The sequence below is a fragment of the Aethalodelphis obliquidens genome, unplaced genomic scaffold, assembly GCF_003676395.1.
Source record: "Aethalodelphis obliquidens isolate GAN/ISIS:26980383/991018 unplaced genomic scaffold, ASM367639v1 scaffold12, whole genome shotgun sequence".
Lineage (NCBI taxonomy): Eukaryota > Metazoa > Chordata > Mammalia > Artiodactyla > Delphinidae > Aethalodelphis > Aethalodelphis obliquidens.
The window spans coordinates 36185994-36328553 of NW_020837956.1; the positions used below are offsets into that span (position 1 = coordinate 36185994).

At 52.7% G+C, this 142560-nt stretch overlaps 1 protein-coding gene, 1 long non-coding RNA gene, 1 other non-coding gene and 1 pseudogene across 5 annotated transcripts; 3 read left to right on the forward strand and 1 right to left on the reverse strand.

Annotated features, from left to right (window-relative positions):
- Positions 1 to 4540: 4540 nt before the first annotated feature.
- On the reverse strand, positions 4541 to 117061 carry HPCAL1 (hippocalcin like 1). Of its 2 annotated transcripts, XM_027113822.1 has the most exons (5): positions 116773 to 117058; positions 37518 to 37604; positions 10426 to 10821; positions 7751 to 7856; positions 4541 to 5391 (listed from the first exon to the last, which is right to left on the reverse strand). In XM_027113822.1, the coding sequence occupies exons 3-5, from the start codon at positions 10801 to 10803 to the stop codon at positions 5294 to 5296; spliced, it is 582 nt and encodes a 193-aa protein (XP_026969623.1). In that variant the 5' UTR covers positions 10804 to 10821; positions 37518 to 37604; positions 116773 to 117058; the 3' UTR covers positions 4541 to 5293. The 2 variants fall into 2 exon arrangements, with proteins under 2 accessions (XP_026969623.1, XP_026969624.1); XM_027113823.1 differs by lacking the exon at positions 37518 to 37604 and having other exon boundaries at positions 5278 to 5391; positions 116773 to 117061.
- Positions 24407 to 25220, forward strand: LOC113624067 (high mobility group nucleosome-binding domain-containing protein 3 pseudogene; annotated as a pseudogene). The gene has a single exon (XR_003434191.1). The product of XR_003434191.1 is annotated as a high mobility group nucleosome-binding domain-containing protein 3 pseudogene (transcript).
- An 11281-nt stretch (positions 117062 to 128342) lies between the features above and the next one.
- On the forward strand, positions 128343 to 128415 carry TRNAE-CUC (transfer RNA glutamic acid (anticodon CUC)). Its single transcript has one exon. It is a non-coding gene; the product is annotated as a tRNA-Glu (tRNA).
- An 8044-nt stretch (positions 128416 to 136459) lies between these two features.
- Positions 136460 to 140878, forward strand: LOC113624069 (uncharacterized). The gene is made up of 4 exons (XR_003434192.1): positions 136460 to 136763; positions 136966 to 137036; positions 137400 to 137525; positions 139956 to 140878. It is a non-coding gene; the product is annotated as an uncharacterized LOC113624069 (long non-coding RNA).
- The last annotated feature ends 1682 nt before the right edge of the window (positions 140879 to 142560 follow it).

Consider the following 142560-nt stretch of genomic DNA (forward strand, 5'->3'; position numbering starts at 1 on the left):
CGACCAAGCGGGCAGGTCCTTCAGTCCCTCAGCAAACGATGGCAGAGGCCTGACAGGAGGGCTGTGGGGACTGGAGCGTGGCCTGGCTCGGGGAGTCCAAGGGCAGCCACACCTGGGCAGCTAGGCTTTGAGGCTCCAGACAGCTCGCCCCGGACCAGGCTGCTCCCCCCGAAAATTTTGCGGAGCCCCACAGACGAAGACTCCCCCAGCCCTCACCCCCTGCCTCACACGCAGGGAACAGCTGGGGGTCCCCACGGCCTGCATTCTCTGCCCCCTGCCTGTCCGGAGTGGGTGATGCCCCCAGCCTGGGCTCCTGAAGTACCCACACCACACTTGGTGACCTGGCCGGCCACCCTCAGGCGCCCCCTGGACACACCGCTCGTGCCCGTGCCCCGCCCGGGCCCTGCGGCCAGGCTCACCCGCCCCCCCCCATCCCCCGCTGAAGTGTGGGTGGCGTGGGAAGCAGGGGGCACTGCCCTCACAGTCCACCCGCTGACCAGCCCTTGAGGCCTAAGTCCAGGTCCTGCTTATCCCCACACATCGGTCCCCGGGCGCCCAAGGCTGCTGGTGTTACCCCTTCCCATCTTCGCCTGGCCCGGGGCCATACTCTTCCCACAGCGGGGCCGCCCCACCCTGGGCGCCTGGTGCCAGCCCCGGCTCTGGCTCCCCCTTCTGGAGGAGCCAGGAACCATCTGCAGCCCTCGCTCTGAGCTGGAGGGGCAGGGGGGCAGATCCTGGCCCACGGGCATCCTTGCCCTCCCCCAAGGCTCTGCAGCCTGTCCCTCTTTATGTCACACTTAGTCATTCCACTTGTAGTACCTTATTCTACAGAAGTAATCCCGATGGACACAGAGATGTATATAAAACGTATTCACATTGTTTGTGACAGGGAAAAGCAAACTGTCTAAATCTAATTGCAAAGAATTGATTAAACTATGGGACATCAATATGACGGAACACTACATGATACCTCATTAAGTGAAAAAAGCAGGAATATGAAATAGCAAGTATACTACAATTCTATTTTTGTAATCCCTAAGTGTACAAATATATTTATAGAAAAAAATAAAAAGACTGAGAATATATACACCAAAATGAACAGTGCTTATGTCTGGGTATTAAATTTATAGGTAATTGTTCTCTTGTTACTCTGTATTTTCTGTAAAGAATATATGTAACTCTTAGAGAAAGTTTAAAAGCAACATAAAAGCTATCAGAAAAATGAGGCCTTAAAAAACCCCTATCACAACAGTATCATGCCAAAAGCTAAGCATATATTATATTAGGAATTCAATATTTTCAATTTTAGATTGAAATCTAAAACTGAATTTTAGATTGCGAGATCAAGGTCAGCACCCTTGGTTCTCTGGGCTCCTGCCTTATGTGCCCAGGGTCACGTGGCTTGTCAGTGGCCAGGCTGAGACTTGAACCCCTGCCTCTGTCTGAGGCCCACTGGGTGCAGTTCCAGGCTGTGGGGTGGACCCCACGCTTCGTTTGTTCACTCACTCATTCTGAGTCTCTAATTTTTTTTCCCCCTCTTGTTTTTGGCCATGCCACGTGGCTTGCGGGATTCTCAGTTCCCCGACCAGGGATCGAACCCGGGCCGTGGCGGTGAAAGCCTGGAATTCTAACCACTAGGCCACCAGGGAACTCCCTAATTCTAAGCCTGGCCTGTACCGGCTCTGGGTAGGGGAAGGGGGAAGGCGACCAGAAGGAAGTGAATGATGAGGTCAGTACAAGGGAAGCAACGCTGTGGGCGAGGGGAGCACGGGGGCCGTGGGGAGTATCTGGGGAGGGTGGGGACGGCTTTCTGGAGGAAGGGACGTTTGCATGGCGTCTTGGGAAAGGCAGGTGTGTGGGCGTGCATGAAGTTCATGGAGGCCGTTTCAGCCCAAGCTGGGGACAGGAGTAGGGTGGGTGCCCTGCTGTGAAAGCCGACTGGGCCAGCTTAGAGCCAGGGCCAGGGGCTCGGGTCCCGCTCCCACCCACCTGGAAGGAGCTGCAGGGCTGCCACCCAACACAGCCTCGCACACGTCCCCAGAAGCCACTCACCTGCTGATACAGGCCCAGGCCAGACGCGCCGGGAGTCTGGTGCCGAGTCTCTGCACGGGTGGTGCCTGGGTGTGCGTCTATGACACTGCCTTGTAGGGCAGACACACACCCCAAACTAGACGCCTGAGTCCCACCAAGCCCTGTGTGCAGAGACCACACCGCCTGCCCCTCTACACACACACGCGCGCGCGCGCTGAAAGGGGCACTGTCTGGGGGGTAGGATCATCTGACTAGTTCTGATTCTGCCACCGAGTTGCTGGGACCTGAGGGACATGGCCGGTTGCTAGCCGAATCCCCGGAGTGAGTGCCGGGCCTGTGGGTCATCCCTGCCCTTCCCTGGGCCGGTTTCCTCATCGCCTAAGACTCCCTAAGGCACCACCCTGACCCCCAGATCCACAACTTCCACATTCGGGTGGAAGCACTTGGGATGGTTATTTTAGGTCAACGCGCCTGGGTCGTGGGTGTCCTGACAGTTGGTTAAACATCATTCTGGGTGTGTCTGTGAGGGCGTTTCTGGGGGAGATGAACATTCGGCTTAGCAGACTGAGTAACGCAGAATGCCCCCCTCCCGCTCCCGGCAATGTGAGCAGCCTCGTCCAGAGGGTTGACTAGACAAAAGGCTGAACTGAGCAGGGAGATTTCTTCCTCTGCCTGCCGGGCTTGGGCTGGGATGTCGGTCTCCTGCCTTCAGATCCAGACTGGAACTAATGCCGTCGGCTCTCCTGGGTCTCCAGCTGGTAGATCTTGTGTTCATTCCGCCTCCATAATCTTATGAGCCAATTCCTTGCAATGAATCTTTCTCTCTTTCTCCCCCCGCCCCACCCCAGTATACATGTGTGCATACAGAGGGAGACACCCCCTTGGCTCTGTTTCTGGGGCGAACCCTGCTACAGCGGTCATTCCCATCTGTGCCTGATTCCTGGGCAATGTCCCTGTTAGTAGTACTGCAGCACTCCCCGCCTCTCCTCAACAGGCAACAAGCACTATTGATTTAGCCTTGGCCAGTTCTCCTTACATTTTGTAAAATACAAGCCCCTCTCAGGGAGGGGAGATTCCTCCAGGCCAGGCGGAGTTGGCAAGGCACCATCCTGCTTCTCTGTAGCAAGCTGGGTCCACCCCCGGGTCACCTGGCCTCCCCCTCCCACCACCCCCTCCCCGTCCCACCACCCATGAAGGCCCAGCCTCGGCAGTGCCCCTGGCTGGAAAGTCACTTGCAGAAGGGCTCACCGTTTCTATTCAGAGGCCTGGAGTGGTAAAAGGTATTAAGATTACTAAAATCAGCAAAACAGCCAGGGTCCCTGACAGCCTGCTGTGGGTCCGGCTCCGAGCTACACGCTCGGCCCACTTGCCTTGATCACCTGTCTCCCGGCTGCACTGCTTCCACAGGTGAGACTCAGCGAGGTCGCGTGGCCCATGGGTGGATGTGCCAGGCGCTGGAACCAGAACCCCAATCCTGCTCACGCTTCCCGGCACCACGCCCCCTGTGGGGAGGGGCCCTGCTCACGCTTCCCGGCACCACGCCCTCTGTGGGGAGGGGCCCTGCTCACGCTTCCCGGCGCCACGCCCCCTGTGGGGAGGGGCCCTGCTCACGCTTCCCGGCGCCACGCCCTCTGTGGGGAGGGGCCTCATCAGCTGGGTGCATCCTGACCGGCCAGTCATGGTCACCTCACACTCCCGGCCAAGGCACTGAGGAGCGGTGGGCAGGGAGCACAGGAGAATTTTGGAAAGTTCTCCTCCCCTTTAAGGAAGAACAGAGGACAGGCTGCTTCTCGTCCTGCCTGTGGAAGGCTCCCGTGTCAGCTGCACTGCCCTGCACGGTGACAGCCCTGCGGGGACCCCAAGGATTCAAGTGCGAGGACAGAAGCTGCCCGTGAGGCCGGGGGCAGGGCGGTGGGGGAGGCGGAAGGAACCTGGGCATCCTTAGCGACGCGCCCAGCTGCCGCATTAGTCTCGGCACGTGGTGGAAACATCCTTATGGTTGAAGCCCCCTCTGCTGGGTTTTCTGCTTCTGAGACCAGAAGCAGCCTGATGGCCACAGGCTGAGAAACCAGGCCTGCCCTCATGGCCCCGTGCTGGTACCCCTGATCCCCGCTCTGTCCTCGCTGGGGACGTGCGGTACTGCTACCTTGCTGATTAAACCATGGGGTTGGCGGGGGAGCCGGGGGAGGGGGTTGGATACAGGCAGAAGCCTGACAGTCAAACCTGCCAAGAACTGTCATCTTTCATTTCCACAAATATTTCTTGGCATGAGGCAGATATTGAAGAACAGTCTGCACAAGATTTATAGACACAGTAACGGCTACGTGGATACAGAAGGGGCCAAGTTTACAAAGAGCAGCAGGACCTGCCGAACGCACCTGTTCTGGAGAGCGCGGAGGCCGCGGCAGCACGGAGAGCGCGGAGAGCGTGGAGGCCGAGCACGGAGAGCGCGGAGGCCGGGGCGGCACAACGGGGCCTCCCGATCCCACACAAAACTCAGACAGTGCCGTTTATTTGATCATTTTAATACAGGAAATGCCAGACCAATCAACAGGGAGGACAAACCTTACAGAGAGGCTGCGTTCACTGCGCGGATGGGAGGGTCTCCACGGCCCTGGGCACGCATGCACGTCCTTTTGAAAAGGGCAGGTTGAGGGCATAAATACCACAAAATAACCAGGCTCGGAGGGATCACAGGCCACGAGGGAACCACGCTTCAAAGGCAATCGAGGCATTAAATACAGGACCTACACATTACATTTCACTTCACCATACGTATAACTTATATATTAAAGGGAGACCACAGTATATATACGTGCAAGCGGCTTTGGTCAGAGAAAACGAACCGAGCTGGGTGAAGCCATGCACGGGGAGGGCTTGCCCGTCTACTCTCCCTCTGTTCTTGTCCCCATTTTCCCTGCGATCACAAAATCAATCAGCTGGCCTTGGCGCGATCTTAGAAAGTCCCAAGGGGATCCTTGGGGTGTCCTCTGGGCTCCCTGTGGGCAGGGAGGTGCCCCAGAAGCCAGGACACCGTGAGCCCTGGGAGTAACCACATGCCAGGGAGTTCGCCCTGGAGGGACTGGGGAGGGGGCGGGAGGAGGCCAGGTGAGGAGGGAGGCGTGGCCACCAAGCCGGCAGATGCGTGTTGCCTGGCCGCCCCGGGAGAGCAGGAATGATTGAAGAGGCATCCACTTTTGCAAGCAAAGCTTAAACGGCAAGACAAGCCTGTGTTTCTCTGCACTGTCCAGACGCCGACCCCTTAGAACTGACTGGCGCTGCTGGGGTCACACTGTAACAACCGGACGATGGATGGGTCGCTCTTGGCACCTTTAATGAATTCTTCCAGGGACAATTTGCCTGTGGGATGGAGGACGGGAGAAACGGGAGTTAGCCAGTACTCACAGTTCATCACCCTTAGGAGAGCATGGGGACAGCTCCGGTGTCAGGGACGTCTCCTCTGGTCCAAGTCTTGAGCCCTCCTGAAGCTAGACGCGTCCAGGCTCCACACGCTTCCAGAGCATTTCTGGAAAAACCTTTTTTGCTTTCAGTGCTCATTGCAAAGCACTGGGCACCTCAAAGGACGTACCCAGTATGGCAGCAGACCGTGCCTGGTGGGGCAATTCAAACCCTTTTAGAAATAGCCCCATGCCTTATTTAAGAAAGATGCGCCTTGTCCAGAAAGAACATGACACCTGCCTCTAAACCAGAACTAACCCAGGGTCGGGAGGGCCAGGCCTGGGTGCGGACCTACTGCTTGCCTCTGCGTCTGAGGCTCTGCAGCTGTACAATGAAATAGAGCCATTTACCCCAGAGGACAGCAGTAGAGCGAATGTCAACCTCTCCAGGTCCCAGGGTCTTCATCTGTGTGGTGGGATCGTGGGAACGCCCATCTCAAAGGGCCACCGGGAGGGTTAATTGGGAGGATGTGTTTGAGGGGTCGGCCCACGCCTGGCCTGCAGGATGCACTCAGTTGTGAGCTGCCGCCGGGAAGCCAGGCAGGGACCTCCTGCTTGCCCACTGCCGAGAGGGACACGTCCTCCTGTGGGTCCCCAGCAGCGGGGGCAGACAGGCTGGCCCCGAGGGAGACTAAACAACCCCAGGCTAAGGGACAGATTGGGAAGGGAGGGGGCAGCCACCCCCTCGGCAGAAGACAAGACCTCTGGGGCCCTCTGACGATGGACAGGGGTTACTGGGCTTTGTTACTATTCATATGGTCCGTGGGGACTTGGCTCCGACCGCCCAGGGCGAGGAGCTTCTGAAAGCACGAGCCTCTTCTCCGGGCAGAAAGCGAGGCTGGCAAGGCGCTGGGGGTCCCTGAGCACAGTCTGTCCTGCAGCCATCAGGGTGTTCCTGGTGCATGGCCAGGCACAGATCACAGGAGAGGGCTTCAGTGACACCTGTGCTTTCCTAGGGGGGCAGGGAAGGTGTGGGGCAGTCCCCGGAGGACGAGGGCCTAGCCCTGGACCACCCCAGCTTCACTCTTCTCTCTTCCAACATGGCCTCTTCCACCCCTCTCCGAGCTCCAGGGATGCACGGATCCCGGTGTTCACAGGAGAAGCTCTGTCCCGGTGGGCACAGGCCCAAGTTCACAAACACCCTGGGAAGGTGCCCAGAGCGGGCCCTGAGGGGTCGGGGCAGAGGTGGGTGGAGGGAGAGCCAGGCGCTGTGCTAAGAGCTCTACTGGCTCTATCTCACTGAATCCTCAAAACCACAAGAGACTGAATTATTATCCCCATTTCACAGAGGAGTAAACCGAGGCTCAGAAAAGCCAAGATTGGTTGGAGCAGGTCTGTCGAACCCAAAGCCTGTGCTGCTACTCTGGAAGGCAGAAGACATGTTTTAAGTTGGCCCAAAGGCAACGCCAGGCACGAGGCTGTCTTGTTTTACGTCTGATGGATCATGTTTTGGAAACCGTTTCCTTGCGGAGATGTGCCTGCAGCCATGTTGCCCCCCTCCCCCTGCTGGCTCAGTCCTTGGCGTCATCTGCAAACCGCACTTTAGGGTTCAGGAGCACTTTTCTGTACATTAGCTTATTTTTAATCTCCAGCACAGCCCGGGGGTATCTTCTCTTTTTCTTTTCTAAATGCTGCATTTCTTTATCCTTCAAAAGCAAATCAGACCAGACTCTGGGACTGCACTTAACACTGGCAAGAGGTGCGGATCCATCCAGTTTCATAGCTACCTTCCCCGGCAGGGACCCTGCAGAAGCTCACGGCCAATGCAGAAAAGAAAACACAGGGCACGTCCTCACTGTATGGTCGCCACCACCCCTCCTGGACACGCCACTTCTGCTGCGGTGTAGGCCCAGAGATCCTGGCAGAGCTGCCGCAGGCCAGCACATCCCGACAGAGTCCCTGGGGCCACTGAGGTTTGGGGGAGGGATGACGGGGGGCAAAGGGACCCCCACCACCTGGAAGGCTTGATCCCAGCCCCTCCAGGGCCCAGGTGCCAAGGGCACAGCTGCCTCTTCTCCCCGGGACACGCCCACGGGCCTACAGTCTCCCCGTTCTAGAAGCAAGGAGACTATGGCTCGTGGGGCAGGATGCTGACCCAGTGCCCCGACTCCGAACACTGGCTCTCCCCTCAGCGCAGCTGCGCTGGCCGGGCAGGGCCAGGGGTGGGCCAGGTGAGGTCTGAGAAGCTACAGAGAAGGAGGAAAGGGTCCCGAACACATCTCTGCTCCCAGCAGTGGGGCACAGACACACAGGGATCTTACCGTCATTGTTGGTGTCCATCTGCCTGAAGATCTTGTCCGTCCGTTTCTCCGGCGTGGACTCATCCTCGGGCATCTTCATCACGGAGGACACCATTTTGTATATAGCCTGCAAAGGGGGACACAGACACATGTGCTCAGAGGTTCCAGGGTGTCCCTGGGTGGATGGGGCACAGGCATGAGCTTCGGCCCAGCCCACAGCAGGACAAGAGGTCAGGATGCTCACAGCCTCAGGACTCTTCCCCAGCTGGAAAGTTCCCTGCTACTCCCAATACTGTGGATGCATGTCACAGACAGCATGTGAGCAGAAGGAAGCCCGACTCACTTACGTGACGTTCAAGAACAGGCCAAACAACCCACTTTCACAGCTATGAGCCTGGGGTGTCTGCGGGGGCAGGAGGCGGGACAGTTCCCAGGCCCTCTGGGGCGCTGGGAATGCTCTCTAACTCACAGAGGGTGGTGGTGACACAGGCGCATACGTGCACAGCCCATCACTCAGCACACGTAGCCACAAACATTTGACTATGGGATTGCTGTACCTGAGTTAGAAGCAAAAAAGACAGCCCACAGGGAAAGCCACATAACTAGCCCCAGAAAGGCCAGCGCCAGGGCAGATGGGTCTCTCCAGCAGGACCGAGAACCCCAGGACACTGCCATCCAAGGGCTCAGCACCATTGCCAGCCGTTTCTGTGTGTCTCTGTCCAAGTGGCCCGGCCCAGTGTTGTGGTGTGTGTGTGTGTGTGTGTCCAGGGGGCACGATGAGCCCAGTGACCAGCAGCTCATCAGAGTAACTCGCGAGGGGGAGGGGCTGTGCCACTGTGGGTTTCTGTGCGGAGATGGCTTGACTGAGAGTCTCATTCCTGAAACAACACACCAAGGATAGCAGAAGTCTGAGAGTTGTAGCATGTTAAAAAGCAGGTTTATGGGCTTCCCTGGTGGCACAGTGGTTGAGAGTCCGCCTGCCGACGCAGGGGACACAGGTTCGTGCCCCGGTCCGGGAAGATCCCACGTGCCGCGGAGCGGCTGGGCCCGTAAGCCATGGCCACTGAGCCTGCGCGTCCGGAGCCTGTGCTCCGCAACGGGAGAGGCCACAACAGTGAGAGGCCCGCGTACCGCAAAAAAAGAAAGAAAGAAAGAAAAAAGTAGGTTTACAAAACAAAACCATAAAGGAATGATCCCAAGTGAGGCTGCTGGTATCTGTTACACTCTCTCCTCCTTGGCCCCTCTCCATTTGCCGAGGAGGGTGGAGGTGGCCAGGCCTCACAGCACGGCCAGTGTGTCTTTCAGGGCCTCTTGAGACAGAACCCCCTCCTAAGAGGGGCAGGCACTTGTTCAAGTGCAGAGGAGGCAGAGCAAAGACCCTCCCCGGCCTCTGGTGGGCTCTGAAGCACGTAGAACCCAGTCCGTTCTGACGATGGAGTGGCGGCCGGGCGCGCCGCGAAGCAGGCCAAGCCGCCTGCGGGAGCCACGCAAAGGGTCTCAGAGTTGGGGCACTTGGTCTGGGGGCCTAGCAGCCAGACCCCGTTCGGACAGGCATGGGGCCCCTCGCTGTCCTGCTGTGTCTCTAAGTCTGGGCCGGGCCAGTCTGCTTGGACAGGGCCAGGGAAGCGAACGGGCCAGCTTGTGGGCCGGGACAGGTGATTCCTGAGAAGGAGATCTCTTCCTTCTACCACCGCTTGTCACCAAGAGCCAGGAGCGACAGCTGAAGCAGAGTGCCCTGAACCTGTGCTGATTTATTCTCACTGTGCGAAAACCACCTGTTTGGGAAATAGGTTGGTCACTCCTCAGGCCACTTGCTGCTGGTCTAGGAGTTCATGAGTTTGATACCCTCTGTTTGTGGCTTAGCCCGGAAGTTCCTTCCATGTAGAGGACATCTCCTCTGAGGAATTCTAGAACTGAACCTCCCAGGCTCCTGGAGTGGGAGTGCAGGGAGGCACCCAGGCAGCGGCAGCTCTGTGCCTCTCTACCACACACCTAGGAAGCTGGGGAAGTGAACAAAACACGGTTTCTTTCTGGAAAACAGCTTCCCCTGCCAGAGCTGCTGGCTGGAGTCGAGGCAAAGAGGTCTCTGAAGTGCTTTCTGTACCAGAGCTTATTCTGTGGCCGCTAGTTTCAGTTTTGCTTTACAACTGCACCTTCCTGGGGACATGACAAACTGTTTGTTCTTTTATTCTCAGACACGGGGACTCGAACAGGTCTTGGCAGGTGGCTTCTGTAAGTGTCAAGGGTCCTCTCAATTACTGGAATTCTCTCTGAATTACTATAGCTCAGCTCTGTTAACTCTCTGGAAATCACAGTCCCCCACCCAGCCTCAGATTCTGTGAAATGCAGAGAATGACACCTCCATCCCCGGCTCCGCCCACCCCACCCCCGCCCCGCCAGGGTCGGGAAGGCCACAACTCATCAAAGGGCTTAGGCCAGGCCTGATGGGTGGCCAGTGATCAGTAAACTATGGCTCTTCTCATCACTATCTGCAAGGACCCGCCAGTCCGGAAACAACTCGTCACTTTCAAAAGTGCACGAGGGAGGGGCTGGCAGCCATCTAGCTGCGAAGGGCTGAAGGCGCGGGGAGGACAGGAGCGCTGTCCGGAGTGGGTGGGGCCTCGGGGGACCCCGCCCCCACCCCACCCCCCACCCCGCGGGCGCGCTCCGCCAGCCCCTCCCTCTCCGGGGCGCACCTGCACGATCTCCAGCATCTCGCTGCGGCTGATGTAGCCGTTGCCGTCCAGGTCGTACATGCTGAAGGCCCACTTGAGCTTCTGCTCCAGCTTGCCCCGCGAGGTCACGCTCAGCGCGATGATGAACTCCCGGAAGTCGATGGTGCCGTCGCCGTTGGTGTCGAAGGTGCGGAAGACGTGCTCTGCGAACTTGGAAGCGTCGCCGTAGGGGAAGAAGTTGGCGTAGATCTTCTTGAACTCGTCCACGGTCAGGTGGCCGGTGGGGCAGTCCTTGAGGAAGCCCTTGTACCACTCCTGCAGCTCGTGGTCCGTGAACTCCGTGTTCTCCCGCAGGTCCTGCAGCACCTCGGGCCGCAGCTTGCTGTTCTGCTTGCCCATGGCGGCCGGCGGCGACACCTGCAAGACAGGGGCCCGGGCTGGCGCCATCAGGGCGGGGGAGGGCGCCCCGCAGCCTACAGCCACCGAGCGGCGCGGAGAAACGTCCCCCGCGTGTCCCGCACCAAGGGCTGGAGAGGCCCGCCTCCGGCCCTCCCCGCGATGCAGTGCCCCAGCCCTCCTAGGACCCCTGCGGGGAGGCGGGCCCTCGGTCTATGTACCACCAGGAAGGCCAGGAGGCGCCGGTGGAGTCAGGACAGGCCCCCTCGCGCTGCAAGGCACATCCTGACTTCCAGAATGTGGAAAGGTGGAAACAACTTGAAATCAAGTGCCCAGCAGGGGCTGTACAAGATTGGAGGATGAAACCCTTACTCTCACCACCCTCATCAGCTTCCGGCAAAACTGTCACGCTGACTGCACCCCACGCCCTGTGTTCTGAGCAGTTCTTTTCTTGTTCGGGCACCATGTTCTGATTTTATCCTTAGAACAGGCGTCCAGAAGCTTTTAAGGAGTCCCTCTTGTTTGTTTTTGCCTCTGAGAAGCCCTCTGGTTGGGAGTGGGGGGCAGGGGTGGATCTAGAATTAGCACCAAGAGTACATGAATGTCTCTAAGGTTCGTAGTCAAGTCTCAGGCACCTGCGGGCGTGCAGAAGCGTGCTCCCCAACGAGGTTTTCCATAAGAGACTGACCCTGGGCTGATACTCCTACTAGACATTAATACAGCTTTCACCTCGCCACCTCACTTTATTTTCTGATTTTTCACAGTAACACTAGTACACGGCTTACTCATTTTTGAAGCATATAGAATAGAAAATAAAAACAAAAGGTTTTCCACCCTTGTCCCAGAGGTAACCACCCTGAACTGCTTCTTAACATTTATAAATGCTAAACATTAAGTACCGAATCCCCATCACTAAATATAATCCGTGTACTTCACGTATCTTCCCTGGCACCTCCTTTTACTTCTTTGTCTCCTCCCAGATTTTATTAGTTTCATACATATATATCATTGTTTTTACTTGTTATCTTTATGACTTGAAATTATATGAAATTTAAATTGATATACATTTAAATGATAGAAAAGTTCCTTTTCTAACCCCCAGGTAGGGGGATTTGGGAATATCTTTCAAAATTACAAACACGTTCCCTTCGACGCAGCAACCCCACTTCTAGGAACAAATCTAAAGATGCTCCCACCCGTGCCAATAGCCTGTGTACACGGCCAATTCCTGCACGTTGTCTGTAATAATAAACAACCCAGGCGTCTGTATTACTAACTGATGTGAAATAATCATCAAGATCTGTTTTTAAGTGAAAAGAAAAGGTGTAGAACAGCACATAGAGTTTGCTACTGTTTGTGGAAGAAAAAAAAAAAGAAAATATATGTGCGTGCTTGTATGTTTGGAATGACTTCTTGGGAAATGATAACACTGGCTACAGAAAGAGAGACGGCTGATAGACAAGGGTCAAACGGAGACTTTTTTTTTTAGTTTAGTTTTCATTGAAGTATAGTTGATTTTTTTTAATGTTCTTTGGATCATTTATTCTTTTACAACAAACATATTTTCTTTGAATAAATATCCCTCTACCATTGCTTTCAGTTTTTATTATTATATATTTTTTTATTTTATTTTTTATACAAACGTAGACTTTTTAGTATAAATCTTTCTGTAATTTCAAATGTTGAACTCTGTGTATTTTTTTAATTCAAAAAAATAAACACACAAGAATCCTCTATTTCTTGCTTGTGCAACTTGACCTGGACCTCTCTCTCTCTGTACGATCAAGCTACTGATTCCCTTCTCCTTCCCTAACCTCTCCACCTTCCTTCCACATCAGCTCCTGTCATGCGTGGGAACCACTATTTGTACATCGTCAAGGTTTACAATCTCTACTTTCTGCTTTACCTATAGGTTGATCCTAAGAAGCGGAAACCAGCAAATCTCTAGGTAACTTGGTTGTCAGTTTCCAATGGCCCCCAGCAGCCCCACTCCCCCGCCCCAGGGCCCCCAGACTTGACTTAAGACACCCCGAAGACCACACACTTCCACCTCCGCATTTCCTGCACCAAAAAGGCTAATCTTCCGTCCTTTACTCAGTTCAGCTCCTCTCAAGGCTTTGTATTTTCCACACTCCTCTTAACTGTGAAAGTCTCCCAGCCAGTGTCTGGAGGGTGTGGAGAGGAGGGGTTTGCCTTAGGTGTCTCTCCTTCAACTTCCCATCTCGTGCTTCAAAGGCAGCGTCCACGAGCAGAAGGGGCTGCAATGCGGAGGGTTTCACCACATCTGCCCCTCCTCACTCCTCACTCCTTCAGCTGAGACCTGAGGCCCTTTTTCCAGCAGCGTGTGCCCACGTGTCCGTAGGGGTGGGCAGAGCGGGCCAGCTGCTGTCGTGGACTGAACTGTCCCCCCCAAATTCACACGCTGAAGTCCTAACCCTGGGACCTCAGAATGTGGCTGTATTTGGCGACAGGGCCCTTAAAGAGGTAATTAAGATAAATGAGGTCATATGGGTGAGGCCTAATCCAATCTGACTGGTAGCCTTGAAAGAGAAGCTTGGGACACAGACACACAGAGGGAAGACCATGTGCGGACACGGGGAGAAGGTGGCCGTCTTCAGGCCAAGGAGAGAGGCCTCGGAAGGAGCCAAACCAGCCGACACCTTGACCTTGGACTTGCTGTCTGCAGAAGCGAGAGAGAATAGATTTCTGTTTTCGAAGCTGTCCAGTCTGTGGTGCTTTGGTGCAGCAGTTCTGGGGCCCTAAGACAGCTGCCCCGAGAACTGACCTGGTACCGTGTGGCATCAGCATCCGTGAGGCAGAGCCCCGTGCCAGGCACCGTGAGGTTCCCAAAGCTTTAACTCCTGATCTGCCAGCATCGGGGACAATCAGAAGGTCCACGGACTGTGGGACACTTTTGTTTTTATCAGACACCTTGCCTGTATTAGTCCCACTTCACCAGGGAGGAAACAGACCCGGAGGCTCTGGAGGCAAAGCCAGCCCTCGGACCAGGTCGTCTGGCCCCCTCCCACATCTTGCCGGGGGCAGCCAGGGGAGGCTGGTCCAGGGAAGGGCACCCTGGTCATGAACATGGCCTTCCCGGCCGCCTTCAATAGTTAATGGTACAGCCTTTTCCCGATTAGCATTCCTGCACTTTTCATCGTGGAAACAACCCACCTTCTGTGAAGCTCTGGGCTCTGAGAGCTCCGGGTTGGTCCTTCTACATCTTGTTTTTTTTTTTTTTTTTTTTTTTTTTGCTGCGCTGCATGGCTTGCAGGATTTTACTTCCCTGAGCAGGGACCGAGCCCAGGCCCGGGTAGTGAAAGTGCTGAGTCCTAACCACTGGACCACCAGGGAATTCGCACGGTCAGTCCTTTTAGAATCCGTTCACCTCAGTGAAGACCAAACCACCGCTCAGAACAATGGTATCAACTGGCCTCAGAATGCGTCTGTGATTTGTGTTGTTTCTGATCCCACAGAAATGCCGACTCCTAACACCTCCTCCACCCAATGTAACGAATGTTTATGGGAAGGAAGGGACCATACCAGGGAGCATGACAAATACGGTCAACACAACCACTGGAAGGTGACAGCCGAGGCCTCCGAGGTCCGCCCGGGAGGCTTCCGCTTTCCCAGCCCTTCTCGCGTGTCCCCGCAGGCAGGCGCGTGGGGCTGCAGAACCCCAGCGGCACCCTGGGCCGGGCGCACAACAGACACCTGTGTTGGTTGAGGGGGCCTTCCCGCTGCAGTGCTGGTACTGGTTGTGTACACACACACACAGACACCTGCTAACTCTGAGGCAGGGTGGTTTCTGGTAAAGCTGGCCTTCCAGCAGAGCCTGGGTGTGCTCCCCTTTGGGGGATGCAATGCAAGGGGTCCTTCCTGAGAGTTCTGGGGGCTCACGGGATGGGGAGAGGGGAGAAGGTAGGACTCTGGGACAGACATATCAGGCCTGGGTCCTGCCTTTGAGAGCTCATCAAGGCCAGAGCATGTAGGATGCAGGCGAGTCACTCACACTGGTCCATTTTAGTATCAAAGCCCCCCACTGCAGCCACAATTCACCAAGCTGTGCCAGGCACTGTGCAGACCGTTTCACAGATGGTGAAACTGGGGCCCGGGGGTGTCAAGTAACTTTCCCAGGGTCCCACAGCTGCTGGAGCTGGGATGTGACCAGGAGTCCATTTGAGCTTGACCACAGAGCTCTACGATCAACCCTGAACCCTGCGAGATGGGCAGGGCCGGCCTGGCATTCCCAGCTGTACAGAGAGGAAAAGCAAGCTGGGAGAAATTGAGGGACGGGTCCAGGAAGCAAAAAAGGTAAGTTTTACTTTGGGGGAAAACTGTCAAGAAATCGTGGGGGGAAAAACATGTTTTCCTGCCACTGTCTTGAAGGTTGAGTTAGTAAAGTCTGGGGCCGTCAGAGTCAGGGCTGATGGGAGACCACGTGCTTGAGGATGATGTTGCAGGAATCCATCACTGATTTTCCAGTGTCCTTTAGGGAGACCCCACGGCTTTCAAGCAGGGTACCCACCTCTGCTTTGATTTCTTGACCACACCCAGTCAGCTGAATTAAAGGGCTGACTTACAGCATTACCGTTTTAAAAGTCGGTAACATTAATTTTGCTACAGAAAGTTCAAGACAACGCCAAGGATGTCGAAGCCGTCCTGGGGTACCAGGGAAGAATCCAGAGTTGGGGACTGGGCTTCTGTTTGTAGAAATGCCCTAAGAGCCCAAGCTGAAGAGAGTTCTGGAGAGTGCTGGCTGCACAACAGTGTGAATGTGCTTAACACAACCGAACTGTACACGTACAAATGGCTAAGATGGTCAGTTTTATGTTATGTATATTTTACCACAAATTTTAAAACCGGGGGTGGGGGTGGGTGGCAAGCGGTATAAGGACCACAGTGTTCTTTGGGCCCCTCTGCGGTCTGATGGTCTAGGACCCCTGGGCCTGGAGGTCCCAGGTCGAAGAATCCTGTGTCCCTATTGAGATGCAGAAGGCTCTCATCACAAGGGCTGACCCCCCCCCCCCCCAAGAAAGGCAATGGAGTCAGGGAAGGCGGTACGGCATCCCCTGAGAGAATCCAGAAACTGGTTGTCTACCAATCCCGTGTGGCTCATCACATCCCGCACCTGAGTAATTGTGCACATGCTTGTGGTGCACATGTGCCCACTAGCCGCTGCTCTGCCCCCAAAAACCTCAGCCCAGGAGTGCAGGCCACCCTTGCCCTCGGCGCGTCCTCTGGGTCTGGCTCCAGGCTGGGTGCACAGGCTGTGCGCACTATACTCCAGTCCACTGGGTCCTCTGAATGCCTGGGGACGAAGGTCCTGGCTCTCACTGCAGGCTGCTTATGGCATACGGATGGGGCATAGTAAGTGACACGAAGGAGGGGGAAGGTCCAAGCTCCGAGGAGGAATCCTTCATTCCCACGTGGAGCGGAGGCAGTCTGCCTAGGAAGGTGGCACGCGGAATCCAAACTGAATGACAAGGATTTTAAGAGCCACGGGAGGCTCGACTCCCACCGGCCACCTCTAGGGCGCACACGGCAGGTTCCAGGCCCTGCAGGCGGGGGTCACGCTTGACCGGACTGGGAGCAAGGGCATCTCCATCATCTCTGACTTAGAGACGAAGAACTGAGGCTTCTGCGAGGCATGAGATTGTCTGTGACAGGCGGGGCTTCCAGCTGGCGACCACCTCCTCTGTCTCCTCGCCATTAAACTTCTCACCAGACAGTTTCACAAGACGGTCTTCCCACTGTGAAGTAGGGCCCGTGAATGTCACATAAAGCCCCCCCCCGGCACTCCCCATCACCTCCTGGATCAGCCTGCGTGTGCTTTCCAAAGGCTCGGGTGAAATATTTCTAAAGAACCTCATTTCAGCACTCTGTCCCAGAGGCTCTTGGCCTGAAGCAGGCAGCCTCAAGGGAACATGGTGGATGGAGGAACGCTGCACCCCAGTGACCCCTCTGTCACTAATTAAGCCAATGAACCAACCTTACTGACGACCAGCTGGCTGGAAAGATGGCTCACAAAATGCAAGCCTTTCTGCAAAGACAAAGCCACCACTCCCACTTCCCAGCAGAAATGGCCCCCTGGCCCTGTCATCAGGCAAACACCCCAGCTTTCATTTACCGGAAAATCTTACTTTCATCTGCAGTGAAAGATGGGGTAAAGAACGGATGTGCCAGGGGAGGACAACTGATTCAGGGTCAGAGCCATCTCTTACTGGGCTTAAAAAGCTTCACGACCAAGCAGGGGTTGGATCAGACAAACAACACCCTTCTGAGGGCATCGAAGACGATGTTTTAATTCACAGTAATGGAAAAATGGGGGAGGGAGTTAATGTAGCGCTAACAGCCATCTCTGTGGTCCTCAGTTACTCTGTTACTGTTCTTAATGCGTTAAATTGTAAAGAAAAAAAAAGTAAACATGTAACTGGGGAGCCCTATGAAAATATTTAACCCAAAGTCTGTATTGCCTGCAAATTAAAGCCTTTTTAATGGCGTCGTTCCTATCAGCTGCCCGCCTCCTGGAACCGAGGGCGCTCATGTCCCATTAATCACAGCTCAACGCCTGCTGCCGGCATGGGTAGACATTTCATCCCATTGCTCTAAAACGCTTTCATCACCTCAGATCTCCAAAGCTTGCTGGGCCAACCAGACTTAGAAACACTTGGGGGGAAGATGATGGGAGAGGTGGGAGGAACCAACTCCTCATAAAAGGCCAAAGGCTGGAGGGGCAGCTGCAGTGAATTTGCACTTCAAGGGACTGGAGGGCTCATTTGAGACAGTGCTTGTTCTGTCCGGCAGAACAGGATACGGTGGGCGGGGTGGGGTACGGGGGGCGGGAGGGGCAGGAGAAAAACTGGCGGTATGTGTTGTTTCTCATGCAGCAGCAGCCCTGGGTCTTTCTCCTGATGACTCATGGACAAACGCTCCTCCTGTGGCTGAGCCCGGGTCTTAGAGGGAAAAGAGGCTCACTGCATTTGTGTCCTTCTTTCCTCCCAGTATGCAGGTGGGAAGCAAGCCGCCTGCTGCCTGGGCTTCTAGTGCAGCTGCTCTGAGGAGGGGCCAGTCCTGTCCTGAGAGGTCTGCGACAACTGCCAGGACCCGGTGCAGGGGTGGCTCCGGCTGCAGTGCGGTTGGGTGGACGCTAGAGGGCGCAGTCGGGCAGGCTCCCCAGGACTTGAGCTGGAGACCCCGCCTCCCAGCTTTCTGACCCCGCCCCTACCACGCCCCCTCCACCTCGCTGGTGCCTCAGTTTTTCCATCTATAAGCTGTATTTGTCCAATATAGTAACCACAGTGGCTATTGAGCACTTAAAATGTGGCCGATCTGGGGCTTCCCTGGTGGCGCAGTGGTTGAGGGTCCGCCTGCCGATACAGGGGACGCGGGTTCGTGTCCCGGTCCAGGAAGATCCCACGTGCCGCAGAGCGGCTGGGCCCGTGAGCCATGGCCGCTGAGCCTGCGCGTCCGGAGCCTGTGCTCCGCAACGGGAGAGGCTCGTGTACCGCAAAAAAAAAAAAAAAAAAAAAAAAAAAATGTGGCTGATCTGAATTCATGTAAGTGCCCTAGGCGTAAAATTCTCACTGGATTTTGAAGACTTAATACAGGGAAAAAATATCTCATTAATAATTTTTCGGGACTTCCCTGGTGGCGCAGTGGTTAAGAATCCGCCTGCCAAGGCAGGGGACATGGGTTTGAGCCCTGGTCCGGGAAGATCCCACATGCCACAGAGCAACTAAGCCCGTGCGCCACAACTACTGAGCCTTTTCTCTAAAGCCCACGAGCCACAACTACTGAGCAAGCCCGCAGGCCTAGAGCCCGTGCTCCACAACAAGAGAAGCCACGGCAATGAGAAGACCACACACCACAACAAAGAGTAGCCCCTGCTCGCTGCAACTAGAGAAAGCCCGCGCGCAGCAACAAAGACCCAATGCAGCCAAAAATCAATTAATTAATTAAAAATAATTTTTCTATCCTGATTACATGTGAAATGATAAATGATAACATTTGAGATACAGTAGATTAATCGTTTTGGTAACATTAATCTCATCTGTTTCTTTTTACCTTTTTAAGGGGGTTACCAGAAAAGTTAAAATTACATATGTAGGTGACTTGCGTTGTCTATCTAGTGGTTGCTCAGCACTGGGTAGATCCTTGGGGCGCGGTTTAGGGGGCTACCAAGTTCCTTAGCGTCCTGTTTACAGACCCACTGCTAACTGCGAGCCAGCTGGGAGAAGTGGCCTGTGTTTATTTCACTCCTTGGTGCCCTTGAGTGAAAGATAAGGGTGTTTGCGTTTCATAATTACATGCGAGTCCCACAGGTTTCTATTTTCAGCAGCTTCAAGAACTTTGCCAGAGGCCAGCTGCAATGAAGACCCAGGTCTGGTCCTGGCTAAGGTGTAAGGCCAGGGGGAGGGGCTGCAGAAAGGGGGTGTCCCTCCTCCTCTTCTGAGGGAGAACACAAAAGCCCCAGGTGAGATCTAGGGCAAGAGGGGATTAGTAACACCTCTGGAGCCGGTGGCTACTGGGTGTACCTGGATCCAAATTCAGCCCACGTACCTCGGGGAGCCACATGCTGGATGGGCTCCAGGCAATGACCATGGCTGAGAAAATCCAACTGAAAGTCCTGCTGACTTCTGTACCCACCCCAGCAGTTTAAAACCCCACGACTCCCCAAAGCTTTAAAAATATATAAAAGGATGGAAGGAGGGAGGGAGGGAGGAGAGGAAAAGAGAGAGGAAGGGAGAAGGAAGGAAAGAGGCAGGCTGGCCAAGCAAGGCAGAGAAATCTCCTCCTTATCTTGAGCCATCCTCTCCTTCCACTTTCCTGAGGTTGACATGCCCTAAATGAGGCAGGGGAAAAGGAAGAGGTGGAGAAAAGGAAAGGAAAGTCCCGGAGAGGAGAGGATGTTCTTTCCCTTGCAGAAACCGCTAACACAACAGGAATAGGAACTGTAGGTAGCTTTCCCTGAATACTTTGTGCCTGAAATCACCAGGTCAACCATGTGGCTGCTCCTCTCAGCCACCCAGCAAACTCCTACTCATCCACCAAAGCCCAGGTCAAATGTCACCTACTCACGGATGCATTTCCTAACCCCTCTACAGTTGCTCTTCCTTTTGCATTCCAATACCATTTTTAAACTTATTTCTATTATGACCTCAACTTTTAGTACATCGTTTACTAATGTTTTTCGCTCATTAGACTGTGAGATCCTTTAGGAAAGAGGATACCTCACTCATGCTAGTAGGAGAACCTGCTAGCCTGTTCTAGCCCCAAGGCCTTTGCATTTGCAGTTCCCTCCACCTGTCTGCCCTCCCCCTCAGTACCTGCAAATTGCACTCCCTCAATGTTCACATCTTTGCTCGAGTCTTCTTGGCGGTACCTCCTCCAAAGAGCCCATCTCAAGCAGCGGATGCTGCTTACCCGCCCTTACCCTGCCCCCTTTCCGTGGCCGTTCCTGTACTGATACATGGTTGACTCCCTGCTTTTGCTCACCATTACATCCCCACACTGCCCAGAACAGGGCCTGGCACACAACTAGGCTCAGTAAAAATATCTGAATAACGGTTGCGTGTCCAAGGGCTTAGCGCAGTGTCCGAATGAACGAACAGATGAACAAGTGAATGGGTTTCTTCTAGGACCCTCTTGTTCTAACAGTTTGGGACTCTTCCAGTAACAGGAAAACGGGAAGCAACATCAGGGATTAGGATGACAAAGTGCTCTCTTGCTCGGGTTCGAAGCTCCAGGAAGGGACATTCTGTAATTCAGACTTGGTGTTCTGGAAAGTTCCATTTATTGGCACAGGACCAGCTACAGCAGAGTAGAGGTCCGTTCACCAAACTGGTACCATCTCCTCCCTCCTGCAGTGAACACACCCCCAGCTCTGTGGTCCTCCGCCACGGGGGCTCACTCTGCCCTCCAGCTGGGATCTCTCAGTTGAGTGGTGCAGCCTCACCCTAGAGCCAAGGTCACTGCTACTGGAATCTTCAGGGGACGAGCGCTCTGAACTGCTTCCCCAGTGGAGGAAGGCAGGTTAGTGGGTCAGACGTAAAGGAGCCTCTGGGGGAAGAACAAGACAGGGAAAGGAAGGGGAAATGCCCGAGAGGATGAGCTTCTCTCGACAGACTCTGATGATGCAACAGGAAAAGGACTCGAGGCAGGACCGAAACCAAGACCACGTGATTTTTCCTAATGCTGAAATTTCCATGCATGTCCAGCCATAGGTGAGTCCCATGTTTCTACAGAGGGTGCTGGATGCCAGGCCAGGAGCGGGGCCAGCAGCACCTGGCGAGAGGTGGGCCTGAGCGAGCCAGGTGGGCATCCAGGTGTGCAGTCCTGGCCCCAGAGCCTGGGTCTCCCTCTGCCCCACCTGGCGCCTTAGTGCCTCGCTTTGAAGGCAAATTTGACGCTAATGGTGGCACAGCCCCAAATGCCAGGCTGGAGTGGGGAGGGACATTTGTTCCCTTTTGCCCACAAATGTTCCCGAGGCCCACTCTGAGCCGGGCATGGAAACACCTGGATGAACAAGACGCAGAGACCCTTCCCAGGTGCCCCCAGCACAGCCATGATACGGGTAACGTGTAGAACGAGGCTGACTTACGAGGGTCCAGGAGTGCCGGAGCCGAGCTGGCCTGTCCCCCGTGAGACGGCTGGGAGGTCTGACAGCGCAGGTCTGAGCCAGGCTTAAGGGCTCAAGAGTTCTCCAGGTGGGCGGACAAAGGCGTGTGCCAGGGCAAGGAGGCCCAGAGAGAACCCAGCCAGGGCCACAGAGGCTGGGACGTGAGCACTGAGCATGACTGCAGAAGGATGCCAGAAACGCAACGCCGATTGCAGAGGAGATGGTCAAGGGGAGAAACAGGAGGGGCTGACGCCCCCCAACCCTCCCCAGAAAGAGCCCATGCCCCAGGAAAACGCTCAGAATGAATCTAGTCCAGGACTCGGGACTCTACCGCTGTTCTAGGGAACGATAAAAGCTCCGAGGTTGAAACTAACGAACATATGAGTCACACAGCACCACCTCAGGGACGCAGAGCCGGCCGCAGGCTGACTGCTCTTTTGAAGGAAACCTAAGAGGCCACGGCAGGCTGGACACCGTGGGCTGAAGACAGCAACCGGTGTGAGATTTCAGAAGCCACTCCCTCCACTCCCAGCCCACCATAGATCTGCTCCCCCTTCGGTCATCCCTGGGGGGCACAGAGCTGGCAGAGGGGCCACCACCTCAGCTGGCTTGTTGCGCATGGAGGTTTGGGACACCGGCCCCTGCACATCTTGGAGTAAATTCCTCCTGGCTGCTTGGGCCCGGCTGGCTGCGGAGTGACTCACGCAGACCAAGCCCGCGTGGGAAAGACCCGCAGGCAGGCGGCAGAGTGAGCCTACAATTCCACTCTGATACTCCCGGCCGGGATGTGAGCCGCTGTCTTTCCCCGAGGCAACGTCCTCCCAGCAGGAGAGGAACGGAGAAGGAGAGGCCCAGCCGGTGGGCCAGCACCCAGCATGCAGTGGCTGGACAGGCAGCTCTCGGGAGGCATGGGGGGGGCCACTCTCCGGGCTTCAGTCAGGCAGGCAGTCCCCCGTCTCAAGGCTCCAGGCTAAGGCTCTGATGCTCCTCTGTAAAGGGCACCGAATGCCAGCCTCGGGGGCTGCAGTCGGGATGGGGACTGTGTACAGGAGGGACCCCCACTGGACGGTAAATGGCCTGAGTCTCCTCCCAGGACCCACTTCTCCAGCCTTTTGGTCTTGGCTGTCTCTGGGCTTCTCTGGGCCTCAGTTTCTTTGGCAGTAGATGGGAATAATGGTCCCAACCCGTTGGTTTCACAGTGTAGTTGTGAGGATAAAGGGAAATGAAGGCTGTGAAAGGGCTTTGACAAATTTAAGCATCAGACAAATATACGGAGGTTATATCACAGCTTTTATGATAAAAGACATGTGTGATGGGCTAGATGAGCTCAATCACAGCATCAGACAGAGCCAGGCTGCGAGGCTGCAGGCTGCAGGCGGTCCCGCACTCTCTGGCCGACCCTCTCCCTTGCATGCCCGACACGGTGGTATTAAACCCTGGGCCACACACCCGGGTGGGCAGAGGGCCTGGGATCCCGGCGGCTCAGTACATCCAGCGGGGCAGGGCCAGTGAAAATCCAACTCCTGCTCTTCAAAGAGAAAATGAGGGAAAAGGATGGGAGGAACCCAGTCCCTCAACAGCGGCAGAGCCTTGGGCTCACACTGCCCAAGGCAAGTCCGGCTCCAGCCTGAGGCCCCGGGGATCAGAGCGACGCGGACACCACGAACCCCCATCCCGAGGAGGTGAAGGGCTCTCTCCAACAGCAAGGTGTCCTGGGGCTTCTAACTGGTTCAGGTCCACTTGAACGGGCACGAGGATCCTGTTTACCACGGGACAGGCTCCCTGAAGGACAGGGAACTTCGCAGATACTGAAGGAGAATAAGCCCAGAGCAACCCCTGTGCTCCCGGGAGGCCGGCCGCTCAGATCTGTGCTGGACAGAGCAACCCTCGGTGGGCCTGTGACACACCTGTGCACACACACACCGTACTGCACACACCACATACACCTCACACACACACACAATACCCATAGACACACCATCCATATACACCGCACACATCACACACACACCACAACATACCACGTATCACGCCCTGCGCACATCACACACACACCATGCCCATCCCACACACAGCGCGCCCCTTTCCTCCACACTGGGGTGGCCCCACCACTGACTGTCTGAAAGCCTCGGTCTGTTCTCTGGCTGCTGGTACTGGGACGGAAATCAGACTCAGGTGTGGTGGTGGGGCTGGCAGTGCTCTCGGGGTGAAGGCCTTTCCTACACGACAGCTGGTGGTGGGGCTGGCAGTGCTCTCGGGGTGAAGGCCTTTCCTACACGACAGCATACGGAATGAGTGGGATTTCACTCCTGGGAATTCAACTATCTCAGAGAAAACAGTATGGGCCGTGCTTATCATTCCTGCCCTCGTGCCACCTCTATTTTATGCACCTACTGAACTCGCAGATACTTTATGCACCAGCAGGACCTGAAGACGGGACACGTGAGCCGTGCCGGAGCCGGGCTCTGCAGGGGCAGAGGGGCGAGTGGGCCTCCAAGCTGCCATCCGGGGAACGTCCACCCAGTGGAGAAGGGTCGGAACAGCATTCCAGGAGAAGTCGGCGTTCTACGCGGCATGAGGGTGTGAACATGTGCGGTGTGGCTGGAAGAACAATGCCGGGGAGATGGACGGGGAGCCCAGGCCGCATCGCCACTTCAAACACTCACAGGCCCGAGCTTCTGGGAAGACCACCGCCAGCAAGTACCCGTCCAGGCCGCACAGCTGGGCCTGCTACCTCCCCAGGCACCTTCCTGGGCAATGACTGGCCTAGCAACACAACAGTAGTGAACAGCGTAGAACAGCGTGGAGCAATACAGAGCAGTAGACGACACTGAGGAACAAAAGGACAAATGCAGGCTGGGGAGGGGAGAGGCAGCTGGGGAAGGAAGGAAAAGGCACCATCAAGTGCTAGGAATTCAGACGAGTTACAAATCTGAACTCTGCGCTTTGGGTAAAGTCTGAGTCAAAAAACACCTGAATCAGGTCCCGGAGGCCGGGCTACGCCGAGCCTTGCGCGTGAACAGCTGCGGCGGGGGCAGCCTCCAGCGGCGGTGCCAGCAGTTCCAGCCCGTTGCTTTACTTTTTAGCTTCACCAACGTCATTATGCCGAAGAGAAAGTCTCCAGAAAACCCAGAGGGCAAGGATGGCTCCAAAGTAACTAAACAGGAGCCCACCAGACGGTCTGCCAGGTTGTCAGCGAAACCAGCTCCACCAAAACCTGAACCTAAACCAAGAAAAACATCTGCTAAGAAAGAACTGGCAACAAAGGTTAACAAAGGTGCGAAAGGGGAGAAGGAGGAAAAGCAAGAAGCTGGAAAGGAAGGCACAGAAAACTGAATCTGTAAACGAGGGAGAATGAATTGTCATGAAAATTGGGGTTGATTTTATGTACCTCTTGGGACAACTTTTAAAAGCTATTTTTACCGAGTATTTTGTAAATGCTAATTTTTTAGGACTCTACTAGTTGGCATACAAAAATATATAAGGATGGACATTTTACCTTCTTGTAGTCATGCTTTTTGGAAATTTCCGTCATCCTTGAGTAAAATAAATACCAATTTAATATTGGAAGCTGTCTGTAAAATTGATTCAGCATTCCATGCACTTGCTTTAAAAATTTAGTCCTGTGCATACTGTGGTGTTTTTACTGTGTGTATTTGAATTTTTTCATGCAGTTTTTCTAGAGCAATAATCAGTGGTGCTTTTGTACCTAGGTTTTATGTGATTTTAATGAAACGTGGATAGTTGTGGCCACCTGCTGACTATTTGTGGTTTAAAATAAAAGGTTTTCCTGCCTGCAAAAAAAAAAAAAAAAAACACCTGAAAAAATACCCTTTTTCAGGCAAAGGGTAAGGACTGGAATGGCAGAGAGCTGTGAGGTAGATGACGGGCGCTTGCAGTGAGCAGAAGGAATCAGTTATTACACAGCCGCCAACGTCCCCCCATCAGGGCAGACTCGGGAGGCCCGGGCGAGCTTGGGTAAGTCACAGGTCTCACGGCTTTACTTTCCTCATCTAAAACATATGAGTTTGGACAATGTGGCCCCCAGGCACGACCCACTCTAAAAAACGTCTTGGAGTCTATCCCCAGTGGAGGCCTCCACCGCACCGGAGAAGTTGGCCCACGTGGCTGGAGTGTGTGTCCCTCTCCCCGGGATCCCTGGGAAAAGACCCGTTCCCTTTTTTCCCAGCAGGTGGTAGAAAGCTAATTTCTGCCAGGTTCCTGCCTGAGTGATGACTCAATTCTCAATCCATGGGCCCTAAATGAACCCTTTCCAAATTTTGAATTCCTGTGCCCCAAATGAATGAGGTTTGGTCACATTCTATGATGTCTTGGGTAGAAACAGAAGAAATGTCATTATAAACATTAGACTTGAGGTGTTTTCAAGAACCACGTGGCCCCCCTGGGGTTTTGTGCCGGTTGACACAGGGCTCCGACCTCAGGGCAAGGTCCACTCTGCGAGGTGCTGCCCACGGCAGAGCCCCTTCCGCCGAACGCTGCCTGGCTTCACGCAAGTGCGCTTCAGCACACCAATCCCCATTTTTTGTGTGTGTTTTTTGAAACTTGGAAGAAAACTTCCAGTGAATCATCTCATCTGCTATTTGATTCATGTTTAATGTCTTTGGAGAGAAATAAAAACAGTCAGTCATTCTTCCTAAAAGTGGCATCAGCCTGGCCAGGACACACACATGTTGAGGTACCAGCTGCCCCTTGGTGGGCGCAGGGCTACGGTCTTGAGCTGTCATCAGAGACAGTATTTATAATCAGAGTGAAGACAGCTCACGAATGTTGCCCTTTGCCATTTTTATTCTTTAAATCACAGCACCAGAAGCCAGAGATTCTGCAGGAAGAGCTGGGGCCAAAGCACAAACTCACACAGAAAGTGTCGATCAACACAGATTAACTGAGCACCTACTGAGTGGGAACCACTGGGATACACAAAAGTACAAGATGCCCCCAAAGCTCCTCCAGTCTAGCTGGGAAGGAAGGAAGACATGGAAGGCGTGAATTCCTCCTTCCTTTTCTACTCTGAGTTAGTTCCTACTCTAGCCTAACTCTGAGACAGCACGGTGCTGGAGGTGTGTGGGGAGGGAGGGAGGCAGCGGAAGGGGTGCAGAAGGGGGAGGGAAGGAAGGGGGCATTCCAGCCCAGGGCCCAAGGGTCCTTCCTTGACCCTTTTCCCCAAAGACATAGAGCTGAGTTCCAGTTACTCAGGGCGCAGCTAGGAATAGTCCACAGCCAATTAGCACAGCACCTCACACACACACACACACACACACACACACACACACACGATGGATGAGTAATTGGTGAGAGGAAGCAAGGAAGAAGAAGAGATGGCCGGCGACGGGGGTGCCCCTGGCAGCAGCCCCAGCTCCTCCGCGGGCCCAGCAGTTCAGCGCATCTGTAGCCGTGGAGTGCTGTCCAGCGTGCCCGAGAGCCCGCCTTCCTGGCCCTCCAGGTATCGGAATTGTCCATCAGAGGCCGTCTGACCCAGATGTTCTGCGACATCAGTGGAAGAGCCAGTTTCCTGGAGACTCTGTGAGGTCCTAGGAACAGCCACCAGAGCTACCATTTGGTAAGCATGCCCCAGGGGTATTTCTAATCTAAAAATGTGCACCTGGGGTCTGACAAACCCAAGAAAATATGAGGGGTCCACAGGAGAGAAAATGTGAAATCTGGGCTGTCTCAGAAATCACGGCCACGGGCCTGGGGCCGTGCCGGGTGCCTTGGGAGGCGAAGCCAGAGGAAGCAGCGTGGGCTCGACGGGAGAGGTGGGCGACAGAGGGGGAAGAGCCGAGTGGGCTCAGACCTGGCTCAGGGGCCCCGCCAGCGGCCAGCAGGCAGCGAGACCTCGGGGACATTGCTCGATCCTTTGTCTGTTCATTATGAAGCCTCCCTCTCTGTCCCGCCCCTTGGGCGCTGAGCAAAGACTGACTGGCAGGTGCCCTTCCTTTCTTCTCATGCAGAAACCTACCCAGAGCAGAAGCTCAGGGATGCGGAAGACAGCGATTCCCTTGCCTGGGCCTGGCCGTCCTGCAGACAGGCCAGGACAACAGCCCCCACCCCTCCATTGTGCGCAGTGGATGAAAACGCTGAGCCGAGTGGTACGTACCACGTGTGTGCGTGTGTGTGTGCGCACGTGTGAGCACACGTTTGCCCACGACGCTCGTCGTGCAGGACCTGCCCCTGCAGTTGAGGGTTGAAGGAGACGCCCATAGGAAGTGATATTACCAAGTCATCGCTAGTTACTCTAAAAATAACCCTCAACGTACAAGCTAGGAAGGATTTCCCTTTCCCGGTGCCCCGCCTCAAAACCACAGCAGTTTCCATTCTGCCGGCCACTTCTGGACGGGCAGGTGGACAGCACCCAGGGGAGAGGTTAGCCCAGGGTCATGTTTCTCCTGGCCCCTGCAGAACCCCTGGTCTCCATGTCCCTGTTCATCTACCATCTTACACAGCCATGGTTAAATCTCTAGGAGCAACAATTATCTTTGAACTGTGTGCAGAGGTCCACCATGCAGTGCGATTTCGAGATGCTTCTCCTTGTTGGATTATGGTTGCGAGTGTCCCACTCCTCAGGCATGATCTACACCCTCCCACCTGTCCGGCTCATCTCCTAGCCCCCCACTTGTTCATCCCCTCCAGTGACACTGATCTCCTTGCCGCTCCTGAACACCTCAGACATGCTACTGCCACAGGCCCTTTGCACTGGTTCTTCCTCTGATATCCAATTGCTCCCTCACCTCCATCAGGTCTCGGCTCAGGGCACTTCTCAGTGAAGCCTTCTGTAAGTCCTCTGTCCAAAACTGAAGCCCCAACAAACATTCTTATCCCCTTGCCTACTTTATTTTTTCTCTTTATTTTACTGAATCGTCTCTCTCCCCCCAACTAGAATACAGAGTCCCTGGGGCCAGGTTTTATTCTAGTTGGTTCTCCATGGGAAGTCCAGAGCCTGGAAGCTCTAGTGTGTGTGATCGGTACATGTTTGTCGAGGGAATGAATGCATGATTGCTGGGGGTGGAGGCTGGGACCCGCAGCCATAGCACGCTGGTGCCTCTTCTCCAGTGCCTGGAGCGGGTGGGCCGAGATGGAGGATGCAGGGGACACACTGGCTTGTCCATCACCAAAGGCAGAGGGAAGAGAGAACGGGTCCTCCCATTTCCCATCACTGACCCAGCACATCCTGACCAAGGATGTTCCTGTGCCAGAGGCGCCATCTGCCCCCCAGAGCTTCTGATCTCTTGGTGGTAGGGGTGGAGGGGTTACTGAATATTTGCCGTGTGTGCACTGAAATACCCGGGGTCCCGGGATGGGAAGAGACACCACAGACCAGCTCCTCTGCCCACTTTGGACCCCTGCGTCTGCTTCAGCTCCTGACGCCTCGCTACTAGCCTCAGCAGGACTCAACCTGGCCAGGCACCACCCTCACCCCGTGCACCGGTGCCCACCCGCCAGCCTCCAGCTGGGCATCTGTATGCAGGTGATGTCCAGGCAAGGAGACCCAGACCCAGCTCCAACAGGGCCGGTGAAAGGAGACTGGACTAATAAAAGCAGCACCTTCGTCTGTTTTCTTTGGGGAGAAAAGCCCAGAGACCCACTCACTAATCTGTCTCCTGAGGCAGGGGCCCTGCCTGGGTCTCCTGTTCCACCCCAGTGAATGCCTTCACTGGGTGAACAGGGAAGATGAGAGAAGGAAGGATGGGGCAGTGGGAGTAACATCCCTCCGTCAGGAAGTCCACACCCCAGTGTCCAAACAAGAGAGGCAGGAAAGCCCCACCCACGGGATGCCGGGAGGAGAGAGTGCTCGGCTGGTGCCGCGGCATCTGTGCCGGCGTGAAACCAGCTGCACCCGGGGTGTGCGGGGGCCTGTGGGTCTGAGCTGCCAGCTCACATCTGGTGGGAGCCCCCAGATGGAACCGGCAACCTGGCATCTGCCCTCAGACACACCGGTCGTCATGCCGGGCACCCAGCGACCTCGGAAATTAAGGTGCTGACACTTCAGCAGAGCCCACATCCCTGGCCTCCGTGGGCGCTCACAGCACTGGGGGCGGGCAGGGCAGGGCTGAGGACTTAGAGCAGTCACTGTAGTAACTACTGGGCACCTGGGCGGGAAGGCGGAGGAGCTAAGGGGCCCCCGAGCCTCCTTCTCACCCCAGCGGCACCGGCCCCAGCACCGCACCGGACACTATTCTTAGCTCTAATCTCGTAACCACCCCAGGGAGGGAGGTGTGATTAACCAGCTTATGGGTGAGACTGGGGGGAGGCTAAGTGGCCTAGAGGGATCCGAGTGCACAGATCCAAGTCAAAGGCCTTTGTCCCACCCACCGACTGGTTCCTTCCTTCGGGACAGGACTGAACACTCAGCTCGAGAAGAGCAACACAGCAGAGCGGCTGGCTTCTCGGCGCCGCAGCCAGCTGGCTCAGTGCAGCCCGCAGGGCAATAGGGATCACAAGGGAGCAGTACAGAGTGCCTCTGGGCACAGGTGACAGGCACCGGCTCTGCCCAGGGTCAGGAAGGCCTGGGAAGGGATGGGATGTGTGAAACGGATACAAGGGGAAAGGTGGTGCAGGCAGAGGGCAAGGCCGAGCAAAGGCCCGGGGGCTGGATGCCACCTTCAGACGGTGCAGGCGCCCTGCGTTCACAGAGCCTCCCTCACACCCAAAGCTTGACGTGAGGCCGGGAGGGTAGCGGATTCAAACAGATGAAGGGCTCACAGGTCATGCTAATTACCTTGCACTTTGCCCCTTGTCTGACAGGAGAGCAGGCGGGGTTCAGCGCTCCAGGTTTGGGGTTCAGACCCAGTTAGGGCCTCGCCATGCAGGAGCACAGGAGGCTGGGGAGCCTCTGGGCGAGGAAGAGATTCCTGTGATCAGTCTGGGGAGACGGGAAGGGCAGCAAAGCGGGGGGCTGGAGAGAGACGACTGGGAAGAGGGAGGTGGGTGGGAAAAGGGGGCATCTGAACCCAAGCTGTCAGAGGTAACGATGCGGCTGAGGTCCCGGTGTGGCCATGGGAGGGGCTGCGTAGACAGGGCGAGCAGGGTAGGCTCAGCGCTGGGACCCCGTGCCTCTGGGAGGATGGGGTCTGCATAGCGGATGACAGGAGATGTGGGGGGAGAGGGAAGAGCTCAGCGGCAAGAGCCTCAGCGACCGGGGCCGCTTCTTAGCTAGAGGAGGGAGGACTCTATACCCATTTCCCACTTTGTCATCGGGGTGACAGCTGGAGCCAGCTGCAGGGTGCTGCGTCCTTGCACACCATGGTTTGGGGGCGGAGCAAAGTAAATTCACCTGGGAGAGGGGCACCAAGCGTCATGTGGGGCGTGGGCTGGGAGCACCGAGGGCCCCGACCACACTCACCCCTGCCCTGCTCAAGAGTGTCCTCTTCAAAGTGTGCCCCTTGCCCTCAGGGAGGCGCGGGAGAGGAGTGGAGGGCGATCGCGCCACCCACTCAGGCACTGGGAGGCTGCTGAGCTCCCAGGGCGATCCCCCGCCCTCCAAACCCCCCTCCAGGCCACATGGGCCCTCGGGGGCACAGGAGGGAGGCCGGGGAGATCAGGAGAGGCAGGCGGGAGGGGCCCTCCAGGACCCCAGACCGGAGGAGCAGGAGAGGAGAGGAGGGAGTTTGCCCCGCCCACTCGAGCCCAGGCAGCCTGCTGAGCCCCCAGGTGAGGTCCTCCGCCCTCTGAGACCGGGGTTGGGGGCTCGCCTGGGCCCCTTCTGTTCCTTGAGCCTAAGCCCCACCCCGCACAGCCCCCAGGGCCTTTTCCAGCCCTGGGGGTCCTAAGCATTGGCCCCGCCCACCCCCAAACCTCACCCTTGCTTAGGCCCCGCCCTCCACAGCCAAGGCCTTTCCATCCCCCCCCTTGTTTTTCCTTTCCCCCCTCCTCTATTTTACTACTGTGGTACTGATGTACCTTCTGGTTGTTGATTCATCTATATTTTTATTTTTACATTCTTTCTAACATATCTGTTAGTTTCCTAGTCTAATTTTAGTTTTTACTTTGTTATTTTTCTCTTTTTTTTTTTTTTTGCCACCCCACACAGCTTGCGGGATCTTGATTCGCAAGCCCAGGGTTGGGGGGAAGCTCCTGACGTGGGAGCTCCAAGTCCAAACCACAGAGAACCTCAGACCCCAGGGAATATTCACTGGACTGAGCTCTCACAGAGTTCCTCATCTCAGCACCAAGACCCAGCTCTACCCAACAGTCTACAAACTCCAGTGTTGGAAGCCTCAGGTCAAACAACCAGTAAAACAGGAGCACAATCCCACTCATAAAAAGAAAAAAAAATGAGACAGCAAAAAAAATATGTCACAGATGAAGGAGCAAGGTAAAAACCTACAAGACCAAATAAATGAAGAGGAAATAGGCAATCTACCTGAAAAAGAATTCAGAGTAACGACAGTAAAGATGATCCAGAATCTCGGCAATAGAATGGAAGCACAGATTGATAAACTACAAGAAATGTTTAACAAAGATCTAGAATAACTAAAGAACAAACAAACGGAGATGAACAACACAATAACTGAAATGAAAAATACATTAGAAGGAATCAATAACAGAATAACTGAGGCAGAAGAACGGATAAGTGACCTGGAAGACAAAATGGTGGAAATAACTGCTGAGGAGCAGAATAAAGAAAAAAGAATGAAAAGAATTGAAGACAATCTCAGAGACCTCTGGGACAACACGAAACACACCAACATTCGAATTATAGGGATCCCAGAGGAAGAAGAGAAAGAGAAAAGGTCTGAGAAAATATTTGAAGAGATTATAGTGGAAAAATTCCCTAACATGGGAAAGGAAATAGTCACCCAAGTCCAGGAAGAACAGAGAGTTCCATACAGGATAAACCCTAGGAAAAACACACCAAGACACATATTAATCAAACTAACAAAAATTAAATTCAAAGAAAAAATATTAAAGCGGCAAGGGAAAAACAAAAAATAACATACAAAGGAATCCCTATACGGTTATCAGCTGATTTTTCAGTGGAAACTCTGCAGGCCAGAAGGGAGTGGCAGGATATACTTAAAGTGATGAAAGAGAAAAACCTACAGCCAAGATTACTCTACCCAGCAAGGATCTCATTCAGATTCAATGGAAAAGTCAAAAGCTTTTCAGACAAACAAAAGCTAAGAGAATTCACATCACCAAACCAGCTTTACAACAAATGCTAAAGAAACTTCTCTAAGTGGGAAACACAACAGAAGAAAAATACCCACAGAAACAAACCCAAAGCAATTAAGAAAATGGTAATAGGAACATACATATTGATAATAACCTTGAATGTAAATGGATTAAATGTCCCAACCAAAAGACACAGACTGTCTGAATGGATACAAAAACAAGACCCATATATATGCTGTCTACAAGAGACACACTTCAGACCTAGGGACACATACAGCCTGAAAGTGAAGGGATGGAAAAAGATATTCCATGCAAATTGAAATCAAAAGAAAGCTAGAGTAGCAATACTTGTATCAGATAAAATAGACTTTAAAATAGACTGTTACAAGAGATAAGGAGGGACACTACGTAATGATCAAAGGATCAATCCAAGAAGAAGATATAACAATTATAAATGTTTATGCACCCAACATAGGAGCACCCCAATACATAAGGCAAATGTTAACAACCATGAAAGGAGAAATCGACACTGCACTTACACCAACGGACAGATCATCCAAACAGAAAATAAATAAGGAAACCCAAGCTTTAAATGACACAATAGACCAGATGGATCTAACTGATATTTATAGAACATTCCACCCCAAAGTGGCAGAATATACTTTCTTCTCAAGTGCACATGGGACATTCTCCAGGACAGATCACATCTTGGGTCACAAATCAAGCCTCTGAAAATTTAAGAAAACTGAAATCATATCAAACATCTTTTCTGACCACAACGCTATGAGATTGGAAATCAGTTACAGGAAAAAAACTAAAAAACATAAATACATGGAGGCTAAACAGTGCACTACTAAATAACCAAGAGATCAGTGAAGAAATCAAAGAAGAAATTAAAAAATACATGGAAACAGATGACAACGAAATCACGACAACCCAAAACCTACGGGACACAGCAAAAGCAGTTCTAAGAGGGAAGTTTACAGCAATTCAACTTCACCTCAAGAAACAAGAAAAATCTCAAATAAACAATCTAACCCTACACTGAAAACAACCAGAGAAAGAAGAACAGAGAAAACCCGAAGTCAGTAGAAGGAAAGAAATCATAAAGATCAGAGCAGAAATAAATGAAATAGAAATGAAGAAAACAATAGCAAAGATCAATAAAACTGAAAGCTGGTTCTTTGAGAAGATAAACAAAACTGATAAATCCTTAGCCAGACTCATCAAGGAAAAAAGGGAGAGGATGCAAATCAATAAAATTAGAAATGAAAAAGGAGAAATCACAACTGACACTGCAGGAATACAAAGGATTATAAGAGACTACTACAGACAACTATATGCCAATAAAATGGACAACCATGAAGAAGTGGACAAATTCTTGGAAAGGTACAATATTCCAAGACTGAACCAGGAAGAATTAGAAAATATAAACAGACCTATCACAAGTAATGAAATTGAAACCATAATTAAAAATCTTCCAACGAACAAAAGTCCAGGACCAGATGGCTTCACAGGTGAATTCTATCAATCATTTAGAGAAGAGCTAACACCTATCCTTCTCAAACGCTTCCAAAAAATTGCAGAGGGAGAAACACTCCCGTATTCATTCTACGAAGCCACCATCACCCTGATACCAAAACCAGAAAAAGATATCACAAAAAAGGAAAATTATAGACCAGTATCACTGATGAACATAGATGCAAAAATCCTGAACAGAATCAAACAGCACATTAAAAGGATCATACACTATGATCAAGTGGGATTTACCCCAGGGATGCAAAGATTCTTCAATATATGCAAACCAATCAATGTGATATACCACATTAACAAATTAAGGAATAAAAACCATGTGATCATCTCAATAGATGCAGAAAAAGCTTTTGACAAAATTTAACACCCATTTATCATAAAAACTCTCAAGAAAATGGGCATAGAGGGAACCTATCTCAACATAATAAAGGCTGTATATGACAAACCCACAGCAAGCATCATACTCAATGGTGAAAAACTGAAAGCATTTCCACTAGGATCAGAAACAAGACAAGGATGTCCACTCTCACCACTCTTATTCAACATAGTTTTGGAAGTCCTAGCCATGGCAATCAGAGAAGAAAAAGAAATAAAAGGAATATAAATTGGAAAAGAAGTAAAACTGTCACTATTTGCCGACAACATGATACTATACATAGAAAATCCTAAAGATGCCACCAGAAAACTACTAGAGCTAATCAATGAATCTGGTAAAGTTGCAGGATACAAAATTAATGCACAGAAATCTCTGGCATTCCTATACGCTAATAATGAAAAATCAGAAAGAGAAATTGAGGAAACACTCCCATTTACCACTGCAACAAAAAGAATAAAATACCTAGGAATAAACCTGCCTGAGGAGCCGAAAGACTTGTACTCTGATAACTATAAGACACTGATGAAAGGAATCAAAGATGACATAAACAAATGGAGAAATATATACCATGTTCTTGAATTGGAAGAATCAATATTGTGAAAATGGCTATACTACCCAAAGCAATCTACAGATTCAATGCAATCCCTATCAAACTACCAATGGCATTCTTCACAGAATTAGAACAAAAAATCTTACAATTCGTATGGAAACACAAAAGACCCCAAATAGCCAAAGCAATTTTGAGAAAGAAAAACGGAGCTGGAGGAATCAGGCTCTCCGACTTCAAACTATACCACAAAGCTTCAGTAATCAAGACAGTATGGCACTGGCACAAAAACAGAAGTATAGATCAGTGGTACAGGATATAATGATAAACCCACGCACATATGGTCACCTAATTTACGACAAAGGATGTAAGAACGTACAATGGAGAAAAGACAGCCTCATCAATAAGTGGTGCTGGGAAAACTGGACAGATACATGTAATAGAATGAAATTAGAACACTACCTAACACCATACACAAAAATAAACTCCAAATGGATTAAAGACTTAAATGTAAAACCAGACACTATAAAACCTTTAGAAGAAAACATAGGAAAAACACCCTTTGACATAAACCACAGCAAGATCTTTTTTGACCCCCCTCCTAGAGTAACAGAAATAAAAACAAAAATAACCAAATGGGACTTAATTAAACTTAAAAGCTTCTGCACAGCAAAGGAAATCATAAACAAGACAAAAAGACAACCCTCAGAATGGGAGAAAATATTTCAAATGAATCAACAGACAAAGGATTAATCTCCAAAATATACAAATAGCTCATGGAGCTCAATATCAAAAAAACAAACAATCCATTTAAAAAATGGGTGGAAGACCTAAATAGACATTTCACCAAGGAAGACATACAGATGGCCAAGAGGCACATGAAAAGATGCTCAACATCACTAATTATTAGAGAAATGCAAATCAAAACTATAATGAGGTATCACCTCACGCTGGTCAGAATGGCCATTATCAAACAAACTAGAAACAATAAATGCTGGAAAGGGTGTGGTGAAAAGGGAACCCTCTTGCACTGTTGGTAGGAATGTAAATTGATACAACCACTATGGAAAACAGTATGGAGGTTCCTTAAAAAACTAAAAATAGAACTACCATATGACCCAGCAATCCCACTGCTGGGCACACTGAGAAAACCATAATTCAAAAAGAGACATGCACCACAATGTTCATTGCAGCTCTATTTACAATAGCCAGGACATGGAACCAACCTAGATGTTCATCAACAGATGAATGGATGAAGAAGATGTGGCACATATATACAATGGAATATTACTCAGCCATAAAAAGAAACAAAATTGAGTTATTTGTAGTGAGGTGGATGGACCTAGAGTGAAGTAAGTGAGAAAGAAAAACAAATACCGTACGCTAACACATATATATGGAATCTTAAAAAAAAAAAATGTTACTGATGAACCTAGTTGCAGGGCAGAAATAAAGAGGTAGACATAGAGAACGGACTTGGTGACATGGGGTGGGAGGGCAAAGCTGAGGCGAAGTGAGAGTAGCATTGACATATACACACTGCCGAATGTAAAATAGTTGGCTGGTGGGAAGCAGCAGCATAGCACAGGGAGATCAGCTTGGTGCTTTGCGATGACCCAGAGGGGTGGGACAGGGAGGGTGGGAGGGAGGCTCTAGAGGGAGGGGATACGGGGACATGTGTGGGCATATGGCTGATTTGCTTTGTTGTGCAACAGAAACTAACACGGTATTGTGAAGCAATTATACTCCAGTAAAGATCTATTAAAAATAAATCAATAGGGCTTCCCTGGTGGCGCAGTGGTTGAGAGTCCGCCTGCCGATGCAGGGGACACGGGTTCGTGCCCCGGTCCGGGAAGATCCCACATGCCACGGAGCAGCTGGGCCCGTGAGCCATGGCCGCTGAGCCTGCGCGTCCGGAGCCTGTGCTCCACAACGGGAGAGGCCACAGCAGTGAGAGGCCCGCATACCACAAAAAAATAATAAAATAAATAAATTTTAAAAATAGTTTAAAGAAAAAGTCTGCCCCTTATATTCCTTTTTTTTTTTTTTTTGACCTTGCTGCATGGCTTGCAGGATCTTAGTTCCCTGACCAGGGATCAAACCCGGGCCCTCAGCAGTGAAAGTGCCGAGTCCTAACCACTGGACCGCCAGGGAATTCCCTGCCTCTTATATTCTGATTCGCTAATTCTCCTCAATGGACGCATCCCACAACCAAAGCACCCAGGCCAAATGACTTACCCACAAAAACCCGGCCAATTTAGGACAAGAAACCTAGATCACTGTAGGACCTGGGTGGTTCTTTCTGTCTCCAGGCCTCAGTTTCCTGACCCATCTCATGGGAGTGCTGGGCAGGCTGTCCCCCCAAAGCCCGGTCTTCCCTGTTCGTTCCGCTGAGCTGGGTCAAGTCCGTGCACACCGGCACGTGGTCAGGACCCCATAGAGTGGTAGAGGCCCCTCAGCTCTCCATCCTCACCTGCCCCCAGGCCCGTCTGGTCTCCAGGAACACTTACCCAAGGCCAAGTGGAGGCGGAGAGGGAGCAGGGATCAGAACCTCGGAGGCCGGTTCCACGTGCTGGCCTGGGCTGCTAGACCATGCCCTGCAAGAGAGGACAGACCAGTCATGTGGGGTGGGGACACCCCGGCTCAGAGCAACTGACTTTCTCCCCGGTCGGTTCCATGCAATCTACGCACATTTCCCCGTTATCTTCTCGTGATACTAGGTTCTCTCCCTCCACAGCAATGATCATGGTTTATATGCACTCACTGGAGCGGTCCTGAGGACAGGAACAGAGTAGCTCACCCACCCAGAAAGCCCAGGCCCCCACAGTGTGAGGGCCCCCGGGGCTCCCCTTGCTGCTGCAGACTGAGGGGCTGCAGCTCCCCCGAACTGACTGTGAGCTCCACAAGGGCAGGGAGGCGGCGTCTTTGTTTCTGTGCAGCAGGCTCCTGGCCCAGAGCCTGTATGCAGCAGGTGCTCAATAAATAATCCGTGTTTGACAAACGAGTGCCCCAAAATGCATCACACGGACATTACTGCAGGCAGAGTGCACTTTGCTCAGAGTTGAAATTCGACCCTGCTTCACCAATACAGAGCTTCATATGCCAGTTACATTATTTAAACTCACTGCTAGGATTCCAGACGTGGAGCAGAAAAGGCACACATCTTTCCACCAGAAATTCTCACTGGAGGTCACTTACAGATTTTATACATATACATACACACACATATATATCTATATGTAACATTTTTAATAGACTTTATTTTTTAGAGCAGTTTTATGTTCACGGCAAAACAGAGCAGAAAGCACAGAGATCCCACAGACCCCCTGTCCCCCAGACACAACTTTCCCCACGTTCAGCATCCCCTCCACACACCGGGGTGTACGTGTTACGATCGGTGGACCTACAATGGTACATATTATCACCCCAAATCCATAGTTCACACGAGAGTTCATTCTTGGTGTTTTACATTCTGTGGGTTCGGACAAATGTTTAATGTCCTGTATCCACCATTATAGTATCATACAGAGCAGTTTCACTGCCCTAAAATTCCTCTACGCTCGCCTCGTCTCATATTTTGAAAAGGCGCTTTCACGTCAATGATCTCAGCGAATCCATCTCACGACTCCGTGATCTCTGCTTTGACACTCAGGGAAATCAAGGTCCAGACAGGGTCAAGGGCCCTCCACAAGGTCACCCTCGTGAAAACAAGTAAAGCAGAGTCGGTGGCAGAATGTGCTAGAAGCATTGTGTCTGGTGGTCATTTTATCATCCCACCCTCCTAACAGCCCTGGCGGGGAAGGTCCATTCTAACCCCCGGTTTACAGAGGAGCAAACAGACTTGGGGACACTTGCCAAGGTCACACGCGGCTAAGTGGGACGCTCAAAATGCAAAGCCCTAAACCCACTTCTGCTCTTTCCAGATGCACTTGTTAGTTACAGGGGCTTATAGGAGGCATGAGAATGCAGGGGGAAGGCACCGCCTCAGGTTAGGGGGGCTTTTGCTTTCCCGGAGCTGGAGCAGGTGGGTCCCAGGGCTGCAGCCCTCCTGGGGGGACCCCGTCCTCCAGCCATACTGCACAATTAATACCTAGGGGCCTCGCCTGGCTGCAGGTCAGTCCGACATCCGGCCACAGAGGCCCCACCATTCCCAGCCTCGTGGGGGCAGCCCTGCAGGAACATGGAGCTCAGGGATCAGCTCAGGGATGGATGAAAGCATCCCTAGTCCACATGGACACCGTCCTGTCTCACCAGACACACCCCAGCTCTCATGGGGCAAGCTCTGTGCAGTGGGGAGAGCAGAGAGGTGCGCCTGTGCTGAGCGGCCCTGTCATCTCTGCCATCCTTAGTTTCCCCATCTGTGACAAGGCGGAGGGGCTGGATCCCTGGGAGGCTGGGCCAGCTCTGACACCAGGCTTCCTAGCAGGAGGGGCCCTCATTCCAGAGGCTTCTGGCTCCCAGGCTGCTTGGGAACACGCCATTAACTCAAATTGCAAATTTCCTCCTGGCTCTATCGCTAAGCCACAGGGGCTCCCCCGGCCACCAGCTTTCCTGTGACAGATAAAGATTACAGTCATTGCTCGAGATGGAATCGAGGAGCAGAAGTCATTATGCAGAAATAATTATGTTGAGTTATGTCTGGTTGCTCCTGATTTCTGCCTCACAATTGTCTTACAAATGGTCCTGCCTCTTCCTCTCCGGGACAGCAAACTGCGGAGGCCTGGGTGATTCAGACAGACCTCCTGGGCCCAATTGTACTGCTCCAAACTCCTCCTGCTGGGTGGGGCATCAGCATGGTGGGGCAAGGTTCTCTGTGACACCCTTTCCTTTCTCTGGGCACTTGGGACAGAGGAGAGGTGGAAGACAAGAGCCCTGGGGAGGGGGCACACTCACTGACTCACCCACATGCCCCACTGCATTGAACCCTCCTAGGAGGCCCTCTTCACCCATCACTTTCTCCTGGGGCCCTGCCTGACCTCTCAGCCCTTTGTCCACGTTAGGCCTAAGGCACCTCCCTCTCTTAGGTCTGGGGTCTCTGAGGAGTGACTCAGGCAGTGACTAGGATTGATTCATTCTTGTACTCCCAGCTCCTAGCACAGAGCAAGGCCTCGGGAGAACAGAGAGGGCTGGGTGGCCGGACTGCTTGGGCTCAAATCCTAGCTCTCCTATTCCCTAGCTGTGTGACCCTGGCCCATTATTTAACTTCTCTCTGCCTCAGTTTTCCAGGCTGTAAAATGGAGACGATGATAATCCGACCTAGTTCTCAAGCTCTTATAAAGATTAAATGAGCTAATGTACACACACACAAAAGACTTGCTCATAGGAAGAACGCACTAAATGTCAACACTGACTAAAAGAGCAGAGAGGTCTCAAAAACATTCTTGTAAGACTCTAAGCCAACTAGAAAGACACAAACTATCGAAACTGACTCAAGAAGAAATATGTCTGAAATAACCTATAACAAGGCAAGAGATTGAATTAATAATCAAAAAATTACTCACAAAGAAAAGCCCAGATGGTCTCACTGCTGAGTTCTGTACACACTTAAAGGATTAATAACAATTCTTCACAAACTCTTCCAGAAAACAGAAGAGGAGGGAACACTTCCCAACTGGTTCTATGAGGGTAGTACTACCCTGATACCAAAACCAGATAAAGTCTTCACAAGCGAAGAAAGCTACAGGCCAATGTCCTAATGGGCGTGGATGAAAAGAGAAACAAACCAACCCTCAACAAAATGCTAGCAGACCAAATCCAGCAACATAAAGGATAAAAAGAATTATGCATCACACCAAGTGGGATTTATCTCAGGAATGCAAGGTTGGTTTACCATCTGAAAATCAATTAAGGTAGTATATCATACAATAAAATAAAAAGCAAAATCACATGCTCGTCTCAATTGATGCAGAAAAAGCATCTGACAAATCCAACATCCCTTCATGATAAAAACACTCAAACTGGCATAGAAGGAAACTTCTTCGGTCTGACAAAGGGTAGTTGTGAAAAACTCACAGCCAACATCATACTTAATGGTGAAAAGACCAGATGCTTTTTCCCTAAGATCAGGAATGAGACAAGGATGCCCGCTCTTGCCACTTCTATTCAACATTATACGAGAGGTTGTAACCAGGACAACTAGGCAAGAAAAGGAATACAAGCCATCTGAATTGGCAAGAAGAAGTGAAATTATTTCTATTTGCAGATGACACGATCTTATATATAGAAAATCCTAAGGAATCCACAAAAAAAACCCCACCTAAATAGAATTAATAACATAAGTTAAGCAAGGTTGCTGGATACAAGATCAACATACAAAAATTAATTGTATTTCTGTACACTTGCGATGAAAAATCCGAACGCGAAATTAAGAAAACAATTCCATTAGCAACAGCATCACATATAGTTGTAAATGTACTAAAAACCATTGCGCTGTATACTTTCTAAGCGTGAATCGTATGGAACGTGGATTCTACCTCAATAAAGCTGTTTTTAAGAAAACAGAATCCAAGCCAGCGCTCTTGTACTTCTCTACCTCAGAGGACAGAACGGCAAAGGTGCAGGGAGACAAGCCACAGGGCTTCCCAGTGCTACAGCCCGGGGACCCAACGGGGCTCAGAGCTCGTCAGTGTGGCCGACCTTGAGAACCTGGCAGACTCAAGTCCAGGCTGAGCTGCAAAATTGCCTTGAAACACCCGCCTCTCCCCACAGCATGCACTCCAGAAACATGCTGAGTGCCTGCAATGTGTATTAGGTGCAGGGACACTGGCCCAACTTTTGAGGAGCCCACAGCCCAGTGGGGTACCCGCAGGCCTGTGCCAGATGTCAGGGGTGGGCAGCCAAACACAAGCTCTAAGGATGGCTCTGCATTCAAGGGGGTGATCTGGTCCACTGGCGGGGCAGGGAGGGCGGAGTCCCTCAGGATACACCCTCGGTCCAGGCTGAAAGAGCTCAGTTCCCGAAACCACACGTGCTGCCCCGCAGGGCGCTCACTGTGAATCGCCACCTAAGAAGCAGCAGTTCTAGGGCCATTTCTGGGGCCAGTTCCTCCTCTAGTTGCCCAGGCCTGGAGGGCTCAGTGCCCATCGTCCTTGCTGGCCAGCCCTTGGGAAAGGCAGCTACACAAGCTTTTTCCTGCCAGGGCTCGACGCCTCCTCTCGCCCAGCCACAGGCCTCCTGGGCTGCCCCTGATCTGCCCGCTCACACCAGGGTGGATGTGTGCTCAAGAGATGACAAATTATTTTAATATATCCTGAAGTCCAACTTAATTCAGCAGCAAAGTCCCGGTGGGAGAAAAATATAGTGGGTCTGGAGTCAAAGACGGATGGATTTTGGATTATGACTATTTCTGAGGTGACTGTGGTTTTAGGATGACTAATCCCCCCACAGTCCCCAGGTAATCAGGGCAGTGGCTCGCAGAATACTTTCACACAGACATTTGGCACAAGACAGAGGTATTTTCTTCTACTGCTCAATTCAAGAACTGAGTTAGAGGGGCTGCATGTCCTGCAGATGTCCCCAGGGGCGGGAAAGACCACAGAACATACCATGGAAGCCAAGACGTGCTGGTGAGACCACACAGGATGCAAGCTTCACAAAGGGGAGCAGGACTGTAAAGGACATCAACGCGATAGTGAGCTAAACCCTGAGCCCTGCGTGGCCACGACCAGTACCCAGCACTAGCCCTCCGGTCACCTGGGGCCCTGGCGGCTGGCCAGCTGCATTCCCAGCTTCCAGTGGGCACTCACAACGTCTTACTGTAGCTCCTGTGTCCACTCCCATTACTTGGGTATTTAAGCTCATGTCACTAAACAAAAGGAACCTACAATCTCCAACCGTTTTGAAAAACTGTCATATTTACTAAAGATGACTACACACACTCCATGAACCAGAAATTCAACTTCTTGATGTATTCCCGACAGAAAGTGGACCTATGTCCACCGAGAAGGCTCACAGCTGCACGACTTGTAAAAGTCCCTGGTGGAAGCTGTCCCTGTGTCTATCCATCATCAATGAATAAGAAACTGTAACGCGTTGGTACAGCGGAGGACCACAGAGCCATCAAAACGCACCTCAGTGACACATGACACATAGATGAAGCTCTAAGCACGACGCTGAGTGAGACAGGAAGACACAGAAGAGGACATGCTGTGCGAGTCCATCTACAAAACGGACGCGTGGTGATTGGCATCAAGCTAGCGGCTGTTCCTGGTGGGGGGCAATGACCAGAAATGGTCATGAGGGGGCTTCTGGGCGCTGGTGACACCGATTTGTTCATTTTGTGAAAACTGACCAAGCTGTCCACTTAATGCACGCAAGTTAAATTTCAGTAAAAAGTTCAAGAAAGGAAGCGAGGCACCCGCTGTCATTCCTGCATCCATCCCAGCCCACCTGGCAGATCTGGGGGCTTCCCGGGAGGCCCACCCAGGCTGAGGACTGGTGGTAACTGTTCTCATAGCCCATGGACATCTCCTAAGACAGGTCCACTTATGAAATGGTGGAAAGAGAGAGCTCTGAAGTCGGGCAGGCTGGGTTCAGGCCCTAACCTCCTCCAGGGGCCCCAGTTTCCCCATATCTGTCCAGGGAAGCTGCTAGAGATGTGAGTTTTCACAAAGTGAGACCCCTGTGGACCCAGCGCCTAGCCTGCACTTCCTGAAATGTCAGCCACCCATTTATTGGACAGAAATTTACTGATGAACTTCTGTATATGCCAGGCATCAGGGGTACTGAGTACTGACCAGCACCCCACTTCTCAGAGGGCTGGCTTTCCAGTAACAAGACCCCAAAAGAGAAAGTAAGTGCAGATCACAAACTGCTAGGAAAAAAATCAAATGAAGTGATCTGACAAAGATTATCAGGGGACTAGGGGTTAGGGCAATACCCTAGCTTGGATGCTCAGGGAAATCCTGAGTCAGGGACACACATGAGGAGGAAGGGACAGACTTAGGAAGACAGCTCAGAGCAGAGTGAACAGCAAGTGCAAAGGCCCTGAGGCAGGAGTGTGCTTGGCATTGTCAAGGAGCAGCAAGTGCAAAGGCCCTGAGGCAGGAGTGTGCTTGGCATTGTCAAGGAGCAGCAAGAAGGTGAGTGTGGCCAAAGCACGGCAAACAAGACCAGGGTTGGGGGTAAGAGATGCGGTCAGCAGTGAGCAAGGGCTCAGAGGACGGGGCAGGGAGTTCACATTTTTATTTTAAGCACAATTGTTGTAGAAGAGCTCTGGGAAACCAGAGAGTGCTACAAAAATACCAGGCATTGGGGAATGGGATTATAAGATTCCCTGGAACTGAGGGCAGCAAAAAGTGGGAACTTCTGGCGACCCTCCAGGCGTCCCCCAGTGGTGGGGGGTTGGGGATAGGGGCAGGTTACTTCTAAAGGTCCTGCACTTCCTTGAGACGTAACATTCGAGTTTGTTCACTCTTGATCCTCCGTGGGCAGGAAAGAACATAAAATGGCTCATTGCCCACTAATGAATTCCTAGAGCCTCCGGAGGCCCAGCCACTGCTCCCACTCGACAGGCTCCTGATGCCAAAGACCAGGGGCCATAAAAACCCTGCCTAGCGTTCTTCTCAGGCGGCGTCTGAGGCACCTCCTGTTCCCGACAGAGGAGGAAAAAGCAAACCTTTGCCAACAGAGAACAATGAGGCAGCCACAGGGGAAACACCGGTAGGCCCGGGGAAGGGGGAGCAAGAAATCCAAGCCCGAGCCGGCAATTTCTATTTGGGGGCACATTCTGCCCACAGATACGCCCACCGTCAGCTGTCAGTCTCGGCCAGAGAACGAGCCTCACGCTTTTGCAGTTGAGGGGACCCTAGAGACCCCAGGCTGGTGCCCGGAAGTGGCCAGGCCTCCCCCACCCCGGTGAGGCCACCTCACCTGCCGCGTACATGGACCCCCACCATGAATTCACTTGGGAGGAAAAGATTCCGCTGCAAAGAATAATAACAAAGAAAAACCACCCACGTTGTCCCACCCTTTCTCTCACTTTGCAGTTGAGCAGACAAACATCCCCGAGAGAAGGGTCTCACCCAGGATCACAGAGCCAGGCCCAAGCCCGACACGGTCCTGGAGGGGTGCAGGCGCTTTCAATCTGCTGCGCAGAGATGCGAAGATTCAGGCCCCTTCCAGGTGCTCAGACTGCATGTCACCTGTCCCCGCTGGTCACTTGTCCCGTGAGCTGGGCCACAGGCCTCTCTCTTAAATGTTCTGAGAATTTTACGAGTAACGATGTTGGAGAAGAGAGGGGAAGGGTTTCGAACGAGCTGTCAACATTGCTCTTTTCCTTGAAAGCCCGTGGGCAGGAGAGGACAGGAATGACGCGCCCCATGAACGGCAGCAAGGGCCACACCCGCGACCCCAGCCGACTTCATGACAGCGGGGCGACACACTGGATTCAGTCTCACCCCCACTTCATGGATGAGAACACTGAGGCCCGGAAGTTCAGGGTCTCTCCTGGAGCCACAGGGCCAGAGAAAGGAAGAGACTGTGGGCTTCTGACTCCCACTCAGGTCACTCAGGGGAGGTGTCAGCACTCCCAAAGGGGCTACTTGATGTCCAACCAGTTCTTCCCCCTCAGAACAGCTGTCCCTTCGAGGAAGGAGGCTCTCTGCCGGCCCGGGACGTGCCCGGTCTGGTCGCAGGCTTGAGGTGGGAGCTAGCTCCGGCCAGCCCACCTGCTTCTCTGCCCTGTGTGCCCCTATCCACTGACCCGACGGCCCATGAGTCGGCCGACCGTCCAGACACAGAGGGCACACAGACCCAGAGCCCTGCCCTCTTGGGGCTTAAGTTCTGGTTACATATGGTTCATGCCACACATTATAAGTCCTGAGGGGGGAGGGGGAGGGGTTTGCAATTCTACACAGGAGCCAAGGAAGGGGTCACCAGGTGACAGTGGCCATGCCTTGTAGACAGGCAGCCCGTGGCCTCTGTTCTCCGGCTGCAGGCCCAGGCGGGGTCCCTCACCATGGACGTCTGGAGTAAGTAATGAGGAGGAAAAAGAGCACGGGGGCGCCCTTACCGCACCTGCCATCCCAAAGTCCCCTCCCTTCACAGCCAGTGCGGCCACAGCTGGGCAACAAAGGACAGGAAGGCCGCTTCTCGACAAGGTGTCCCTGGGCCCACCCTGGATGCCCTGGACAGCAGGTACTAGAGCATCAGGAATGGGGGTGGGTACCAACCACCCCCTTCACATGGAAACGGCCCGAAGCGCATCAGATTTGGACTCTGACATGTCACCATGTGGCTCTGGGCAAGTCACCTGTCCTTTGTGACTGCTTCCACCCCGTGAGCTCCCGCAGGGGACTGCAAGGACCAGAGGAGGCGACACATTCACGTGGAGGCCCTTGAAGCTCCTAGCGTTTAAGGCTCTACCTCAGGACCACTGGGCACACTCACACACCGCCCCAGTCTCAGGATCATCACCCACCTGTAGATGGGGAAATGGAGGCTCAGAGACATTAAGCCATTTTCCCGAGGTCACACAGCCGGACGGTGCTATGCCAGCTGAGCCTGCCGGGCCCTGCAGGCCATATGACCTGCGCAGTGGAGGCTGCCAGAGACTACACCTTGCCTTCGAGGAGCGACAGATAAAGGAGCGGGGAAAGCGGCGCTAATTAAGCATTGAAGTGTAATTAAGCGAGACGTGCAAGGCAGCGCAGAGGGTAGTGAGGTGGGGTCTGTGCAGAGGGGCCCCTGGCCAGGCTGCCCGCAGAGCAGTCTCCTCAGGCCAGCCTCCAGATGCCTGCCCCGTGCCCTGACTGAAGCCCTGGTGGTCCCCCAGGCCCCAGCACTGAGCGTTTGAGGACTCTGACAATCCAGCCCCAGTCCAGGTACCCCTGGGGCCTCAGGTCGAGGATGTGGAAAATTCCGAGACTCCTTCCCACACAGCCTCCCCCCATTCCCGGGGCGCTGGGAGTCTGTGAGGCCTGCCTGGAAGCCACCTGGGGCTCCTGGCCCTGGAGACTGAGCGCTGGGAGGGCTGGGTCGTGTTCCTACATCTGTCGTGCACGGCGCCTGGAGGGCGGCGGAGCGGACCCTCAGTCGGCGTTTAACGAATGAATCGGCAACCAGGCGGCTCCGAGGAAGAGGAGATTCGAGATGAGGCTGCTGAGAGCGACACAGCCAGACCATGAGGGCTTTGAGCACTGGGGTCCAGGCCGCTTTTGGCAATACAGAGCCACGGTGGGCTCTTAAGCGGGGGATTAGGAGGAAGACCTGCGTGGCAGCCTGGGCAGGAAGGAAGGACAGCAGTGCCGAGGCTGGTGTCAGGGAGACCATCGGAGGAGTGGGGGTGAGCGACGCGGGCACTGACACTCGTGAATATCGGGGATTTTTACAGGTGACTGCGATCACGTGTGGCTTTCAGCTGGTCACACACAGAAATGGGAAACAACCCCGCCCCCCAAGACAGAACTCTAGTGCACTGTTGGCATTAATGTCCTAGTTGCCGGTCCACCCTGAAACCCCCAGGCCAGCTTGTTTTCCGGGCTGTGCTTCCCAAAGCAGGTAACCGGGAGGAAAAGCATAACTTCCTCACAAAGAAAGGAAAGCGCCTAGAGAGCATCTGGGCTCCCCTGAAACGCAGCAGCCTGCAAAGCAGCCCGCCAACGGGCAGCCAGGGCCGTGGAGCATGAAAGCAAGTTCTCCTGCGAAGCCACTTATTCAGCACAGAGCTCGCGCAGCCGATGCGCCGTATCCGCGATGAAGGGATAGTCATCTGAAAACACAAATAAATTATTCATTCCCCGCAAACGAGCAGCCTCTGGGCTCCTGCGGCAGCTGAAAGGCTCTGAGAATCCTATTAGCGACAGCGCTCAGCCGAGCAGACGCTGGATCCCGCCGCCGCCCGGTGTAGGCGGCTCTAGCCGGGAGCTGCCCACGCTGCGGTCCATTCCGCGTCCGCGGGTGAAAGAAGCCCGGCGCCACGTGGAGAATCACAGCCCTGCCGGCCTGACCTGGGCAGCACGGGGCCCCTGGGCAGAGCATTTACACCGGAGGACCGGGTCCCAAGGAACTGCCTTCCACACAGAGCCTCCCCAGGCCCCCACTCCGGGGTCTGCATCGCCCTACCACCACCCATCAGGACCTAAGCCTGGGGTCGGCCCGCTTGCTTGAATGCAGAGTCCCAGGCCCTGCCCCAGACACCCTCTGGGGCTCAGTCCGCAGCACCGCATTTCCCACACACGCTGGAGCTGAGGTCACCAGGAGAAAGTGCTGGGGTCCCCGAGTCATCCCCGGATCGACGGCAGCTCAGCCGGCCTCGCAGCCCTGGACAGCCCTAGGTCAGGTTCTGGGCCTCTCAGGGCCCCAGGTGCTCTGGGGGGCTCTTGGGAGGATGACAAGAAAGAACCTTTGCAAAGCAACTGTCACACATGGGTCTCTGCCCTCTCCGTGTCTGTATCTTTGATTCCAGCCTCTCAGCTCACTTCACAGCTGGGAAGAAAAGCCTCAGGGGTTTTGACTGCCAAGGCGGGGCTCCGCGCCACTATTTCCTCCGCCTGGAACACGCCCTCCGTCCCCACGGCCCCTTCCTCGGGGAGGACTCCCACCTCCCCGCAACGCCCCCCTCACTTTGAACGCACTTTGCCGGGGTGCCGCTCGGCGTCTGTAGCACAGGGGAGGGGCTGTGGACGGGACGCCCACAGGCGGGCACAGAGCCACGGGTCAGCGTGGCGGTGAAGCGGTGACAGCGTGAGAGGGGCGCCCGCGGCCCACGGCGCTCGTTCAGCTGAAAGCTGTCTCTCTGCAGACTTGTTGCACGTGATGTGAGCGCGCGGGCTCTGTCCCTCCATCCCCGTCCTTGCAACGAGGGGTCTTCGGCAAGAGCCACACTTCTCACCTCTCTCCTTGGCAGGGAGGAAGGAGGGGGCTTATCTGACCTGGCTAAAGAAACGACCTTCCAACCTCATTCCCCCAGCCCCGCTCCCGTCTCCCCTACTCTGTCCCGACAGCGGACGCCGGCAGTGGGTCTGCTGTCTGCCTACGACTGGGAAACATTTTTAAGGGTGAGAGCAAGTAGCAGGAAGCTGATTCTGGCCACAGAGCAAGCTTGCCAATCCGGAACTACCAGCAAAAATAGGGTGTGTGCGTGCGTGTGTGTGTGTGTGTGTGTGTGTGTGTGTGTGTGTGTGTCATTATAACTGGGGCGGGGGAGGGATCGGCAGTGGGGGAGTCATCTACTGGCACCTGATGGGTAAAGGCAAGGATGCTCGTAACACCCCAGTGCACAGGTCGCCCCACCACAAACAGTCATGCAGCCCAAGCTGTCCACAGTGCCGAGGGTGAGATCCTGACATAAACGCTGTCCCCTGTTGCTCATCACTTGGGTCCACCTCTCCACTGGTTTCAGAATCTAGTGGCCTGGGGTGTGCGGATGGAACCACACCTTCATTCTCAAATGCCAGGTCAAAGGTCCTGCAGGGCGCAGAGCCACTGCTCTGGAATCGTGGCGACCACAGCCACGTTTTACACTCACCCCACTCGGGGGCAGCGGGCAATGTTTTAGGAAGCCCAGCCCTCGGGGTAGTATGAGCCCCCATGAAGACCTGGGGGCTGCCTCTGTCCTGCACCAGCGGTGACCCAGGCCAACAAAGACGCCCAGGGGTTCCCACATTTGACCCTTCTCACAGGAGTGATGGGCTGGTCTCTGAGATGGAACAGAAGTCTCATTTATGCATCCTTTCACTCATTCAAAACACATTTAATTGAACACCTACTATGTGCCAGGCACTTTCCCAGGTGTTACCGATGCAACAGGGAACATGCGCAATTCTTGCTTTCAAGGAGCTCACTTAAGTGTCCCAGGAGATTATGGGGCAAAGTGACAAGTGCCATAAGGATAGTGAGTATAAAATTCGAGGGAGGCCGTGGTGAGATGTACAGCCCTACCTAAGGATCTGGGAAGGCTTCTTGGAGGAGGTGACATCTAAATGGCAACCTGAAGGATGACTAAGAGTTAGCCATGCAGAGAAAGAGGAAATGCAGAGGGGTGGGGTCTAGGGAGAAGCTTTTCCAAGGATTCCCAAGACGCTCCCTCACCCAGGCAGGGGCAGTTGACACACCACAGGGTGGTGGGCGGCTGCAGTCAGGACCCCCAGCTCCCAGGTTAAAGGGACCTGAGAGGATCAGGTGGGGAAGCCTTTGCCAGGAGCCCACAGGCTTGTGTCCAGCAGGGCTGGCCTGGGTGGAAGAAGCCCAGGGGCCAGTCATATTGAAGTCACAAACAGCAGACACACATCCACCCCCACCCAGACCACAGCAGTGGCCCTGCGTAAATACCCTCTGGCCTCCCGAGGAGGCAGGCTGACCTCTGCCGGCCTGCCCACCACCTTCTCACCATCCCCAGGGCGCAGGACCCTGGTGTCCCTAGAGCAAGCCAGCCTCGTGCACTTCCTGACTGAGAGCTGGATTTTTTTTTTTTTTTTAATTATAAATTTACTTTGGCAAAGGGAAACACAGCCCACAGTTTCACAACCAGCTCTGCCTACACCTCTTCGGTGCTGTAGACATTTGTGCAGTTAAAATTGTGCCAAGGTTTTCTGCAGTGATGACAACTCCTGTCTGGACCTCCAGGTAGACCCGGCGCAGGGAGCCCACCCTCCCTTACAAGAGGGCCCCCTGGCTCCCGGAAGCTTTGCCCAGAGGACGCACAGCCGGGCCTGCTCCGGACTCCAGCTCGGAGGCTGCAGTGCAGCCTGCGTGGACCAACCGGGAAGAGTCAGGATCCGCGTGTGCGCAGAAGCCTCCCACGTCTTTCCATTTTTTCTCAAACCTGCACGCTCATGAATGAATGAATCTGCACTAAACCAAAGTGCACAGCTTGCCTTTAACCCTGTTAAATTCGTCTTATGTTCCGCTCGTCCTTTCAACCTACCAGAGCTTCTGGAATTTCATAGCTCTCCAGTTTTGTACCCTCAGCCAATCTGATACACATGCCACATCTTATACAGCGGTGGCTGAAAACGCAGACGCGGTCGGCAACCACCATCCCATCACTCAAGGCGTCTGGGGGTCGGGTCATTCGGCTGCCTGTGAGGCCACCTAACCATTGATCTTCAGCGCCCGTCACCAGAGGCCCAGCTGCACCGTGCTTGAAGGGCTGGGCCCACAGCTGTCCTCTGATAGCCCAGCCCATCAAAAAGCAGGCGGAGTTGCGTGTCCTCACGTATGGCCACCCTCAGACCCGCCTCCCAGAGCCATCGACACCTCGCCTTCAAATTAACTCCCGCTGGGAAGCTGGGACTTCAGGTCTCATCTCTAGAATCGCTCGTTTGCTCGGGCGGACAATCACAGGCCTGTGGGCTGGAGACCCAAACACGCTTCCAGTGGAGGGAGCAGAGTGGTACGGGGGGCAGGTCACAGGGTCGCATCCAGTGCCAACTCCCCACTCCGTCCTGATGCCCCCGGGAGGGTGCCAGGGGCACGAGGACCACCTTCCATGGAATGAGAAGGCTGGGCTGAACCATGTCCAAGTCCAAAACTTCGTGACTCTCCATTCAAAGTTTACAAAAACTTTTGCTGTAGTTGTTGTTGTTTCGTTTTGTCTGTGGCCACGCGGCACGGCACGCGGGATCTTAGTTCCCGGACCAGAGATCGAACCCGCGCCCCCTGCATTGGAAGCGCGGAGTCTCAACCACTGGACCGCCAGGGAAGTCCCTACAAAAACTTTTTAATGACACAGGAAAATGGGCTGAAATGAGAGTAAATGGAAAAGGTGGGACGTGACACGAATGTTACATGACGTCAAGGAAAACATACCGCTATGTCTCTTCACCTCTCTGTAAATAAATACTGACCAGAAGAGATGGCCCCAAAGGTTAGCTGTGATTATCTCTGAACTGTCGGCCTGCAGATTATATTTGCTTTCTTCTTTTGATCATTACCCGCCTTTTTTACAATGAGCATTTAACGTATATAACCAGAGCAAAAATATTTTGAAGGACATGCTTCTCCACGACAGACGCCCAGAGGACAGCAAGCTCCCCTGGCCCCGCGCCCAGCGCCGTGCAGCGCCCTCCGCGGGACAGGAGGTAAAACTGACAGCTGCAACCACATCTCTCTGGCCCCTGTGGGCCTCGGAAATGTTAACGCTTCATGCAAACGAGTCCCACACCTCCCTTCAAGGCAGCCTTTTAAAAAAACCAAGCGTGAGACTATAGCTTCCTCCAGTTTGCCTTGGGCAAGGCAGCTGCAGAGTCTTGACACTAGAACATGCCAGAGAATTCCGACAGTTGAAGCCATCGTCAGGATCCTACTATGTCAGAAATCCCATCGAGAGCCCGAGTCCAAACAAGTTACCCCAAAAGGGCCAGTGTCATCCTGTCCTCTAACACCCAGGCTGACAGGAGGACACGAGCCTGGAAATTACCACCTTGCCTCAACTAAGGCCTTCAGTCCAAAGGGAAGAGGCCTTCCCAGCCCCATGCCTTCTGGCTCCGGCAGCCCTCCCTTCTCTGCACCTGCTTCAATGCCCCCCCCACCCCTGCTGCCTTCCCTGCCCCTCGGCAGCTCGTGCCCCCGGGACAACTCTGAATGTTCGTATATGTTTACGTGTTTACTTTTCCACACTGGGCCAGCAGTTCTCCAGGACAGAACTCCCTAAGAACCTGTGTGTCTCAGTGCCAAACCCAGCGCTTGGGTTGAATGGAAGACAGGAGAGAAGGAGAAAGCAGGTGGTTCTGTGTTTTGGTGAATAACCTTGGCCCCGGGCACCGCCCAAGGAGCTGCTCATCTGCTGGGGAGACACTCAATGTGAACAGAGAGGGAGGGAAGCTTCCGGGAGGGAGGACCTACGGGTGGGCTTGGAGGCAGACGGGGAGGAGTGGAGGGAACCGCGCCCAGGTGGGAGGGGGTCCTATGTGGCCAGGCACTCGGATGCCAGCCAGGTAGTGGGTGAGGCCACTTAACTATCCCGGAGTCCACAGATTGGGAGACAAACTTATCAGCAAGCAGTATGGCAGTGACCGTCCACACACCTGTCCAGGTGACGCACCTCTGGTCTAAAGCAATGGAAAAACAGAATAAATCCAGAGCGTCCAGCAACTCTGGACACACAAGGTACTTTAGTACCTTTAGTACCAAGGGCTTTAGCTGGGGCTCAGTTCAGCCACCTCCCACTCGGCCATTCAGGGTGGACTCGGCCCCCGCTGCCCAGCTTCCCTCACGCCTCTCGGCGGCGCCTTCTAGAAGGACCAAGCACTGAACAGCAGGGTGTTGGTTTAACCAATCGTCGTGCACGCCGAGGAGTGAAACAGTACAAAGCCTGCGAAGTCCGGCCACACAGGGTGATTTTAATAAACAGTAACATTTTTCAATAAGTTATGACGTTAGGTCACAACACAGTATGTAAAAAACAGAGTCCCGTCATGGTAAACTTGAATGAAACATGCATTTTGTGACATTCACGAGAGTAGGAACTCTAAGACAGTGTGATCCGGGGCGGCCCTGCCCGGTGAGGAGGGTTTATTTCCCCACTCAGACTTTTAAGGTTGCCCCAAATTGCTCTCCACTCTCCCCCACGGGCTCTGGCACTGGCTCGGCCTGTACCACCCTCCTCGGCAGTCGTCCCCATACTTTGCTCGCCTATCACCTTCTTAATGAGGTCTGCCATCGCGACTTACCTAAAACTGCGAGACGCCCGCCAGCTTGCCTCCACTCTCCATGACCCTGCTCGATCAATGCCTTCCCGTGGCGTGTAGCACCTGACACGTGATACGATTTACCCACCACATTTATTATTGGTCTCCCCCAAGAAGTGTGCACCTCTTGAGGCAGGAAGCTTGTCATTTTATTTTTCAGGTGGCTCCCCAGAGCCTAAAACAGTACCTGGCACATAGCAGGCACTCAATAAACACCTGTTGAATGAGGAACGAACACGTATAACTTTTGTAACAAGGAAACAATAATAGAATATTTAAATCCTTTTTCTTCTTCATCTAGGTCAGTCATATTTCTCCTTAATGCTAGACCTGGGTATTTTCATATGCTTTGTCGGCATTAAGAATGGGGTCTTTTTTTTTTTTTTTTTTAAGTCAAGCCCTTTAAGGTATAACTCACGTACTGTAAAATTCACTCATTTTAGGTATACGGTTCAGTGGGTTTTACAAATGTGTATGGCTGTGTAACCACCGACGTAATATTTTCAGCACAAGGATGGGATCTTTGAATATTATGATAATAAGTGGTCGTCGCTGATATGAATTTTTATCATCTCTCCAAGTACTCTTCTGATTATTTTACTAATTGATAGGTTTCCAGTTGATTCCTTCATATTTTACCAGATACAGAAGAAGGGCAGAAGGGCAGCCAGCACACGCTCAGTGCCCCGTGTGCATAAAGGGTTGTTGTAGAGACTTTTTTGGGGTTTCATTTTCTCCTCCAACTCTCAGAGGGAGGCACTGTCCCCACCGTACATGGGGCAGCTAACTCGTCCAAGGTCACCCGGTTGCTAAGAAGACGATCTGGGGCTTAAATCCAGGTCAATTCTGATTTCAGAATTCACGTTCGTCCCAACAAATAACGGTACAGTTAATGTGATCACCACCACCAAGGATGTAGCTGTAATTTGTGTTCTTATTTCTGCGTCTTGTCTGACAGCTTCGTCTTGAGTTTCCTAAATGATATGAAACAGGAGTGGGGGTCATTCCCAGTCTCTCTGCCGCTGTGCTTTACCCGGACGGCTGTGACACACAACTCTGGGCCTAAGAAAAGCCCCCAAGACCCCCTAAGACCAGCCCCAAGATGAGTTACAGGGTGTCCGGGCAGGAGAGGTTTCTCCTTTTTTTTTGTTTTTTTTTGTTTTTGCGGTACGCGGGCCTCTCACTGTTGTGGCCTCTCCCGTTGCGGAGCACAGGCTCCGGACGCGCAGGCTCAGCAGCCATGGCTCACGGGCCCAGCCACTCCGCGGCACGTGGGATCCTCCCGGACCGGGGCACGAACCCGTGTCCCCTGCATCGGCAGGCAGACTCTCAACCACTGCGCCACCAGGGAAGCCCAGGAGAGGTTTCTTGTCAATACGGTGCTGCCTGATGAATTCTACAGAGAACGAAACGTCGCTAAGTGAACAAAAACAGGCTTTCAAACAGTAGATGCGGGATGATCCCACGTATGAAATCATATCTGTAGGATTACGGATCTGTGCAAGAGCATCCCGGGGTAGGATGTACACCAAAGTGTTGCCTCTGTGCTGGGATTAAGGGTAGGAATTCTCTCCCCTCCCCACATTGCTTTGTTCGTCTATGATTTTCTCATTTTTCTTCTCCAAAGACAGCTAATTAGGGAAGATACCCCAGACCCCCTCTGGGCTCAGATCCCCCTGCAAAGACCACCCTTCTGCGGCCAGCCCATGGATTCTTCCATTGCACAGACATCAGCCTACCACCCCTCCCCCTCCCATCCCTCCAGTCCGTACTTTAAGGTGTCTATTCTGTGTGGCGAGTAGGCCAACGAAGCCCTGTCCCTTGGGCGTTCCCCCCAACCCATCCCGCCAGACAAGGTAACAGCAGACTGGTCCTCACCGGGGATGACGGGGTTAAGACACCATCTCTACGCCACTTGGTCGGGGGGAACGTCTGCCTGCCTCCTCTCTGTCCCAGCTCAGCTCCCAGGCCTTTCCAAGAGGCCGTCACGGAACCTCTCAGTCAAAAGCACTCTCTCCTTTCCACCCAACACCCCCATCTCCAGACCCCGCTCCTGCCTCACTTGGATCCCGTCACATGTTTCATCTCTGAACTAGATGCACCCATGTCTGTCTCCCTGCACGCTCCGAGGAGCCAGGCCTCACCCGCACCCAGCACGGGTCTGGCAGTCACGGGGCCCTGGGAAGGCCAGCTCAGTTCAAGCCGTGCCTCCGGTCCAGAGCGTCAGCCCCTCCGAGGGCAGGACAGGGCCCCATCTCTGCATCCTGTGCTCTATAAGACCTTGAAGAGACAGCAGTACATGAAGAGCAAGGGTACAAATGAACTTATTTACAAAACAGAAGTAGAGTCACAGATGCAGAAAACAAACATGGTTACCAAGGGATAAGCGGGGGAGGGATAAATTGGGAGATTGGGACTGACATATACACACTACTATATATAAAACAGATAACTAATAAGAACCTGCTGTATAGCACAGGGAACTCTACTCAACACTCTGTAGTGGCCTGTATGGGAAAAGAATCTTAAAAAAAAAAAAGAGTGGATATATGTATAACTGATTCACTTTGCTGTACATCTGAAACACAACATTGTAAAAAAAAAAAAAAATCTCAAAACAAAAACGTGAAGAGAAACAGCTCCCCAGGGCAACCTGTGAAGACCTCAAGAACCATCAGATGGGGGGCAACAGGCAATCCTGGAAGGTAGGTGCCGATATTGCAGTGAAAACAAAGACCAGAAGGGGATACACAGAGGAGAGGGAGCCTGCTTTGGGAAGCCACCATCCGTGATTTCTTTTTTTTTTTTTTGGCCTTTACTCTGCCAACTAGCTGATAGGTTGTTACATAACTCTTCTAATTAAAGTAAGTGTGTTACGCGGTCCGCTGTCCCCTGGGCTCCGGCGTTCTGCCCCAGTGACCTGAAGGTCGTGGCCCAGTGGCTCAGGGGAAGATCTAGGACACCCAGAAGGAAGGAAAGGAGGCGCAGGACCGTGGGGACGGGCACGGATGGGGGCGGGGTGGGGGGGCTGCTAGCTAAGCCCGCCAGGTCACCACGAGCCCCGGGCAGGGAAGCAAGGAGGCAGCCAGCTGGATTTTCCTTGAGGCCCGGGGGAAAACAGACTAAAATGCATCAGAAAGGCAGCCATGCCGGGGCCCAGGTGAGGCAGGTGGGCGGTCTGGATTAGGAGTCCCAGGGCCCTCTGGTTAGGAATGGAAACATCCAAATCTACCGGGGTCGGGGCGCCACTGGGCCACGCCAGGGCGCCCAGCTTCCCAAGGGCCTGTGCCTGCCCGGCCCGGGGGCCTTCCTGGTTCCAGAGGCTGGGGGCCGGGTGGGAAGAGTGTCTGCTTCCCAAGGCTCCTGGGAGATCTGAATGAGAAGGAGGTCTCAGACCCGAGGGGGTCAGCTCTGGTCCCCTGCAGGAAGGAGCCACCCCAGGACCGCAGAGGCTGCACCCGGAAGCAAAGCTGTGATATGTGACTCAGCCTGAGCCCGGGACTCAGAGCGCTGAAGACGGCGGACACCCTCCAGCCGCCCCAGAATCAAGGGACCTTTCACCCTTGCGCTAGGATTCTGAAACATTAAAAACCCGCCAAATCCAGGGGCTTTTGCGTCTGATATCATCTGTCCTGAGATCTGCTCTGCCACCCAATCTCCGGTTTCTAGGAACATTCCTGTCACTTGTCGCTTTAGATCACTTTAAATTTTAATTTTTCTATTATCAAGTCAAATGGTAACGATGCCACGTCGAGGCCTCCGCCCACCTCATGCCTTATTCACGGAGAAGCAGCAGTGTCTTCAGGGAGAACGTGCGGGAGGCCCAGTTCCGCCCCTCCCAGGACAAGCCCCGCTGCTCTGGGCCTCAGTTTCCCACCTGCCTCCCATCCAGTCCGGGAATCTTGGCCACCCGCCTCCCCCGGCCACAGGCCACTCTTTCCTGGAGCATCATCGGCGCTCAGACCTGCTAGCCTCACCGGCCTGGAACATGCCTGTGGCTCTGAGCCCCCGATGTCACACCTGTTCAAGACCGTCCCACCTGTGGGGTAAGGCCAGCGTGGGGACAGTGAGGCAGGGGAGCCCTGAGCGCTGATCTGCTCACTCGGGAGGGCGCTGAAGGATGAGAGGTGGGAAGAGGGGTCCAGGAAGCTTCCAGAGGCCACAGGGGGCTGGCCGCCTTCTCCAGGATCAGCCTCAGCTTCCGGGCCAGGGAGTGTGGGCCCCCGCTGCCCCAGTGGCAGTGCCCGTGACACTGTGTCACATCTATGCTCCCCTGCCCATCTCCCCACCCAACTGGGGGCTCCCGGGCATCAAGCCTCACCCAGCGGGTATCCCCCACATGGAACAGTGTCTGGAACACAATAGGGGTTTAATAATTGAAGGAGGGTGGGAAGTGGGCGCTCGACACACTCAGGCAGAACCAAACTGTGCCCCAAAGAAGCACCTCTTGGGAGATTCCGCTCCCTCACCTGAGCCACGCAACCCACAGCGCCACCCGGCCCCCTTACGCGGCTCATGCCACAGAAAGGCAACCTTTCAGATCTTTAGCGCCAGCTGAAGAATGATCAGAAACAGAGATGAAGCCAAAGTGAGAGCAGAACCAGCTGGTGAAACTAGACTGATCTCCGTTCACCCAACACCCAACAGTTAAGCAACGCAGTTCTTGGGCTTTTATGTTAGAGAAAGAAGGCCCTCGAGGTCTATTCTGTCATCTTCAAACTCACCGGGCAGAGGAAACGAGGGATGTGAAGCCGCCTTTTGAGGACGAGAGAGCCGTCCAAAGTGCAGCAGACCCAGTCACGGCCCGAGGAGAGGGCGGCCAGGCCCACGGACCGTAGTCTCCCCACCACCCACATTGGCTTCCTGAACAGGACCGGAGCCAACCCGGCCCGGAGCCCCGGGACAGCCAAGTGTGCGGACCCCGCTCGGCTCAGACGTGCTCCAACCCGCCCCGAGGCTAGCACTTCCTCTTCCCGCCAGCATCCATCTAACTGTTCCTTGCAGAGACAGTCCGGTTCTGCACACAAAGGCCTAGCTAGAGCTTCCCCAGCTGGGGACAAACTCACAAAACAGGCCAAAATCCTAACCCCAAAGTCCCCTGTGCGTACGCGCGTGCGCGCGCACACACGTGCAGACCAAATTCCGTGCACGCAGCCATGGACACAACGGGTGCACACGCACACGTGCTGCTTCTCGGTCCTCCACCCCATGGCCCACCCCCTCTAGGACTGCTGGGAACTGGGTTGGAAGAAAACTAAGCTGGAGGCGTTGGGATGGGGGAGTCGTGGCTACTGAGGGGAAGGGGAGATTCAAGAGACAAAGGAGAAAAGGGCTCCCAGATTGATTTAACTACCTCCACTGGGGCCCCGCCAAGGACAAGCTTGGGCTGCCCTGGGCAGGATGCCCAACACAATACCCGAGCCCCCACCAGCCCTGGGGCCTAACCCCGTCATTTCTTGAAGGTAAGTGGACCAGGTACGGCCTGCATGTAGAGATAAGGGCTGTATACAGAAGAAGAAAGTTGGTTTTTCCTGAATGTTAAGAAGCATATTTCAAGCGGTGGAAAGGGCTCAAAGGACACACTGGGAGTGGCCTAGTGAGGCCAGAGCCTTTCCCTTGTTCAGAATCCTAAGTTGAACTTCTTAAAGTATAACTAATTCCGGTCTGGTTGGACTCACGCTGCTTTTTAGCTCAGTGAAGCTTTCCCTGTTGGATCCAAACACAACGTATAGTATTTGATTAAGAGGGAATCGAGGGACTTCCCTGGCAGCCCAGTGGTTAAGATTCCACGCGCTCCCACTGCAGGGGCTTCCTGATCGGGGGACAAAGATCCCGCAAGCCACACAGCGCAGCCAAAACAAAAACCAAAACAACAAAAGAGGGAATCAAATAGGGGACAGCTGCCAACAACGCTGGCTGGCTTAACTGCCACCTCCTCCAGGGAGCCCGCCCCAGCGCTCCCACTGCACCCACCGTCATGGGAGCTGTATCAGGGCCACCGTGAGAACACCTCCCTCTGTCCAGAGAGCCCCTGGGGGCAGGAGCGGTCCTGCAGTACTTGGACTTGCACCTCATCAAAAGGAACTGAACCAGAAAGCACCAGGAGGCCCACAGGCGCTGCTGGTTAAAATGACCGCAACAAAACATGTTTTATCAACCAGCTCCCTGCCTTGCGGCTGGCCCCATTCTCATTTCTTAGGCAGGGCTCGGTTACATTCCCTCGGGCCTACTCCCGGCCCTGGGCCCGGGGCCCTACGTGGGAGATGAAAACGGAGGCCCAGCTATGGGCCTGGATCCCGTGCAGCCTGACCCTACACCCAAGATCACCCAGAGGACGTCCACACATCAACAGCACGGAGAGAAGGACCAGGTCAGAGCAGAGGGGAAGGGAGCTGGCAGCAGGCTGAGGGCTGTCCTTTCTGGATCGGAGACTCTCTCCTCTGAAGTTCCTTAGGAAAACTCACTTCTTCCTGGACACACCAGGGTCTAAATCTGCCTCCTGTCTCACTGCTGGGAGGGCCTCCACAGCTCCCACCTGTCTGCAGCAGCAGACACCTCTGGACTCACACCCTGGATGGGGGCCGGCCAGGGGCCCAGCTCAGCTCCACGCAGAACCCAGACAGGTGCACGGGGCAAGTGTCTACACTTGCCCGGCCCCCAGACTCCCGGCCAGGAGGCAAGAAGGCAGATGCCCACGCAGGGCCAAGAAGGACACCCCGAGACCTCTACAGGGTCTCCTGATACCGTGAGGCCAGAAAACCCCAGAGAGAATTTCCCAAGGGGTGAAGGAAAGGACAGCCAGCCACGAGGGCTGCCGGGGCCAGGGGACGTGTGACCCCGAGGAAACAGCCCCAAAGAGGCAAGATGGGGCACAGAAATCAGGCCGCAGGTATTCTGTGACTCTCCAGGGCACAGGGGGACGTCTCTCTCTCTCCCTGATCCCACAGAGCTGGAGGGACATCCCTCTGCTATAGCCGCCACCCTGAAGCGGCATCTGTAGCTGGCTGGGTGCTAGGCAAGTTCGGCCACGTGGGCCAGGTGGGGCAGCCGGGCGCCGGGCGGCACGCTGGGCGGGTCTGGGTCCTACCTGGAGGCGACCTCACGCTTTCCCCAACCTCCAGAAAAGGCCACAGGCCACCACCAGCTTGGGAGACGCGCTTTGGGGAAAATGCAGTCCTTGTGGCATTCCTCTGCTGTCTCTCCCCACTCGGGATAGACGATGGCTAAGAAAACGAAGCCAGTCGTGGCAATGACTTCCAACAGACGTAATCAAATCATCTATTCCTGGATTCTGCAAGTACTGAAACGTCGTAATTCAACTCCTGAAGTGTCATTTGGAGCTGCTGGTGCAGGTGACAGGGAAGCTCGGGAATCACGCATCATTCAGGCCCAAACACACCTCCGTGACCCGGAGCTCCGGTGCCCGGCGCCTGTGCTGGGGGCCGGCCAAGGATGCCACAGGGGCGGGGGGCAGGTGGCAGTGACTGACAGTCTGGGAGGTGCGCTGCAGAGCAACGAGGACGTGACACACTGAGCTTGAGGACAGATGCGCCCACCGCACCGGGGGAGTCGGAAGGCTCCCGAGGGAGGTCCCTGGCGGTCAGCAAAGCTCCACTGACCGCAGGATTAAAGGCTAGGCCAGCACTGGGGACAGAGAGGAGAGGGACCTGGCCTGCCCTCAGGGGCCTCCAGTCCAGTGACTGCGGGCACACACACGCTGACACCCACGCACACACATGCACTCACAAAGTCCCAGGGCAGGCAGTAAGGACCACATGACAAAATGAGGACCCCAGGCAGCGCAGGGGTCCAGGGCAGACCTACCCCCAGCACCAGGCCCACTGTGACAATTCCAAGGTTCCCATGGGGGCTGTGGACTGTGAAATGGGACGAGAGTTTTTCTGGCGCTTTGACAAACTTACGCTGAGAAGCCTAAAATATATATATCTAAACCAACATGTGGGACTATAGTGATTATTATTTCACATATCTACTGGTTTCCTTCGAAAGTTGATGAATTTTCCACAAGAGGGTATGAAAATTTTAGTTTAGGGGCTTCCCTGGTGGCGCAGTGGTTGAGAGTCCGCCTGCCGACGCAGGGGACACAGGTTCGTGCCCCGGTCCGGGAAGATCCCACATGCCGCGGAGCGGCTGGGCCCGTGAGCCATGGCCGCTGCGCCTGCGCGTCCGGAGCCTGTGCTCCGCAATGGCAGAGGCCACAACAGTGAGAGGCCTGCATACCGCAAAAAAATAAAATAAAATAAATAAAATTTTAGTTTAAAAAATGCCAACAAAGTGCCCCCAGATACAGCGCCACTATCTGGCCACCTCCCCAGATTAAACCTCATGTAAGGACCAGCATGTGCAGGGACAGAGTTCTCCTCAAGGACCAGGCAGGTGACAAGAAACTGGAGAAACAACTGGAAATAGCAAGACAGAAACATCTCCTTCCACCCATCGCGACTCGGGGGCTGTGCTCCCGATGGGCTCCTCCCGCAGAGGCAGGTCCAGAACGACTGCGTGTGGCTCCAGGCCCCCCTCGCCTGGTAAAAGCCCCCATCGTCACACTGAGGGTCCAGCGTCTGCCCTGCAGCACTGTCCCCCCGGAAGTCCTGACTCCGTCCCCTGCGTGAGATCCACTGGGGCTCCTGCAGCCCTAGCATCCTTGATCTAACGGCCAAACCACTGGTGCTTTCACCGAGTGCCGAGCGCTCCCTGTGCCCACGGCTAGAGGCTCAGAGATGCACAGGCAGAGTGTCTACACCAGGGGGTAGAAACCAGGACAGCACACAGTTCGGTGGACGGGCGGGGCGGGCATCAGAGGCTTCCAGAGGTAATGGTGGAGCCACTGAGGTGGGAGGCTGAGGCTACAGATGGGCCGGGGAGGCGGGAGGCGTCAGACCAGGAGGGACCAGGTGCCATGAGCTAGGGATGCTGGTTCCCCCGGCGCCAGACAGATGTGCTCTGGGAAAACCAGATCTTTAACTGAATTCGAGATTTTGCTATTTATAGGAATGCAGCAGTGAGCGCCTCTGGGGCACCAAAGCATCCCTCCGTGGCAGGCGAGGCACTTCCTCTGAAAGACGGTGAGAGGAGTGGGTTCCAGAAAGCAGAAGAGCCGGGGCTGGTCCAGACCGACGGCTCGGTGTGCTGCTCACCCTTCACCTTCTCGGAGCCGCGTGAGGTCAGGACAGACAGCCTCTCACTCGGACGAGCGTGTGTGAGCTGCAGGCCTGCCATCTGTTAGTGGCTGTCATGACTGTCCCACCTCAGCAGCTAAGGCAGGCAGAGGCGACTGTGGGGTTGCGACGGGCACATCGCGATGCAGGAGGGGTGAGGGGGAACCATCCCTGACCAGGCGGGAAGGCAAGCGATGGCTCCTGGCTGCCACCTCCAGAAACAGCCATCCCTGGGGAAGACCTGCTGTCCCTCCCAGGCCGGAGTCCAGTTCCACTCCACCCCCTTCCACCTCCGGGCTGGCGGTCCACACGGCAGACACACTACCCACCCGCCTCGCTGCTGGAAGGTGCACTTGTTTCCAAGAACATGTCTAGAGGTGGGGCTCCGGCTCTGGAAAGTACCCTCAACACACACACACACACACACACACACACACGCACGCACGCACGCACACACGAGGGCCTGGAGCAGGTGCACGGTGAGGGTGCCCACTGAAATAACCAAGATCTTACTGTCCTGGAACATCATTCCAGAGGAGCAAAAGCAGGGTCAGAGGATCTGAGCTCTAGTCCCAAAGGCCACTCTCCTCCAGGAGGCCCATCACGACCAGGTACCTTCCCTGCGGGGATGTCCCACCACCCAGTGCCTGCACCCCTCTGCACCCCAAGTCACCCTGCCCTGCTTACCACTTAGCAGGCCCACTGAAGGCCACCACTCCCTGGGCGCTGAACGCCTTCTACACAGCAGGCAATCGTGACCTAGAATGGCGGTGCGGTATCTCCGCCTTACAGAATAAATCCCAAGGCTCAGGAATGGGGAATTGCTGACCCAAGGGCACAGCCACATCTGAACCACATCCTGGCTCCGGGCCAGGGGCGCTCACACCTTGGCTGACCTAGGAACCACCTAAGGAGCTGGTTTAACATGTGGATTCCTGGCCCCGCCCTGGAGATTCTGATCAGTAGCTCTGGGAGGACCCAGGAGTCTCACCTTCCCCTGCCAGCTCCCCGGTGGTTCTGAGGGAAAGTGGGTCACACCTTCCAGAAACACAGCGATGGCCCAGAACCTCTCATAGAACTGAAATGCCACACATAAAACTTATGGGAGTGAGTACGTATTGACACGGCTAAGTTTGGGGGCAGCAGAAATGGAGGTGATGGAGGGGAAACCTCCACCCACCCACACTGGAGGGTGCATCTGCTCGCTTCACATTGCCGAGCTCTCTGAGTCAAATGCTCTCCCTCCTTGCCATGGTGTCACGGTGACCTCAGAAAAATGGCTATCCTGCTGCTCTGCTCTTTACTGCATTTGTTTAAAAACAAAAACCAAAAAAAACCCCAAACCCCCTCATCTTCAAGTCCACTTCAAAAAAAAAAACAGACAGCATGGGCTAGAGAGAACAGTGCTGCAAGGCTGTGTGACTCTGGGAAAACCACTTTCCCTCTCTGGGCTGGAGATTCCCAGCCATACGGGAATCCCTAAGATCCCTAAGATCCGTCTCTGCTCAGGAATCACCTGACCTCATCCTTTCTATAATACAGGCCAGGGTTGTCCTAAAGCCACCGTTCAAAGGAGCCCCTTTATGGGGTGCTTCTATCTGACAGAGGACAAGTGTAGGCTGCGTCCCCCTTCAGCCTGGGCGCTGGGGAAAGGCCGGGGCAGGTGCCATGTGGGTCCCCACCCCCACCCCCCGGCATAAACAAGCGTGCATTTTGCACAGCCTCGGGGCCTGCAGCAGCAGAATGGGATCCCGTGTCTGCAGATAAGCACAGGGACTGCTATGTCCCCCCCACAGGCTGTCAATCAGCAGAAGCCTACAATAGCACTTTGTGAAGGCCTGGGCCTCCTTCCGTCTGGCGGCTCACCTTTCTTTCCAGAAGGAATGAAGGCTCATCTAAATAAGGAAGTAGAGGGACGAGCAGAAATGTTCCTTCCCTGTTCTCGCCACACTCCCCGGATGTCTCTCTGCAGAAATAAACCCCCAAGAATGCCTGCCTGACCTGTCAGGGGAGCAGGACCCAGAGGCATTCGAAGTTCTGCCTGCTGTTACACTAGCCTCCCACAGGTACTGTCCCCACCTGAGGTCCAGGTGCCACCCATACACCTGCCCCGAGCTCTTCCCCCAGCCCGAGGCCGCACCAGCCTGAGACTGCCACCCTCCCCCAATGCCACCACTCAAGCTCTGACTGCTACTGCCTGCTCGTGCCTGCGCTCCACTCTCCCCCATAATGCTGCATACAGCAAGTGCTCAATGTAGACTGGCTGGCTGAGAAACCCATATTCAAGGACAGCAGAGTCAAGTCGAACCAGCACTGAGGCCCTGCTCGACCACGTATTAGCTGCGTGGCCTTGGGCACGTCACTTAACCTCTCTGAGTCTCAGTTTCCTCATTATGAAAGAGAGATGATAGAACTCCAGTTCCTAGTGCTACTGTGAGAATCAAATTAGCTGATGTATATGAAAGCACTCAGCAAGCTCTCAAGAGCCATGGAAATGTTATTAATGTTATTATCAGAAGACACAGTCACCATAACAGAGCCCAACCTTCCGATGAAGAGAGTAACATTTACAACATAAGAAGGGCTGGAAGCATAATGTTAAGCATTACTGTTCACAGCTTAGGCAATCAGCTACAAAGTAATTGACGAATCGACCATCTCAAGTCCCTAAATGTGACTGGTTTCCCAAAACCAAATGAGGAGACAGAAGTAAGATCCAGACAGCTGGGGTTGGCCAAGATCCTTTGCTGGGAGTTCTCCCTTCAAGTAGGGTAACTGATTCAAATTTCAGAGACAGAACAAAATGTGAGTTATTTTGTAACTTTCCTCACGAGATAATGGATGGAAAGTGAAACCAGCTTCTCTCTCTGATCCCCCCACCCATCCACCACTGACTGAACTCCCCCATCACCTGGGAGCCTGTGACCATCAGATGCCCTGGGTGGCCACTCACACCAGGGTTTCCAGGGTACTCTCGCCCATCCCGAGCTAATATTTATAGAAATAGAGGACCCGGCCAACAGGCCAGACAACGAGCTCCTTGAGCGCAGGGCCCACGTCTGCCCGTCTTGTTCTCACACGGTCCCAGCACCTTGCAGCTGCACAGCACATGCAGGAGACAGGCTGTCGGCTACGTAATGAAAAGTGTGATGGAAGGAAGAGAGAGAGAGAGAGAGAGAGAGAGAAGAGGGAATGAGGGAGAGGCGAGCTCCACTCTGGACCGCGCGCAAGGCTCAGCCCTCGTACTAGGAAGATGGCTGTTTTCCTATCACAGGGGATTCATTGTCCAAAGGAAATTTTGATGAGGTTTAGTTTTATTTTGTTTTTGCTTTCCATTTTTCAGTCTTTCATCAAACAGGGCCGTCAGATGAAGCCTCAGCTACCCTTCCGGGAAGCCTAAGGATCTTCTCAATTTCCTGGACAAGGCGTCACGTGCCTGGAATCCCCTCCCCGCTCAGCGCGCTCTCCCCTGGCAGCCCCTTCCAGGGACGCCTCCCCGACACCCTGTACCCTAGGGGAGTCGGGCCTCCCCCACTTTAGCCCGTGCCCCCTCCATCCACGTGCTTGTGGGATCTGACTGCCCTCGCGAGACTGGGAGCCTTTGCTAGTGACCAGCAGCCCCAGTGCAAGGTCAGACAGGATGCCAGCGGAGGAATGAATGACAAACAAAGAGCAAGTGAGCGAAGGTGCCGTCCAGCCCTGACGCCAAACCAGAGGGCGAGGCACAAGGAGGTGGGAAGCAAACTCAGGGTCTCTCAAGCTGGGGGAAGACAGAGGACCCCGGCCTCCTCTGAAGGGGGTTTTCCGTGTGCATACGGAAATCAAATCGCCCACCACTGCTGGGAGCACTGGACTCTGCTGGGGGGCGGGGGCGAGGGGGCACCTCACTCCGGGTGGAGAGGAGCTGGCCCGACGTCAAGCCACGGTGTCACCAAAGGCAGGGTCCCGGGAGGAAGGGAACCGGGTGCTGTGGTTGGCTGGGCTTGGAGAGCGAGGCCACCAACCACCCACCACCCAGCAGACCTGGAAGCCCAGCGTGTTCACGGTTCAGAGACGTGGCTTTCTTGCCTCCGAGGCCCAGGTCTAGCTGGGAGGCTCCACCTGCGGAGAGAGCCAGAGAGACGAGGCCCCACTCGCCGTGGCTCAGGGCTCCCTTCGGGGCAGAGGGTGGGAGAAGGGCCTCCGGGCCAACTCTCTGACCTCGGTGCTGCCACGCAGGCCACGAGGATGGGGCAGGAGTGGGGACGTCTGGGAACAAAGGCGCCTCGTTTCAGCTCCTTAGCTGCTGGCTGGCAGTCCCATGCCTGCGGGGACTACAAAGGAAAACAGATGTGGAGAAACCAGGTAAAAGGCAGGCCCACGGACGCCTGCAAAAGCACCAGGCCGGGGGTGCCCACATCACCTGTGAGTCTCGACTCCAGCCGGAGGGCTGGGGCTGGGGGCGCCCTCGCTGGGCAGGCTGCCCCTCTGCCCACCGTATGGCCACTGCTGTGGTCGCCAGGAATTTCTGAAGTAGAAGGAGGCTCTTCAGACAGTTACGCTACTGATTTATTCTTGTTTCCCTCCTCAGACTTTCTATTAAAAAGGTAGGGCTTGACCCAGCTATCCTGACAACCCGACATGACACCTGTCCGCTTATCAAGGCGGACCAGAGTCATCGCAAGCAGGGCCACGTCTAGCCAGAAAGGCTCTTCCTTCTGCCGGCAATTCACAAAGGCTCCTGGGCCACGTGAAAGGAAGCAGGCTGGGAGCAGATGATGGGCCAGTGGTCAGAGCTACCAGCCCGCAGGGGCAGCAGCCCTGGGGGGTGGGTACACCTGGGGAGGTGTGGCCGCTCCCCGCTCAGCCCCCACTGCTCCTTATGATTTCTCATCCCTGGTAAGAAAACGTCCTTTCTGGGCTTCCCTGGTAGTGAAATGGTTAAGAATCTGCCTGCCAATGCAGGGGACACAGGTTCGAGACCTGATCCGGGAAGATCCCACGTGCCGTGGAGCAGCTAAGACCATGTTCCACAACTACTGAGCCTGCGCTCTAGAGCCCGCGAGCCACAACTACTGAGCCTGCGTGACACAACTACTGAAGCCCGTGCGCCTAGAACCCGTGCTCTGCAACAAGAGAAGCCATCCCAATGAGAAGCCTGCGCACCTCAACAAAGAGTAGCCCCCGCTTGCCGCAACTAGAGGAAGCCCGCGCACGGAGACCAAGATCTAATACAGCCAAAAATAAATAAAATAAAATTAATTAATTAAAAAATAAATAAATAAAGACTATATGGTTAAAAAAATCACATTGGTTATTAAAAAAAGAAAGAAAGAAAGAAAGAAAAGAAAAGAAAACATCCTTTCTGCCCAAAGAAGTTGCTGCGATTTCATAACAGGATGACAGTCTCCTTACTGTTGCTGTCGGGGATGGGATTGCTCGGGGGAGAGAAACATGATTTCTTGATTTTCTTCTCTAAACTGCAAATGGGGAAAACAACAGGAGTAAATAACATTGTTCTGAAAACACCTCGTGGGGAGGGAAGGTCGTGATGTTTAAAAGAACATTCTGGTTCGATGCTCAATTTAGGGTAATCTAATCATTGATGCAAGTGGCATTTCTGCTCTTTCTAATACACTCCTTGGGGGAAACGCATCACCAGCAATGGTGGGAAACCAATCAGGATAGAATTCTGCCGGTGCCAAGCCCCACAAGGGCCCGCTCCCTCCCGCATTTCATCTGGGGTTTACCGTGACCTGCTGCCGCCTCTCTGCCCACATCAGCGCCACAGAAGGTATGAGACTTGGGCCTTGCATCACACAGCTCACACCATGGATGAAGGAGTAAGATAAGGAAGCGCTGCGAATTAATAAGGAAAATGCTCACATGGGAAAGAAGGAAACCTGAGCTGGGGTACGCAGGACTCCGGGCTAGGCCAGGGTGTGGGAACTTGGTCACCTGCGCGGCTCTCCCTCCTCCCCAGCCCCAGCCACCCCCCAGCTGCGTGGACCCAGCACTCCTCCTCTATCCCACTCGGCCATCCAGACCTTTTATAAAAGGATGCAGCTGCCTGAATGGACAGTGTGGGCTCGTGGGAGGAACACCTGGCCCACAGGTGGAGAGCATGGCCCACAGGTGGAGAGCACAGTCATCTCAAACTGCTTTTTTGTCTGGCCATGTCGTGCGGTTTGTAGGATCTTAGTTCCCCAGCCAGGGACTGAACCCAGGCCACGGCAGTGAAAGCACCAAGTCCGAACCTCTGGACCGCTGGGGAATTTCCTTAAACGGCTTCATAGATGAGGATTTACAGCTAGGATTTGGGGGATGGGTAGCCAGTGAAGGTGTGACCCCCAAACACGGTCAGGCCTGAGGAGCTCACAGGAGCCCAGGGCAGGAGCTGGACCTGGGGGAGGCCGGGGCCAGGGCCCAGGACCCCACAGGAGGTACCTGGAGAATTAAGCTGAGGGCTTCTCAGTACATCGGCCACTCACTTAGTGCCACCAACGCTGGAATGCTAACTGGGGTGCTCTTTCCTGCCAGCCAAGCCCCGGGTGGTGGGGTGACGGGGGCACGGGCTTGCTGTGAGGCCAGACTGACCTGGGTCCCCATCCTACCCAGTTACTTAGCCTTTCTGAGTGGCTGCAGGACGAAGGGGACAGTGTGTGTGACACCCGCACTGGGGCGCCCAGCACCGAGCAGCCTGTCTCCACCCCCTCCCCCAGTGTCTGCACCGCCTGTCCCACCTCGAGCTTCCCCCTCAGCCTGTCCTTCGAGGTCTAATTCAAAGCCACCTCCCAGACCCTCAGGCTAGAACAGGTCTCTGGCCTGGACTTGGGAGCTGTGTGTCCTTAAGCAGGTTACCTAACCTTGCTGGGTATCCATTTACGGGTAAAACAGAGACAATAAAAATACCTGGCTCACAGGGTTATTGCTGGAATCAGAAAACAAATGATTTGAATGAGTGAGTGAATAAGCACGGGGGGCGGGGCGGGGACATAACCTCACCAGGCTCCTCCCACGGGGGGCTCTGTCCCTTCACAGGCACGAGGCGATGAGGGGGGCACCAGGCAGCTCAGAAACCATGCTTCCCAAGGAGGCGAAAGGCTAGGGCATGAGTGAACCCAACGACACCGGCCTCTCCCCCTGGCCCTTCTCTGGACCTGCATCTCCACGTGTCTCTCCCCCGACCTTGTCTCTGCATGTCTTCCTCTGTGCATATCTTTCTCTCCCTATCTCTCCATCTCTGCCCAGAGTGTCTCTGCATCTCTCTCCCAGTCTGTTCGCCCTTCCTGTGTCTTTCTCCATCTCCCCGTCTCCCTCCCCCCGTGTCTCTCTCCCACTGTGCACTTCTCTTTCTTTCTTTCATTCCGCGTGTCCGTGTGTGTCTCTCTCCATCTCTCCCCTCCTCTTGGTCCCCTTGCCTCCTTCTCTCTGCAGATCTGTATGTGTGCGTGTGTGTGTATGTGTGTCTGTGTCTGTCTGTCTGCCTGTCTCTCTGCACCCCACCCCCATCATCTCTCTCTCTCCACCTGTCTCTCCCGACGTGTGGAGAGCAGGGCAGGACCTCACCTGTGACCGTGGACTCAGGCTTTGCACGGCATGTCTTCAGGCTGGTCTCTTGCCAGATATGAACAAGTGTGTTTTGCCAAAAGGCTCACAAATCAGTACCATCCCACTCTGTACAAGTCCTGGGGTAAATTACTGTTACATGACTAATGTTCCCTGGGACAAGAACACACTTTCCAAGACAAGAGCCCATTGCCTCAGCCAGGGACCCCCATGTCCAGATAAGAGAAAATAGGTACTGATTTCTGAGACTCTCATAGCAAGGCTTTGTGGGCCCCCTACACAGAGCCAAAAGAAACCTTAATAAGTTCTTTCTTTATCTATCTAGAAAAAAGTATGTATGTCTACGTGGAGTTTTTTCTTCCAATGCCTTTGTAAAACTACCTTCTCACTCTGCTTGACCCCTGGGCAGTAAGCAGATAAAGGAGGTCAAACAGTTATTGATCTTCCCAGCCATTTCTAGGGTGTCACCGCAAAACCCAACACAGACAGTCTCCAGGAAAGGTTGTCAGGACTGAACACCATTGTTGCTCCTCACTTACTGTTTAGCAATCAGTTGATTGTGTGGCTGTCCTAGAAAACTCTTATGCACCCTTCAAAGCCCAATTCAAAAGTCCTCTCTCTTTGCTGCCACTGCTCAGCCCAGGAACGTCCCACCCATTGTTCCCAGGGAGCCTTCAGAAGGCTGGGTGCATGTGCCCCCTTTGCCTCCTGACCTTCTGCTAATCTGTGAGCTCCCAGGGCACAAGGTCACCATCTCCCTCATCGTCTCCCAGCAGCTAACACAGGGCCTGGCACCTGGAGGAAGCTCAGTGGACCTGTTCATCGAAGGACCTATGTGGAGGTGACCATAGTTTGCAAAACAAAGGTTGCTCCACAAGTTTTCACAGTAGACCCTCCCATGGGGCTGCATGTTTAGGATCAGATGCTTTTGGAAAAGCTGGGGCACTTGTACAATAAGCCCCCATCCATATCTTCCACCCCTGGAGCTTCCGGAAGAACCCAGAAAGAAGCAAAAAGGAGCCTTAAGTAGTTAGAACCCTGGTCCCTGCCTTGACAGTGTGGCACGATGGAAAGAACGTGAGATTCAAAGCCAAGAGACCTGGTCTTGAGTTCACGCCTCGGCCTTGGGCTGAGCAATGAGCCTGGGAGCCTGGGAGCCTGGTTCACGCCTCCGTACAAGGACAAGGGTGCTCGTGGGACGCCTGGGAAGTGAACGTGTAAGGTAGCTGGCCCTGACCCTGACCCTGGCCAGGCAGGCCCTGATTTCAGCCCAGAATTTCTGAGAAGAGATGGGAGGTTCTGTTTAAGTGAGCCGCGGAGCAAAGTGGCCTCTTACCCTGCCGGGAAAACGAAGGCACGGGGCTGGGAGGATTGGGGAGTGTCTCCCAGAGGCCTTTTAGCTGCCTGACAGGTAGGAGGTCCTCAGAAACATTTGTGGAATGAAGGAAAGAGGGAGTGGACATAGGGAACTCACCTAGTGCACTTCGGTAACCTAAACGGGAGGGAAGTCCCAAAGGGAGCGGATATCTGTATGGGTACGGCTGATTCATTTTGTTGTGCAGTGGAGGCTAACACAACATTGTAAAGCAACCATACTCCAGTAACAATTAAGCAAAAAAAAAAAAGGAGTGTAAGTGCGGGGCTGAAGGGCCGTGCACAGGGAGCCAAACTCCGCTGGGCCTGGAGGGGCTGAAAAGGAAGATCTGTGAGTCAGACAAAGACAAATATTATATGATATCACTTATGATATCTAAAAACTAATCTAAAAACTAATACACATAAACTTATTTACAAAACAGAAACAGACTCACAGACAGAAAACAAACTTAGGGTTACCAAAGGGGAAAGGGGGGGAGGGATAAAGCAGGAATCTGGGATTAACAGATACGCACGGCTATATATAAAATAAACAACAAGGTCCTACTGTATAGCACAGGGAACAATATTCAATTTATCTTGGAATAACCTATAATGGAAAACAATCTGAAAAATATATATATATATTATGTATATGTATATATAAAACTGAATCACTTTGCTGTACACCCAAAACTAACACAGTATTGTAAATCAGCTATACTTCAATAAAAATAAATAAAGAATAAAATAAAATAAAATGCCCCTTCTATTATCAAAGAATAATAACAGTAGTTGAGAATGTTTTATGTTCTTATTTGACAAAATTTAAAGTTAGAAACCCTATCTTGGCCCTAACTTAAAAAAACAATTTTTTTTAACCAGTTCATAGAATCCTAAAGTCTGGGAGCCACTGCCCCTTCCTTGGGTCCTAAAAACTGACTTTCCCTCAGGCTTCTCTTGACCCTCAGAGCCTCGCCTCTCCAAGACCCACGTGAAGCACCTGTGTGACGCCCTGACCCCCTGCCAGCGCTGAAGGCAAAGCTGAGGTGGCCGCAGCCTCAGGCGGAGAGTGGCACTGCGGGTACAGGGGACCTGCCTCACCGTGGATGTCACCCTGACCTCATCGTCCCAGGTCCCACACGCCTGCATAGGCCCTTGCTGCTTCTCAAATCAATCTTCGAGGCCAACAGGGCAGACATACTCCCCATTTGACAGATGAGGAAACTGAGGTGCAGAAAGGCCAAGTGACCTCTCCATGGTGCCCCAGCAAATGAACGGCGAGTCCTCACTGACTGACCACCAGCCCAGGGCAGTGGGGATTATCTCTGCCCTCATCTTAACCTGGTCAAGCAAACAACCTCCAACCACCCTGTCTCTGCAGAACTAACAAAGCATAATTTTCGTGAAAAGTCTTGGTTTTCAGTGACCCATTCAAATCAAAAAGCATTACGTGTCTAACCTGCTCAGAATTTTTTAATGTCAAGAATGGAACCCACCACCCGCCTACAAGAAAGAGCCTTGCAGTCTTCCTGACCAGCTAGTAAGCTCTGTAAAGGCGGGTTCCATTCTTGACATTAAAAAAATCCCCACGTCTCCTTCCCCACCTCTCCCTGGAGGCCTGTGCTGACTGCTGTGAACTCTCCTGACCCCTTGGCAGGAGACCAGACCAGATCCCAGACGTCCCCAGAGGGCTACAGAGGAAGAGACAAGCCTGGGTCTTGCCCCAGCACACATGACCTGTGCCAGTGGAACCAATGGGGGATGGAGTCAACTGCTTCCCGGATAATTAATTTAGGTCCAGACAGCCCATTAAGAGAAAAAGAGATTCAAGACTAGAATGGAAAAGTTTTAGCTAATATGTGGGTGGGGATAAAGGTATATTCTACCTTCTAAGAAGGGGCTTAAAGGGATTACGGAGGGGAAAGAGGAGGGTCCCAATATCTCAAAAGGAACAGGATGCAGAAGAACCTCCCTCTGCTAGAAATCTGAGATGGGAAAAGAGGGAGGGGTCAGGCAGGGGTGAGTATGGATAGGCAGCAGTGCTCCTGGTGTTTTGTTTTGTTTTTAAAATAACAGCTTGTTGAGATATAATCTACACACCACACAACTCACACATTTCAAGCGTATAATTGAACAGCGGCACAGAGTTGTGCAGCCATCACTGCGATCAGTTTTAGAGCAATATAAGAAATCCCTTACCTGTTAGCAGTCACGCCCCGTTTCCCCCCAACCTCCCAACCCCAGCCCTAGGCAACCAGGAATCTACTTTCTGTCTCCATATATTTGCCATTCTGGATATTTCACATAAATGAAATCACACAATATGCGGTCTTTCGTGACTCACTTCATTCACTCAGCAGACTGTTTTCAAACTCCGTCTGTGTTGTAGCATGAGTAGTGCTTCACTCCCTGGACCGGGAGGTTCCCACATGCAGCAGAGCAACTAAGCCCGTGTGCCACAACTACTGAGCCTGCGCTCTGGAGCCCACAAGCCACAACTACTGAGCCCGCAAGCCACAACTACCGAGCCCATGCGCCACAGCTACTGAAGCCTGCGTGCCCTAGAGCCCGTGCTCCACAACAAGAGAAGCCACTGTAATGAGAAGCCCGCGCACCGCAATGAAGAGTAGCCCCCGCTCGCCACAACTAGAGAAAGCCTGCGCACAGCAACGAAGACCCAACACAGCCAAAAAAAAATAAATTTATTTTTTTTAAAAAAAGAGCATAGATAGAAAAAAAGACCAGAAAGAAAAAAAAACAGAGCTTCGTTAACTTCATCCCCTGAGCTGTCCCTGGGTTGTGGGAGGTGCTCACCTCCCTCTGTGAGGCACAGGGCCTGTGGGACCCTCTCAGGCGGGCTGCACTCTGAGCTCGCCAAGACTCAGCTGTGTCTGTCCTCAAACCTGCTTATTCCAGTTGTACTTATTACATTACTTAATTAAATTTTACATAAACCATTGGAATAGGTGTTAAAAAGGAATTGCTTTTATGAAATAAGAGTTGAATATTTGGGGAAGATTGCTGTTAACTCAGGCACAGACAAAATAGCTGTATAATATTAGGGATCTATAAAAATCTGCAAGTATTGGGCACTTAGTTCCTGCTTCACTTGATAGAAACCAAGAATCACAGAAAATGTATTAAAGGATACTACAGGGCTTCCTGGTGGCGCAGTGGTTGAGAGTCTGCCTGCCAATGCAGGGGACACGGGTTCGAGCCCTGGTCTGGCAGGATTCCACGTGCCACGGAGCAACCAGGCCCGTGAGCCACAACTACTGAGCCTGCGCGTCTGGAACCTGTGCTCCGCAACAAGAGAGGCAGCGATAGTGAGAGGCCCGCGCACCGCGATGAAGAGTGGCCCCCGCTTGCCACAGCTAGAGAAAGCCCTCGCACAGAAAGGAAGACCCCAAACGAAGACCCTAGTCAAAATTAATTAATTAATTAATTTTTAAAAAAAGGATACAACGAAAAAGATAACGTGGACACCATGCAGTGGTAATCCGAGAAAGGCCTGGGCCTTAAATCAGATGATGGCAGAACGAACACACGTTTTATGTTCAAATGAAATGTTTTACATTAAAATCAAATGCTCAAGGTATGCCTGTATTCTTTTTCTTTTCATTTTTATGATCCCCTCTTTAATACTCTTTTTCATTAAGCAACTTGTTGCCAGGGCTGATGGTAGCAGAAGAGGGCTTTTTCTGGACACAAATATACAATGGTTACCTGGGCACGTGTGACAAGATGTCATTTTTTCCTCTCTCCTTTTTATCATCTAGTATTTTCAAGATGTTCTAATGAGTATGTATTGCTTTTATAGTAGAGAAAAATGTGTGATAAATGTTCCTTTTTAAGATTCAGATTCTATTACTTCCAGCTAGCAATGGGGAGAAATTCAGGACTGCCACACTGTCCGGGCCAGCACTGTCCCCGGTGGTGCCAACCAAGTACCCCGGGGCTACACAGGTAAATAAGGAGCAGGAACAGAAAGGGAACAGCATAGAACCAACCAGGACTCCCAGGAGTGTGCTGCTACCTTCACTGAGAGGTAACAAACACTGAAATAGAGTCCCTACTTTGGTGGAAACTAAGACAGGCCCCTCCACTAAGCATTTTGGGCCAGCAGTTGGAGAGGCAGCCTAGCTTTTGGAAATGAGACAAGGCTGCCAGATCAAACAGGTTTGAGTAACATCACGCCACGCAAATCTGGATTTCCTGGGAGAAGGCCAGAATCCAGAGTATTGCTAAAGAAACACAAGGCTTCTGCTTTGATACGTGCGAAATAAGGCAGTTAAGAGGCCCGTCTCACTGTACCTAAACTTCTCCACTGCTGATGAGGCTTCTGCGTCCCCGGCACCATGCTGGGTGCTAACAATGGGCTGGGTTCTAACAGCAGGCATCTAACGATGGGATGAAAGAATGCGTGATGCGGTGCAGAGTGGCTTATCAGGACACCGATCCTTCTGCTGCAGACCAGGGCTTCTGCAATGGCAGGGGCCATGGAAACACGCCTTCCATCCTTCAGCTGCACAGCCACTCCTCACATTCTCATAACTAGGCTTTCTCATGTTTGAAAGACAGTCTGCTAAGCCAGGACCCCGACTGAATCCACAAAGACATGGAAATGAAGGGACTGGGGAACTGAAAGCAAGCCGATCGGCCCGTGCTCTGTGCCAGGAACACAGTGCATCCCAGGGGTGTGAGGGAGGCCTCCGGGAATCCCCACCCTCACCCGGAGAGAGGCGATAACCCACGGGTGTTTAAATCCGTAGGGGACCAGGGGCTGGCAGAAGGACCCAGAGTCTCTGAGCTGGACTTGAAGGAAGGGACTGACACCCCCAAATCAGATCCTGGAACCCCAGGGTAGCAAGAGGCACTTCCGAATGAGGAGTGGAAAGTGTGGCCATTTGAAAACTGTTTTCCTCCCCCCCCCTCTGCCCCCCCCCCCCGCCCCCCCGCCCCCCCCACAGGTCACTACACCCGTGACTGGAGCTCAGCCGGAACGACCATTATCAGGCACTGGGAGGCACAGTTCTTACCGAACATGAAACCACCGTGATCCAAGTCGGCCACCAGCTCAGGAGGAAGCTTCCCCTGGACGCGCTGGATCCCGGACCCCGTGAGGTTCGGCCACAGCCGGGCCTGGCACCGAGGAGGTGCTCAGAGGGGAAGGCTAGTGGGTCAAAGACCAAACCAGTGACCGTGTGAGCGAGTCCTCCCAAAGGTCAGGGCCCACCGCTCGGACCCCAGAGGCCACGTGGTCAGACACACTCCCTCTCGTGAGCTTGGCCCGCATGGCAGGCTGAGCTCACATGACCAGCTTCCACCACCAGCCAGCACCTGGGGCAGGTGTTCCAGAGACGCCTTCTGAAAGTGAATTCCAGTCGTACAACACTCGGGCTTGTCTGTGAGCTCCGTGTCCCTTTGAGGATGAGAATGGTTCGCACCACCCCCTTCCCCCCGCCCCCCTCGCCCCAAGCAAGTAAATACAAATCCCTCAGAAACTAGTGTGGGCAGTAGACAGGGTGTCGAGAGGGAGAGAGAAGGGGGAGGGAGGGGGAGGGCCAGCATCTGCGTAGGGGGATACGGGGGCTTTAATAGACATGGAAAACAAAAGGGGAGGGAGAGCGAGAGTGACAGACTGGGTCACGTTCTCATTTTTATACCGTCGTCCTGCAGATACAGAACTTTTAGTTCGCTTGACGGTGACCATGCTGAACGCTCTCCCGGCACCTAATCAATGTAACTAAACACCTGTCTTGGGTCTGGGGTCCTCAGTTCAGTTGCCCAGTCAATGGGGGGGGGGGGACACTCAACTGATCGTTTACACCACCTGGCTTGCGACATAAGACACAAACACCCTCAAGAGTATCTGGAGATGTGTTTTGGTTAACGGTCTCTAGAAGACAGAACTGCTTCCCTACCCAAAGAGGAAAAAAGCCTCTTCGTGGAGCAGGGTGGTGAACCAGTCAGACAAAGTGTGCACCGGGGGCTCCAAAGGCCAGTCCTAAGTGAGGCACGAGGGCTGGGATGGGGTCGAGGACCGGTCAGGTGGGGCATCCCGGGACCAGGATTCCTCTGCCACATCCCAGAGCTTCCCGGCCCAGCCTCTGCGGGGCCGGACCAGCTCCTCGGCAGCACTGCTGGAAAAAAAAACAGAGGAGGCCAGCAGCGCACCTTCACACCCCCGTGCCACCAGCACCCCGCCTCCTCTCAGAGAAAGGCACCCATGGAACAGAGCTGGTGCCCCACCAGGGGACCTGTGGGCCCCTGCTCAGACCAAGGCAGGCCCAAAGACCCCAAGGCATCGTGCACACGTGAGCACACACTCACACATACACGCACACATACATGCCCCCGCGGGAGCACACTCAGACGTGCCCGGAGACTCACGCTCCATTTATAAACTCAATCACTCCCCCTGGTTTGCGTACATGGACCATCTGTGTGCTCGAGCTACTTGGAAAATCTTCCCCCAAATGGCCAAATGGTCTCCGTGGTTGCCCCTTGGCAGGGAGGGGTATCACACATTATTAATCTGTTTTCTAGTTTCTTTATATTTTCTGAATATTCTACAGTGAACACGCACGTATCGCATTTACATTCAGGAAAAGTTCAAGTATACAATTTTTAAAAGTCTTTCTAAGGCAAGTAGTAAGTAGCGTCCAAGTAGGACACACTCAGGTATCTCAATGATTCACATATAACAGCGCTGAGCGTCTCCACGTACAGAGGAACGAAGCGAGGATGGGAAAATGCACAGAGCTGCCCAAGGTCACCCAGCTAGTCGATGGTATCTTACTGCTGGGAACAGGCTTCTCTGGTGTTTCCCAAAGACAGCAGAGTGAGCGAGCGAGACAGAGACAGACAAAGGGAAAGAGAGAGAGAGAGAGAGACAGGGAGAGACAGCGCACTGAGAGGGGAGGGTGGAGGGTGGAGGGGACTGTGGCGTGCAAGAAACCCGTCTTACTCATTTGATTATAAAATATTTCTGAGCCACCAGATGGTATAATAGAGGCTGCAGATGCCCGATAGCTTTTCTTCATTTCTCTGCACCAGGCTCCATTTCAGGGCCCTGCAGAGTGATATCCAAGAAGTTATTGTGGACGCCATAAAGACAATAACTGTACAATTTAAGAAACACTGCTCAATGCATCCGAGTAACAGATGTGCCTTCATTCCTGCTTCCCAGGTAAATGGGCCTTTGGCTACCCCTCAGGCAACTGGGGGCCCTCGGGCAGGGGTGGCCCTTTCGTGGCATGGCCGCCCGCCCAGGGATCTGGGCTCTGTTACATAATTAATCCTTGGCTCAGAGGAGCAGCACAGCCTCCACAGACAGCCCGACTCAGCGGTGATAGCCCCGGGGAGAGCGCGCATCAAAGGCCATGTCTTCCTCTCCTCCAAGATCAAAGCAGGGTTGATGAGGTCACCGTAGCACGCACTCAGTCTTCCCAGTGGCTTGTTCTGCTTTTCTTGTCTAGTTTTAATAAGGGACCCTGCATCTCTGGTCCTTCAATAGCTCAAGAACCTAGTTTAAAAGCAACAGGTCAGGGCCCCATGCAGACGGGCTACACAGCCCTCTGCTCCGCGCCACTCGGCCTGCACTTCAAAGAGCTGGTGCGCTAAGGTTCTCAATAACCCAGGAAAAGCGAGATCCTCCTGGGGCACGGGCCTGCCCGAGGCTCGCTCCGTAATTGCTTGCCTAGGAAGAGCTCGGCCGTGGGCCGTCTGTCCAGCCTCCAGGCTGAGCCGTCTGTCCTTCTTCTCTGGTCACTCTTTACCCCGCAGCCCCACCCCGCACAAGAGGATGGCAGAAGGACTTTATACGCCATCGGTGGCCCATCTAAACACCCCTCTGCAAGGACGTGCTTTGCGTCTGCTCTTCAAACTCAGTTTTAGTCAGTTCCAGTGGGGTCACTCTGAGGCGCCGTTGGCCACGCGCAATCCAAGGTCTGCAGTCAAAGGCAGCTGTGCCGTACCAGAGGCCCCACCCTAAGCCCTTCCTCACCCTGAAAGTGCTGCAGACTTCAAGGAGCCTCCAAATTCAGAAACGAAAGGAAGGATGACCCTGAGAACGGGAAGCGCTTACATGTGGGCAGATGCTAGGCTGGCTCACCTGCCCGCCCCCCCAGCATGGCCCACCATCCAAACACCCCCTACACACACACACACACGCACACACACACACACACACACACACACACGAGTCCTGGGGGAGATATGGTGCCATCAGTCCTTCACACCCTAGTGTGAATTACCACCAGGTTGCATTCATCCTGCCCCAGAAGGGAGCCACTACTCAGAGCACAGACCCTCCTAGCAGAGGCGTAGGGGAAGAGGGGATAAGTAATGAGTGAGGTGTGTTTTAAGGGGGTTGCCTTAGGGGAGAACAGGGGCAGGATGGGCGCAGGAGGGGAAGCGGGTGCAAAGAGGAATGGAAAGGACCGAATGTTTCCCTTGTCTTAAAACTCTGCCAACCTCAACTTGACTTTAGTTAGAAGGAAACAGTCCTCCTCCCTGGCGTCCCACGCAAGGCCCTAATCAGGAGCTGGCAGCCTCCAAAGCCCGTGTTTCCACCGCGTGGCTCAGCCGCGCCCTGGCTGGTGCGTCGGCCTCCCCGTGAGGGGGACAGGGGACACTGCGGGGAGAGATGCCAACGGCCACTTACACGCCACAGCCTTGGATTCAGGCCACAGGACAGACAGAAGGAGAGAATCCTCAAAGGCCAGGCTGGAACATACTGGCCAGCTTGGAGGGCAGCCAGCCCACCCCAGGAACAGATTGTGCCTCTCCTTGCCCTGAGACAGAATCAAACTCAACCAGAGAGAGAACTGGAGGCACAGAAAGAGCTTAAACACATCTGGCTCTTTACGGCCCAGATGCCTTAGCACATGCTGTTCCTGATGCCTGGAATGCACTCGCCCCAAATTCTTCCCAAGCCAAAGTCTAGCAACCCTAAAAGCCCAGGCTAGGAAATCACGCCCCGCCTCCCGCCTCTCTCAACCACTAGGCCCCGCAGGGTCAATCAGTCCCTCCTGGAGCTCTCTGGGCACTCGTCCCCTTGGGTTGTATTATTTATGTTCATCCTCCCTATCAGGCTGGAGGCCAGGGACTGCGGCGCTTTGTCACGGTATCCCAGGAGCCGGAGCTGCCCGGCCTTGCACTCCAGGCGCCTGCGCAGAGAAGGCGGGGTGCCCCCTGGAGCCGAGCAGTGCAGCGTCCCCACCCCCAAGCTCATTCAATGACGAGCCACTGATTACTCACCAGCGATAAAACATCTGCCTTAAATCCTATAAAATCCCTATCTAAATGGAACAGCGCAACTCTACGAGGAAGGACCCCTGAAACTCCAAACTCCTGGATCTTTTCAAAATATTTGAATTTTCCCCAAGGTCATCAAAAAGGCGTTGCTTTAACACAGCCACATCCTTGCGGAAGCACTGGGCCATACCAGCTTCTGCTCCATCTGCGCTTCTCCCACGTCTCCCGGGCGGTCTTACAACACAGCCTGAGCAGCCCTGGAATCACTTCCTGATTTTGTAAGGGCCAAAAGTTCCCCATTAGGTTTCCGAAGTCTGTGGGCAGCTTCCAGGACTCTAGGGGAGAGTTTTGCTTAAAGACCCAGCCCACACCCTGCGGTCACAGCTGAACCTGATAGAGAAGCAGCCCTGTAGTTCAGTTTCTGCCACAATTTCCATTTTACATCTAGACCCTTGGGCTCAGCCTAGGCTTTAAGAAACTTTGCCGGGAACAGCCAATTTAGAGCACAGCTCCGCTGAAAACCTTCCTCTAGGTGCGTTATATGGGGCATAGGTTAGTGGGCCGTCACGTAACTTATTTGGAATTTACTGCACATCCAATACAGTATGTGGAATTTATGACAGATGTTCCGAGGGGAGGGGGAGGGATGGGATGATTCAGCCCAGAGAAGAGAAGTCTGAGGGTTAATTGAATGAAATCATCTTGATTATAAGAGCTCTTTCTTACCCAGAGGAAAGTCAACAGGACAGGGATGCAGGGACAGGGGAGGGGAGCTCTGGGCACTGAAGCCAGCCAGAGACAGAAACCTGCAGGGCCTGTAGGCTGCAGAGTTTCTTCTCAGAGGCTCTTCAGAGATCAGACTAAGTCCCAAAGGAAACTCCCCTGGTATCCAAAGTGACAGTAGAAAAGCAAAGCTTTGGGAGTGACAAGCTTGGGGCTGGAACTTACAGACCTGGTGGCCCAGCCAGTTCAGCCCCCTGTGAGCCTGCATCCCCGTGGGACAAATGACGTCACCCCTCCGGGGGCATTGCCACACCCACTTACAGGTGGCCTCGCAAAGTCACCACCTCTACTGTTGTAAGTGACATTCTGAGTTATCCAACATTAAAGAAGCATTAATAACTAGAACATGTCTCTGACAACCCTTAGCAGGATTGTGGTGCAGTTTTTAGCAACAGGCCCTATAACATAATCGCCCCTATAACATAATCGCTATGCCTTACGTGGTCAGAGCAGCCTGGAGACCCACAGGAGGAGCTCCAGGAATCAGAAGGAAGCATTAACAGCCTTCCTGTTCAGGTGAAGCAACTGGGCTCAGAGAGGTTAAGCCACTTCTCCAAGGCCACACAACTGGTTGGAGGGCTACATTTCACACTCAGGTCTGTGTCTTATTTCTGCTCTGGGGGTGGCGAGGTGGGGATGGGGTGAGAAAGCAGGGCAGGTGCACATGCCCCGCCCCCTACCATTTGATTCCCAAATTTCTGAGAGGTCACAGTATGAGAAATAAAGAGATGTCTGTGCCCACAGACTTTACCAGATCAACATAATCAAGTGAAACAACTTCATCCCAATGTCACGAAGCCCAGATTATCCAAGAATCCCCTGCATTTAGGGGCAGAAGGAAAATGTCTTCCTTCTTTAATCCCCAGCCTTTAATCTCCCACCTGTCAAGTCTGGATCTCTCGGGATAAGGAAAGGGGAGGGTAACAGCCAGGGTTGGGCGACGCAGGAGCCCCAGGCCCTCGACAGCTCTGGCAGTAGGAAGAACTGGTGTCAAGTAACCCCAGGAGGCCCACTGGCCCAGGGGACCCGTTCGCCAGCCTGGTTGCTAAGCCCCAGTATCCAGAAGACTGTAGCGAGCTGTCTCGGAGTCTTGCCGTGTAACCTTGTACGCTCTGTACCACGATTTCCCTATCTGTAGCACACAGATAACAGCGCCTACCTCACGGTGTTATTGGTCTGTAAACGTTTTATTATTTATTATTATTTTATTTAAAAAAAGAATTCCAATATGTACAAGACAGAGAGGCTAGTGTAATGAATGGTGGGTACCCATCACCCAGCTTCAGATGCCCAACTCGCGGCACATCTTGTCCCCTCTGTGCCACCACCACCGCCCCCCCTCTGGTGCTTCCTGGGAAACATCCCTGTCCATCGCTAGCTATCTCAGTAGGCCACTGGGGCAGGGGCCCTGACCTTTAGACACCAGGAGGGGGCACACAGTTAGAACTCAATAAACGTTAGCTTGCACTTCTCCGCATTATTACGTCAATGAGCCCACATGAGCGCGCTGCCACGGCTGGCACCATGAGCCGGGCACGGAGAAGGCAGCCAAACAATCACAGCCACCACTCTGTGAGCACCTGCCAGTGCCACGCGAGACAAACGTCACCTTGCGGAGTCTGCCCTTCAGCCCTACGAAGTGGGGATTATCCCCACTTCACAGCTGGGGAGACTGAGGCTCAAGAAGATTAAGCCTTCTATTTTTTTAAATCACACAACTAACATCCAGGCCTGTCGGGTTCAAAAGTTCACACTCTGTTCCCTTATGTTGCCTCCCGGTAATCTGTCAAAATACTGTCCGTTAATATCTGCTTGGTTTTGTTTTTAAAGTATACAATTCAGTGGTTTCTAGCATATTCATAAGGTTGTACAGCCATCACCACCGTCTAGTTCAGCACATTTCCATCGTCCCTTCAAAGAAGCCCCACACTCTGGCAGTCACTTCCTAAGCCTCCTCACTCCTAGCCCCGGCGACCACTAATCTACTTTCTGTCTCTTTAGATTCGCCTGTTCTGGCCATTTCATATAAATAGAGCCGTACAATAATTGGCTTTTTGTGTCCGGCGTCCTTCACTGAGCATAATGTTTTCAAGGTTCACCCACGTTGAAGCATGTGTCAATACTTCATTCCTTTTTATGACTGAATAATATTCCACTGCGTGGATACATCATGTTCTGTTTATCCATTCATCAGTTGAGGGACCTTTGAGTTGTTTCCACATTCGGGCTATTATGAATAACGCTGCTATAAACATTTGCGTACACGTTTTTGTGTGAACATGTGTTTTCGATCCTCTGGGAATGGAACTGCTATGTCATATGGTAACTCTATGTCTAATTGTTTGAGGAAAGCCAATTTGGTTTTCCAAAGCGCTGCACCATTTTATACCCCTACCGGCAATGCTTCTATTTCTCCACATCTTCACCAACACTTGTTATTGTCCAGCTTTTTGATTCTAGCCATCGCGGCGGAGGCATCCGTTTATATATATGCATTTATAGTTCGTCCTAAACTTCTGTGAAATCTCATGGGCTCCTCAAGGCAACCACACAAGGTAGGCAGAGAAGACTTTTGCATCTTACAGATGAGTAAACTGTAGGCTCAGAGGAAATGAATAACCTGACTGAAAGACGATAGAAGGTCACCTCCATCTCAAAGAAATAAGAAGTATGATTCTGAGCTCAGTTTCTCCTCTGCTCTAGAGACCGGCCAAACACTGGCAACTCCACGAGGAAGAAGGACTCCCGCCGTTTATTGTGACCGCACTGTGAGGTTTACATAGATGTCAGCACCTCAACATCACTCAAACCACTCCCCTTGGTCTAAAATGCACCACTCCTAAGAAAAAGTCACCCTCCCCAGTAAAGAATCATGTCTCTTCAGTTCTGCCCACTAAAAGGATTTATAATGCTCCTTTAACTTTTTCTAAAAATAGTAAATCCCCTCCCCAAATCCAAAGATGGTCAGTGACACAGATTAAGCCAGTGCCGCAGGAGCGGCTCGTCCTCAGAGGGCAGCCTCTACAGCGTCACCGGGGACACCACCAGGGCCTTCCTAAGCCCGGGTCTGGCCCAGGTGCTTCCTTCCCAGGGGACTGCACACCCAGCCACTGAGAGCGCTTGAACAGGGAGGAGGGGAGGAAAAGGCAAGCTGTGGGAGGAAGGGAGCAAGGGGATGTGTGGCAAGATGCTACTCACGGCTTCCAAAGGCCATAATGGCAGAGAAAGAGCCCAGGACAGGGCTGGAATCAGGGCCTCTCCTTATCACCAGCTGTGCAGCCCTGAGCACATTTCTCAACCTCTCTGAGCCTCAGGCACCTCGTCTGTAAATAGCGATGAAACACCTGTAACACCAAACCTCCCAAGGCGGCTGTGAGAAGTAAATAAAATATGAAAGCAATTTGACAACTATCAAGCTAGATGAGTTGTTATAGTCATGAGGGGGGAGGGGTGCAGTGACGTATTTCCATGTATTGTTTTCTTCTAAAAATGGTCATCAGGGGACTTCCCTGGTGGTCCAGTGGGTAAGACTCTGCGCTCCCAATGCAGGGGGCCTGGGTTCGATCCCTGGTCGGGGAACTAGATCCCACACACTGCAACTAAGAGTTTGCGTGCTGCAACGAAGATCCCATGTGCTGCAACTAAGACCCAGTGCAGCCTAAATAAATAAATATGGTATATTTTTTTAATAAATAAATTTTAAAAAATAAAAATGGGGGCTTCCCTGGTGGCGCAGTGGTTGAGAGTCCGCCTGCCGATGCAGGGGACACGGGTTCGTGCCCTGGTCTGAGAAGATCCCACATGCCGCGGAGCGGCTGGGCCCGTGAGCCATGGCCGCTGAGCCTGCGCGTCCAGAGCCTGTGCTCCGCAGCGGGAGAGGCCACAGCAGTGAGAGGCCCGCGTACCGCAAAAAAAAAATAAATAAAAATGGTTATCAGAACTGATAATTACTTATAATTTCACAGCAGACATGCAGCAACAGATGAAACCTAGTAAACATAATAAATAGCAAAATCTTTACAAATGTGCATATTTCTAACCTAGCAACTCTACTTCTAAGACTCTATCCTCAGGCATAAACACACAAATTGGGGGAGGGAGGTACAGGAATGTTCGTTATACCATGTGGTAAATTGTAATGTTCAAAATGCTCACTGCCCCTCCCCCACAGCGAGAGGAGTGGGTACGGTAAGGTGGACCACCCCACTGACATCAGGCCTGGCCATATGGTTTGCTTTAGCCAATGAAGTGTGAGGGGAACTGACACGTGGTACATGTCAATTCTCGATTCTGAGCAGAAGCTTAAAGAACCGTCATGTGCCACCATCTTTTCTTCTTTGCCATGAGACCAGCAATGTCTCACATGAGGCTGCCCTGTCCGCCTGGGTCCCAGAGGGACGAGGGCATCCAGCAGAGCCAGAGCCAACAGGGATAGTCATGTAACTTGAGCAAGAAAGAAACCTACGATGCTGTAAACCATGGAGACTCGGGGGGGTCATTTGTTACCAGAACATAACTTAGCTGACTGACACACAGCCCTGTTCCTATTAATACAGAACTGCAATCAACCTAAATGGCCAGCTAAACAAATTCTATCTATCTATCTATCTATCTCCATATCGAAGGCCAATAAAATGATGTAGACATTGGCATGGAAAAACGTTCTCAATATGTTAACTTTAAAAAAGCAAAATTAAAAAAAAAGCAGAACACAAAATAGCAGTACTGACAAAGGATTAGTCTCTGAAATACAAAAATATCTATAAATCAATACGAAAAAGATAATTACCCAAAAGGAAATTGAGCAAAGGAAATGAACACACAATTCACAGCAGAGGAAACCAAAAAGGAAAATAAACATACTGAAGTGTTCAGCCTCGCTAGAACTCAAGAATGTACAATTTAAAACAACCGTGTGATACTGTTTTACGCCCATCTGTCATGTTTACAGGTCTTTACAGAACCATCAATCAAAATAAGTGAAAATATGATCTTATTTTTGCTAAAGATATACATTTCTATTACAAGTATATACAGGGCATCTATAAAGTCTGGACACAGAAGACATTCTTTTGTTCCCTCACAGGTTGAAGATGTTCTTGACGATGCTGTGTCTACCTGGCAATGTTTCCAGACCTCACGGACTCCTCTATGTAGACAGGAATAACTCTTGAGGGGTACACGACAGCATGCTAGCAAGAGTTGTGGGAGATTTTTTTCTTTCTTCTTTGCTTTTCTGTGTTTCCCAATCTTACCCAGCAATTTTTGTGTGAAAAAAACAATTTCTTCAAAAATCAAGTCAAGCTCAAAAGCAAAACAGTCACAGGTGAACCCTGGATGTGTCAGCTTCGGGAGCACAAAGGAATTCCAGGAGCAGAGGAAGGTCTGGGGCAGAGGAAGGAATACACCTGCCTCCTCGAGAACACAGACTCTAGAAGCTCGTCCTAGGTGGTGCCCCGCCCCTGGGCACGGCCAGGTGAAGGCGCACCTGACGTCAGGACCCTGGGGAGCTGCCTGGGAGGCTGCAGTGAGTGGCTCCTAGCCCCGGAGGGAAGGCTTCTCTTTGCCTGTGCTGAGGCCAGGAGGCTACTGAGACCATCGTGCTGGCTCCCCTGATCTCCAAGGCAGAACCCTTCCCCCAGAGGGTTCACAGAGAGTGAAGGAGAGTCAGAAGGAGAAACGCCAAAGTCCCAAGCACAGGCACAAGTGTCTACAAGTAATTACGACCACCTGATTTACACTCTGCTCTGCTGCCCGAGCCTCAACAGTAAAAACACATTGCTTGTACCAGAGGGGAAAAAATAATCTTTAAAAAGAGGAGTAGTGGGCTTCCCTGGTGGCGCAGTGGTTGAGAGTCCGCCTGCCGATGCAGGGGACACGGGTTCGTGCCCCGGTCCGGGAAGATCCCACATGCCGCGGAGCGGCTGGGCCCGTGAGCCATGGCCGCTGAGCCTGGGCGTCCAGAGCGTGTGCTCCACAACGGGAGAGGCCACAACAGTGAGAGGCCCGTGTACCACAAAAAAAAAAAAAAAGAGGGGACTTGCAGAGAACCACCGGATGGTGGGGATGGGACAGTGGCTGGAGGGAAGGAGGGCAATTCCAAAGAAAACAGAAACCTGTTGGGTACAGGGACTTAAACACACATTTAAAAAAAAGTCAGAGAACATGATGAACTTCATGGTCCTGTAACAGAGTCTTTACTAGAGTGAGATGGTAGATGCTTAGGAGGCCAGAGAAAATGAGAAGGGAAGGGAGGCGGGCTGGGGACGCAGTGAGAGGACGCGGGCGCTGGCCCAGCACTGCCTCCAAATGGGTGACCTTGGGCAAGTCACTTCCCCCTGGAACCACCCTCTGTCAGCTTCCACATAAGCAAGAAGGGAGGCGGATGAGATAAGCAAACGAGCGTTTAGGAGCCATGTCTCTGGGAGTCCGCAAAACAAGTGATTCTGCTCTCACGTCAGGGAGGAGGGGCCTTCAGCAGCCCCGGGGGCGTGGGACCCACTCCAGTTTGATGCCAGCGGCAGGACAAGGCAAATCCTCCGACTGCAGCCTGTCTCCACACACCACGATGCAAATCAACACTCAGAGCTACGCGGGGTTCAACAAGGCTAAAAGCCTCAAGGCCCTTCTTTAGAAAGCCCGTTACCGCTCATCCGCAGGCTGCCATCCCTCAGGTCTTGTGACGGGATGACAGTGGTGTCCTTGTCTCCCACCCGGTTAGCTGGGAACCCTGCGCCCCAAAGCTGTGTTCAGCCCCCTAAAGTGCAGGCCACATCTGCCAGGCAGCAGGGAGGGGACAGCTGCGGCTCAAGGGTCGGTTATGCGGCCAGGAGCACGGCTGTGCAGTGACCGGCGGGGGTATGCTGAGGGCCAGGACAGATGCTCACACGCAGGGGTCCCACCGGCCACGTCCCAAGCTGCCTTTCCTCTCAGCCATCCTCACCCCCCCGGTCTAGGCAGCCACGACAGTTCATAGGAACAGTGGGGACAGGCACCCTCACCTTAGTGACCTCCAGTGAATGTACCCACAGCTTCTGATAGGATATGCTTTACGAGCCAAAGAAGGTGCACACTGGGGAGGCCTCGGAGATTGCCTCGGTTAGTGCTTTCAAACATTCTGGCTACGGATTTAAAAATGAAATCTTACCAGAACCTTGATAAAATGCAGGTGCGGGGTGAGGGGGGGTGGCAGGGCAGGCGGGGCGCTCACCAGGGCTCAGGCCCTCCCGTCCACCCTCCTGCACCCCCAGCTTCAGAGCAGGTAACTGTGACAGCTCAGCCCAACCCCCTACCTGGTGCCGCGAGCGCAGGTGTGCACCAGGTTACAGCTCAGCCAGCAATCGCAGGGCACGACATGACAACAGGCGACACGGGGCTCCCCCCAAGATGACAACAGGTGACACGGCCTCCCAAGTGAAATGACCGCAGGTGACACGAGCCCCCCCAAGGGAAATGACAACAGGTGACAAGAGCCTTCCAAGTGAAAGGACAACAGGTGGCACAGGGCTCCCAGGGAAACAATGGCAGATGACACAGGACTCCTAGTGAAATGATGACAGGTGACATGGGGCTCCTAGTGAGATGATGACAGGTACACACAGCTCCCAGTGAGATGACAGCAGGTGACACAAGCCCTGCCGAGGGCACGTCACCAGCACAGGCAGTAGCTCAGCCGGGGGCCACCACGGCATGGCCAACGTGGCCAAGCAAGTGATGGCGGCTTATTTATTTCCAAGTCCAAGAAGATCAGAAACACCACGCCAGATGGGGAGGAAGGAGTAGCCGGAGAGGACACAGAGCCTGGAACAAGCGAGGAGATAGACAAGGCACAAAACACACCAACTCACAAGGTGAACGGTCTTCCGCTCCCCGAGGACACACCTAACAAGGAAGGATGTCCAGGCCCGCCTTGAAAAGTTCCTGGGAGTTCACTTCCTACCCCGGAAAATCACTTCCTGCATCCGTTTGGCCAACAAAGATTTCCTGAGTGTCCCTGGGTTTGGGACACTGCTCTGTGCCCCAAAGGACATGAAGGAGGCCTAGCCCAGTGCTTGAGGACTTGGACAGGAGGAAACGCAGGAGGAGGGGGAAGGGAAGGGTCCCCGGACCACAGGAAGGGCACGTGCAAAGCCTAGGAAGCAGGAGAGGCTGCCAGTTCCACAGACGGCAGCCGCTCCTGAAGGCCGGGGCCACGGGCACCTGGAGAGTGGCGGAGGGGTGGGCAGGCGCCCAGGAAGGACAAACCTGGACGCCAGGCAGTCCCCGGAGCTGGAGTTGCTCTCTGCAGATGACTGGCCCGTCCCCAAAGTGCGAATCAAGAAGGCAGAGCAGTCGCGTGTGGCTTCTTTTCTGTCACTACTGCAGCTGGGAGACTAGGCAAGAGGCATGGATGGACGTGGAGGCGACCGGGGAAGTGGGACCGCCTGGTCCACGGGAGGGACGAGGGACAGGCCAAGACAGCGGACTAGAGGGCGTGGACGGGAACGTGCTAGTGAGGCAGAATCCACAGGGCTTCCAGCAGTGGCTCTCAAACTGCAGTTCCTGTATTGAAAATGCAAATTCGCAGGCCCGACAGAGCAGCTTCGGACTCCGAAAGGCTGGCGTGTGGCCCACGAATCTGCATCCTCAGGTAGGGGGTCAGGGTCCATGCTTTGAGGAACAGGCGCGGAAAGCGGCTGCTCTGCACATCAGTAAGAGAAGAGGGTCCAGCAAGAACCTAGGCCTGGCATATAAGAGGCACTAAAGAGAGAGTCCTTTTCCTTTGCCATAGTTAGCGCTAGCCACCACCTGCTGAGTATGCGAAGCCCTTAAGGGCATCATCCTTGAGATTAATCCCTTACCAACGGTATTAGGTGAACACTATCATTCCCATGTGCTATAGACTGAGTTACGTCCCCCAAATTCATACGCCGACAACCTCACCCCCAGGACCTCAGAGTGTGACTGTATCCAGAGACAGGCTCTTTAAAGAGGTGATGAAGTTAGAAAGAGGTCATACGGGTGGACGTAATCTAATCTGACTAGTGTCCTTAGAAGAAGAGGTGATCAGGACGCAGAGGGGTGACCACATGAGGACGCAGTATGGAGGTGGTCGTCCACAAGCCAAGGAGAGAGCCCTCAGATGGAACCAGCCCTGCTGACACCCTCATCTCAGACGTCCAGAAGTGTGAGGCCATCAATCTCTGTTATTTAAGCCTCCCACTCAGAGGAAACACTGAGAGGGGCGTGGTTAAGAAACTGACCCAGGACTTCCCTGGCGGTCCAGTGGTTAAGACTCTGCGCTTCCACCGCAGGCGGGCATGGGTTCGATCCCTGGTCGGGGAACATTTATCACCTTTCCTCCTCAGCAGAAGGATCTACACTGGGACCATCCAGGCCTCACGGAGTCCCATTACAAGGCCCTCATCACACACTCAAAGATCACGGGACCACTTTGAACAGGAAAACACCTCTGGCTCTCCACAGAAACTGCACAAAGTCTTTAGTTTAAAAAGCAAAAGAACCAAGATTGAAATAAGAGGAAATGTTCTGAGGGTGGGTGGGAGACCCTGCATGGCTCGGCTAATCCTGGAGCCAGACTCTCGGAACCGTCCACCGATCCGTGCAGCCACAGCCTGTGCCCCCGTGCACACCAGGGCGGCAGGGCCTATTGCCGCTGCTTTATCAGAAAAAGCGTGGCAAATCTGAGGCCCAGCTGATGGGACCAGCGTCACCTCAAACACACTTTGTTAGAGGAATCTTCATCTCGGAGGAATTTCATGGTTCCTGCAGCTGGGAACCACGCCAGCCCAGCACCTACCTGGAGGCCAGGAATCTGGGCCTGGGTGGGTAGGGGGGTGGAAGCAGTGGGCCAGGATGGTGGGACGGGGGCTGTGCCTGGGGGGAAAGTGTGAAGTGATGCAGGAGAGACGGGTCTCACTGCGAGGCAGGTGTCGCCAGGCCACGTCCGTGCTGGAGGCTCTAAGGGAGAATCTGTTTCCCTGCTTTTTCCAGCTTCTACCAGCCACCCACACCTCTTGGCTCCTGGCCCCTTCCCCCATCTGCATAGCCAGCAGCGGCGCTGCACTGCATCGTGGCCCAGTCTTAAGTCACACAGCCATGGGACTGACTACAGCTGGGAAAGGCTCCTCCCTTTTAAGGGCTCGGCCCTGGTGGTACCGGGTCCGCCCTGGTCATCCAGGACACTCTCCCCGTGGCAAGATCCTCCATCGTAACCACATGGCAAAGCCCGTTAGCATGTAAGGTAGCATGTAAGGTAACACATTGTAACCCAGGGATTAAAATGTGGACTCCTTTCAGGGCCATTATCCTGCTGACCACAGGACTGCCAAGGAGCTGGATTCCACAAAGCTGGAGCCAAGGGTTTCTACCTTCTGGGTGCGTGAACCCCTCCGGGCAGCTCACAGGCATTCTGAGGCTCACCCCTGGGGCCCCTGATGCAGGAGAGGTGGGATGAGGCCAGGAAGCTGCATTTAATAATCTTCCCTGACAACCCCTCACAGGCCAGAACATCTGTAGCAGACAGTATTCAGGTGGGGGAGTCACCCAGATGCTCCGTGCCAGGCCCTGCTGCAGGCTGGACTCAGACACCCCTGAGTTCCCATGCAGAGCTGTGGCCCCCTCGGAGAAGTTACTTAACCTCTCTGGGCCTCTCAGTGTCCCCTTCTGTGAAATGGGAGCCTCCCCAGCACCCGCCTACTGCAGAGGGTGCCTGAGGAGACAAAGGAGGCTGGGGGAGGCAAGTGCGGGCGCCCCTGGGCTGTCCCACCCATCACACCAGGCCAGGCTGCCTCAGAACCACACGAACAAACGGCTTGAGGACAGAAATGGCCTCCACTGAAGTCTTTTTACACTTACTAAATGCAACAGGCCATTACAAATGAAGCTTCTGCTACATCAGTCAGGAAATGAAAAGTTACGGTTCTGGTGTAACCATAAATCACCCACTTGTGAATACATATATAGTAAGTCGTTAGCGTTAATGCCATCTGCAGAGAACGCTACCTAGAGAACCAAGCCCCGCGCAGTTCGGCTCTGAATAATATCATTCTCTCCCGGAATAAGACAGAGCTCGGGGCCAAAATTAAGTCCTGGCTGAAGGTTGAGAGTACTCACACCCAGATGACTCTGGTAAATTGGTTCCTGTCCAATCCCAAAACAAAAAAATAAATCAGAAAAAACCTACTTGAGCCCCAACATTACCAAAATAACGAACAAGAATACAATAGCACTTTAATGAACACTAGCTCATAGAATCCTCGTGACAGCCTTCCCCGGTCAGGATAATTTACACGTGAGGAAACGGAGGCTCAGAGCAGTTAAGGGACTTGCTTGGGGCTCACGGCGCCAAGAAGCAAAGAGCCGGCATCTAACCCATCACTGGCCGTTGCATGGGCTCGAGAGAAGCAACTGACCCAGTCCCCCCGCCACCGGTGAGCTGCTTTACACATTCTGGGGTAACAGAACGGCTGTGCAAGAAACGCACTTTTGGAAATTCTGTCTCACATGATCTAGAAGAATACCAAAGTATTTCCCCAACTCTTAGCCGTAGTTGCCAATCCCAGGAGTAGTGGGGAAGGCGAAGCCAGATTCCAGGTGGACGCGAGTGACAGGAGCCATTCCACAAGCTGCAAGGGGCTCTGGACCACAGGGAAGAAGGGCCCCGGCTCACATCCCAGATGCGCTCATCTCCTTGGAGGAGGCTGTGGTGGAGAGGCTCTCGCTCTCTCTGCCTCTAAGATGTGGGGTCCACAGGTCGAAGCAGGGGCCAGCCCCGTGTGCTCTGGCCACCCAGACAGAGAGCTGGCTCCAGCTTGGGGAAGGAGGGCTTCCCAGAGGAGCTGACACCTGCCATTGAGCCAAAGGGACAGCACAGACAAACAGCTGGAGGCCGGAAGGGGATGCGTTTGGGGGATGGTGACGGTCCAATGCAGCTGGACCCCAGGGCGGATCTGGGGCGAGAGGCCTCGGTAGCCAGCAGCCTAGGCTGGAAGCCAGGAGCATCTGTCAGAAAGCCCCGGCCAACCTCAAGGTGCATGGGGAGAGGGGAAGAGGGGGCAAGGGCTCTATAAAAGACAGAAGAGGTCTAGTGACACCACCCCAAGTTCTCCAAAGGGAGAAACCATGTCTCATAAATTTACCAGCACTGCCGCTGAGAAGGAAAGTAAGTACCTCACGCAGGGCTCCACAGGCTTCAAGCCAGCCTCTCTCACACTCTCCCCTCTCATTCTCACCCTGACAGCGAGCTGGCCAGGCCTTACCTAACCTCACAGGTGGCGACACTGAGGCTCCGGAGGCAGGGAGGCTGCGCACACCAGGCCGCTAACTCCCGGGCCAAGCATCCCGCCAGCACGACCTGACCTCCACCTCCACCCCCAAAGAGTAGCCGGTCAAGGTCTTGTTTGTTTGTTTGTTTAAATTTATTTATTTATTTATTTTTGTCTGCGTTGGGTCTTCATTGCTGCGCATGGGCTTTTCTCCAGTTGCGGCGAGTGGGGGCTACTCTTAGTCGCGGTGCGCGGGCTTCTCATTGCGGTGGCTTCTCCTGTTGCAGAGCACGGGCTCTAGGCGCGCGGGCTTCAGTAGTTGTGGCACATGGGCTCAGTAGTTGTGGCTCACGGGCTCTAGCACGCAGGCTCAGTAGTTGTGGTGCCCGGGCTTAGTTGCTCCGCGGCATGTGGGATCTTCCTAGACCAGGGCTCGAACCTGTGTTCCCTGCACAGGAGGATTCTTTTTTTTTTTTTTTAATTTTATTTATTTATTTATTTATTTATGGCTGTGTTGGCTCTTCGTTTCTGTGCGAGGCTTTCTCCGGTTGCGGCAAGTGGGGGCTGCTCCTCATCGCGGTGCGCGGGCCTCTCACTATCGCGGCCTCTCTTGTTGCGGAGCACAGGCTCCAGATGCGCAGGCTCAGTAATTATGGCTCACGGGGCTAGTTGCTCCACGGTATGTGGGATCTTCCCAGACCAGGGCTCGAACCCGTGTCCCCTGCATTGGCAGGCAGATTCTCAACCACTGCGCCACCAGGGAAGCCCCAGGAGGATTCTTAACCACTGCACCACCAGGGAAGTCCCCAGACAAGGTTTTGAAAGCAGGACGAACCACAGGGCTCCCACCATCTGCTTTAAGAGACCAAGGATGCCAGACGGGGATGACGTGCCAGCCTCCTTCAACCCACATTGAAACCAGCACCCTCCCTTCCCAGTGACGTGCTGGGACCGACCTGGCAGCATTCGCTCAGGCCCCATGGCCAGCAGCATGGGAGGCAGGGAGACCCCGCTGCACTTTGAGACCTCCGAAGCAGCCCCAAGGTTACATGGCTACGTTAATCCACCCATACACCCCCCAACAGGCCTGGGAGCGAGGCTGTCCAGTGCCCCTGCTGCCTCTGCGCTCATTCTGTCCAGGATGCATTTGGGGAGCTCCCAGCAGGCCATGGGTGCGGGCACCGAGGTGGAGTTGGGCCACCGCAGGCCCGTGGCAAAAGTCCAATCTCACCCCCTCTGAGTTCTCTGGGTCCTCACCTCACTTTCAGGCGGCTCTGCAGCAGGTTAAACGTTAGTGCAACAACCTATCTCCTGCACAGAGTTTTAAAAACCCCCAACTGCAGACGTAAAGAACAAACGTATGGATACCAAGGGGGAGGGGGGGTGAACTGGGAAATTGGGATGGACTCATATATACTATTGATACTATGTATAAATAGATAACTATGAGAACGTACTGTATAGCACAGGGAACTCTACCCAATGCTCTGTGGTGACCTAAACGAGAAGGAAATCCAAAAAAGAGGGGATATATGTATACGTATAGCTGATTCACTTTGCTGTACAGTAGAAACTAACACAACATTGTAAAGCAACTACACTCCAATAAAAAACCAAACCCAAGGGGCTTCCCTGGTGGCGCAGCGGTTGAGAGTCCGCCTGCTGATGCAGGGGATGCGGGTTCGTGCCCCGGTCCGGGAAGATCCCACATGCCGCTGAGCGGCTGCGCCCGTGAGCCATGGCCGCTGAGCCTGTGCGTCCGGAGCCTGTGCTCCGCAATGGGAAAGGCCACAGCAGTGAGAGGCCCGCGTACCACAAAAAAAAAAGAAGAAAAACAAACACAACTGCTTCATCATTTCCCAACAACCGCCCCCCAAGAGTGGGAAAAGGCCAGTCGGATCTCATTCAACAAGGACCCAGAGTGCAGCCCCAAGAAGGCACTAATTAGCCCTGATTTAGCCAGAGAGCAGGACCGCAGGGCAGGGACAGTGAGTCAGGCCAGCGGCACCTGAGCAATGGCTCCTGGGCCCTCCTCCAGCCAGGAGAGCAGATGTTTAATGCGCACTTTTCTGACTCGTGACGTCCTAAAACCACGCAGCACGAGGAAGCTTCTCTGCAGGACACCCCAAAAGAAACATCATGGCAGCTCTGGGCCTGGAGCTGGGGACTGAGGCCTGGTCAGCCTGATGCTGACGAGGGAGGCTCCTTGGGAACCACTCTCTGCAGAAACGGGCGCAGGGAAAGGCCGAGTAGCCTGGGCCTCCGGGGCTCCATGGGGACAGCCCATCCCAGCACCTGGGAGCCTGCACCAATCCTGGCCCAGCCACCTGGAGCCTGAGAGCTCGGACAAGCCACCCACCAAGTCCCGATGTCCTCATCTAGAAAACAACGGTGGCCCCAGAGAAAACCCCCTGAGGAAATGTGATTATCGCAGGCAATGGGTTAAAAGCACTGAGTTCAACCCAACAACTGCCCTCAGCCTCCACACACACACACACACACACACACAAGAACAAACAACAAGAGGCCAGCTATTCACTGGCCACTGGCCACGATGATAAAGAACTCCATTTTCACCAAAGGTCAGACAGGTGAGGCGGGAGCAGAGCGGTGTTTTCACCTTCCCTCGCCTCTGTTATTCACGTTTCCCCAAAAGGGAGGCTGAAAAGCAGCAGGGCCAACGAGAAATTCCAAAACTTAATGCGGTGGTTTCTGAGAAGCGCTGAATGGCTGTGTTACATTCAAAGCGCTGAATGGCTGTGGAGGGGCCGTCCCTACAGCGAGGAAACTGAAGCAGAGAGATGGTGACTTTCTTCCCAAGGTCACGAAACAGGTAGCCTGGCTGAACCCAGACCTGACTGCAGGAAGCTCCAACCCTGCCCGGAGACACGCAGTCACTGCCAGAGCCCGAATCTGAATACCAGACCTGGAGAGATGGAGTGCTGTCGTCATGGCAACCAAAGTCTTAACAACTTTGGCATTTCCACAACCTTTGATTGATCCGGCTCTCGAAATTAACATCACAATGAAACAGTATTTGCATTTATTTTAATTGGCTTTTACATAACTAAACGTCTCGGTTTCACCCTTAATGACTACAGGGTGAATGAGTTCTTAATGGTGGGACCCTTAAAACAGCAAGATGAAAGTTCATAATTTAAAATTTTCGTGTTTGGAAAAATTCTTCACTGACCTGACGGAAGCACATTTTTGCTTAATTCTCCTCTTTTTTTCTGAGAAGACAGCAGGACCTTTTGCATGTTGAAATTCATAGACTTCCTGCATCACACTTAAAATTAATAATTAGAATGCTTTTGGTGCTTTAGTGCAAGGCGTGGGAAGTAGCAACAAGTGGAAGTGTATGTGAGTTCCATGAGGACACAGGGGAGGCTTTTTCTTCTTTTGGGGGGGGGGTCTTTTTTTTTTTTTCCATTGATGTGTCCCTTGTGCCTAGAAGAATCCCCGGTAGGCCCTAGATAACCACTTGTTGAATGAGTAAAGGTGGGCCACTTCTCATTACCTGCGATAAAGCATGTACAACACTTAGCATGGTGTCAGTTACTTGAGATTTACTATTTTCATTATCATTATAAGTGAGGTGAGGCTCCTGCCTGGAGAAGGCACTTCTGGGCCTGTAAGGATATGGGTGCAGGTGAGAGGGAAGGAACCTCACCTGGGGGCCAACACCTGTAACTGCCTCAGTCACCCACCACCCCCAGCAATTCCCCAACACAGGCTAGAGTCTCTAGACCACACGTGTTTGATCTCTGTTCTCCGGGGAATTCTGTCTACTGGGAAGAAAGATGTATTTTTTTAAATGCCATTTTCCCCCCCTCCAAGAGGTGCTCTAACACGGACAATACAGTCGTGTGCACGGGAAAACGGATCAACTGGTAGGGAAAGCCCTGCTCGATTCTTGAAGGATGTGTGGGTGCTTGTTGGGGGAGGGGGTGTGGTCAGGGATTCCCAGAAGGAACAGCACGTGCAAAGGCCCAGAGGAGTGAATGGGTGATGAGGAACTGCCAGTCAGTGGAATTCAAGACATCATGTAGGGGATGAAGGGTCGGTCGAGAGGTCAGGCAGGGTCGAGGGTCACAAGGAGGGCTTTTCAGGCCACGCTTAGCATTTGGACTTTGCAAGCAAGGATTGAGAGCGTGGAGCAACGCAACCGCCTTTAGAGAAGGCTCGTGCAGGGCTGGGGCTGGGGCTGTGTGTGGGCGACTGGTCTGGTGGGTGTGGGGAGAGGCGGGGTCAGGAAACCAGCTAGAAACACAATCACGCAGAAAGGTGGTGTCACTGCAGCACAGGAGCGGTGAAGTTGGAGAGACTGGGATGGATCTGGGGGCTCTAGATCTTGATGACTAACTTAAGAGACCAGCTTGATAGGATGGAGGGAAAGAAAAGCTGAGAAGGGGCTAGAATGTCTCCTGGGCCTGCCTCCATATCTGAGCAGGCAGTGGTCTATCTGGGGGACTTGGGAATAGCAGGTCCTGTTTCGGACACTCCATCAAACAACCTAAAACCCAGCAAACCATGGCTTTGACAAGAAAGGGTTTTCTTTGTGTCCAGGGCTTGGGCAGCGGTTCAAGAATGCCATCAATGACCTAGAGTCTCTTTCTGTTCTACCATCCTTAGCACATGGATCTCAGCCTCGTGATCACAGGATGGCTACCCTATTTCCACAAATTGCATCTGCTTTCCAGGCAGGAGAAGATGGATGAGTCAAAATCTTTCTGTCTTAGGACTCTGGCTTTTTATTCAGGAAGGGAGCAGGGACAGGAGAGCATGCCAGCAGCCTTGAACTGACATCTCACTGGCCAAAACTCACTGGGTTCTCCAGGCTGGAAGGTTGCGCCTTTAGTTGTCCAGCCTCTGAGCAGAGGGGCCCTCGCACTTGCTGTTCCCTGTGCCTGCCGTCCTGCCCAGCTTCCACGTGACCAGCTCCCTCATTTTTTCCAGTCTTTGCTCAGATATCACCTTCTAATGAGGCCTTCTCTGACCACTCTATTTAAAATTTCATTTCTCACCCACCCCCCTATCCAATACCTCTGGACCTTCACTAACATTTTTTCCACAGCTTCTTTTTTATGTCTGCGCCTTGCAGCTTGGAATCTTAGTTCCCCGACCAGGGATCGAACCCAGGTCCTCAGCAGTGAAAGCCTGGAGTCCTAGCCACTGGACCACCAGGGAATTCCCTTTTTTTTCCTCCGCATCTTCTAAGTATTACTGTATTATACTACAAATTGACTAATTTAGTTTACTGATTGTTGCTCCCAGCTAGAAACATCAGCTCTGAGAGGGCAGCATTTCTGCCGGATATTCTCCTAGAGCGAGTCTGGCACACAGTGGGAGCTATGTGAATGAATGAATGAATGCAGGGCCGGTTCATGAGAGAGCACCTTTCCCTACCTAGGGATTCTTCTCAAGCCCGGTCTCTACTTAAAGAGAGACTACTCAGTACATGGTCCCTGCCCTTAGGAGCCCCTGGCCTGGAGGTAAGATGAGACCCACGTTTGGAGGTGACTGGCCAGGACCAGAGCCTTGCAGATGGCAGGGCCGTGGGAGCCGGAGCAGCAGTGCCCCAGGAAGAGCAGGGAACCTAAGCAGGGCACCTGAGCAGGCCCAGAAGGCTTCTGGGAAGAGGCAACCCCTGAGAAGGCTGGGAGTTGTGAGAGTGATTTGGGAGGGTGCAAGGGGCAAGCAGAAGGGTGTAGCAAATGTTCCTCTCCTCAAATGATGGCGCTGAGAATCATAGCCCAAGCCCAAGGCCGTGATGGGGAGTCCCCAGGACCAGCTTCCTGAGCAAGGAGAAGGTCAGATGTGAAAGACGTCCCTTAAAAAAATAAAAAGAAAAAATAAAGAAAAAAGTCTCTGAGAGTTTCATGGCAAGTCCCCACCCCATCCTGGCCCTCTGTCCCTGACAAAGGTGACCACACAGCTGGCTGTAATCCAGAAGCAGGTTTAAGGGGGCTGCTTGCTCAATCTATGATCTGATCTGAGCCAAGCTGACTGCCCTCATTTCAACAGATGTCTTTAATCTGAGCAGTAAATTCCCAGGCTGCCCAGCACGCAAACAGTCATTCCCTGCGGGGCAGAGACAGAAAGACGGAGCAGGTCCGACGTTCCAGGAAGATGCAGAAGCAGTTACAAATGTCCACATCCTTTGTAAGGCTCAGTCAGTACACACCCCGGACCTCCTCTGTGGGCTAACATCTTGCAGGAGGAAAATGAAAACCGCAGGTTGACTCCAGACCAGAGAAGGGAAAAGGGCAGAAGACTGGGAACTCCAATTCCACAAAGGAAACCAGAAAGACCCTGCTGTTTCAGGCAATCATGTGTCAGGGGCAGCAGGATGTGAATAAGAAGACTGGTGATGAGGATGAGGACGGTGATAATGATGGTGACGGTGACGGTCCTTACATTCATATAGCACTTTAGAGTTTACAGGAGGTCTAATGGCTATTTGTACAACAGTCCTGGGAGCTTCTATAACTCCCATTTCACAGATGAGGAAACAGATGCTCCAGGGCAGTGCTTTGCAGACCCAAGGGACTTGCGTGGAGAAGGTGAAGGTGGGAGGCGTTTGAGCCTCGGGGAGGAAAGGAGGATCGGGACAAAGTGATAGAGGTGACTTTTTTCCTTTAAAAAGAATGGTCTTGGGGTGGGGGAATGAATTAGGAGACTGGGATTGGCATATATATACTACCATGTATAAAACAGATAACTAATGAGAACTTACTCAGTGCTCTGTGGTGACCTAAATGGGAAGGAAATCCAGAAAGGAGGGGATATATGTATACCTGTAGCTGATTCACTTTGCTTTACAACAGAAACTAACACAACGCTGTAAAGCAGCTATACTCCAAGAAAAATTATTTCAAAAAAAAAAAAAAAGAATGGTCTGTTCCCTATCCATTAGACGGTAAGGAAGTCAGGACAGCATCAGGAAGAGACATCTCCAGTGTGCCGTTACCTCCAAACTGGAACCCAACCAGGCAGGATGTCCCTAAGCCCAGGCCACTTGGGGTCTGAAGGTTGTTTTCTTGTTCAGAGCGCAGCACCCTCTGCACCTGCGAGACCAAGCTCTCCGGTCAAATCACAGAGCACACAGAGGCCAGGGTCTGCCACTCTCTCAACGTCGCTGAAAGCCAACACAGCCACCAGCTCTGTTCCATGCCCACGTACAGCCTCTGCAGGCTGTGACGAGCCCACTCGAGGTCCCACCAATTAAGGAGTTTGTGCAAAACGGGCCATCCCACGGAGGGGCCGAAGGAGGCCTTTGCTCATGACCACCAACCCGCAGAAGGGAAGGAAAAGAGTGGATGTGCCTTTGCTGATGAAGTGACTGCAAAGAAGCAGAGGGCGGGAGAGCGAGGCAGGGATGCCCACCGCAGGCCTCCAGCTGCTAATGTTGTGGGCGGGGGAGGCCGTCTGTTTCCACGGGGCTGGAGGATGCTGAAGCCGAACTGGATGAAGGGAGATAGGAAGCTGCCAGGAGCTCAACAAGACTCAGGAAGCACAGAGAGCTTTCTACACAGCTAACCGTCAAGGGATTACCTTTAGAAACTATTAGATGGAGAGGGACCCAAGCATAGGAGCTTTCTACACAGCTAACCGTCAAGGGATTGCCTTTAGAAACTATTAGATGGAGAGGGACCCAAGCATAGGCACGAGTAGGATTTTTTCCGTGTATAAAATCATAAGCAGACTGATAAAGCAAGGTTCTACACTCTGGAAAATGCCTGTGAATAAGAACAGCTCAAACGAATCAGTTGCTGTGTCATCCCTCCAACAAGGCCCGGGGGCCGTCACCCCACGGGACAGTGAGAGGGGTTCAAGGCCCGTTGTGTGGCAGTGGCCAGCAGCGTAAGCCAGGGGAGGTCAGCCCAGGGTCCCTCCTTGGCTTCCCGCTGTCTTGGGTCACAGTCATAATATGAGCTCCCCAAGGGCAGGTCCCCCAACAACTTGTTCATCGTTGTATCCCCAGGCCCAGAGCTGGACTTGGCATACAATATAGAATTATTGAACTAATTTGTTGAACTGTACAGGGTAATCATCACACTAAAGAGAGCATTCCTGGCTTTATTCAAAGATTTTGTTCCAGTTGTTGTCTTGGGGTAGGCGTTCCTTCGATTCATTTTAAGCATTTTGGCAGGAAAGGTAGGGTTATGCATGTTAAAAATTAAGCAAACAGAACGGAGGGCAAAATTCTGTCAGAAATCCCTGTGTAAGTCAATAAAACAGAGGACCTTTGTTTAGAAAAATTTAATTCACATACACAGTTTCAGAAATATCAAAGAAAGTGAGGTTTATTCCTTCTCCAGGACAACTGGGATACCCAGGAAACCAGTGGGACACACCCGGTCTCCATGGTAACCTACCTGTTTCCAGTGACAGGAAAGCTTCCTTCCCACCTCCATGTGGAATCCCGCAATAAGCTAAGGACCCAGCTTTCAAAAATAACAGTTTCTGAACACAGGGGCCATACTAATTTTTTAAAAATATGGTTTCCTCATAGTGAAGATCCTGAAATAATTAACCAGATGTGTATGTAATTTTGCTGACAATTATATTTTCTTTCACAAGATCATAAATACAGACACTAGACTATAAAGATATGATTTTTTTAAATTTCTAATTCAAGAAACTATGAGCAGGCACTGAGCTAGTAGCAAAGGCAACCTCTGATTTATCACATTTTATAGCAATATTATTTGCCTGGAGAGACAGCCCAGCCCCCAAGCATCCCTCTCCTTCATTCACTCTGAAATTAATCTTTCCTATTAGCCAATTTCTCTTGTGACTGGCTCTGCCTTCATAACTTTCCACTGCTGACTCAATATCCTGGACTCAGACAGATTAAACCTCTGCAAAACGACAGGAATAACAGCCTAAGAAGCCTTTGGAGGGATGCCACCGAAAGTCAGGCAGGGCCCTGACAAGGGCTGAGATGGCCCTGCTCACCAGCCGGTAAATAAAGACGGTCAACCCGATGTAAGCCCAAGATCAACGCAAGGTCAACCCAAGTCAACCCAACATCAACCCAAGTTCAAGGCAGGAGCAGCACAGGCAGGGGGGAAGGATCACCCTCAGAAGCCCTTCAATTTGCAGGAGCTAAAGACCAGCAGTTCCACTCTGGGGGAGTCAGGAAGGAAGGGCTGGGATGGGATGGGAAACCCAAAAAGTTATTTTCAAAAAGGGAGCTAAGAAACATCATCCTGAGAGACAAACAGTAAGGAGATTATTCCTGGAAGAGGGCCACTGCGCGATCACTCAGTGAGGAGAATACAGAAGGAAAAGCTGGGGTAGGTGGTCCGAGGACATCAAACCACCTCATTAAAAGACCCAATGTCAACACAGCAGGAGCCGTGAAGCCTCCTTACAGGGCAAGAAACAAAGTGAATGCCCAGATTGAAGCAAACAAAACGGAACAAGCACATCCTAGATCATAAACAAACTCTACCCCTGCCATGTTGAAATGGCGAATTTCTTGGAAGACTTGGAACATTTTTTTTATATCCAAGTTAATAGAGTTACTCAGTATTGAATTTAGATGAGATTAACAAATTCTAACAATGTAGCATGATAAATTTCCATTAATTCAAATCATCACAAGTATGGAATTTATGGGTTCCAGCCAGTCTGACTATAAAAAGAAAGTTTGCTAAGCAAATTAAGAGGATAAACAAGGTTATCAGAGGAATGCGTTCTTCGGGTTCCTTTCTAAAACCTTCTTTTTTTCCTAATTGCAAAACTAACACATTCCCGTGGGTGAAAATTTAGAATGTAGAGCAAAATGAAAAAGCAGAAAAGAGAAACCACTCATGATCCCATCAGACTCAACTGCTAACAGTTCGGTATATGTCCTTCCCATCTATTTTCTCTGAGCTTTTTTTCCCTCCCTATCTAGTTCTACATCTTGCTTTTCAGCCCCATATTTAAGAGACACGTTTAAATTGCTTATTTTCAACCTCTTTAGCAAATACTTACTAGCTTACTACCAGAAATATGTTCATTTCAAAGAATTCTTAGTAACTCATTAAAAAGACCAATTTGAGGTGAAAGCTGGTCAGGAGTTTGCATCAATACATATACTTTTGTCTGAAAATAATACAATTATTTATCTTCTACAATACTCCCTAATTCTGACTTTTCTCTGGTTCACAATTAGTCAAAACAAGAAGTTCAGTCCACCAGTTTCTTAGATCGTGAGCAGCATGGCCTCCCAGAAAAAACAGAAGTGCCCCATTGCACCGAGGAGGGCGACATCTACATCCTCTACACTGGCTTTTCTTGCCATATTGTCCTCTTAAAGGAATTGTAAACATGGGACTTCCCTGGTGGCACAGTGGCTAAGACTCCGTGATTCCAATACAGGGGGCTCGGGTTCGATCCCTGGTCAGGGAACTAGATCCCACATGCATGCCGCAACTAAGCGTTCACATGCCACAACTAAGTGTTCACATGCCGCAACTAAGGAGCTGGCGAGCCGCAACTAAGGAGCCCACGTGCTGTAACTAATGAGCCGGCGAGCCGCAACTAAGGATCTCGCCTGCCGCAACTAAGACCCAGTGCAACCAAATAAATAAATAAATAAACAATTGTTTTTAAAAAAAGGAATCGTAAACAGCTTCTAAGTAAGGCTCTCAGATCTAGAGCATAAGACCTCAGCTCAACTGCCAACCTGCTTCTGTGCTCCCACAGCGAATACCCCAATGAAATCACACTCTTCCTTGGTACCAGGAGTCCCTGTCATCTTAATCTCAGCTTCCTTAAGACATAGCACCGTCCCTGGCACAGGAAGTTATAAGAAGGCACTGAATGGACGGATGGGTGGATGAAACACACAAAGGTCGTCTCCCTAAGTTCAGTACCCTCTGCCCTACCCTTTCCTTCTAGTCTGTGCTCCACAAATCTGTTCCTCAATATTGTCACTCTCTTCTGAATTGTGATGCCAGCTCTTCAGATGGCGGTTGCATCTGTGTTTCGTAAGAGGTTCATTTTTTTGTTGCAGTCAGTTTAGCTATGAAAATTCTCTCCATGCTTTATGTTGGATGTGCCCTACAACTCAAATTTACTTTTTTTTGGCCACTCCGCGCGGCATGTGGGATCTTAGTTCCCCAAACAGGGATCAAACCTGCACCCCCTGCAGTGGAGGCGAAGAGTCTTAACCACTGGACCGCCAGGGAAGCCCCTCAAGTTTACAATTTTAAGCATTTTTCCTGGCTTGTAGAGCTGACAGAGAACTTACAGGTTATCGAGCCCCGAGCTGCATTTGACAAATGAGGAAACTGAGATCTGCGGAGGAAAAGCCGCCCATGCCAAGTGAAACCAGACATTCATAACAGGAAGGCAGTCACTCCACCAGCCCATAAGGTCGTGATGCTTTCCAGGCCACTGTCCTGCAGTTTTCATGAGCGCGTGAAACACTCACCACCAGCGACAGCACAGGAAAGAGCATTAGTGCACTGAACCGCACAGTCGCACATTCGGGCCTGCAAAGCAAGCCCCTTAGCTGAGGTGCTAAGTTTTAAATAATTCAATTCACTCACCATCCTACAGTTGAGAGAAGAGGATGGTGGTTTGGCCACACATCTGGACATCCACTGAGTCCCAGGCTCAGTGCCAGGAATGCGGGGCCATGGAGGAGAAATCCACAGGCGCCCCGTATGCAAAGAGGCCCACTGCCCTGGGAGAGGCAGAGTAGCTCAGTCCCCAACCTGCTAGGTCAGGCCCTGGAGAGGCGCATCAGCAAAGGGCCTGGAGAATACGGCCAGGAGCCCAATCTGTCCTCCCTGGGGGGACAAAGGTGACAGTGGCTCCCCCCCTGGGCCTGAAAGAATGGGTGGTGAATTAGCCAGGGTTCTCCAGATAAACAGACATATGCAAATACAGGATATGCATATATCTTATATCTTGTGTGTGTGTGTGTGTACACACACACACACACACACACACACACACATACGGTAGTCCCCCCTTATCTGAGGCGGATATGTTCCAAGACCCCCAGTGGATGCCTAAAACCACAGACAGTACTGAACCCTATATTGCTATTTTTTTTTCCTGTACATACATACCTATGATAAAGTTTAAACTATAAATTAGGCACAGTAAGAGATTAACAACAATGATAATAAAATAGAACAATTATAACCATTTACTATAATAAAAGTTATGCGAATATGGTCTCTCTCTCAAAATAGCATACTGTACCATTCTCCTCCTTCTTGTGATGACATGAGATGATAAAATGCCTACATGATGAGATAAAGTGAGGTGAATGACGTACGCATTGCGATGTTATGTTAGGCCTCTACTGACCTTCTGATGATACGTCAGAAGGAGGATCATCTGCTTTGGGGATCCTGGATCACTTGAGCCATCAAGATGTTGACGGTTGGATGTCAGGAGCAGATGATGTTGACGGTTGGGGATCCCAGAGGGATGAGGTGGGACAGTGTGATATTTCGTTATGCTACTCAGAACATCACAAGATTTTATTTTATTTTATTTTTTTCTTTTTTTAACATCTTTATTGGAGTATAATTGCTTTACAATGGTGTGTCAGTTGCTGCTGTATAACAAAGTGAATCAGCTATACATATATCCCCATATCTCTTCCCTCTTGCGTCTCCCTCCCACCCTCCCTATCCCACCCCTCTAGGTGGTCACAGAGCACCGAGCTGATCTCCCTGTGCTATGCAGCTGCTTCCCGCTAGCCATCCATTTTACATTTGGTAGTGTACATATGTCCATGCCACTCTCTCACTTTGTCCCAGCTTACCCTTCCCTCTCCCCATGTCCTCAAGTCCATTCTCTACGTCTGCGCCTTTATTCCTGTCCTGCCCTAGGTTCTTCAGAATCTTTTTTTTTTTTTTAAGATTCCATATATATGGGTTAGCACATGGTATTTGTTTTTCTCTTGCTGACTTACTTCACTCTGTATGACAGTCTCTAGGTCCATCCACGTCACTACAAATAACTCAATTTCGTTTCTTTTTATGGCTGAGTAATACCCCATTGTATATATGTGCCACATCTTCTTTATCCATTCATCTGTTGATGGACACTTGGGTTGCTTCCATGTCCTGGCTATTGTAAATAGTGCTGCAATGGACATTGTGCTACATGATTCTTTATGAATTATGGTTTTCTCAGGGTATATGCCCAGTAGTGGGATTGCTGGGTCGTATGGTAGTTCTATTTTCAGTTTTTTGAGGAACCTCCATACTGTTCTCCCATCACAAAATTTTAAACTTAGGAATTATTTCTTGAATTTTCCATTTAACACTTTTGGACCACAGTTGAGCACAGGTCATTGAAACCTTGGAAAGTGAAACCACCGATAAGGGGGAACTATTGTATATACATATACAGCTAGACTTATTACAGAAATTGGCTCAATTTGAGGCCAAGAAGTCCTACAATCTGCCAAGTACAAGCTGGAGAACCAAGAAAGCCAGCGGTGTAAGTCCCAGTTCACACCCAAAGGCCCAAGAACCAGGAACACTGAAGTCCAAGGACAGGAGAAGATGCCTGTCCGAGCTCAAGAGAAAGAGCCAATTTCTCCTTCCTCTGCCTTTCTGTTCTACTCAGGCCCTCAGTGGATTAGATGACACCCATCCACAATGGTGAGGGCAATCTTCTTTACTCTGTCTACTGAACCAAATGCTAATTTCTTTCAGAGACACCCTCACAGACATACCTATACATCCCATACCTAATGGTTTACCAGCTACCTGGGCATCCCTTAGCCCTGTCACATAAAATTAAAAAATAAAATTTAATCCGACACATAAAATTAATCACCGCAGGTGAGATTTTTCCAAGAATCTTACAGATTAGTTATTCTCATGAGGCCACTTGCAGAGTGACATTCCATCATCCTCCCATTCGGGTCCTCTGTGCCTACCACTATCCTGTCGTAACCCCCCTCATTACCCCCCTAACACTAGGGGGCATCCCCCCAAGGAACAGCTAATTCAGCAGAAATGGGCTATGTGATGCAGTAGCCAACGTTTGGGAAGCAATGCTGAGGCTGAATGATGATGACGTGGTCGTGATGATCGTTATAGCGATGCTACTGATGGCGATGGTGATGCAGTGGCGATGGTGGTACCAGTGATGGGCGATGATGTGGCTCTACTGGAAAGACAGCAACTGGCCCAGGACAACACCCAGGGGGAAGGAGTTACAGTGGAAGAAACACGGTGAGACCTTTACACTGCTTGAGGGTCCCTGGTCCTGAGGACCTAGAGTCCCTTACCTGCGCTACACCTCCCCTGCCCCCCCCCCCACCAACAATGTTGAAACTAATTCCCAAATGCACAAGCTCTCACTTTACAGCTAGCTCTGGGAACAATGAGGCAGGCCATGTTGCCTTTAGGTGAAAGCACATCGCCAGGAACGTAGGCTGATAAGGCAGTAATCCTTTATCCTGTCTTTAGAGAGAAAGGAGAGAGAAAAAGCCATCCCCAGAGAACAAGAATGCCAAAGTTCTGGCATGAAGGAAAGCCGGGGCTTAGCGTCTGTCCAGGGCCTGCTTCTGCCTTTACTCACCAGGAAGGAGAAACACACCCAAACGAGCCGCAGCCGCCGGCACGGCCGGGCTCCCACCCCTGGAGGCTGAGCCAGGCCGTCCAGGCTGCGTCACAAAGCGTGGCACTGGCACCGCACGACTGAGGGATTTTTAATAAAGCCTCATCCCTGCCGCCGCCCCACGCTCCGGGGAGGGCTGAGAGCGAGAGGGGGCGAGCCCGCCACCAATCCTGCCCCTCAGGGGACCCCCCACCGGCTCCCCTCAGCCACGCCCGTAAATACAGAAAACGGCACGACACTGGAAACGACTGTCTTTAAAACGATTGATTTGGAGAGGTTCTCACTTCCCTCCAAAAGTGGATTACAGCGCAGCAGAGAGAAAGGATGGGAGTGACAGCGAAGGGTGGGGAGCTGTCGTCAATTCTGTTTTCTGGAAACGTCTGTTAAATGCACAGGAAGGAAGCAGAGACCTGAGCATTTTGCTGCTGGAGGGAAAACAGCGCTGTGACCCACACATACGGCTGCTCAGAGCCATAACTCTGCCGGTGTTGCCAGGAGTCCCCCTTCAGCCCATTGGCACCCACACACCCAAACTAATAAACGCTTTCCAAGTGCCCAAGGGGGGAGGGGATTAGGGGGTCTGGGCCTCCTAATGTCTGAGAAATAACCCACAGGTCTCTCTCTATGTGCCGCCCCCGGCCCCAAGTTCAGGGTCACTGTGGCTGCATCAGGGACCCTGTGCGACGCTTTGCAGGAGATGCGAGCTGGGGCAATCCAACACGGCAGCTCCCCGAACTCCAAATCACGACCCTCCCGGCTCCCTTCCAGGACCCTTGGCACACACACATTCACAGGCTCTCATGTCATGTGTCTTGCTGCTACAGTCTGGGTCAAAATATGCCTAATAATCCTGAATTTGAAAAGAAACATTGATTGCTGGGGAAGCCCTGCAGCGTTCTCCATTTCCGCAGACACGTGACCAGCCAGACTCAACCGGGTCCTCTACATCCAGGTTTCATGAGATTGTCTGATGGGGGCCCAGAACCCCTTTGCTCACATGAGCAAACTCAGAAAGGGTCACTCAGCCAATAAACAACAGAGCGGAGACTGACTGGAACCCCGGTCTGCCTGACCCCATCCCTGGTCTTTCCCCTGGGATATTCTGAAAAATAGGGTCTAACAACCCCAATCCTTCAGGAAGAAACAAGACACTCTCAGTGTCCACGGTGAAAGTTCTCTGCATCAGTGAGTGGTAGAGACCATTTGTGACCTGGTGGTCTACACACCAGACCCAGATCGATCTATATACGCTGGGTATACAATTTCTGTGTCTCAGGCTGCACATTTGTAAAATGGGATCTCCTCCCCTGCTACTTTCCTCAAAGAACAAAACTGACACAAGAGGGGACTTCCCTGGTGGCGCAGGGGTTAGGAATCCATCTGCCAGGGCAGGGGACATGGGTTCGAGCCCTGGTCTGGGAAGATCCCACATGCCGCGGAGCAACTAAGCCTGTGCGCCACAACTACTGAGCCTGCGCTCTAGAGCCCACGAGCCACAACTACTGAAGCCTGTGTGCCTAGAGCCCGTGCTCCGAAACAAGAGAAGCCACTGCTATGACAAGCCCGCACACCGCGACGAAGAGCAGCCCCCGCTCGCCACAACTAGAGAAAACCTGCGCGCAGCAATGAAGACCCAACACAGCCAAAAATAAATAAAATTAATTAATTTTTAAAAAATGACACAGTTAGAGACTTCTGAACGCACAAGGTATGGAGGCGCATGCGCCCCCTCCCTCCCCCAGGGCCTTCCTCCACATCTATTGACCAAGAAACTTCGCTGCACGTCCACACACTTAAACTGAGTCACTCCTACCCGGCCAAGTACTGGGGCAAAGGAAGCTGCGCCCTGTACCACTCATGCCCTTGAAGGAATTTACATTGTCTGGGAGGTGATGGCAGGAAAAGCCACAGAAGGGCATCTCCTTACTGCCTAATAGGCCTGGAAGAGAAGGTTTAATTCTTGCTGCTTCTTATCTACCAATGGCTTTGGGCTACTTATTTTGCCCTGGGCATCCTCCACGTTTTCATTTTAAAAAATGGGTTTCATCCCATTTGCCTCACATGTTCCTGCTGAAACAAGATAATGTAGCAGGGCCTCACAACACAAGGACACACTCTGTGCTTTAAATTCCAACACTTTGCTGGATACTCAGGAGTTCACAAAAGAAACGAGAGGGAGGCCACTTCGGTTAGTCCAGCCAACATGCTCTGGGTATCCCAGGTGCCCGGCGCTGTGCTAGGTGACAGATGAGGGGCCAGTAAGACCTGAGGCTCCTTCAGAGAGCTCCCCGACCCACAGGGAGACAGCACTGGCTACTTCAGCAGCCTGAGGGAGAAGCCAATTCTAACTGGAAGACTCCAGGAAGGCCTCCCAGAGGGGACCCTTGAGCCAAATCTATCAAAGGAACCATAGGAAGAAAAGGCAAATCTAGAGACAGAAAGCCGGAGGGTAGTTGCCCGGGGCCAGGAGTGGGAACAGGGAGTGACAGCTAATGGGCACGAGGGAGCCTTCCGGCGCAAGGGAAACGCTCTAAAACTGGATTGTGGTGACAGTTGCACAACTCTGTAAGTTTACTGAAAAGTATCGAATAATACTTTTTTTTTTTTTTTTGGCCACGCCGTGCAGCATGCGGGATCTTAGTTCCCCATCAGAGATAGAACCTTCACCCGCGGCAGTGAAAGCTCAGAGTCCTAACCACTGGACCACCAGGGAATTCCCATCTAACGATACACTTTTTTTTTTTTTGGCTGCGGCGGGTCTTCATTGCTGCGCACGGGCTTTCTCTAGTTGCGGCGAGCTGGGGCTACTCTTCGTTGCGGTGCGCGGGCTTCTCATTGCAGTGGCTTCTCTTGTTGCGGAGCACGGGCTCTAGGCACACAGGCTTCAGTAGTTGTGGCACACTGGCTCAGTAGTCGTGGCTCGTGGGCTCTAGAGCGCAGGCTCAGGAGTTGTGGCGCACGGGCTTAGTTGCTCCGTGGCATGTGGGATCTTCCCGGACCAGGGCTCGAAGCCGTGTCCCCTGCATTGGCAGTCGGATTCTCAACCACTGCGCCATCAGGGAAGTCCTACTAATACACTTTAAACGGGTACACTCTGTGGTATATAAATTATACCTCAATAAAGCTGTTAATTGAAAAAAAAATTTTTAAAGATCGAGTAGGAGTTTAGTGGATCAAGTGTGGCTGGGAGAGAAGAAAGACGCTGGGCCCACCTGCCTGGCCTCACCCTCACTGTCCCACCTCCCTCCAGACACCTCCTCCCGAGGCTTTTCCCCAGGCCCGGGCCGGGGCGGGAGCTGCCCTCCCAGCACCTGTCAATTCCACCAGCTCACTAGATGTTCTCCCCAAGACCAAGCTCTCAGGGGCAGGGATGAAGCCCGTGGCCAGCTTTCGGAGCCCAGCTTGAAGCAAGACCACAGTAGGTGTTCAGAAGAAGTTAGTGAGGAAGAGACTGAACTGGGGGGTTGGGGGAGGGGTGGAAAGGGACAGGATGAAACGGAAGCCGAGCTCCAGGCTAAGGGATGAGGCTTTGCTGGGCGTTGGGCAGAAGAGGCATGGGTATGGGGAGGAGGGCGGGGCAGCAGAGGTCTGACCCGCTAGATGGGTGGGGAAATGGCGGAAGGGCAGGCGCGGTGGGCTCTGGGCTCTGCTGTGACATGTAGTAGCACGGAGCACACACACAGCACGGGGTCAGGGCGGTGGGAGAGCTCCCTGTCAGTGCACAGACGTGACGGCAGGTGCCTGACCAAGGGGACACCTCCCTTGCTGAAGGGAACACACAGCAAGGGAAGACTTCGGTTGGGCAACAGCGTATTCAGGCAATCAGGGAAGACTTTCAAGAGGGGAACTGCATACCTCCAAAAGCTTTTTTCCTCTGTCCAGGACCATGGCTGCTTTATCCAAAGAGTCAGAATTTAACAATCCTGAGTATTTCTTAACCAAGGGTCAGAAACCCATCACTAGCTCCTCAAAGAAGACTTCTCGCCTAATGAGGCCGGTGAGGCTGATGCCAGCACCCCTACTCCAGTCTTCTGGCTTCCTGCCAGCCTGTGTTGTACTAAGACTCTAAAGAGAAACCAATATCCAGAAAACACAGTTACTGGATTAGCGAGCAGGGGTCTAGGGGTAGAGGGTACACTAGGCTTATAAAGGAAAATGAAAAGGTCAAAGAAGCCATTTTGCTGCCCTGGTGCAGGCAGGGGAGGGGGCCTGAGGCCTCTCAGAAAGTGTCTTTAGTTAGTCCCGTGTCATGAACGCAAAGGTATGAAGCACTGCCTCTGAAATTCAATTCGACTTGAAACGACATGGCCGAGGCAAGGCTCTCTTAAAGGATTCACTGAGCTTTTCAGATGATTTTTTTCTTTTTAATTCTTTAGACTTGCCCCTTGCTCAGTGCCTAAGACATGTTCCACCTGTCAAACTGTAATTGATTACCTGAAGTTACATTAAACCCACACCAGTAGATTCCAATGAATTTTTTTTTTCTTTTTGGTGGAAAGTGATTTGAAAGAGTTTTTTCCATGGGGCACGTGGCACCGAGAGGCCCTAAGCTCGCTCTGCTATCTCCATATACAATTACCCTCTGTCATCCCCTGATTAGAAACTCAACCCAAAGGGAAGAGGACAGGAGCCACATGAGGTGCACAGATGCGCAGACTGGCGTGTGGGCGTGAAAACACGAAAGGAACCCAGCGAGACTGTGGGAGAATGGTGAGTCCTAAAGGAGAGCATGATTAAGTCTCCCAGTGCCCTCCTTCCCCAGCACAATGACATCAAGGGCTGACAAACTAGCAAAACACACAGAATCCGCCATCAAGTCTGGGTTGGCAGCTCGTAAATTGGAAGCATTATCCTGCAACAAACGAGCACGGTTTAGGGCTTGGTGGAACGCTAAATTCTAACACAAACCCAATCCCCAACCTAGATAGAATGTTGGCCTTCAAGAAGCTTGCTGTCTGATGCCAAATAAAGTCTGGGGCTCCTTATTATTACCCTGGATTATCAGACCTTGGCACTCTACCACTTCCAAGTGGCAACGCAAGGTCTTAGAGTAAGTCTCGGGGAGGCCTGTGGGAATAAGGGGAATATAGACTACCCTGAGGGACGAACACTCACTATGGGATTTTTTTGTTTTTAAAGACTTTTTTGATGTGGACCATTTTTAAAGCCTTCATTGAATTTGTGGCAATACTGCTTCTGTTTTATGTTTTGGTTTTCTGGCCACGAGAAAACCGTGGGATCTTAGCTCCCCGACCAGGGATCAAACCCGCACCCCCTGCGTTGAAAGGCGACGCCTTAACCACTGGACCACCGGGGAAGTCCCTCACCATGCTGTTTTATGTGAATGGTGACCTTGGAATTGTGCACACAGAGCCCTGAAAAGAGGGGGGTGCCAGCCCCAGATGATAGCACTACCTCTTTACCAGATGCAACTGCACAGCAGCTCCAAGTAGAAATGGGGCTTGGTGAGTGCAAGGCCCAGGCTAGGGAGTGTGGGCCAACGGGGGCCCACTCCTTGCCCTTCTGTCGCTTGTATTTCTAATTCTGCACAGCCCTGAGGTCAGAAAGGGACATTAGGACAAATTCTGAAGGAATTCGTCCAAGCTTTTTATTTCTCTAGAGTATCTCTCTAGAAGGGCTTATTGGAAATGAATGGGTCATTGGCTAGAGTTGGGGCAAATCTTTGTTCTTCTGGGGTTTTGACTTATTCTTGTTTCTCCACAAGAAGATGACCTTCCGGACATCTGATTCCCAAAGCCAGGTCTCCCAAATTATTATCGCACGTTGACATCTATTTTCCAACTTACAAAAATCGGAATGCAAATGGAGCAGGCGAGGCGAGAACAAGGCACCACGACCCCCGGCAAGCAGGAGGCAGAGCCCCTGGCCCTTCCCTCTGGCACATTATCCAATAGAACCTCAAGAGCTCGGTAATTACAGGCCTTTCAAAAGTGAAACAGAAATAGATCTAGGGCCAAAACACTGGTTTCCTTAAGGCAAATGCTGGTTTTAACTAAGGGGGAAAAAAATCCCAGCTTTTGGTCTGTCTTCTGAGCAGAGAAAGTCAGACTGATTTTTTTTAATATTATTATTGAATTGGATTATGGGGAAGAGAATAGGATTCAGATCAAGAGTCTTGTCTCCTCTAGGATATAAAATCATTTTATGAAACACGAAAAGCAGGTTCCATTCTAAGTATGCTCCTGACACCAAATCAGGATAACAAATTAGCTTATTCGTTCCCCTGACATGCAATCACTGTTGAGATCTCAGGGCTTCGGTCCGGGTGGAAGACAAACCAGAGGTTTCTGCTACTGTGTCATAAAAGCCTGAACAAGCTTCCTTGAGAACACCAACCGGGAGCATCTGATACCTGGAGAGGCACCCAGACCCAGACGCAGGCCCTGCCCACTCCCTGCCAGCGCTTCATTTTAACAGCCTCATGTACCATGAGGTCAGCTGCTCCCTTGGCGAAGGGTTTTTTTTTTTTTTCCCTACCGGGAAGGGTCCTAAGAGGAAGAAACCAGAGATGGAGGGAAGGAATCACTGGCTGTGGCAGAAAGCGGCAGAGCAGCCCTGGCCAGCTCACCCTGCTGGGCCTGAGCAAGCGCTGTGGCGCTGCTGGCAGGACTCCGCCAGAGAGAGAATCATGGTTAGAGCTGTGTGCACATTCACTGCAGTTCAATGAGTAGTAGGTTTGAAACTAAGCAATTTAAAAATTAAGGCGTGGGACTAGGATGCAGACTCTCAGACTCCTGCGTAAGGCTGATCAAAGGGAGAGGGGATTGCCGTTGACGGAGCGGTACCCAGAGGGTGTTCAATGCCAGGGCCTAAGGCAGGACTCATGCTCCGGCAATCATGCTCCTCTAGGGGGAATCAATGTTGGAGGGGAGGAAAAGGGGGCAGCCTTCGGCGTGACCAGGCCTGGCCAGGGTGCCCTGGGAGCCCGAGATCCGTCTCTGCGGGGAGCGCCACTTCACACCGGGGCTCTCAGATTGCAGATGTGCACGCCCCGGGGACTAGGCACTTGTTGAACAAAAGGGCTCCTGACTTCCTCAGCCTCTGCCTTCGGCCAGGAGAGGGACCCCCGCTCGGGCGCCAGAGCCTTCGCAGCTGGAGAAGGGCCGGCGCTCCGCGAGGCGCGCTACTGCACCTTCGAGGCGGCGCCGCCCGGGAGCTGCGGCGGGGAGGCGGCGCAGCAGGCAGCCTAAACTTTCTCGAATCTCGGAGCTTCATGGTTAAGTTAGGACGGCTAGTGAGGCACAAAACACGCGCGGGGTGGCGGGGGGGTGTAAGAGTCCCACCCACGATAAAGAAAACAAAAGGATTTTTTAAAAGAGAGACGCTAATGCAATTAACATCAACACCTACTATGTGCCAGGCACTGGGCCGAGAGCCATCTTTAGTGGTTCTCATTTTAACCGTCACGACAGACCCCGAGGGAGGAACTGTCCCCACTTGATAAGAAAACCGCGACCCGGGAAGGTGGCGTGTCGGGCCCAGGTCGCAGTGCGAGTCACGGCGATGCCAGGGCTCATAACTCCGCATCAGGGCTCTGTACGTCGCCCCTCCGCCTGGGGAAGAGGGAGCAGATGGCCGCCGCGAGGGCCCTCTCCCCTGGCCAGAGCACACAGGCGACTCACGTGGGCCGCGCGGACCTGTCCCCGGGCAGGCTAGCCAGGGCTGCCCCCTAAGCCCGGGCTAGCCCCCTCGGATCCCAGCTATCCTCCGGGGCTCTGTACTCCGTCCGCACTGGGCCGGCCGGCTGGGACCCTGGGCTCCGCGCTCGGGGTGGACCGCCCACGCCCACCCTGCCACACGCGCCTCACGCACAGCCGCTCACACACGACACGCTCCCCGCCCCGGTCCCCACCAGCAACTGCGCCCCGACACACAATTCCACAAACGCAGCCCCAAATGTGCACATCCAACTGCACACCCGGATCCGCACGAGGACACGCCATTCCAGGGACACACCACCGTACTCAGTCACCCACAACTCCACTGCGCAAAGAAACACAATCACCCCTCAACACACACACACACACACACACACACACACGCTGAGAGCCCGATCGCAGCGCACGCCGGTGCACACGCCCGTACTCCCCGCAGCCCCGCAGCCCGCCCCTTTCCTACCTGCTCCGTCGCAGGACGCGATCCGCCGGCTCCCCGAGCCCAAGTTCCGAGCCACCGGCGCTGGGGCGGGCGCGGGCCGCTACGAGGGGCGAGTGCGCCGAGGCCGGAAAGGGTGCCTAGGAACGCGGGCCTCCGTGCGCCCGCAGCCGCCGCGCCGGCCCTGCGCTCATCTCCTCGCAGAAAGACAAAAGGAAGCCGGCAGTGAGGGAGAGAGCGAAGTGGAGGTGCCCGCCAGTCCGCCGATCCGCCAGTCCGCCGTCTGCAGTCGCCGCGGCCCGCCTGCCAGACCGGGAAAGGAAGGGACGCGAAGGCGGGGCCCGGAGGCGGGGCGCCCGGCCGGGGTGGGAGCTCAAGTTTCCTGCGGACCCGCCCCCGCCTCGACCACGCCCCAATTTAGCCCCGCCCGTCAACCCACTCAGGTCACGCCCCCGTCCCTAACCACGCCCCCCGTATGGCCCTGTAGCGCCCGGCCTCCGCTCTTCCAACGCCGGCCCCTCGCTACTCTCTAGCGCACGCTCTGCCCGGCTGAGGCCTTGACCCGGTCTTAGCCCCGCTTGGATCTCGGAGCAGGGGCGGAGCCAAGCACCGGCTCCGCCTCCCTAACCTTTGGCCTCTGGCCTGAGGGTGTGGGAGAGGCCTGGAGGCGGCACGCGGGAGGGGCCGACCCCGAGTCCTCTTCCGGAAGTGCGGCCCGGGTGGCCCAGAAGGGAAAAAGGCTTCAGTCGCCGCAGGCTGCCTGCCTGGTCCCACTGGTCCCTTTCACCACCCGTCCCGTGAGCAGATGCCACAAGCATTCCCGCGCCTGGTTCAGGGAAGGAGCCCGGGGCCGGGAGAACGGAGGCCTGGGTTCCAGTTCTGGTTGCCTTTGCTGACTCTAGGCCATTTTGACAAATCCCTTGGACTCCTTCGGCCTCGGTCTCCCCACCCATAAAATGGACGGGACGAGGAGCGGGCTTCCTCGGGCCCTTCCCTCCTTGACATGCTGTGGGGGGTCAGTCTCTGCTCAGGAAAGGGCTTGGTTGCCATCTTAGTCCCAGGAACTGAGAATCCCTGGGCCTCAGGGAGGTGGACCGGTGTCTTCTGCAGACTTTCCCGTCTGCCTGCCGTGGCACGTGTGAGCAGCTAGCCAACAAACAGCAGGGTCTGTGCTTCCCAAGACCCCTTACCAGCAGCCCCAGAAAATCTGGGTCGTAGAAGAGCAACTATGTCCACACCCCCACCACTACCATCACCACCACCACCACCACCACCATCACCACCACCCCCTCCACTACCATCACCACCCCCCCCCCCCACTACCATCACCACCACCACCACCACCACCACCACTACCATCACCACCACCACCACCACCACCACCACTACCATCACCACCACCCCCTCCACTACCATCACCACCACCACTACCATCACCACCACCCCCTCCACTACCATCACCACCACCACTACCATCACCACCACCCCCTCCACTACCATCACCACCATACCCTCCACTACCATCACCACCACCACTACCATCACCACCACCACTACCATCACCACCACCCCCTCCACTACCATCACCACCACCACCACCACCACTACCATCACCACCACCCCCTCCACTACCATCACCACCCACCCCAAACATCCCCAAAAAAATGTAACCACAGAAACAGCCATAAATGTGGAGCTGGGAGTTAGTGTTAGGCTGAGACAAACTGTCTTTCTAGCGTCTCCAGGGGAGAACTCAAATCCTCCCTCAAATCCTCCCCCACAAAAGCACAGTAAGTGAATTCCCACTACACAGGAGGCTGCACAGAGAAATGGTGATGGGCAGCTTTGGGGGGAATTGGCTGGGAGCTGGCAGAGAAGGTGGTCTGATCCCAGACCCCTCTCTCTGCAGACAAATGATGGAACTAAACCTGCAGGGAGTTCGTCTCCTAGGGCCCTGCTTCAAGCATTAAATGCGGTGATGACCGTTAGCAGGGGCAGTGCTGGGCAGTGGTGACGTCATCGGGATCCAGCTCTGGCACCCAAGGGCTCCGTCTTTCCTTCTCAGCAGAGACCAGTGGCCAAGGTCATGCCTAGGCTTCTGGTAGCATATCCACGCAGAGGGTAGGGTTACAGCTGAGCTGCCCTGACTCAGATGCCCAGCCCAGGCCTATCAGCCTGGGGTAGTGGGGGCAGGTTATGTTCTGCTGTGGTCACACTTAGGACCCTACTTCTCACTCAGGGTGCAGTTCAGTGCAGGTCGGGGGGCATGGAGAAGAGTCCATACACAGGCACTCAGGAACCCTAGCCCTTCCATCTAGAGAGTCCACCACCCTCCTTCAGGGCTTCTGAGGCCTCCACTGGCCCCTCGGCTACCAGCCAGCAATGAGAGAAGAGAGAGCGCCAGCCGGGGGTCTCGGGGGTCCTCAGGAGCCAGCCCTGGAGGAGGCACACAGCACATCCGCCTCATTCACTGATCGTCTCATTCACTAACCACCTCGTCCCACCTGAATGCACGGGGTCTGGGAATTACAGTGTCCTGTGTGCCCAGAAGAAAAACAGTCACTTTGGTGAGCTCATTGCAAAGTCTCTGCTACAAAATCGGAACCCAATTTGAAGCTCAGTTACAGGGCCACAGATGTCCACCAGAGCACGGTAATCACTGTCGTCAAGGTCTGAGCTGTGACCACCTATGACGACACACAAAACCCGCTCAGAAGAGGCTCACAGAGCAGGTGACATTCTTGCTGGGTCTGGAAAGATGAGGAGGGGAGAATAGAGCCAGGGGAGAAGCAGAGGCTGGAGGATGAAAAAGCCCTGGGAAGGCACAGAAGCAGACGGGGCGCGTTCCTGGACTCCCCCGCCTTTGCCCAGTGTCTTCTCTCCCACAGCATGGCTTCCCCTTTTCTCCCCACCAATCTGGCACCTACCCGTCCCTTGAGGCTCAGTTCAGCTCCCACCTGGCCCTCCATCCCTCAGCTCAGATGTACTTCTCCCTTCTCTGAACTTCTAAGGAATGCATGTTCTCCCTCAGGTGAGATACAACCGAGAATCTTCCTTTCTGTGTCTGCAGCTCCTTCAATACCCCTTATGAAGCTTCGTGGAGAGCATGCAGTAGTCACTCAATAAGCACATGTGGGGCTTCCCTGGTGGTGCTGTGGTTAAGAATCCGCCTGCCAATGCAGGGGACACGGGTTCGTGCCCTGGTCCCACATGCCGCAGAGCAACTAAGCCCGGGAGCCACAACTACTGAGCCTGTGCTCTAGAACCCGCGAGCCACAACTACTGAAGCCCACGCGCCTAGAGCCCGTGGTGCTCTGCAACAAGAGAAGCCACCGAAATGAGAAGCCTGCGTACCACAACGAAGAGTAGCCCCGCTCACCGCAACTAGAGAAAGCCCGCGCGCAGCAACAAAGACCCAACGCAGTCAAAAATAAATAAATTTTAAAAAATAATAAATAAGCACATGTGGATTTAATCAATAGAGCAAGAAATTCAGAGTAGCGTGTTACGTTAGTTTCCTGGGGCTTCAGTAACAAAGTACCACAAACTGGGTGGCTTAAACTACAGATATTTATTGTCTCATAGTCTGGAGGCTGAGTGTCCAAGATCAAGGTGTCGGCTGGGTCGATTCCTTCTGAGGGCTGTGAGGGAGTCTTTTCAGGCCCCTCCCCGAGCTTCTGTAGCCTCGGGTATTTCTTGGCTCACAGGTGGCTGTCTTCTCCTTGTATCTTCATGTCAGCTTTCCTCTGTGTGTGTCTGTCTCTGTGTCCAAATTCCCCCTTTTCATAACGACACCAGTCATCGAATTAGAGCCCACCTTCATGACCCCACTTTAATCAACTGCAAAGACCCTACTTCCAAATAAGGTCACGTTCACAGGTACCAGGGGTGAGGACATCAACATCTTTACAGGGGAACAATTCAATGCATAACGGGTGTCATACGACTTGTTTTCCATATGATAGCTGTGAAAACAGGAATGACTCTGATTATTCTTAATAATATCTGACTTTTATGATTTTTTTTTTAATTGAAGGGTAGTTGATTTACAATGCTGTGTTTCAGGTACACAGGATAGTGATTCAGATATATATACATATTCTTTTTCAGATTCTTTTCCCTTATAGGTTATTACAAAATACTTCCCTTTTTGTTATCCTTTCTAAAATCTCCTTGGAGATGAAGATTACCATTCACGTTCTGCATGAGACAGATATTAAATATTTTCATCTATTTGATTTTTTATTTACAAATTCTGTTTTTAGTCTGTCTTCTTTTTATTTATTTAATTTATTGGAGTATAGTTGATTTACAATGTTTCAGGTGTACAGCAAAGTGATTGTTTTATATATATATATATATATATCTCCTTTTTCAGATTGTTTTCCCTTATAGGTTATTACAAAATATTGAGTATAGTTCCCTGTGCTATAGGTAAGGGTTAGGGTTAGGGTTAGGGAATGGGTACTGTTTAGGGTACAGGTTAGGGTACGACAACGGGTACTTTGTCCCTTTGGTCCTTGTTGGTTATCTATTTTATGTATAGTAGTGTGCATATGTTAATCCCAAACTCCTAATCTATCCCTCCCCACCCCCTTTCCCCTTTGGTAACCATAAGTTTGTTTTCTATGTCTGGGGTATGATGTTGTTTTGGAAGCACTAACATCTAACATTCTTGAGATCATTTCCCCCCCATTTTACAGGTGAGGACACTTCTGCTTGGAGAAATGAGGTGTGTAAGGTTGCATATTAGAATCAGTGACAGCCAGGTTTAAAGCCAGACTCAGTGTCACTGTGCTGGGTCCACACAGGCATCAGAAAAAATACTATTTAAAAAAACTATCTGTACTACTTTGCTGAACTTGAGTGTGTATCTTACTAGGGAGGTCCTTTCAAATAGATGAAGTTCTAGCTCACAAACCCCTGCTCCGGAATGTTTGAGAAGGTGGAGGCCCGCTTGTTTCCGGGTCCTCTTTTCATTCTGTCACTGTTTCGTTGGTAATTACAGTGTGACTGCCAGGAATAGAGCGGGCGACGGTGGCCCCTCTGGCTGCCCGCCCTTCTCCTGACCCCAGAAGCTCAGGCAAAGGAAACAGGCAGAGAACTGGCTGGCAGCACCGACAGTAAGAATCACTGGACCTGCCTCTGGTTAGTGGATGCTCAGAGGTGGGGAAATTGAACCATTTAGCCCATCTTGCTTAGCCCTGAGGTCCACCAGTGTTTGTGGCGGCCCCCAAAGATGATGCTGTGGTCCATGGGTCACCCAGGGAATGTGACTCAGGGGCACGTTCTGATGGATCCCCCTTTCCCCATCATCCTTGCAAGCTCCGGGGGGGGGGTCAAGATAAACCAGGTTTCTGATTTCCTAATTTGTAAAATGTGGATATTAATGTCTCCCCTGCACTAAGAGAGGCAAATGTGTGTACAAGGGCCTATGGTATGAGAGAAACTCAATAAATGATCAGTACGTTACCTTCATCAGCACCAACATCATCATCACATCAAAGGCGAGCTGACTCAGAACAAAGGTATAAAGAAAATCATCGCAGTGAGTCTGTCAGGAGACCTGGGTTCCGGTCCCAGCTCCGACAGGTTTTAGCTGTGTTGCTTGGACAAGAACAGCTACCCTCTCTGAGCTGTTTCCTCGCGAGTGCTCTGCCTTCAGGTGGCTACAGGGAGAGGTGCATTCAGATGCACCTCGGAATGGGAAATGCCTTTGTCCTCTGTTGCAGTGCAGACCAAGGACCGAGGGTGTTGATCTTAAAGCGGTGGCTCGCAAGGATAGGCGGGCGGGTTGCTCTAGAGCCCCCAGGGCAGATGCATGTTGTTGATTTGCAGAGCAAGATGGGCCAGGGCGTGTGTCCATGCACAGCACGGCTGTGGATAACATGGTTACCCAGTGCAGGAGGAGGCATCGGGGCAGCAGCCTGCCAGCCCCCGCAAGCCGAAGCCCCCAGCCCAGGGCTCTGCCCGCCAGGCCTGACATCTTTTCCATGTCAGTGAATGAAGTGGCGAGCAGCCCAGAGTCTGTCTGGCTGCATAAGGCTCCCTCGAAAGGACAAAACCCAAAGCCAAACACAAACAGTGGCTTGACCACTGTTTCAAACCAGTTCATACTGGAAAAGGCTGCTTTCCTTTCCAGCTCTGCTCCTGATGGCTTCCTTTCTGGGAAATAGAGTTCTTGGTGCCTGAGAAACTGGTACATGCCCTGAGCAGGACAATAGGTGTGTGCCTGCAACAGTTCCACAGCTACTGTGGGGTGCAAGGAACAGCCTGCAGTCCTGTACCTTCTTGCAGCCAACAGTGTCCAAATCCCAACAGAAAGACAGCACAACCCACAGACGCAGGCACAATTTTAAAAGTAAAACCACACAGATGAAATTAATTTTAATGACACATTTTATTTAATCCAATCTATAAAAACTATTACTTCAACATGTAATCAATCTAAAAATTATGAATGAGACATTTTGCATTCTTTTTATTTCATACTAAGTCTTTGAAATTCAGCGTGTGTTCTGTACTTACAGCACATCTCAGTTCGGATTAGATGCGATTCAAGGGCCTAATAGTCTTTTCGACAAATGGTGCTGGAACAACTAGATAGTCACTTGAAAAAGAATGAAGTTGGGCCCCTACCTCACACCATTTACAAAAATTTAACTCAGAATGGATCAAAGACCTAAATGTAAGAGCTAAAACTATAAAACTCTTAGAAGGAAACTAAGCATAACTCTTTTTGACTGTGGATCAGGCAATGGTTTCTTAGCTATGACCCCAAAACACAGGCAACCAAAGAAAAGACTGACAAGTTAGACATCAAAATTAAAAACTTTTGTGCTCCACTGGCGAGCCGCAACTAAGGAGCCCACCTGCCGCAACTAAGACCCGGCGCAACCAAACAGACAAATAAATAAATAGAACTTTTGTGCTTCAAAGGACACTCTCAATAACGTGAAGAGACAACCCGCAAAATGGAACAAGATATTTGCAACTTAAATATCTAAGGAACTTTTATTTAGGATATATAAAGAATACTTACAACTCAACAATAAAAAGACAACCCAATTTAAAAATGGAAAAGGACTTGAATGGACATTTCTCCAAGGAAGATATATGCAGGGCCAATAAGCACACACCAGGAAAAGATGATCAAGGGATTTCCCTGGTGGTCCAGTGGCTAAGACTCCACAATCCCAATGCAGGGGGACCGGGTTCGATCCCTGGTCAGGGAACTAGATCCCACATGCTGCAACTAAAGGTCCCACATGCCGCAACTAAGACACAGCACAGCCAAATAAATAAATATTAAAAAAAAGAAAAAGATGATCAACATCATTAGTCATCAGGGAAATACAAATCAACACCTCGGTGAGATTACTCCACACCCAGTAGGGTTGCTATTGTCAAAAAGATGGACAACAGCAAGTGTTGGTGGGATGGGGACAATCTGGAATCTCCATCCACTGCCAGTTGGTAGGGAGCAGATACAAAATGGTGTGATGGCTGTGGCGTCTGGCACGTCTTCAAAAAGTTAAACACAGAGTTACCACATGACCCAGCAGTTCTACCCCTGGGTATATACACAAGAGACTTGAAAACATATATCTACCCCAAAACTTGTGCATGAATGTTCGTAGCAACACTATTCATAACATCTACAAAGTAGAAATAACCCAAAGTCCACCTACTGAGGAATGGATAAACGAAATGTGGTCTTGGGAATTCCCTCGTGGTCCAGTGGTTAGGATTCTTCAGTCTCACTGCTGAGGTCCCGGGTTCAATCCCTGGTCAGGGAACTAAGATCCCACAAGCCGTGCAGTGCAGCATGGCCAACAAAAGGAAAAAAGGAAAATGTGGTCTAACCATAATAGTGGAATATTATTCAGCCCTACAGAGAGATGAAGTACTGATACATGCTACAGCGTATTGAACCTTGAGAACATCGTGCTGAGTGAAAGGAGCTACACAAAGTGTCCAGAACAAGCAAAGCCACAGAGACTGACAGTAGATTAGTGGTTGCCAGAGTCTGAGACTTGAGGAAAATGGAGGAAGACTGACCGCCAGTGGGCGCGGGGTTTCTTTCTGGAATTAGACAGGGAAGATGGCTGTGCAGCCTTGTGAATATACTTACAACCACTGAACTGTACACTTGAAAAATAAACTTTTAAAAATCAGAGAGGAAGATATTTGCCCCAAATTATATAGATAATAACATCGAGGTGGGAGCTAGACTCTGTCCTGGACTCCTACGTAAGAGTTTTTCCCTGCAGCTTCACATGACCTGTGGGGCTACATTTTTTTTTTTTTTTTTTTTTTAGTATTGCAAGAACATGACATTAAAAGAAACTTGAAGGGCAAAATTCTTTTATAAAGTGAAAAAGGAATTGCACAGAAGACATAATCCGAGTGGCCAATAAGCATGAAAGATGTCCAGCCTCCTCAGCAGCTGAGACAAAATAAAGCAACCACGAGAGAGATAGGGTTACTCCTTACCAGTACCAAGTAGTGAAGAGGATGTGAGTAAGGGACGCGAGTACATGGAGGGGAAATTGCGACAATCGCTTTGGAGGGCAATTTGGCAACATCTAGTAAAGCAGAGAGGCAAATACTGTTCCGTCCAGCAATTGTCGCCCCCTCCGGTTATCCACCCCAAGAAAACCTCTGTGCAGAAGCCAGAAGTCCATGTGCAAGAACATCACCGCAACAAAGGAGGAGTGAAAATTGAAAGCAGCCTCAATGTCCCACAGTCAGCGAATGAGTAAATAAATCACTTTATAGTCACACGATGGGCTCCTATAAACCGCAGTTAAAATCAACCAACTAGATGTATCTGAATTAACGTAGACAGATCTAAAACACAGCACTGAATTTTTTAAAAAGGCAAGGAATGGAAACTCTATGGTATGTTACTGTTTAGGTTTATTTAAAACATACGATACAATGTATATCTGTGTAAATATATACAAATATAGCAAAAGTATCGAAATGGACTGAAAAAGAATGTCACTAATTCATGTTAAGCATTGTTTCTGGAACAGGGCAGGGTGGGAAAAAGACTGGAGTGATGGAAGGGGGCCTCACTGATACCTGACGTACATTATTTCTAAAAATATGAAGGGAATCCTCTGGCGGTCCAGTGGTTAGGGCTCTGCACTTCCATTGCAGGGGGCACGGGTTTGATCTTAGTCGGGGAACTAAGATCCCTCAGGCTTTGCAGCATGGCCAAAAAAAAAAAGAAGCCACTATGTCCTGACAGCCACTCTGTTGTGGATGCATATGTATCTGATATTCTCTGTACTTACCTGTATTTTATTTTATTTTATTTTATTTTTTTTGCGACGCCACGTGGCATGCGGGATCTTAGTTGAACCTGTGCTCCCTGCAGTGGAAGCATGGAGTCTTAACCACTGGAGCGCCAGGGAAGTCCCAGTACTTACCTGTATTTTAAATAGTTCTCATTAAAAAGTAACATGAATAGTATCCCTTGACCCACATTTTATTTGATGTTAAGTCTCCAGTTCTGATCTATGGTAAAGTCCGGCTAATCTAAAAGTCAAAGTGCCAGGAACCTCAACTTTTTGGAATGCAACCCTCAAACCAAGGGAAGGGCCCTTGGCGTGGTGGAGACAGTTGTTATGAAGCCCAGGTGCCAAATTGTATAGAAGCTTCAGCCTTAGTTGGCAAAATAAAGCAGGCTATTAGAAACAATTCTCACAACAGAGGAATGTGAGTAGCTCAGAAGGATGTTAAAATTTCATGTCTTTCGAGCAGGGTCAAAGTCACCGTAAAGCTCAAAATTAAGGAAGGGCTGGGACAGGAGGAGGCACTGCCGAAGTCAGGGTGTGCAAAGGCAGCCCCTATGAGGGGAAGCTTAAGAGACAGTGAGAGAAGGCGTCTGATGCCGCAGCCTCCCCGGGGAGGGGGTGTAGGAGGGGCTGTCCAGAGGGATCCAGGAGGAGAAGCGCACGGAAGGTCCAGCAGAAGCAGAGCAGACAGCTTCCTTGACAACCCATGGCCCTGCCCCCAAGATCAGGCCTCTGCTGTTCTGAGAGCTTCAGGGCCCACAGAGCCGGGCATCTGCCCCAAGAGGGACGTAAGATCTTGCCAGGCAAGCGCAAGCCACTCGCACGCCCCTGAGTTGCCCTGAGGATACCACCCAGAGCTCGCGGTATGGTGGCTGCTGTGATGCACCTCCCAGACTCCCCATCAGACCCAAGACACGCACACCTCAGCTGCTGGGAGTGTTGGCTACTAATGGCTCTCGGCTCATCCTTCCCTGGGAACCGCCTTGGGTGAAAAGAGCTGCTTGGCCTAAGGTTCACCACTCCCCAGGGACAGCCCACATCCAGTAACTGTTAGCTTGGGGACCCAGCTCAGGACGTCTCTGAAGGTCTCCCCAGCCTCAGAGCTCCCTGGGAGGATGGCTGAGGCTCTGCTGTAGCTGCCTCGTTCTGTGTCTCTTGCTTCCTGCAGAGGTGTGTCCCCAAGGGCACTCCCTAATAAACCTCCTGCCTGAAGATCTCACCTCCAAATCTGTTTCCCAGGGAACAATCAAAGACACAGGATATCTAACAATGGTCTGAAGTTATCAAAAACATGTCACATACAATGTGTTTAGGAGCCTCTATCTGAGACTGTGTAATACATCTATATTCAATTCTGCATTAGAATCAGCTGCAAATAATAAAGGCCCAAGAAATACTGGCTTCAGCAAAGTAAACATTTCGTTTTTTCTCTTATAAAAGTAGACCAGGGTAAAACTAATCTATAGGACAGAAAGGAGATAGTGTAGGTATATGGAGGAAGGGGGTGGGGATTGACTACAAAAAGGTACAAGGAAACGTTTGGGCGTAACGGGAATATATATATATATCTTGATTGGGATGGTGGTTGCATGGGTATATACATACATCAAACCTCATTGAACTGTACACTTAAAATGGGTGCAATTTATTTTATGTAAATTATAACTCAATAAAGTTGAGAAACCCAGAGACAGGAAATAGCCCAAAGACAGGAAGTCTGGGATTAAAATTGTCCAGGTGACTGGGACTTGGTCTTCTATTTTTGTGTTTTTCCTCCTTGCATCATCTTTAGTCTCAAAGTCCCCTCATGGCCCAGAATGGCTGCAAAAGCTCCAACACTTGCATACTTTTTCTAGGCAGAAGGATGGAAAAAGGGAAAAGAGGCAGCTCCCTCCTTTCTAAAGAGAAATTAAGTGCCACGCAACACTTCTGCTCACATCTCACTGGCCAGAACTTTGTTATAGCTACACCTTCCAATAAGGAAGCTGGAAAATGTGGAGTCCTTCAATGAGATCTTTGCAGCTCCAAATAAATTTGAGATCCTGTAGTTAAGGAACAGGAAGAGGATGACTGTTGGGGCAATTCTCACAATATCTTAGAAAGATTTCCATGAAAAAGCAGTTGAAATAAAAAATATTTTGTATACTTTAAAGGGAGAGCGTCAAGATGGAATATTGACTGGGGGCAGGGGGTGGGGGGTCTTAGGGCTTTTCCAGTGAAAGGAAAGGTCAAAGAAAAAAAAAGAAAGAAAGAAAGAAAAGAAATGTCAATGTCAGCACAGGGAACTCCCTGGTGGTCCAGTGGTTAGGACTCTGCACTCTCACTGCTGATGGCCCAGGTTCAACCCCTGGTCAGGGAACTAAGATCCCACAAGCCGTGCGGCATGGCAGAAAAAAAGGAAAAAAAGAAAGAAAAAGTCAGCATACATTCGTATCTACACTGTTAAGACAGGTTTAGGATCTGCAAAGATCTAACCTCCAATGTATAAGCATCTTATTTTCTTGGTAGATTCGTGGTCTCCTAGGGCTGGAGGCTCTGTTGGAGTGAAATGGGCAGGTGTCTGCTAAAGGGTTTCTTTTTGGGGTGATAAAAATGTTCTAAAATTGGTCCTGGCGATGGGCTAACCCAGGCTGACTGGGCAGCATCCTGTCCTGACTTGGGGAGAACATGGCTCCTTCTCTGTCCGCTGTCTCTGGAGTTCAGACCAGCTGCCAACAGAACCCCCAGCATTACCCGCAGCCTCTCAGGCGCGTGGTCTAGAGGCTCACGGGAGGCTCCAGGGGTACAGGGTCTGAAATAATCCCCCCACCAACGCCCCCATGTGTCAGTTACAGGTGTGGGGAGGTGGAGGCAGGCCTGGGCCATGCCCTGAGCCTCGGGCAGCTCCAGAACCTGGGTCTCCGGACCCACCCAGCCCTCCGTTGGTCCGACACGCACTGCGCCTCCCCCTCCCAGAGCAGGAGCTCTCAGCATCACTGTCTTCAGGTGGAGGGGGGCCAGGACGTCAGCGAGAAAAGGAAGCTGAAAGCGCTTTGCGGACAGTAAAGCACCTGGCTTTGTTGTTTCTCTTTCGGGGTTGAGGCTGCAGTGGTGCTGGGCATTGCTTTGGGAGCAGGGGATCTGCTGGATCGCTTCAGGGGCTCTTCTCACCTCCTCCACCTTTCCGGGAGGCTGTCTAGATTTGCCAGAAAAGACCGTCAGCTCAGAGGGAGCAGAGCACTGAGCTCAGCGACCCGCTGCAGCCCCGGCCGAGGGCAGAGGCAAGCAAGGGCCGGGCCTGCCTGTGCGGAAGTCAGGTGAGGCCCTGACAGCCCTGCTCTCGGAAGGGACTCCCCGTCAGAGATGTGCATTTGGGTGAGAATATACAGGGTAGGGACCTTCCCCACAGGGTTTGTGCCCAAGACCCCCATCTTCTGATCTCAGTGAAGACATGAGACCCTGAGCCCTGCAAGCCGTCCTCACCACCGGCTGCCCTGAGGCAGGACCCCTCGGCCAGCCCGGCCAGCCTTCCCTGCCCAAGAGTCCACCCAGCGCCTGATCAAAGTGGAGATCAAAGGTGAGGAATCGGGGCCCACCGCAAGTCGGCAGGCCCCTAACAGCAGAAGTCGGCCTCCCCTCTCCCTGGCCTCCCCCCAGATCGGCCAGTCTGCACGGGCCACCCTGGGATCCCTCCAGCAACCCCACAGGCAACCTTGCCCACGCCACCCCCGCTGGGAAGGCCCTTCTCACCTTCTTCACTTATCTTACGCACTTTTCACCCTTCAGGCTCATCTCAAAGCTCAACTGTGGCCTCCCTGAGCGCCCTCCGGTCCTGCACTGCTCCCTCACAGCACTGTGGCAGGGCTGCACGATGACGGGCTACCTGCCGGCACGGCCCAACCTGTGAGCATGCTGAGGGGCATGGGGCAGCCCCAGCCCAGTAAACACGCAGTGACAAGTGAGGGTTGGGGCCTCGCCAGGCCCTGCAGGGGTCGGTGGGTTGGCTTGTCCGCAGCTGGCAAGGCCACGTGAACCCAGGCTGCTGGGAACCCTGGGGAGCAAAGGGCCAAGCGGTCACCACAGCCCGGGCAGCCACCTTCCTCCTGCCCACACCAGCCAGGGCCCAGAGTGACTCAGCACTGGAGGCAGGCTTCCTACCGAGAGCGCCACCGCTTCTGCCGGCTGGGCAGCCAGCAGGGAGCTTGGTGCCTACCAGCGCCTGGGGCTGGTGTGTCTGAGGTGCCCTCCCCGGACCAGAGGTCAGACCTCGGGACTTGGGCTTCTGATAATCCATTTGCAGCTGTGTAGCCTTGGGCATGTCGCACAACCTCTCTGAGCCTGGGTTTCTTCATCTCTGAGAAGCAGGGATTGGAACTCAGCGTTCCTCCCTCCGAAGCCGATTCAAGAATTAAATGTGACCCTGTGCTTCGTGACCACCTAGAGGGGTGGGGTAGGGAGGGTGGGAGGGAGACGCAAGAGGGAGGAGATATGGGGATATACGTATATGTATAGCTGATTCACTTTGTTGTAAAGCAGAAACTAACACACCATGGTAAAGCAATTATACTCCAATAAAGATGCTTTAAAAAATGTAGTATTCATGATTAATGATAAAAAGGAAAAAAAAGATAAAGCAATAGCACTTGTCAAAATAAATAAGTAAATAAAATTTTAAAAAAATAAAGTGACCCTGAAAGTCCCGCCCCTTGTCTGCAGGCCCCGCCCTTTCTTACCTCTCTGGGCTGTTCCTGGTCTTAGCTGTGCAGACACCTCCTCCCAGCTCAATGTCCCCGCAGGAGGTCTGGCCCTGCAGCTCCCCTCTCCGTGTTGGCAGTCGAGGCACACATGGTGGCTCTCTGTGTGCTCCCCACTCTCTGCCCTGTGAAGTCCTTGCAGGGTTCCCCGGGGACAGCCCAGAGAGGTGCTCGGCAAGTTTTCCTTCTTGCAAGAGAAGCACAGTAGTGACGACGGAAAAGCAACGGACCACAGGTCCCCGCTTGAAGCTCAGACACAAACACACATTTCTGCCCATGCTGTGCGCCCCGAGGCAGCTCCCTCACCCCTCGGGACGCCAGTCTCCAGCCTCAGAAGGCAGGTTGTCTGTCTGGGCTTCACCACAGGCTGTCAAGCGGAGTGAATGAGTCCGCCCGCGGGAAGTGCTCCGTATGACGGAAGCTTCCAGATGTTAGCGCAGCTGGGATGGGACAGGTCATGAAGGTCACACGTGATCTGCTTCCCTGCAGACGTCTTGGGGTACAATCTGCTGTGGATGGTGGTCATATTTTCCAAAATCAGGACACCCAGACTGACGGTGGGGAAGGATGCTCATCCTGGAGGACCTGGGTCCCGGGGCTGCCGCGGGTGTGTCAGCCAGGAGTGCAGGTTGGGAGGGAGGCTGTACAGCCCCCCATGGAGCCTGGGGAGGCATCATCCCCAGGCATCATCCCCAGACAGAGCTGCGCCTGTTTTCAGCTGGCTGCCTAGGGTCAGTTAACATATGCCAGAGGACACGGTGTGTCCTCGTGCTCAACCTGGCACCTGCACCAGCCTCTGACAGAGAAACGTCACAGGCCTCAGGTCCCCACACCCTAATGGCAGAGGGCCTGGAGAATTGTGTGGGGAGTCTCCACTCAGCCCCCTGTGTCTCAGAGCTCCAGAGGTATGGGAGCCCTGGGGCTTCCTGAAGGAGCTGCCTCGGGGCATCTTCTATCTCCAAGCTCTCCCTTTTCCCTGGAGTGCTGAACCACGCCCCCTCCTGCCAGCCCGCTTCTGTGCCTGAACACCTGGGTGATGGAGAGGTGCCTGGGGACCCTTCCCCCCTTCTCTGCAGGGCCAGCTGCCACCCTTGCCCTGGAGTCACTGGGGCCCTGAGCACCCTTCTAGCCAGCACTACCTCTGCTCTGTGACTTGGGTCTTTTGCTCAGACTCCCCCACAAGGAGTGCTGAGGGCGGGAACCATCTTATTCCCCGCTGCATCCCAGGCTTATTTGGGGGGCCCAGACAACAAATGTCTGCGTGACATGAGACAGGAAATAAACGTACAGCTTGGTTTGAAATGGAAACTACATTTTTTTTTCCTCTTAGTTTTCTTTGTTGCTTAGAAAGGATCCAGCATTAAACGCACCTCCCAGGAGAAAAACGCAAATATTTTCCTTTACACCCAGGAAGTGCATGGAAGTTAAGTTAGCCTGGCCTTTGCAGAAAGGATCTAACCGAAAGAAAAAGAGAGAGCACTTTGGGGGCGGAAGAATAAAGAGGGTGAGGGTGAAAGAGGAGAGAAGGGGTGCCGTGCCCCCAGCTTCTCAGGCTGGGAGCTGGTCCTACCAGGGAGGTTCCATTTTGGAGCGGTGAGAAGGGATGAACAGCTGCTTGGGAGGGGCTGTGAGTGGGCCTTGAGAAAGGCCACTTGGGGGGCAAAACTGGGGGCGGGGGGTCCAGCAGCTGGCCATGGAGTGAACCCTCATTGAACAAACCCCTCCCCACAGGCTGGTACTTACAGAAGCCTCCCCGTGATGCCCAGGATACCAGCAGCCAAAGAGGGGGCCTGGGGGCCAGCAGGGCTGGGCCGATGATGGGAAGTCTCTGAGCTGGGTGGTGACACCCTTTAATAACTGAATCAATGGGGAAAGGGTGGATTCCCTGGCAGTGCAGAGGTTAGGACTCAGCTTTCACTGCCGTGGCCCCTGTTCAATCCCTGGTTGGGGAACTAAGATGCTGTAAGCAACACAGCGTGGCCAAAAAAAAAAAAAAAAGTGGGGAAAGGGTGGTGCAGAGAGTTGGACGTGCAAGCCCTTGGGAGGCAGCCCAAGGCTCTGTTCGCTTCAAGGTCATGGCCATGACACCCCGCCTTCCCCTACCTCTCCCAGCTCCTCTGCCAGACCATCTGGGCCCGAGGACCTCCCCCACCCGGTGTGAGGTTGAGAACCCACAGAGAGAGGGGGCCGTGAGCCCTCGCCGCCCTCACTGTACATGGATAGCTCCCTTCTCCCCTGCTGCTCCCGCCCTGCGGGAGGCTGCGGCCCCGGGCTCACTCGTCCCCTCCTGGGGATGCTTACAACGTGGGCTTTGGGGCCAGGCACCCAGTCAGCGGCTGTGTGGGAAGCAAAGGTGAATTCGACTTGCTGCTCATAGTTTGGGGCACAAAGCTGGCCTGTTAGTCTGCTCTAACTGCGTCTAGGAAAAGCGCCTGTGTTCTTTCTACTCACAGACTATTCTGAACGGCACATATGTTGGTTTCCCCATCAGGTAACTCTACAACCCCAGCTGGGTGCCCTCCAACTCAATTCTGACACTGTCCTCTGAAGAGAGGGACAGATCCCACAGGGTGAGGGCCCAGCCTAATGAGACTACTCCCCACCCTCTTCAGATGCCAGTCCCAAGTCCAGTTTGTCATCTGTGCTTCTGGGCCAACTGCCTGTAGGTTGGAGATTCCCATGACCCCTCCTCAGCTTTGATTAATTTGCTAGAGTGGCTCACAGAGCTCAGGAAAACCGTTTCCTTACTAGATTACCGGTTCATTAGCAAAGGATATAACTCTGGAGCAGCCAGGGCAACCTGGGCATCGGGCAGGAGCTTCCCTGCCCCTTCCAGAGGTGCCACCCTCTGGAAGCTCCACTACGAAGTTCTCCAAACCCTGTACTTTGAGGATTTTTATGGACTTCATGATTGATCAAATCATTGGCCATCGGTGACTGAACTCACTCTCCAGCCCCGCCCCCCTCAGGTCTCCCCTGGGGGCTTTCCAAAGTCACTTCATTAACATAAACTCAGCGGGTGAAAGGGGCTTGTTATGAATAACAAAAGATACCTTTTTCTCTCCCACGTTTAGGAAATTCCAAAGGTTTTAGGAGCTCTGTGGCAGGAAGTGGGAGGCGGGGCTGAAGATGAAATATACTTTTCTTATTCAAAATCACAAGTTGCCATAACAAAATACCACAGACTGGGTGACTTAAACGACAGACATTAATTTCTCACAGTTCTGGGGGCTCGAAGTCTGAGATCAGGGTGCTGGGAGATTTGGTTTCAGTGAGGAAGTTCTCCCTAAAGCTCCCCAAGGGACCAGAGCATGCACCCTGGGTCAGGGGAGCTCCCTGTTGACGGATCTGCACCAATGGGAGGTGAGGGGGTTTGCAGATGCATCGCCTTCCTTTGTCTCTGGGCTCTGCCCAGCACCTGGGGAGCCACTGCTGTCTCCTTACTGCCCCTTGGGGAAGAACGGTCCTCTCATTTCTGGTGTTTCCTCACCCTCACAGCCCTCGGCTTTCACTTCCCAAATAAAGAGGCAGCTCTTCAATCTTTGCCCCGTGCCCCGACTCCTAGAGCCTGCGGCTAAGGCACGTGCTGCCCCTGTTCCTGCATCCAAAGGCAGGAGGGAATCGGGAGGTGGTGGTGATTCTGAGCCGTGTGTGTGAGGCACAGAAAGTGCCCAGGAGACTTTCCCGGCGGGAGGGCAGACGTGAGGGGGTGGCTGTCACTCCCACCCTGGATGGCCGACCTCTAAACTTCCCTGACAGAACAACCACACCCTGTGGTCGGTGTCAGAAGGAGTCAGCTCGGGCTGCTGTCACAAAACACCATGGCATGGGTGGCTCACACCACACACATCTGTTCCTCACACTTCTGGAGGCTGGGAAGTCCAAGGTCGTTATGTCAGCAGGTTTGGCTCTTGGTGAGAGCCCTCTTCCTGGCTTGCAGATGGCCATCTTCTCCCTGTGTCCTCACATGGTGGAGGGAGAGAGGGTGGGAGAGGAGAAAGGAGAGGAAGAGGACTTGGGTCTCTCTTCCTCTTCTTATAAAGCACTAATTCCCTTCTTGAGGGCTCCACCCTCATGACCTAATCAACTCCCAACCCCATCCCCCACCCCCACCCCCGCCGGATACCATCACAGTGGAGACTGAGGCTGCAACATACGAAGTTCAGGGGACCAGGTATTCCGTCCATAACAAGCTCACAGCAAACTCAATTGTAATGGATAAGCACCCTCTACTATCCCCGATCTGAAAATAAAACGATAACAACAAATCCTTTCTAGAATTCCATGCTCCTCTCCATTTACTGCCCTCCTTCTCTTTCATTTCTGTTTCAACTGTGTTGTAATTTGAAAGGATTCATGGTCTCCACCCATGCACTCATGCATCTCCATTTCCTTTTGCTCCTGGTTCAAGGTGGCATTGACCTCCACCTGAGGCCTCATGCCCAAACGCGGCCGTCATCTGTGATCCATCCCTCTCTCTTACCTCCTCTATCCAGTCCACCACCAAGTCCCCATGGTCCAGCTTCCAGAATATTCCTTGCATCTGTCTGCCTCTCTCCATCTCCATGACCACTGCCAGCATCTCCCACTTGGCCTTCAGGAAGAGCTTCTTCTCCATAGAAACACTCTCTCTCCAAGCTTTCTGGAGCAGTGTTGTTTTAGTTAATCAAAAAGTGGGCTCAGGGGCTTCCTTGGTGGCGCAGTGGTTGAGAGTCCGCCTGCCGATGCAGGGGACACGGGTTCGTGCCCCGGTCCGGGAAGATCCCACATGCTGCGGAGCGGCTGGGCCCGTGAGCCATGGCTGCTGAGCCTGCGCGTCCAGAGCGTGTGCTCCACAACGGGAGAGGCCACAACAGTGAGAGGCCCGCGTACCGCAAAAAAAAAGATAATAGTAATAAATATCTGCTATTTTTTTCTTCCTAGAATCTACCCTATTCAACTGGCAACAGTATCTGAAATTTTCCTGGGGAAAATGAATCCTTTATAAATCAGCAGCGTGGTTACTGTGGGACGTGACCCTGCCCAGGTTCAATGCATCACACTTTCCCCGCCCAGAGAGACTGGTTCCGAGGTTGGTGCCTGAACCGGATCAGGCCAATTAGTCAATGTACTGGAACCCTTCAGAAAGAGAAGCTATTTGTCTCAGAGTTACTGCTGGTAGGATTTAAACTTAGAGCTGCTGAATGGCACTTTTATTACCACGTGTGGAGCATCTGTATGAAAGTGGACCCTAGAGGGAAGGGAGCTAGACCGAGGGATGGAGGGAGTCGGAATCCTGACAGCATCATCTGAGTCTTGGAATCTAGCCATGCTTGGGCTTTTCAGTTATGTGTATCAGTCAGTACTAATCCTTTTTCTTGATACATTATTAGTTCTTGATTATTTTCATTATTATATATTATGTCTTATTAAGTCTTAATAAATAAAAGTTGTTCTTCAGCCTAAAAAAAAAATTCAAACATATCTTAACATTTTTAACTTAAATCATATAGAAGTACATTCATCAGTCAACTGTGATGACGGGGCAAAGCCTCCTCTGAGCCTGGGTCACGTGGTTGGAGCACGAGTGGCTCTTCTCACACAGGCGGCCCCCACACCGCACTACTCATAACTCCTACTTCCTGTTTCTTTAAAATCTGAAAAACACTGAAAAGTATTTGTGAAACAACCTGAGTGCAGGCTCCGTTTAGATTGTTCTTCTTTTTTCTGTGGTTCTTTTCCCTGTGTGTGCTGGTTATCTACTGCTACGTAAAAAATCCCTTCAGTACTTAGTGCTTGGAAGCAATGAGAATCGTTCATTCTGTCTCAGTGTCTGCGACCAGCAATTCAGGAGCAACTGGATTATTCACGTGTTGACTGGAAAAAAAAAAAAAAAACCTGAAAGTTTCGACTTATGTTTTATTTGGGGAACTTACTAAGGACCATAGCCCGGGAGACAGCCTCTCAGAGAATTCTGAAGGATGGTGCCAAAGAGGTAAGGAAGGAGCCAGGACATATAAGAGATTTTTATTGTAAAAAAAAAAAAAGAAAAGAAAAAAGTAATCAAAAGATTGCTGCTAATTGCAAAAAAAACAAACATCTCGAGTTAATGATTGTAGTGTTTTTCTATGTATGGGCAGGTGCAAGAGTCAGGGCTCATTGAAATTCTTCCTTTCATATGCATCTTAACTATCTAGGGCCAGTATCCTATTTTTCTCCATCCCGAATTCCCACCAGGGTGCACCGTCGGCTGATGGCTTGATGGAAGGTAATGTTCTTTTTATTTTTAATTAATTAATTTATTTATTTTTGGCTGCGTTGGGTCTTTGTTTCTGCGCGCGGGCTTTCTCTGGTTGCGGCGAACGGGGGCTACTCTTCATTGCGCTGTGTGGGCTTCTCATTGTCATGGCTTCTCTTGTTGCGGAGCATGGGCTCTAGGTGCGTGGGCTTCAGTAGTTGTGGCACACGGGCTTAGTTGCTCCACAGCATGTGGGATCTTCCCAGACCAGGGCTGGAACCTGTGTCCCCTGCATTGGCAGGCGGATTCTTAACCACTGAGCCACTAGGGAAGTCCCAAGGTAACGTTCTTTGTTAACTGAAATGGCAGGCAACGTGTTTTTCATCCACACAGGTCTGCTCAAGTTTTCTCATGAGGCTGCTGCCAGACGGCGGCCAGGGCTGCCCTCACGAGAAGGTTCGGGGTGCTGCAGGGTCCACGTCTGCATCTGCTCCCTCACGGGGCTGGTGCCAGCTGGCGGTAGGAGGCCTCACCTCCTCTCCGTGTGGGCCTCTCCAAGAGGCTTGCGTGTCCTTATGGTGTGAAGGCTTCCTCCAGAACAACTGACCCAAGGAAACCAGGCAGAAGCTGCAATACCTTCTGTGACCTCACCTCAGAAGGCACTGAGTGTCACCGCAGTCTCTCAGCCTCACGCAGCAGTCTTGATTCAGTGTGGGGGAGGTTTACAGAAGGTGTGAACGGCAAGGGGCCTCCTGGAGACTGGCTACGGCACCAAGCTTAATTCAACAGCAATCTATTTAAGGCAGCTCACCTAGAATTAATCATTCTCAAAGCATTTAATTTAGCATTCAGAGAAACAACTCTTTAAATCCACATTTTATCATTTTATGTATGCTTAATAACAAGCATAACTGACATAAGTGGATTTGGGGATGTAACAGACTGACGGGGGGACAGGTACGAACGGCCGTAGCAGCCCGATGACGCAGGCACACCAGGGAGGTGCTGCCCACTGGAGATGCTGCCAGTGGGCGTCACCTGGAGCTGCAGAGCATCAGTTAAATGGAGCCTAATGTACTGTCAGGTTTCCCCGGAACCTTCGAGAGGGTTGAAGAGTCTGTGTGCCCAGGCCCACTCTTCATTTCTTCCATGAACCTAGGAGCTGTAGAAAGTGTGTATTTGGTTTAAGAAAAGTTTAGTTCCCTCCAATAAGCATTCCCTGAATACCTAGACATCCAGGCACTGATGGTAAGATGAATTCCTCTGCAGGGAAGTCACCATCCACAGCAGGAGATGTCAAGGTAAAGAAAGCACTTCAACATGGTGCTCGCTGACACGGAGGGAATCGGGGAGGCGGGAGAGCATAGGGGGTATGTTAGTCTCCTGGGGCTGCCATGGCAAATGGGGGGGAGCCTAATCAACAGAAATGGAGGCCAGAGGTCTGAGATGAAGGTGTCGGTGGGGGTGCATTCTCCCGAGTGTCCCCCTTTGGCTTGTAGTTGGCCGTCTTCTCCCCGTGTCCTCATGGGGTCGTCCCTCTGTCTGAGTTCTCTGTGACCTCATCTTCTCTTCTTATAAGGACACCAATCATGTTGGATTGGGGCCCATTCACACAACCTCATTTCACCCTAATTACCTCTTTCAGGCCCTTTCTCCAAATACAGTCACGTTCTGAGTTACTGGGGGTTAGGACTTGACAGTATGAATTTGGAAGGGACACGATTCAACCCTACCAGGGAGGGAAGGGCATCCACTCCAAACTGGGAGCCTCAAATGGGTTCTGAGAGCAGGCACTGCCTCAGCTGTGTCCTGACAGATGCATAGGGGTTTTCCTGGCAAAGAGGGGGCGGGCTGGGGACATGAGCTCTGCGTGGACAGTAGGAGGGGAGGGGGGCCACAGCCATTCAGTGGGGAGTGTGGGGTTGAGCAGGAGAAGCCCTCTTTATTTTATTTTATTTTTTTTATATTATTTTTTTGGGCTGCACCCCGTGGCACACGGAACTTCCCCGACCAGGGATCGAACCCACAGCCCCTGTGGAGTCTTAACCACTGGACCGCCAGGGAAGTCCGTTTTTTTTTGTTGTTGTTGTTGGTTGTAAGCCCTCCTTATTTTAGACTGGGTCCCTGGGCCCCCTCCCCCCAGCCCTACCTTCTCCTTCTCGGGGCTCAGCTCTGGGGAAAGAGGGCTGAGGGTCCCCCACTCAGAGCCCAGCCTGAACCAGTGCTGCCACTGTTGCCTGGAGGGAGTCTCTAGTGTGTAATGTGGCCTTGAGCGTGGAAAGTTAACTCAGTTGGAAAGAGTAAAAGGAAGTTGGAAAAAAAAATGTTAACTCAACCACAGGCATGATAAAGAGATGGTGAGGTCACTAAGGCTTTTGGAAAATATGAATCTGCCCGACAGTCTGAAGGAAAAAGAGAAAAGCAGGGCCAGGCGAGTCCCTCCCCTGCCTGTGTGTGCAGCCCAGGGGGCGTGTGTGGTCTGGCCCTGCGGGACGCTGTCCTCCTTGGAAGAACCTTCCCCATCCGGCTGTGGTCTCCTCGGGCCAGCTTTGCTGCAGTTGGGCGTTTGACTCCAATTCCTGGGAAGGAGAAGGCGGGTCATACATGATCCTTCTGACCTAAGTCTCACAACAGAAGGAAGTGCTCCCAGGAAGCAGAGGGAGTGTAGGGACACACACACACACACACACACACACACACACACACACACGCTTCCCACTCAGCGGGATACCAGGTTTGCAATATCTGGTTTGGGGTGTTTTGGGCAGGGCTGGCCCGATAAGGCTCCTGGCTGGCCTGAGGAAGCGGAGTGGTACCAGGTGGAGCCAGGCAGCCTTGAGGGCTTGGTCCCTGGGCACCTTCCTCAGGCAGAAGCCCTTAGAAACCTGGGTGAGGTCCCCCCGTGGGAGGGGGGACCCCACGGCAGACTCCAGCCCTCTCATTTCACAGCTGGTGGACTGAGGCCCTGGAAGAAGAAAGGCCGTGCCCAAGGTCACCCAGCCGGTCAGCCACAGCACCTTCCATCCTCGGCCCTCCGTGCCCGTGTGTCCAGCCCTGCGTGCCCAAGGACCCTGGGGGTACAGAGTGGCTGGCACGGGCTGGGCTCAACCACCCCAGGAGCTGACAGGGTGGGATCCTTCTCGCTGCCAGACCTGACCCAGCTCCACCTGCTTGGGAACAGGACTGAGGACCAGCAGAGAGGAACGCCTCTGGCCTGCCTTCCGCCCTCACTCCCTCTCCACCTTTCAAAGTCAGAAAACCTGGCTCATCTGACATATGCTGGGCCAGAAAGAGGCCGGCACCTGGGCGCTTCCCGCAATAGGTGTGCGTGTGCGTGTGCGTGTGCATAAGAAACCACTCCCTGCCTGCCAGTGACACAGCTTCTGTAGTTTTGGCTTCTTGTTGGTGACACGCCCCTGATGCCCAGGGAGCAGCGTGAACGGTGATGAAGCCGATATTTGCAGTGTTTACAGCTTCGAAGCCACGCTCCCTTCCCCACGTTTGGCCTCCTCTTGGGTCCTGCTGCCTCTGGAGCGCGCTGGATTTCCCTTTCCCCCCGGCAGGGAGGGGAGATGGGAGTCCAGAGGAACAATGTGATTTGCCCAGAGCCACGCGGGCCTGGTGCTGCAGAGCCTGCCACGAGCCCTGTCTCCTTCTCCAAGTTCAGAGCTGTCTGCAGCATCCCCACCTGACACCTCAGTAGCTTCCATGCTCTGCAGGGCTGGCTCTAGACCAGCATTCTCAAACTTTGTGGTGAGCTATTTGTCTCACCTTCCACTCTTAAAAATTGTAGAGGACGCCAGAGATACTCTGTGTATGGGGTTATATTTATCAATATATTGTAATCGAAATTAAAACTTCCAAATTTCAGAGATATTTTTATTAATTCACTTAAAAATAATAAGTCCTTTACATCATAACATTTTACATGAAAAAAACCCCTATATTTTCTAAAATAAAGCAAATTTAGTGAGAAGAGTGGCAGGCATTCTTTTACATTGTTTGCAAATATCTTTAACGTCTGGCTTGATCGAGGATTTGCATACCTGCTTCTGCATTTATTATAATAGTGCCCACATCTGGAAAACTCTGCTGTACCTTCAGAAGCGAACTAGAACAATGAAAGCAAATAATGTCTTACTATTATTACGGAAATAGTTTTGATCTGCAGATCCTTTGAAAAGGTCTTGGGGAACCCCTGGGGTGCCCTTGGATCACACTTTGAGAACCGCTGCACTGCACACTCTGAGGTACGGTTTGCCTCATGCGTCATCTTCATTCACTACATCTCCTTGATTCTAAGCTGCCCCCCAACCCCCAGCCACACACACATGATAATATGTGTGAAATTCTAATGAATCTTGTCATTGCATCTGGTCTATCCCCTCCCCTCATGCTCTTTTGCAATTGCAGGTACATCTTTTAACAGGTGGCCTCTTTGAATCAGGGGCATGTATTATAATAATCATTGGCAGGAGACTCTGCAGACTACTCTCAGCACAAGGGCTGGCACACTTAGCTGGCACGTAAACGGAGCCCAGGCTGAGGTGGGCACTGGGGCAGAGGTGGAGGTGGAGTCCTGATCTGGCCAGTGTGCACACCGGCAGCAGGAGCCGTCCGGCCCCAGCCTGGCTTCACCGCCTGCCCAGGACGCCTCTGCCCCCACCGCCCCTCCAGGGTGTGTGTTCTGTCCGGGGACCAAGCTGCTGCACTAAGTGTCTAGGAGTCTGCCTTCCCACCTGGCTGGGGGCATCTGGAGGGAGGCGGAGTATCTTTTCCATCCTTAGAGCTCAGGTCCTGGCACCGAGCCTCCTCTCAGACGTAGGAGAAAGGAGGCTGCCAGGTTCCGCCCCGACAGCTAGGGAAACTTTAGTTCCCACAGACCCATTCCCGGGAGCAGATGGAGGGCAGAGGCAGCAGAGGGATTGGTTCACGCAGGGCAGCTGTTGAAGGGCAAAGCCAGGGTGTAACCCAACACAGAGGGGAGCTCTCTTCTGGCAGCTCCTCCAGCCTCTAGAGATAAGCTGATGGTGCCAGCAGGCAGGGAGCCTCGCTCCACACAGAGGTGTTGTTTGGAAATCCTGCTGAGTTTAGGCAAGTCAGGAAGCTGATGGCTCCGGGGACGTGCAGGGGTGTCCTCCGCCAGGCGAGTGCCCTCGGGTAGCGCTGAACGGGCCCCTCCCTGCCCTGGATGCAGCCCCGCCTTCTCAGAGTCACTGGGGAGTTCTTCTCATGCGTGCGGTCTCCGGGGCCCCAGCTTGGTGCCCAACACAGCGCTTGGCACCTAATAAGGGTTTTTGGAACTGAATATTTCAAATGCACCAGGAGACGTGTATTGAAAGGATCTGCAAGGTGACTTAGTTGCCCAGCGACTGTTTCATCTGGACCAGGAATAGTGGCAAGGGCGCTGACACACGTGGGGTTTTCTATCCTGGGTTTTCTTCAAATGGAGCCCACTGGGTACTTGTAGCTGAGGCAGCTAGAATGTTCAGGGATTCTCGGCAAATCTGAGCTGAATTCTTCCTCCAGAGGAGGTGACCAAGTGAGGAAGGCC

Excerpts from the sequence above, each read along its gene's own strand:
- HPCAL1 (XM_027113822.1), bottom strand. The coding sequence starts at position 10,803 with ATGGGCAAGCAGAACAGCAAGCTGCGGCCCGAGGTGCTGCAGGACCTG. Across the intron at positions 7,857-10,425 it reads AGATGCTGGAGATCGTGCAG|GCTATATACAAAATGGTGTC; the intron begins GTGCGCCCCGGA and ends CCCCCTTTGCAG. Across the intron at positions 5,392-7,750 it reads GATGGACACCAACAATGACG|GCAAATTGTCCCTGGAAGAA; the intron begins GTAAGATCCCTG and ends TCCATCCCACAG.